The 144,179-nt window shown below is 41.6% G+C and overlaps 4 protein-coding genes across 6 annotated transcripts in view; 1 reads left to right on the top strand and 3 right to left on the bottom strand.

Moving 5' to 3' along the window:
- Window positions 1–65,978: 65,978 nt before the first annotated feature.
- On the bottom strand, window positions 65,979–83,821 carry mvb12ba (multivesicular body subunit 12Ba). Of its 3 annotated transcripts, XM_079659437.1 has the most exons (12): window positions 83,548–83,821; window positions 81,458–81,620; window positions 81,290–81,344; window positions 80,644–80,766; window positions 79,576–79,683; window positions 79,389–79,485; window positions 76,368–76,497; window positions 74,793–74,933; window positions 73,407–73,501; window positions 72,894–72,949; window positions 72,731–72,790; window positions 65,979–69,524 (listed from the first exon to the last, which is right to left on the bottom strand). In XM_079659437.1, the coding sequence occupies exons 4-12, from the start codon at window positions 80,752–80,754 to the stop codon at window positions 69,438–69,440; spliced, it is 885 nt and encodes a 294-aa protein (XP_079515563.1). In that variant the 5' UTR covers window positions 80,755–80,766; window positions 81,290–81,344; window positions 81,458–81,620; window positions 83,548–83,821; the 3' UTR covers window positions 65,979–69,437. The 3 variants fall into 3 exon arrangements, with proteins under 3 accessions (XP_079515563.1, XP_079515562.1, XP_079515561.1); XM_079659436.1 differs by lacking the exon at window positions 81,458–81,620; XM_079659435.1 differs by lacking the exons at window positions 81,290–81,344; window positions 81,458–81,620 and having other exon boundaries at window positions 83,548–83,819.
- A 1,116-nt stretch (window positions 83,822–84,937) lies between these two features.
- Window positions 84,938–110,817, bottom strand: mapkap1 (MAPK associated protein 1). The gene is made up of 12 exons (XM_079659211.1): window positions 110,654–110,817; window positions 105,201–105,684; window positions 100,722–100,814; window positions 98,723–98,871; window positions 97,138–97,310; window positions 96,068–96,244; window positions 93,743–93,852; window positions 93,456–93,563; window positions 90,145–90,285; window positions 89,170–89,307; window positions 88,749–88,846; window positions 84,938–85,555 (listed from the first exon to the last, which is right to left on the bottom strand). The coding sequence occupies exons 2-12, from the start codon at window positions 105,481–105,483 to the stop codon at window positions 85,433–85,435; spliced, it is 1,593 nt and encodes a 530-aa protein (XP_079515337.1). The 5' UTR covers window positions 105,484–105,684; window positions 110,654–110,817; the 3' UTR covers window positions 84,938–85,432.
- A 6,247-nt stretch (window positions 110,818–117,064) lies between these two features.
- On the bottom strand, window positions 117,065–135,287 carry ajm1 (apical junction component 1 homolog). The gene is made up of 2 exons (XM_079658395.1): window positions 135,091–135,287; window positions 117,065–123,084 (listed from the first exon to the last, which is right to left on the bottom strand). Exon 2 carries the CDS (start codon window positions 123,036–123,038, stop codon window positions 119,772–119,774), a length of 3,267 nt encoding a protein of 1,088 aa, XP_079514521.1. The 5' UTR covers window positions 123,039–123,084; window positions 135,091–135,287; the 3' UTR covers window positions 117,065–119,771.
- A 2,764-nt stretch (window positions 135,288–138,051) lies between these two features.
- The window catches only part of minar2 (membrane integral NOTCH2 associated receptor 2), a 9,785-nt gene continuing 3,657 nt past the window's right edge, over window positions 138,052–144,179 (top strand). The window contains exon 1 of the mRNA XM_079660895.1: window positions 138,052–138,293. Within this exon, the coding sequence (XP_079517021.1) occupies window positions 138,144–138,293 (150 nt within the window). The 5' untranslated portion in view covers window positions 138,052–138,143. The remainder of the gene's footprint in view (window positions 138,294–144,179) is intronic.

Genomic DNA, 144,179 nt, shown 5'->3' with positions numbered 1-144,179 from the left:
CACTGTTACTCTGTTTTTACTGACATGTAACATTTGATTTCACCTTGCTCTATTTTTTTTAACGCACGTTCAAAAACGGGAACATTTTCGGGAGTTTCAACCGGGTACCAGCCGCCGAAAACGGGGACTCTGCCCGGAAACGGGGACGTTTTGGTCACCCATCCGACTGTGTTTACAGCTAAGCACACACGCTAACATTAAGACTAGCTCACTTGGGGTTGAGGCTTTTTTACACATTGCTTGACTGCCTGCCCACATATCTGATCTAAACATAGCAACGTGTATTGTGATTTTTTTTTTTTTAAAGTTATTTAATAATTGTGACATTTATTGTACTTTTTGATGAATGAATGATGCTCAAAGTGAGGGGGCAAATAACACAACTGAGGGGGCAATGCCCCCTCGTGGCGCCGGGCCCGATCTGGTAACGTAACGCTTGCGGCACCGTGTGTACGCCCTAAACGATCATAGCCCCACCTCTCCTCTTATTTTTTACATTGCAGGTATGAGTGCATCTGTAAATAGAGCAGATGAAGGCACCAACTCAGACTGCTCTAGTTGAGCAGCTCTAATCATGGAGGCAACTTGTGCCTCTAAGTCTCCTCTGTTCTGCCGAAACCAGGGATCGAACCAGGGACCTTTAGATCTTCAGTCTAACGCTCTCCCAACTGAGCTATTTCGGCACAAAGGTCACCTAACAATGGTCATTAAACAACAGCTCAAACCATGTTCCCAAACCCCTACTTTTAAACCGGGGATCGAAACCAGTGAACTTTAGAAATGCAATCTAACGCTCTCCCAACTGAGCTGTTTACTCACAGAGAATGCACTACAAAGGCAGTCATTAAAACATTTAAACAACCCCTCGTGAAAAAGACAGGATCTTCAGAAACTGCACTTTAAACTAATACTAGATGACGGATTGGATTTTAATTAGATTTAATCTGAATTTTTAAATAACCGGTACAAGTGCTGTATGTAGAACAGAGAAAGGCACCGAATCAGACTGATATAATCCAGCTGTTTTTATTATGGAGGCAACCTGTGCCTAAAAGTCTCCTCTGTTCTGCCGAAACCAGGGATCGAACCAGGGACCTTTAGATCTTCAGTCTAACGCTCTCCCAACTGAGCTATTTCGGCACAAAGGTCACCTAACAATGCTCATTAAACAACAGCTCAAACCGTGTTCCCAAAACCCTACTTTTAAACCGGGGATCAAAACCAGTGACCTTTAGAAATGCAATCTAACGCTCTCCCAACTGAGCTGTTTACTCACAGAGAATGCACTACAAAGGCAGTCATTAAAACATTTAAACAACTCCTTGTGAAAAAAGACAGGACTTTCAGGCCCCGTCCACACGGAGACAAAACGGGTGTTATGCGCTATGGTTCTTTATCGTATGGACGGTTCGTCCACAAGAGGCCGTAACGGAACCGTGGAAAAGGAGCCCTTAAACGATAACACATCCCAAAGTGGGAAGGTCTGGTAACGTAACGCTTGCTGCACCGTGTGTACACCCTAAACAATCATAGCCCCGCCTCTCCTCTTATTTTTTTACATTGCAGGTATGAGTGCATCTGTAATTAGTGCAGATGAAGACACCAAATCAGACTGCTCTAGTTGAGCAGCTCTAATCATGGAAGCAACTTGTGCCTCAAATTCTCCTCTGTTCTGCCGAAACCAGGGATCGAACCAGGGACCTTTAGATCTTCAGTCTAACGCTCTCCCAACTGAGCTATTTCGGCACAAAGGTCACCTAACAATGGTCATTAAACAACAGCTCAAACCATTTGCCTAAAACCCTACTTTTAAACCAGGGATCGAAACCAGTGACCTTTAGAAATGCAATCTCACGCTCTCCCAACTGAGCTGTTTACTCACAGAGAATGCACTACAAAGGCAGTCATTCAAAAACTTAAACAACCCCTTGTGAAAAAGACAGGATCTTCAGAAACTGCACTTTAAACTAATACTAGATGACGGATTGGCTTTTAATTAGATTTAATCTGAATTTTTAAATAGCCGGTACAAGTGATGTATGTAGAACAGAGAAAGGCACCAAATCAGACTGATATAATCCAGCTGCTTTTATCATGGAGGCAACCTGTGCCTAAAAGTCTCCTCTGTTCTGCCGAAACCAGGGATCGAACCAGGGACCTTTAGATCTTCAGTCTAACGCTCTCCCAACTGAGCTATTTCGGCACAAAATGCTACAACACAATGGCAGCATCACAAACACTTAACACAACAACTGGTGAAAAAGACAGCATTTTCAGAGAGTATTTGAACTAATACTAGGTGGTAGATGAGCTGTCACTTAGTATCTGACTATCTTTCACTGCAGGTGTAAGAGAACCTACTTGTAGAACAGAGAAAGGCACCAAATCAGACTGCTATAATCCAGGAGCTTTTATCATGGAGGCAACTTGTGCCCAAAAGTCTCCTCCTCGCTGCCGAAACCAGGGATCGAACCAGAAACATCTCCAAACAATGACAGTCTGCCAAAAATTAAAAATAACACCTCGTGAAAAAAACAAGACAGCGTTCTCTGAAAGTTCGCTTTCAAATAATGCTAGATGGCAGATGAGCTGTCACTCAGCATCTGACTACGTTACAATGCAGGTATTAATTAACTTACTATATGTAGAACAGAGAAAGGCACCAAATCAGACTGATATAATCCAGCAGCTCTAATCATGGAGGCAACTTGTGCCTCAAAGTCTCCTCTGCCGAAACCAGGGATCGAACCAGGGACCTTTAGATCTTCAGTCTAACGCTCTCCCAACTGAGCTATTTCGGCACAAAGGTCACCTAACAATGGACATTAAACAACAGCTCAAACCATGTTGCCAAAACCCTACTTTTAAACCAGGGATCGAAACCAGTGACCTTTAGAAATGCAATCTAACGCTCTCCCAACTGAGCTGTTTACTCACAGAGAATGCACTACAAAGGCAGTCATTAAAAAACTTAAACAACCCCTCGTGAAAAAGACAGGATCTTCAGAAACGGCACTTTAAACTAATACTAGATGACAGATTGGCTTTTAATTAGATTTAATCTGAATTTTTAAATAGCCAGTACAAGTGCTCTATGTAGAACAGAGAAAGGCACCGAATCAGACTGATATAATCCAGCAGCTCTAATCATGGAGGCAAATTGTGCCTCAAAGTCTCCTCTGTTCTGCCGAAACCAGGGATCGAACCAGGGACCTTTAGATCTTCAGTCTAACGCTCTCCCAACTGAGCTATTTCGGCACAAAGGTCACCTAACAATGGTCATTAAACAACAGCTCAAACCATGTGCCTGAAACCCTACTTTTAAACCAGGGATCGAAATCAGTGACCTTTAGAAATGCAATCTCACGCTCTCCCAACTGAGCTGTTTACTCACAGAGAATGCACTACAAAGGCAGTCATTAAAACATTTAATCAACTCCTTGTGAAAAAAGACAGGACTTTCAGGCCCCGTCCACACGGAGACAAAACGGGTGTTATCCGCTATAGTTCTTTATCGTATGGACGGTTCGTCCACAAGAGGTCGTAACGGAACCGTGGAAAAGGAGCCCTCAAACGATAACGCATCCCAAAGTGGGAAGGTCTGGTAACGTAACGCTTGCTGCACCGTGTGTACGCCCTAAACGATCGTAGCCCCGCCTCTCCTCTTATTTTTTACATTGCAGGTATGAGTGCATCTGTAATTAGAGCAGATGAGTGCACCAACTCAGAGTGCTCTAGTTGAGAAACTCTAATCATGGAGGCAACTTGTGCCTCTAAGTCTCCTCTGTTCTGCCGAAACCAGGGATCGAACCAGGGACCTTTAGATCTTCAGTCTAACGCTCTCCCAACTGAGCTATTTCGGCACAAAGGTCACCTAACAATGGTCATTAAACAACATCTCAAACCATGTTCCCAAAACCCTACTTTTAAACCAGGGATCGAAACCAGTGACCTTTAGAAATGCAATCTAACGCTCTCCCAACTGAGCTGTTTACTCACAGAGAATGCACTACAAAGGCAGTCATTAAAACATGTAAACAACTCCTTGTGAAAAAAGACAGGACTTTCAGGCCCCGTCCACACGGAGACAAAACGGGTGTTATCCGCTATAGTTCTTTATCGTATGGACGGTTCGTCCACAAGAGGCCGTGACGGAACCGTGGAAAAGGAGCCCTCAAAAGGATAACGCATCCCAAAGTGGGAAGGTCTGGTAACGTAACGCTTGCTGCACCGTGTGTACGCGCTAAACGATCATAGCCCCGCCTCTCCTCTTATTTTTTACATTGCAGGTATGAGTGCATCTGTAAATAGAGCAGATGAATGCACCAACTCAGACTGCTCTAGTTGAGAAGCTCTAATCATGGAGGCAACTTGTGCCTCAAAGTCTCCTCTGTTCTGCCGAAACCAGGGATCGAACCAGGGACCTTTAGATCTTCAGTCTAACGCTCTCCCAACTGAGCTATTTCGGCACAAAGGTCACCTAACAATGGTCATTAAAGAACAGCTCAAACCATGTTCCCAAAACCCTACTTTTAAACCGGGGATCAAAACCAGTGACCTTTAGAAATGCAATCTAACGCTCTCCCAACTGAGCTGTTTACTCACAGAGAATGCACTACAAAGGCAGTCATTAAAACATTTAAACAACTCCTTGTGAAAAAAGACAGGACTTTCAGGCCCCGTCCACACGGAGACAAAACGGGTGTTATCCGCTATAGTTCTTTATCGTATGGACGGTTCGTCCACAAGAGGCCGTAACGGAACCGTGGAAAAGGAGCCCTTAAACGATAACACATCCCAAAGTGGGAAGGTCTGGTGACGTAACGCTTGCTGCACCGTGTGTACGCGCTAAACAATCATAGCCCCGCCTCTCCTCTTATTTTTTTACATTGCAGGTATGAGTGCATCTGTAATTAGTGCAGATGAAGACACCAAATCAGACTGCTCTAGTTGAGCAGCTCTAATCATGGAAGCAACTTATGCCTCAAATTCTCCTCTGTTCTGCCGAAACCAGGGATCGAACTAGGGACCTTTAGATCTTCAGTCTAACGCTCTCCCAACTGAGCTATTTCGGCACAAAGGTCACCTAACAATGGTCATTAAACAACAGCTCAAACCATTTGCCTAAAACCCTACTTTTAAACAAGGGATCGAAACCAGTGACCTTTAGAAATGCAATCTCACGCTCTCCCAACTGAGCTGTTTACTCACTGAGAATGCACTACAAAGGCAGTCATTCAAAAACTTAAACAACCCCTTGTGAAAAAGACAGGATCTTCAGAAACTGCACTTTAAACTAATACTAGATGACGGATTGGCTTTTAATTAGATTTAATCTGAATTTTTAAATAGCCGGTACAAGTGCTGTATGTAGAACAGAGAAAGGCACCAAATCAGACTGATATAATCCAGCAGCTCTAATCATGGAGGCAACTTGTGCCTCAAAGTCTCCTCTGCCGAAACCAGGGATCGAACCAGGGACCTTTAGATCTTCAGTCTAACGCTCTCCCAATTGAGCTATTTCGGCACAAAGGTCACCTAACAATGGACATTAAACAACAGCTCAAACCATGTTGCCAAAACCCTACTTTTAAACCAGGGATCGAAACCAGTGACCTTTAGAAATGCAATCTAACGCTCTTCCAACTGAGCTGTTTACTCACAGAGAATGCACTACAAAGGCAGTCATTAAAAAACTTAAACAACCCCTCGTGAAAAAGACAGGATCTTCAGAAACGGCACTTTAAACTAATACTAGATGACAGATTGGCTTTTAATTAGATTTAATCTTAATTTTTAAATAGCCGGTACAAGTGCTCTATGTAGAACAGAGAAAGGCACGGAATCAGACTGATATAATCCAGCAGCTCTAATCATGGAGGCAAATTGTGCCTCAAAGTCTCCTCTGTTCTGCCGAAACCAGGGATCGAACCAGGGACCTTTAGATCTTCAGTCTAACGCTCTCCCAACTGAGCTATTTCGGCACAAAGGTCACCTAACAATGGTCATTAAACAACAGCTCAAACCATGTGCCTGAAACCCTACTTTTAAACCAGGGATCGAAATCAGTGACCTTTAGAAATGCAATCTCACGCTCTCCCAACTGAGCTGTTTAATCACAGAGAATGCACTACAAAGGCAGTCATTAAAACATTTAATCAACTCCTTGTGAAAAAAGACAGGACTTTCAGGCCCCGTCCACACGGAGACAAAACGGGTGTTATCCGCTATAGTTCTTTATCGTATGGACGGTTCGTCCACAAGAGGTCGTAACGGAACCGTGGAAAAGGAGCCCTCAAACGATAACGCATCCCAAAGTGGGAAGGTCTGGTAACGTAACGCTTGCTGCACCGTGTGTACGCCCTAAACGATCGTAGCCCCGCCTCTCCTCTTATTTTTTACATTGCAGGTATGAGTGCATCTGTAATTAGAGCAGATGAATGCACCAACTCAGAGTGCTCTAGTTGAGAAACTCTAATCATGGAGGCAACTTGTGCCTCTAAGTCTCCTCTGTTCTGCCGAAACCAGGGATCGAACCAGGGACCTTTAGATCTTCAGTCTAACGCTCTCCCAACTGAGCTATTTCGGCACAAAGGTCACCTAACAATGGTCATTAAACAACATCTCAAACCATGTTCCCAAAACCCTACTTTTAAACCAGGGATCGAAACCAGTGACCTTTAGAAATGCAATCTAACGCTCTCCCAACTGAGCTGTTTACTCACAGAGAATGCACTACAAAGGCAGTCATTAAAACATGTAAACAACTCCTTGTGAAAAAAGACAGGATCTTCAGAAACGGCACTTTAAACTAATACTAGATGAAAGATTGGCTTTGAATTAGATTTAATCTGAATTTTTAAATAGCCGGTACAAGTGCTGTATGTAGAACAGAGAAAGGCACCAAATCAGACTGATATAATCCAGTAGCTTTTATCGTGGAGGCAACTTCTGCCCAAAAGTCGCCTCCTCGCTGAAAAATAAAAATAAAGTCCCCTGGTTTGTCTCTAGAGTCTAACTGCCATGAGAAAAATCAAATCAATGTTCCAAAATCCGTCACGAGATGTCGCTCATTGTACCAATATGGTTGATATAATACATAACATATTATTATTCTAGTAAAAGGGCTCGCTTTGGCAAACACCTGATCCATACAGCGCTAAATAATAACAAGTAACCATCACGTGTGGTGCTATCTGTAGTTGTTTGTCCTATTTTTTGTTGATGTCAAACAACATGGATTTCAAGTCAATATACGAAAGTAAATCAAGAAATTAAGCAAACAAGCTGATCTTCAAGTTCCTCAAAAACACTGGTCTGAGGACAAGGATTTAATATGAACATTTAATACATCAACAGTAGGTGGCGATATATGCTCCAAGGGGCAGCGATTCGCCAATAAAGACAAAAGAAGAAGAAGAAGAAGAAGAAGAAGAAGAAGAAGTAGTAGTAGTAGTAGAAGAAGAAATACGCTAACGCTACAAACAGGCAAAACACTGTTACTCTGTTTTTACTGACATGTAACATTTGATTTCACCTTGCTCTATTTTTTTTAACGCACGTTCAAAAACGGGAACATTTTCGGGAGTTTCAACCGGGTACCAGCCACCGAAAACGGGGACTCTGCCCGGAAACGGGGACGTTTTGGTCACCCATCCGACTGTGTTTACAGCTAAGCACACACGCTAACATTAAGACTAGCTCACTTGGGGTTGAGGCTTTTTTACACATTGCTTGACTGCCTGCCCACATATCTGATCTAAACATAGCAACGTGTATTGTGATTTTTTTTTTTTTAAAGTTATTTAATAATTGTGACATTTATTGTACTTTTTGATGAATGAATGATGCTCAAAGTGAGGGGGCAAATAACACAACTGAGGGGGCAATGCCCCCTCGTGGCGCCGGGCCCGATCTGGTAACGTAACGCTTGCGGCACCGTGTGTACGCCCTAAACAATCATAGCCCCACCTCTCCTCTTATTTTTTACATTGCAGGTATGAGTGCATCTGTAAATAGAGCAGATGAAGGCACCAACTCAGACTGCTCTAGTTGAGCAGCTCTAATCATGGAGGCAACTTGTGCCTCTAAGTCTCCTCTGTTCTGCCGAAACCAGGGATCGAACCAGGGACCTTTAGATCTTCAGTCTAACGCTCTCCCAACTGAGCTATTTCGGCACAAAGGTCACCTAACAATGGTCATTAAACAACAGCTCAAACCATGTTCCCAAAACCCTACTTTTAAACCGGGGATCGAAACCAGTGAACTTTAGAAATGCAATCTAACGCTCTCCCAACTGAGCTGTTTACTCACAGAGAATGCACTACAAAGGCAGTCATTAAAACATTTAAACAACCCCTCGTGAAAAAGACAGGATCTTCAGAAACTGCACTTTAAACTAATACTAGATGACGGATTGGATTTTAATTAGATTTAATCTGAATTTTTAAATAACCGGTACAAGTGCTGTATGTAGAACAGAGAAAGGCACCGAATCAGACTGATATAATCCAGCTGTTTTTATTATGGAGGCAACCTGTGCCTAAAAGTCTCCTCTGTTCTGCCGAAACCAGGGATCGAACCAGGGACCTTTAGATCTTCAGTCTAACGCTCTCCCAACTGAGCTATTTCGGCACAAAGGTCACCTAACAATGCTCATTAAACAACAGCTCAAACCGTGTTCCCAAAACCCTACTTTTAAACCGGGGATCAAAACCAGTGACCTTTAGAAATGCAATCTAACGCTCTCCCAACTGAGCTGTTTACTCACAGAGAATGCACTACAAAGGCAGTCATTAAAACATTTAAACAACTCCTTGTGAAAAAGACAGGATCTTCAGAAACGGCACTTTAAACTAATACTAGATGACAGATTGGCTTTTAATTAGATTTAATCTTAATTTTTAAATAGCCGGTACAAGTGCTCTATGTAGAACAGAGAAAGGCACCGAATCAGACTGATATAATCCAGCAGCTCTAATCATGGAGGCAAATTGTGCCTCAAAGTCTCCTCTGTTCTGCCGAAACCAGGGATCGAACCAGGGACCTTTAGATCTTCAGTCTAACGCTCTCCCAACTGAGCTATTTCGGCAAAAAGGTCACCTAACAATGGTCATTAAACAACAGCTCAAACCATGTTCCTGAAACCCTACTTTTAAACCAGGGATCGAAATCAGTGACCTTTAGAAATGCAATCTCACGCTCTCCCAACTGAGCTGTTTACTCACAGAGAATGCACTACAAAGGCAGTCATTAAAACATTTAAACAACTCCTTGTGAAAAAGACAGGATCTTCAGAAACGGCACTTTAAACTAATACTAGATGACGGATTGGCTTTTAATTAGATTTAATCTGAATTTTTAAATAGCCGGTACAAGTGCTGTATGTAGAACAGAGAAAGGCACCAAATCAGGCTGATATAATCCAGCTGCTTTTATCATGGAGGCAACCTGTGCCTAAAAGTCTCCTCTGTTCTGCCGAAACCAGGGATCGAACCAGGGACCTTTAGATCTTCAGTCTAACGCTCTCCCAACTGAGCTATTTCGGCACAAAATGCTACAACACAATGGCAGCATCACAAACACTTAACACAACAACTGGTGAAAAAGACAGCATTTTCAGAGAGTATTTGAACTAATACTAGGTGGTAGATGAGCTGTCACTTAGTATCTGACTATCTTTCACTGCAGGTGTAAGAGAACCTACTTGTAGAACAGAGAAAGGCACCAAATCAGACTGCTATAATCCAGGAGCTTTTATCATGGAGGCAACTTGTGCCCAAAAGTCTCCTCCTCGCTGCCGAAACCAGGGATCGAACCAGAAACATCTCCAAACAATGACAGTCTGCCAAAAATTAAAAATAACACCTCGTGAAAAAAACAAGACAGCGTTCTCTGAAAGTTCGCTTTCAAATAATGCTAGATGGCAGATGAGCTGTCACTCAGCATCTGACTACGTTACAATGCAGGTATTAATTAACTTACTATATGTAGAACAGAGAAAGGCACCAAATCAGACTGATATAATCCAGCAGCTCTAATCATGGAGGCAACTTGTGCCTCAAAGTCTCCTCTGCCGAAACCAGGGATCGAACCAGGGACCTTTAGATCTTCAGTCTAACGCTCTCCCAACTGAGCTATTTCGGCACAAAGGTCACCTAACAATGGACATTAAACAACAGCTCAAACCATGTTGCCAAAACCCTACTTTTAAACCAGGGATCGAAACCAGTGACCTTTAGAAATGCAATCTAACGCTCTCCCAACTGAGCTGTTTACTCACAGAGAATGCACTACAAAGGCAGTCATTCAAAAACTTAAACAACCCCTCGTGAAAAAGACAGGATCTTCAGAAACGGCACTTTAAACTAATACTAGATGACAGATTGGCTTTTAATTAGATTTAATCTTAATTTTTAAATAGCCGGTACAAGTGCTCTATGTAGAACAGAGAAAGGCACCGAATCAGACTGATATAATCCAGCAGCTCTAATCATGGAGGCAAATTGTGCCTCAAAGTCTCCTCTGTTCTGCCGAAACCAGGGATCGAACCAGGGACCTTTAGATCTTCAGTCTAACGCTCTCCCAACTGAGCTATTTCGGCACAAAGGTCACCTAACAATGGTCATTAAACAACAGCTCAAACCATGTGCCTGAAACCCTACTTTTAAACCAGGGATCGAAATCAGTGACCTTTAGAAATGCAATCTCACGCTCTCCCAACTGAGCTGTTTACTCACAGAGAACGCACTACAAAGGCAGTCATTAAAACATTTAATCAACTCCTTGTGAAAAAAGACAGGACTTTCAGGCCCCGTCCACACGGAGACAAAACGGGTGTTATCCGCTATAGTTCTTTATCGTATGGACGGTTCGTCCACAAGAGGTCGAAACGGAACCGTGGTAAAGGAGCCCTCAAACGATAACGCATCCCAAAGTGGGAAGGTCTGGTAACGTAACGCTTGCTGCACCGTGTGTACGCGCTAAACGATCATAGCCCCGCCTCTCCTCTTATTTTTTACATTGCAGGTATGAGTGCATCTGTAAATAGAGCAGATGAATGCACCAACTCAGACTGCTCTAGTTGAGAAGCTCTAATCATGGAGGCAATTTGTGCCTCAAAGTCTCCTCTGTTCTGCCGAAACCAGGGATCGAACCAGGGACCTTTAGATCTTCAGTCTAACGCTCTCCCAACTGAGCTATTTCGGCACAAAGGTCACCTAACAATGCTCATTAAACAACAGCTCAAACCGTGTTCCCAAAACCCTACTTTTAAACCGGGGATCAAAACCAGTGACCTTTAGAAATGCAATCTAACGCTCTCCCAACTGAGCTGTTTACTCACAGAGAATGCACTACAAAGGCAGTCATTAAAACATTTAAACAACTCCTTGTGAAAAAAGACAGGACTTTCAGGCCCCGTCCACACGGAGACAAAACGGGTGTTATGCGCTATGGTTCTTTATCGTATGGACGGTTCGTCCACAAGAGGCCGTAACGGAACCGTGGAAAAGGAGCCCTTAAACGATAACACATCCCAAAGTGGGAAGGTCTGGTAACGTAACGCTTGCTGCACCGTGTGTACACCCTAAACAATCATAGCCCCGCCTCTCCTCTTATTTTTTTACATTGCAGGTATGAGTGCATCTGTAATTAGTGCAGATGAAGACACCAAATCAGACTGCTCTAGTTGAGCAGCTCTAATCATGGAAGCAACTTGTGCCTCAAATTCTCCTCTGTTCTGCCGAAACCAGGGATCGAACCAGGGACCTTTAGATCTTCAGTCTAACGCTCTCCCAACTGAGCTATTTCGGCACAAAGGTCACCTAACAATGGTCATTAAACAACAGCTCAAACCATTTGCCTAAAACCCTACTTTTAAACCAGGGATCGAAACCAGTGACCTTTAGAAATGCAATCTCACGCTCTCCCAACTGAGCTGTTTACTCACAGAGAATGCACTACAAAGGCAGTCATTCAAAAACTTAAACAACCCCTTGTGAAAAAGACAGGATCTTCAGAAACTGCACTTTAAACTAATACTAGATGACGGATTGGCTTTTAATTAGATTTAATCTGAATTTTTAAATAGCCGGTACAAGTGATGTATGTAGAACAGAGAAAGGCACCAAATCAGACTGATATAATCCAGCTGCTTTTATCATGGAGGCAACCTGTGCCTAAAAGTCTCCTCTGTTCTGCCGAAACCAGGGATCGAACCAGGGACCTTTAGATCTTCAGTCTAACGCTCTCCCAACTGAGCTATTTCGGCACAAAATGCTACAACACAATGGCAGCATCACAAACACTTAACACAACAACTGGTGAAAAAGACAGCATTTTCAGAGAGTATTTGAACTAATACTAGGTGGTAGATGAGCTGTCACTTAGTATCTGACTATCTTTCACTGCAGGTGTAAGAGAACCTACTTGTAGAACAGAGAAAGGCACCAAATCAGACTGCTATAATCCAGGAGCTTTTATCATGGAGGCAACTTGTGCCCAAAAGTCTCCTCCTCGCTGCCGAAACCAGGGATCGAACCAGAAACATCTCCAAACAATGACAGTCTGCCAAAAATTAAAAATAACACCTCGTGAAAAAAACAAGACAGCGTTCTCTGAAAGTTCGCTTTCAAATAATGCTAGATGGCAGATGAGCTGTCACTCAGCATCTGACTACGTTACAATGCAGGTATTAATTAACTTACTATATGTAGAACAGAGAAAGGCACCAAATCAGACTGATATAATCCAGCAGCTCTAATCATGGAGGCAACTTGTGCCTCAAAGTCTCCTCTGCCGAAACCAGGGATCGAACCAGGGACCTTTAGATCTTCAGTCTAACGCTCTCCCAACTGAGCTATTTCGGCACAAAGGTCACCTAACAATGGACATTAAACAACAGCTCAAACCATGTTGCCAAAACCCTACTTTTAAACCAGGGATCGAAACCAGTGACCTTTAGAAATGCAATCTAACGCTCTCCCAACTGAGCTGTTTACTCACAGAGAATGCACTACAAAGGCAGTCATTAAAAAACTTAAACAACCCCTCGTGAAAAAGACAGGATCTTCAGAAACGGCACTTTAAACTAATACTAGATGACAGATTGGCTTTTAATTAGATTTAATCTGAATTTTTAAATAGCCAGTACAAGTGCTCTATGTAGAACAGAGAAAGGCACCGAATCAGACTGATATAATCCAGCAGCTCTAATCATGGAGGCAAATTGTGCCTCAAAGTCTCCTCTGTTCTGCCGAAACCAGGGATCGAACCAGGGACCTTTAGATCTTCAGTCTAACGCTCTCCCAACTGAGCTATTTCGGCACAAAGGTCACCTAACAATGGTCATTAAACAACAGCTCAAACCATGTGCCTGAAACCCTACTTTTAAACCAGGGATCGAAATCAGTGACCTTTAGAAATGCAATCTCACGCTCTCCCAACTGAGCTGTTTACTCACAGAGAATGCACTACAAAGGCAGTCATTAAAACATTTAATCAACTCCTTGTGAAAAAAGACAGGACTTTCAGGCCCCGTCCACACGGAGACAAAACGGGTGTTATCCGCTATAGTTCTTTATCGTATGGACGGTTCGTCCACAAGAGGTCGTAACGGAACCGTGGAAAAGGAGCCCTCAAACGATAACGCATCCCAAAGTGGGAAGGTCTGGTAACGTAACGCTTGCTGCACCGTGTGTACGCCCTAAACGATCGTAGCCCCGCCTCTCCTCTTATTTTTTACATTGCAGGTATGAGTGCATCTGTAATTAGAGCAGATGAGTGCACCAACTCAGAGTGCTCTAGTTGAGAAACTCTAATCATGGAGGCAACTTGTGCCTCTAAGTCTCCTCTGTTCTGCCGAAACCAGGGATCGAACCAGGGACCTTTAGATCTTCAGTCTAACGCTCTCCCAACTGAGCTATTTCGGCACAAAGGTCACCTAACAATGGTCATTAAACAACATCTCAAACCATGTTCCCAAAACCCTACTTTTAAACCAGGGATCGAAACCAGTGACCTTTAGAAATGCAATCTAACGCTCTCCCAACTGAGCTGTTTACTCACAGAGAATGCACTACAAAGGCAGTCATTAAAACATGTAAACAACTCCTTGTGAAAAAAGACAGGACTTTCAGGCCCCGTCCACACGGAGACAAAACGGGTGTTATCCGCTATAGTTCTTTATCGTATGGACGGTTCGTCCACAAGAGGCCGTGACGGAACCGTGGAAAAGGAGCCCTCAAAAGGATAACGCATCCCAAAGTGGGAAGGTCTGGTAACGTAACGCTTGCTGCACCGTGTGTACGCGCTAAACGATCATAGCCCCGCCTCTCCTCTTATTTTTTACATTGCAGGTATGAGTGCATCTGTAAATAGAGCAGATGAATGCACCAACTCAGACTGCTCTAGTTGAGAAGCTCTAATCATGGAGGCAACTTGTGCCTCAAAGTCTCCTCTGTTCTGCCGAAACCAGGGATCGAACCAGGGACCTTTAGATCTTCAGTCTAACGCTCTCCCAACTGAGCTATTTCGGCACAAAGGTCACCTAACAATGGTCATTAAAGAACAGCTCAAACCATGTTCCCAAAACCCTACTTTTAAACCGGGGATCAAAACCAGTGACCTTTAGAAATGCAATCTAACGCTCTCCCAACTGAGCTGTTTACTCACAGAGAATGCACTACAAAGGCAGTCATTAAAACATTTAAACAACTCCTTGTGAAAAAAGACAGGACTTTCAGGCCCCGTCCACACGGAGACAAAACGGGTGTTATCCGCTATAGTTCTTTATCGTATGGACGGTTCGTCCACAAGAGGCCGTAACGGAACCGTGGAAAAGGAGCCCTTAAACGATAACACATCCCAAAGTGGGAAGGTCTGGTGACGTAACGCTTGCTGCACCGTGTGTACGCGCTAAACAATCATAGCCCCGCCTCTCCTCTTATTTTTTTACATTGCAGGTATGAGTGCATCTGTAATTAGTGCAGATGAAGACACCAAATCAGACTGCTCTAGTTGAGCAGCTCTAATCATGGAAGCAACTTATGCCTCAAATTCTCCTCTGTTCTGCCGAAACCAGGGATCGAACTAGGGACCTTTAGATCTTCAGTCTAACGCTCTCCCAACTGAGCTATTTCGGCACAAAGGTCACCTAACAATGGTCATTAAACAACAGCTCAAACCATTTGCCTAAAACCCTACTTTTAAACAAGGGATCGAAACCAGTGACCTTTAGAAATGCAATCTCACGCTCTCCCAACTGAGCTGTTTACTCACTGAGAATGCACTACAAAGGCAGTCATTCAAAAACTTAAACAACCCCTTGTGAAAAAGACAGGATCTTCAGAAACTGCACTTTAAACTAATACTAGATGACGGATTGGCTTTTAATTAGATTTAATCTGAATTTTTAAATAGCCGGTACAAGTGCTGTATGTAGAACAGAGAAAGGCACCAAATCAGACTGATATAATCCAGCAGCTCTAATCATGGAGGCAACTTGTGCCTCAAAGTCTCCTCTGCCGAAACCAGGGATCGAACCAGGGACCTTTAGATCTTCAGTCTAACGCTCTCCCAATTGAGCTATTTCGGCACAAAGGTCACCTAACAATGGACATTAAACAACAGCTCAAACCATGTTGCCAAAACCCTACTTTTAAACCAGGGATCGAAACCAGTGACCTTTAGAAATGCAATCTAACGCTCTTCCAACTGAGCTGTTTACTCACAGAGAATGCACTACAAAGGCAGTCATTAAAAAACTTAAACAACCCCTCGTGAAAAAGACAGGATCTTCAGAAACGGCACTTTAAACTAATACTAGATGACAGATTGGCTTTTAATTAGATTTAATCTTAATTTTTAAATAGCCGGTACAAGTGCTCTATGTAGAACAGAGAAAGGCACGGAATCAGACTGATATAATCCAGCAGCTCTAATCATGGAGGCAAATTGTGCCTCAAAGTCTCCTCTGTTCTGCCGAAACCAGGGATCGAACCAGGGACCTTTAGATCTTCAGTCTAACGCTCTCCCAACTGAGCTATTTCGGCACAAAGGTCACCTAACAATGGTCATTAAACAACAGCTCAAACCATGTGCCTGAAACCCTACTTTTAAACCAGGGATCGAAATCAGTGACCTTTAGAAATGCAATCTCACGCTCTCCCAACTGAGCTGTTTAATCACAGAGAATGCACTACAAAGGCAGTCATTAAAACATTTAATCAACTCCTTGTGAAAAAAGACAGGACTTTCAGGCCCCGTCCACACGGAGACAAAACGGGTGTTATCCGCTATAGTTCTTTATCGTATGGACGGTTCGTCCACAAGAGGTCGTAACGGAACCGTGGAAAAGGAGCCCTCAAACGATAACGCATCCCAAAGTGGGAAGGTCTGGTAACGTAACGCTTGCTGCACCGTGTGTACGCCCTAAACGATCGTAGCCCCGCCTCTCCTCTTATTTTTTACATTGCAGGTATGAGTGCATCTGTAATTAGAGCAGATGAATGCACCAACTCAGAGTGCTCTAGTTGAGAAACTCTAATCATGGAGGCAACTTGTGCCTCTAAGTCTCCTCTGTTCTGCCGAAACCAGGGATCGAACCAGGGACCTTTAGATCTTCAGTCTAACGCTCTCCCAACTGAGCTATTTCGGCACAAAGGTCACCTAACAATGGTCATTAAACAACATCTCAAACCATGTTCCCAAAACCCTACTTTTAAACCAGGGATCGAAACCAGTGACCTTTAGAAATGCAATCTAACGCTCTCCCAACTGAGCTGTTTACTCACAGAGAATGCACTACAAAGGCAGTCATTAAAACATGTAAACAACTCCTTGTGAAAAAAGACAGGATCTTCAGAAACGGCACTTTAAACTAATACTAGATGAAAGATTGGCTTTGAATTAGATTTAATCTGAATTTTTAAATAGCCGGTACAAGTGCTGTATGTAGAACAGAGAAAGGCACCAAATCAGACTGATATAATCCAGTAGCTTTTATCGTGGAGGCAACTTCTGCCCAAAAGTCGCCTCCTCGCTGAAAAATAAAAATAAAGTCCCCTGGTTTGTCTCTAGAGTCTAACTGCCATGAGAAAAATCAAATCAATGTTCCAAAATCCGTCACGAGATGTCGCTCATTGTACCAATATGGTTGATATAATACATAACATATTATTATTCTAGTAAAAGGGCTCGCTTTGGCAAACACCTGATCCATACAGCGCTAAATAATAACAAGTAACCATCACGTGTGGTGCTATCTGTAGTTGTTTGTCCTATTTTTTGTTGATGTCAAACAACATGGATTTCAAGTCAATATACGAAAGTAAATCAAGAAATTAAGCAAACAAGCTGATCTTCAAGTTCCTCAAAAACACTGGTCTGAGGACAAGGATTTAATATGAACATTTAATACATCAACAGTAGGTGGCGATATATGCTCCAAGGGGCAGCGATTCGCCAATAAAGACAAAAGAAGAAGAAGAAGAAGAAGAAGAAGAAGAAGAAGTAGTAGTAGTAGTAGAAGAAGAAATACGCTAACGCTACAAACAGGCAAAACACTGTTACTCTGTTTTTACTGACATGTAACATTTGATTTCACCTTGCTCTATTTTTTTTAACGCACGTTCAAAAACGGGAACATTTTCGGGAGTTTCAACCGGGTACCAGCCACCGAAAACGGGGACTCTGCCCGGAAACGGGGACGTTTTGGTCACCCATCCGACTGTGTTTACAGCTAAGCACACACGCTAACATTAAGACTAGCTCACTTGGGGTTGAGGCTTTTTTACACATTGCTTGACTGCCTGCCCACATATCTGATCTAAACATAGCAACGTGTATTGTGATTTTTTTTTTTTTAAAGTTATTTAATAATTGTGACATTTATTGTACTTTTTGATGAATGAATGATGCTCAAAGTGAGGGGGCAAATAACACAACTGAGGGGGCAATGCCCCCTCGTGGCGCCGGGCCCGATCTGGTAACGTAACGCTTGCGGCACCGTGTGTACGCCCTAAACAATCATAGCCCCACCTCTCCTCTTATTTTTTACATTGCAGGTATGAGTGCATCTGTAAATAGAGCAGATGAAGGCACCAACTCAGACTGCTCTAGTTGAGCAGCTCTAATCATGGAGGCAACTTGTGCCTCTAAGTCTCCTCTGTTCTGCCGAAACCAGGGATCGAACCAGGGACCTTTAGATCTTCAGTCTAACGCTCTCCCAACTGAGCTATTTCGGCACAAAGGTCACCTAACAATGGTCATTAAACAACAGCTCAAACCATGTTCCCAAAACCCTACTTTTAAACCGGGGATCGAAACCAGTGAACTTTAGAAATGCAATCTAACGCTCTCCCAACTGAGCTGTTTACTCACAGAGAATGCACTACAAAGGCAGTCATTAAAACATTTAAACAACCCCTCGTGAAAAAGACAGGATCTTCAGAAACTGCACTTTAAACTAATACTAGATGACGGATTGGATTTTAATTAGATTTAATCTGAATTTTTAAATAACCGGTACAAGTGCTGTATGTAGAACAGAGAAAGGCACCGAATCAGACTGATATAATCCAGCTGTTTTTATTATGGAGGCAACCTGTGCCTAAAAGTCTCCTCTGTTCTGCCGAAACCAGGGATCGAACCAGGGACCTTTAGATCTTCAGTCTAACGCTCTCCCAACTGAGCTATTTCGGCACAAAGGTCACCTAACAATGCTCATTAAACAACAGCTCAAACCGTGTTCCCAAAACCCTACTTTTAAACCGGGGATCAAAACCAGTGACCTTTAGAAATGCAATCTAACGCTCTCCCAACTGAGCTGTTTACTCACAGAGAATGCACTACAAAGGCAGTCATTAAAACATTTAAACAACTCCTTGTGAAAAAGACAGGATCTTCAGAAACGGCACTTTAAACTAATACTAGATGACAGATTGGCTTTTAATTAGATTTAATCTTAATTTTTAAATAGCCGGTACAAGTGCTCTATGTAGAACAGAGAAAGGCACCGAATCAGACTGATATAATCCAGCAGCTCTAATCATGGAGGCAAATTGTGCCTCAAAGTCTCCTCTGTTCTGCCGAAACCAGGGATCGAACCAGGGACCTTTAGATCTTCAGTCTAACGCTCTCCCAACTGAGCTATTTCGGCAAAAAGGTCACCTAACAATGGTCATTAAACAACAGCTCAAACCATGTTCCTGAAACCCTACTTTTAAACCAGGGATCGAAATCAGTGACCTTTAGAAATGCAATCTCACGCTCTCCCAACTGAGCTGTTTACTCACAGAGAATGCACTACAAAGGCAGTCATTAAAACATTTAAACAACTCCTTGTGAAAAAGACAGGATCTTCAGAAACGGCACTTTAAACTAATACTAGATGACGGATTGGCTTTTAATTAGATTTAATCTGAATTTTTAAATAGCCGGTACAAGTGCTGTATGTAGAACAGAGAAAGGCACCAAATCAGGCTGATATAATCCAGCTGCTTTTATCATGGAGGCAACCTGTGCCTAAAAGTCTCCTCTGTTCTGCCGAAACCAGGGATCGAACCAGGGACCTTTAGATCTTCAGTCTAACGCTCTCCCAACTGAGCTATTTCGGCACAAAATGCTACAACACAATGGCAGCATCACAAACACTTAACACAACAACTGGTGAAAAAGACAGCATTTTCAGAGAGTATTTGAACTAATACTAGGTGGTAGATGAGCTGTCACTTAGTATCTGACTATCTTTCACTGCAGGTGTAAGAGAACCTACTTGTAGAACAGAGAAAGGCACCAAATCAGACTGCTATAATCCAGGAGCTTTTATCATGGAGGCAACTTGTGCCCAAAAGTCTCCTCCTCGCTGCCGAAACCAGGGATCGAACCAGAAACATCTCCAAACAATGACAGTCTGCCAAAAATTAAAAATAACACCTCGTGAAAAAAACAAGACAGCGTTCTCTGAAAGTTCGCTTTCAAATAATGCTAGATGGCAGATGAGCTGTCACTCAGCATCTGACTACGTTACAATGCAGGTATTAATTAACTTACTATATGTAGAACAGAGAAAGGCACCAAATCAGACTGATATAATCCAGCAGCTCTAATCATGGAGGCAACTTGTGCCTCAAAGTCTCCTCTGCCGAAACCAGGGATCGAACCAGGGACCTTTAGATCTTCAGTCTAACGCTCTCCCAACTGAGCTATTTCGGCACAAAGGTCACCTAACAATGGACATTAAACAACAGCTCAAACCATGTTGCCAAAACCCTACTTTTAAACCAGGGATCGAAACCAGTGACCTTTAGAAATGCAATCTAACGCTCTCCCAACTGAGCTGTTTACTCACAGAGAATGCACTACAAAGGCAGTCATTCAAAAACTTAAACAACCCCTCGTGAAAAAGACAGGATCTTCAGAAACGGCACTTTAAACTAATACTAGATGACAGATTGGCTTTTAATTAGATTTAATCTTAATTTTTAAATAGCCGGTACAAGTGCTCTATGTAGAACAGAGAAAGGCACCGAATCAGACTGATATAATCCAGCAGCTCTAATCATGGAGGCAAATTGTGCCTCAAAGTCTCCTCTGTTCTGCCGAAACCAGGGATCGAACCAGGGACCTTTAGATCTTCAGTCTAACGCTCTCCCAACTGAGCTATTTCGGCACAAAGGTCACCTAACAATGGTCATTAAACAACAGCTCAAACCATGTGCCTGAAACCCTACTTTTAAACCAGGGATCGAAATCAGTGACCTTTAGAAATGCAATCTCACGCTCTCCCAACTGAGCTGTTTACTCACAGAGAACGCACTACAAAGGCAGTCATTAAAACATTTAATCAACTCCTTGTGAAAAAAGACAGGACTTTCAGGCCCCGTCCACACGGAGACAAAACGGGTGTTATCCGCTATAGTTCTTTATCGTATGGACGGTTCGTCCACAAGAGGTCGAAACGGAACCGTGGTAAAGGAGCCCTCAAACGATAACGCATCCCAAAGTGGGAAGGTCTGGTAACGTAACGCTTGCTGCACCGTGTGTACGCGCTAAACGATCATAGCCCCGCCTCTCCTCTTATTTTTTACATTGCAGGTATGAGTGCATCTGTAAATAGAGCAGATGAATGCACCAACTCAGACTGCTCTAGTTGAGAAGCTCTAATCATGGAGGCAATTTGTGCCTCAAAGTCTCCTCTGTTCTGCCGAAACCAGGGATCGAACCAGGGACCTTTAGATCTTCAGTCTAACGCTCTCCCAACTGAGCTATTTCGGCACAAAATGCTACAACACAATGGCAGCATCACAAACACTTAACACAACAACTGGTGAAAAAGACAGCATTTTCAGAGAGTATTTGAACTAATACTAGGTGGTAGATGAGCTGTCACTTAGTATCTGACTATCTTTCACTGCAGGTGTAAGAGAACCTACTTGTAGAACAGAGAAAGGCACCAAATCAGACTGCTATAATCCAGGAGCTTTTATCATGGAGGCAACTTGTGCCCAAAAGTCTCCTCCTCGCTGCCGAAACCAGGGATCGAACCAGAAACATCTCCAAACAATGACAGTCTGCCAAAAATTAAAAATAACACCTCGTGAAAAAAACAAGACAGCGTTCTCTGAAAGTTCGCTTTCAAATAATGCTAGATGGCAGATGAGCTGTCACTCAGCATCTGACTACGTTACAATGCAGGTATTAATTAACTTACTATATGTAGAACAGAGAAAGGCACCGAATCAGACTGATATAATCCAGCTGTTTTTATTATGGAGGCAACCTGTGCCTAAGAGTCTCCTCTGTTCTGCTGAAACCAGGGATCGAACCAGGGACCTTTAGATCTTCAGTCTAACGCTCTCCCAACTGAGCTATTTCGGCACAAAGGTCACCTAACAATGCTCATTAAACAACATCTCAAACCGTGTTCCCAAAACCCTACTTTTAAACCGGGGATCAAAACCAGTGACCTTTAGAAATGCAATCTAACGCTCTCCCAACTGAGCTGTTTACTCACAGAGAATGCACTACAAAGGCAGTCATTCAAAAACTTAAACAACCCCTCGTGAAAAAGACAGGATCTTCAGAAACGGCACTTTAAACTAATACTAGATGACGGATTGGCTTTTAATTAGATTTAATCTGAATTTTTAAATAGCCGGTACAAGTGCTCTATGTAGAACAGAGAAAGGCACCGAATCAGACTGATATAATCCAGCAGCTCTAATCATGGAGGCAACTTGTGCCTCAAAGTCTCCTCTGTTCTGCCGAAACCAGGGATCGAACCAGGGACCTTCAGATCTTCAGTCTAACGCTCTCCCAACTGAGCTATTTCGGCACAAAGGTCACCTAACAATGCTCATTAAACAACATCTCAAACCGTGTTCCCAAAACCCTACTTTTAAACCGGGGATCAAAACCAGTGACCTTTAGAAATGCAATCTCACGCTCTCCCAACTGAGCTGTTTACTCACAGAGAATGCACTACAAAGGCAGTCATTAAAACATTTAAACAACTCCTTGTGAAAAAAGACAGGACTTTCAGGCCCCTTCCACACGGAGACAAAACGGGTGTTATCCGCTATAGTTCTTTATCGTATGGACGGTTCGTCCACAAGAGGCCGTAACGGAACCGTGGAAAAGGAGCCCTTAAACGATAACACATCCCAAAGTGGGAAGGTCTGGTAACGTAACGCTTGCTGCACCGTGTGTACACCCTACACAATCATAGCCCCGCCTCTCCTCTTATTTTTTTACATTGCAGGTATGAGTGCATCTGTAATTAGTGCAGATGAAGACACCAAATCAGACTGCTCTAGTTGAGCAGCTCTAATCATGGAAGCAACTTGTGCCTCAAATTCTCCTCTGTTCTGCCGAAACCAGGGATCGAACCAGGGACCTTTAGATCTTCAGTCTAACGCTCTCCCAACTGAGCTATTTCGGCACAAAGGTCACCTAACAATGGTCATTAAACAACAGCTCAAACCATTTGCCTAAAACCCTACTTTTAAACAAGGGATCGAAACCAGTGACCTTTAGAAATGCAATCTCACGCTCTCCCAACTGAGCTGTTTACTCACTGAGAATGCACTACAAAGGCAGTCATTCAAAAACTTAAACAACCCCTTGTGAAAAAGACAGGATCTTCAGAAACTGCACTTTAAACTAATACTAGATGACGGATTGGCTTTTAATTAGATTTAATCTGAATTTTTAAATAGCCGGTACAAGTGCTGTATGTAGAACAGAGAAAGGCACCAAATCAGACTGATATAATCCAGCTGCTTTTATCATGGAGGCAACCTGTGCCTAAAAGTCTCCTCTGTTCTGCCGAAACCAGGGATCGAACCAGGGACCTTTAGATCTTCAGTCTAACGCTCTCCCAACTGAGCTATTTCGGCACAAAATGCTACAACACAATGGCAGCATCACAAACACTTAACACAACAACTGGTGAAAAAGACAGCATTTTCAGAGAGTATTTGAACTAATACTAGGTGGTAGATGAGCTGTCACTCAGCATCTGACTACGTTACAATGCAGGTATTAATTAACTTACTATATGTAGAACAGAGAAAGGCACCAAATCAGACTGCTATAATCCAGGAGCTTTTATCATGGAGGCAACTTGTGCCCAAAAGTCTCCTCCTCGCTGCCGAAACCAGGGATCGAACCAGAAACATCTCCAAACAATGACAGTCTGCCAAAAATCAAAAATAACACCTCGTGAAAAAAACAAGACAGCGTTCTCTGAAAGTTCGCTTTCAAATAATGCTAGATGGCAGATGAGCTGTCACTCAGCATCTGACTACGTTACAATGCAGGTATTAATTAACTTACTATATGTAGAACAGAGAAAGGCACCAAATCAGACTGATATAATCCAGCAGCTCTAATCATGGAGGCAACTTGTGCCTCAAAGTCTCCTCTGTTCTGCCGAAACCAGGGATCGAACCAGGGACCTTTAGATCTTCAGTCTAACGCTCTCCCAACTGAGCTATTTCGGCACAAAGGTCACCTAACAATGGTCATTAAACAACAGCTCAAACCATGTGCCTGAAACCCTACTTTTAAACCAGGGATCGAAATCAGTGACCTTTAGAAATGCAATCTCACGCTCTCCCAACTGAGCTGTTTACTCACAGAGAACGCACTACAAAGGCAGTCATTAAAACATTTAATCAACTCCTTGTGAAAAAAGACAGGACTTTCAGGCCCCGTCCACACGGAGACAAAACGGGTGTTATCCGCTATAGTTCTTTATCGTATGGACGGTTCGTCCACAAGAGGTCGTAACGGAACCGTGGAAAAGGAGCCCTCAAACGATAACGCATCCCAAAGTGGGAAGGTCTGGTAACGTAACGCTTGCTGCACCGTGTGTACGCCCTAAACGATCATAGCCCCGCCTCTCCTCTTATTTTTTACTTTGCAGGTATGAGTGCATCCGTAATTAGAGCAGATGAATGCACCAACTCAGAGTGCTCTAGTTGAGAAACTCTAATCATGGAGGCAACTTGTGCCTCTAAGTCTCCTCTGTTCTGCCGAAACCAGGGATCGAACCAGGGACCTTTAGATCTTCAGTCTAACGCTCTCCCAACTGAGCTATTTCGGCACAAAGGTCACCTAACAATGCTCATTAAACAACAGCTCAAACCATGTGCCTGAAACCCTACTTTTAAACCAGGGATCGAAACCAGTGACCTTTAGAAATGCAATCTCACGCTCTCCCAACTGAGCTGTTTACTCACTGAGAATGCACTACAAAGGCAGTCATTCAAAAACTTAAACAACCCCTCGTAAAAAAGACAGGATCTTCAGAAACTGCACTTTAAACTAATACTAGATGACGGATTGGATTTTAATTAGATTTAATCTGAATTTTTAAATAACCGGTACAAGTGCTGTATGTAGAACAGAGAAAGGCACCGAATCAGACTGATATAATCCAGCTGTTTTTATTATGGAGGCAACCTGTGCCTAAAAGTCTCCTCTGTTCTGCCGAAACCAGGGATCGAACCAGGGACCTTTAGATCTTCAGTCTAACGCTCTCCCAACTGAGCTATTTTGGCACAAAGGTCACCTAACAATGCTCATTAAACAACATCTCAAACCGTGTTCCCAAAACCCTACTTTTAAACCGGGGATCAAAACCAGTGACCTTTAGAAATGCAATCTAACGCTCTCCCAACTGAGCTGTTTACTCACAGAGAATGCACTACAAAGGCAGTCATTAAAACATTTAAACAACTCCTTGTGAAAAAAGACAGGACTTTCAGGCCCCGTCCACACGGAGACAAAACGGGTGTTATCCGCTATAGTTCTTTATCGTATGGACGGTTCGTCCACAAGAGGCCGTAACGGAACCGTGGAAAAGGAGCCCTTAAACGATAACACATCCCAAAGTGGGAAGGTCTGGTAACATAACGCTTGCTGCACCGTGTGTACACCCTAAACAATCATAGCCCCGCCTCTCCTCTTATTTTTTTACATTGCAGGTATGAGTGCATCTGTAATTAGTGCAGATGAAGACACCAAATCAGACTGCTGTAGTTGAGCAGCTCTAATCATGGAAGCAACTTGTGCCTCAAAGTCTCCTCTGTTCTGCCGAAACCAGGGATCGAACCAGGGACCTTTAGATCTTCAGTCTAACGCTCTCCCAAATGAGCTATTTCGGCACAAAGGTCACCTAACAATGGTCATTAAACAACAGCTCAAACCATTTGCCTAAAACCCTACTTTTAAACAAGGGATCGAAACCAGTGACCTTTAGAAATGCAATCTCACGCTCTCCCAACTGAGCTGTTTACTCACTGAGAATGCACTACAAAGGCAGTCATTCAAAAACTTAAACAACCCCTTGTGAAAAAGACAGGATCTTCAGAAACGGCACTTTAAACTAATAATAGATGACGGATTGGCTTTTAATTAGATTTAATCTGAATTTTTAAATAGCCGGTACAAGTGCTGTATGTAGAACAGAGAAAGGCACCAAATCAGACTGATATAATCCAGCTGCTTTTATCATGGAGGCAACCTGTGCGTAAAAGTCTCCTCTGTTCTGCCGAAACCAGGGATCGAACCAGGGACCTTTAGATCTTCAGTCTAACGCTCTCCCAACTGAGCTATTTCGGCACAAAATGCTACAACACAATGGCAGCATCACAAACACTTAACACAACAACTGGTGAAAAAGACAGCATTTTCAGAGAGTATTTGAACTAATACTAGGTGGTAGATGAGCTGTCACTTAGTATCTGACTATCTTTCACTGCAGGTGTAAGAGAACCTACTTGTAGAACAGAGAAAGGCACCATATCAGACTGCTATAATCCAGGAGCTTTTATCATGGAGGCAACTTGTGCCCAAAAGTCTCCTCCTCGCTGCCGAAACCAGGGATCGAACCAGAAACATCTCCAAACAATGACAGTCTGCCAAAAATTAAAAATAACACCTCGTGAAAAAAACAAGACAGCGTTCTCTGAAAGTTCGCTTTCAAATAATGCTAGACGGCAGATGAGCTGTCACTCAGCATCTGACTACGTTACAATGCAGGTATTAATTAACTTACTATATGTAGAACAGAGAAAGGCACCAAATCAGACTGATATAATCCAGCAGCTCTAATCATGGAGGCAACTTGTGCCTCAAAGTCTCCTCTGCCGAAACCAGGGATCGAACCAGGGACCTTTAGATCTTCAGTCTAACGCTCTCCCAACTGAGCTATTTCGGCACAAAGGTCACCTAACAATGGACATTAAACAACAGCTCAAACCATGTTGCCAAAACCCTACTTTTAAACCAGGGATCGAAACCAGTGACCTTTAGAAATGCAATCTCACGCTCTCCCAACTGAGCTGTTTACTCACTGAGAATGCACTACAAAGGCAGTCATTCAAAAACTTAAACAACCCCTTGTGAAAAAGACAGGATCTTCAGAAACTGCACTTTAAACTAATACTAGATGACGGATTGGCTTTTAATTAGATTTAATCTGAATTTTTAAATAGCCGGTACAAGTGCTGTATGTAGAACAGAGAAAGGCACCAAATCAGACTGATATAATCCAGCTGCTTTTATCATGGAGGCAACCTGTGCCTAAAAGTCTCCTCTGTTCTGCCGAAACCAGGGATCGAACCAGGGACCTTTAGATCTTCAGTCTAACGCTATCCCAACTAAGATATTTCGGCACAAAGGTCACCTAACAATGCTCATTAAACAACAGCTCAAACCATGTGCCTGAAACCCTACTTTTAAACCAGGGATCGAAATCAGTGACCTTTAGAAATGCAATCTCACGCTCTCCGAACTGAGCTGTTTAATCACAGAGAATGCACTACAAAGGCAGTCATTAAAACATTTAATCAACTCCTTGTGAAAAAAGACAGGACTTTCAGGCCCCGTCCACACGGAGACAAAACGGGTGTTATCCGCTATAGTTCTTTATCGTATGGACGGTTCGTCCACAAGAGGTCGTAACGGAACCGTGGAAAAGGAGCCCTCAAACGATAACGCATCCCAAAGTGGGAAGGTCTGGTAACATAACGCTTGCTGCACCGTGTGTACGCCCTAAACGATCATAGCCCCGCCTCTCCTCTTATTTTTTACTTTGCAGGTATGAGTGCATCGGTAATTAGAGCAGATGAATGCACCAACTCAGACTGCTCTAGTTGAGAAACTCTAATCATGGAGGCAACTTGTGCCTCTAAGTCTCCTCTGTTCTGCCGAAACCAGGGATCGAACCAGGGACCTTTAGATCTTCAGTCTAACGCTCTCCCAACTGAGCTATTTCGGCACAAAGGTCACCTAACAATGCTCATTAAACAACAGCTCAAACCATGTTCCCAAAACCCTACTTTTAAACCGGGGATCGAAACCAGTGAACTTTAGAAATGCAATCTAACGCTCTCCCAACTGAGCTGTTTACTCACTGAGAATGCACTACAAAGGCAGTCATTAAAACATGTAAACAACCCCTCGTGAAAAAGACAGGATCTTCAGAAACTGCACTTTAAACTAATACTAGATGACGGATTGGCTTTTAATTAGTATTCATCTGAATTTTTACATTGCTGGTACAAGTGCTGTATGTAGAACAGAGAAAGGCACCAAATCAGACTGATATAATCCAGCTGCTCTAATCATGGAGGCAACTTGTGCCTAAAAGTCTCCTCTGTTCTGCCGAAACCAGGGATCGAACCAGGGACCTTTAGATCTTCAGTCTAACGCTCTCCCAACTGAGCTATTTCGGCACAAAGGTCACCTAACAATGGACATTAAACAACAGCTCAAACCATGTTGCCAAAACCCTACTTTTAAACCAGGGATCGAAACCAGTGACCTTTAGAAATGCAATCTCACGCTCTCCCAACTGAGCTGTTTACTCACTGAGAATGCACTACAAAGGCAGTCATTCAAAAACTTAAACAACCCCTTGTGAAAAAGACAGGATCTTCAGAAACTGCACTTTAAACTAATACTAGATGACGGATTGGCTTTTAATTAGATTTAATCTGAATTTTTAAATAGCCGGTACAAGTGCTGTATGTAGAACAGAGAAAGGCACCAAATCAGACTGATATAATCCAGCTGCTTTTATCATGGAGGCAACCTGTGCCTAAAAGTCTCCTCTGTTCTGCCGAAACCAGGGATCGAACCAGGGACCTTTAGATCTTCAGTCTAACGCTCTCCCAACTGAGCTATTTCGGCACAAAATGCTACAACACAATGGCAGCATCACAAACACTTAACACAACAACTGGTGAAAAAGACAGCATTTTCAGAGAGTATTTGAACTAATACTAGGTGGTAGATGAGCTGTCACTTAGTATCTGACTATCTTTCACTGCAGGTGTAAGAGAACCTACTTGTAGAACAGAGAAGGGCACCAAATCAGACTGCTATAATCCAGGAGCTTTTATCATGGAGGCAACTTGTGCCCAAAAGTCTCCTCCTCGCTGCCGAAACCAGGGATCGAACCAGAAACATCTCCAAACAGGACTTTCAGGCCCCGTCCACACGGAGACAAAACGGGTGTTATCCGCTATAGTTCTTTATCGTATGGACGGTTCGTCCACAAGAGGCCGTAACGGAACCGTGGAAAAGGAGCCCTTAAACGATAACACATCCCAAAGTGGGAAGGTCTGGTAACATAACGCTTGCTGCACCGTGTGTACACCCTAAACAATCATAGCCCCGCCTCTCCTCTTATTTTTTTACATTGCAGGTATGAGTGCATCTGTAATTAGTGCAGATGAAGACACCAAATCAGACTGCTCTAGTTGAGCAGCTCTAATCATGGAAGCAACTTGTGCCTCAAATTCTCCTCTGTTCTGCCGAAACCAGGGATCGAACCAGGGACCTTTAGATCTTCAGTCTAACGCTCTCCCAACTGAGCTATTTCGGCACAAAGGTCACCTAACAATGGTCATTAAACAACAGCTCAAACCATTTGCCTAAAACCCTACTTTTAAACAAGGGATCGAAACCAGTGACCTTTAGAAATGCAATCTCACGCTCTCCCAACTGAGCTGTTTACTCACTGAGAATGCACTACAAAGGCAGTCATTCAAAAACTTAAACAACCCCTTGTGAAAAAGACAGGATCTTCAGAAACTGCACTTTAAACTAATAATAGATGACGGATTGGCTTTTAATTAGATTTAATCTGAATTTTTAAATAGCCGGTACAAGTGCTGTATGTAGAACAGAGAAAGGCACCAAATCAGACTGATATAATCCAGCTGCTTTTATCATGGAGGCAACCTGTGCCTAAAAGTCTCCTCTGTTCTGCCGAAACCAGGGATCGAACCAGGGACCTTTAGATCTTCAGTCTAACGCTCTCCCAACTGAGCTATTTCGGCACAAAATGCTACAACACAATGGCAGCATCACAAACACTTAACACAACAACTGGTGAAAAAGACAGCATTTTCAGAGAGTATTTGAACTAATACTAGGTGGTAGATGAGCTGTCACTTAGTATCTGACTATCTTTCACTGCAGGTGTAAGAGAACCTACTTGTAGAACAGAGAAAGGCACCAAATCAGACTGCTATAATCCAGGAGCTTTTATCATGGAGGCAACTTGTGCCCAAAAGTCTCCTCCTCGCTGCCGAAACCAGGGATCGAACCAGAAACATCTCCAAACAATGACAGTCTGCCAAAAATTAAAAATAACACCTCGTGAAAAAAACAAGACAGCGTTCTCTGAAAGTTCGCTTTCAAATAATGCTAGTTGGCAGATGAGCTGTCACTCAGCATCTGACTACGTTACAATGCAGGTATTAATTAACTTACTATATGTAGAACAGAGAAAGGCACCAAATCAGACTGATATAATCCAGCAGCTCTAATCATGGAGGCAACTTGTGCCTCAAAGTCTCCTCTGCCGAAACCAGGGATCGAACCAGGGACCTTTAGATCTTCAGTCTAACGCTCTCCCAACTGAGCTATTTCGGCACAAAGGTCACCTAACAATGGACATTAAACAACAGCTCAAACCATGTTGCCAAAACCCTACTTTTAAACCAGGGATCGAAACCAGTGACCTTTAGAAATGCAATCTCACGCTCTCCCAACTGAGCTGTTTACTCACTGAGAATGCACTACAAAGGCAGTCATTCAAAAACTTAAACAACCCCTTGTGAAAAAGACAGGATCTTCAGAAACTGCACTTTAAACTAATACTAGATGACGGATTGGCTTTTAATTAGATTTAATCTGAATTTTTAAATAGCCGGTACAAGTGCTGTATGTAGAACAGAGAAAGGCACCAAATCAGACTGATATAATCCAGCTGCTTTTATCATGGAGGCAACCTGTGCCTAAAAGTCTCCTCTGTTCTGCCGAAACCAGGGATCGAACCAGGGACCTTTAGATCTTCAGTCTAACGCTCTCCCAACTGAGCTATTTCGGCACAAAGGTCACCTAACAATGCTCATTAAACAACAGCTCAAACCATGTGCCTGAAACCCTACTTTTAAACCAGGGATCGAAATCAGTGACCTTTAGAAATGCAATCTCACGCTCTCCCAACTGAGCTGTTTACTCACAGAGAATGCACTACAAAGGCAGTCATTAAAACATTTAATCAACTCCTTGTGAAAAAAGACAGGACTTTCAGGCCCCGTCCACACGGAGACAAAACGGGTGTTATCCGCTATAGTTCTTTATCGTATGGACGGTTCGTCCACAAGAGGTCGTAACGGAACCGTGGAAAAGGAGCCCTCAAACAATAACGCATCCCAAAGTGGGAAGGTCTGGTAACGTAACACTTGCTGCACCGTGTGTACGCCCTAAACGATCATAGCCCCGCCTCTCCTCTTATTTTTTACTTTGCAGGTATGAGTGCATCGGTAATTAGAGCAGATGAATGCACCAACTCAGACTGCTCTAGTTGAGAAACTCTAATCATGGAGGCAACTTGTGCCTCTAAGTCTCCTCTGTTCTGCCGAAACCAGGGATCGAACCAGGGACCTTTAGATCTTCAGTCTAACGCTCTCCCAACTGAGCTATTTCGGCACAAAGGTCACCTAACAATGCTCATTAAACAACAGCTCAAACCATGTTCGCAAAACCCTACTTTTAAACCGGGGATCGAAACCAGTGAACTTTAGAAATGCAATCTAACGCTCTCCCAACTGAGCTGTTTACTCACAGAGAATGCACTACAAAGGCAGTCATTAAAAAACTTAAACAACCCCTTGTGAAAAAAACAGGATCTTCAGAAACTGCACTTTAAACTAATACTAGATGACGGATTGGCTTTTAATTAGTATTCATCTGAATTTTTACATTGTCGGTACAAGTGCTGTATGTAAACAGAGAAAGGCACCAACTCAGACTGCTATAATCCAGCTGCTCTAATCATGGAGGCAACTTGTGCCTCTAAGTCTCCTCTGTTCTGCCGAAACCAGGGATCGAACCAGGGACCTTTAGATCTTCAGTCTAACGCTCTCCCAACTGAGCTATTTCGGCACAAAATGTCACGAAACCGTGGCAGTGTTCCAAAAACTAAAACAATATCTCTTGAAAAAAGAAAGCATTTTCAGAAAATATGTTTAAGCTGTAGTGCCGAGAGATAGGAGTCGGAGGCGGTGCATCGAAGGTGCAAAAGGTTCCATTATTGAAGAGCAGATTAGCACATGTTGTCCGGTTGCAGTCCGGGAAGAGAAGGGCGAGAAGCAAGGAGGGCACACAATATACACAGGTAGAACACATATGTCCGTGCGGAAACAATACCCCCAACCTGTAGTTCCATTATTGAATTATGTTATACAGTGGTCACTACAAACCAACACTAGGTGACATATTGGCTGTCAATTAGCATTTGACTTTTTTACATTGCAGCCTATGAGTAAACCTATAGGTAGAACACAGGATTGAAACCAGGAGGGACCTCTAGAAATTCAGTCTAAGGCTCTCGCAACGGAGCTTTTTCATCTCAAAGAATGCACTACAATGTCAATCATTAAAACATGTAAACAACCTCTTGTGAAAAAAGACAGGACTTTCAGGCCCCGTCCACACGGAGACAAAACGGGTGTTATCCGCTATAGTTCTTTATCGTATGGACGGTTCGTCCACAAGAGGCCGTAACGGAACCGTGGAAAAGGAGCCCTCAAACGATAACGCATCCCAAAGTGGGAAGGTCTGGTAACGTAATGCTTGCTGCACCGTGTGTACGCCCTAAACGATCATAGCCCCGCCTCTCCTCTTATTTTTTACATTGCAGGTATGAGTGCATCTGTAATTAGAGCAGATGAAGGTACCAAATCAGACTGCTCTAGTTGAGCAGCTCTAATCATGGAGGCAACTTGTGCCTCAAAGTCTCCTCTGTTCTGCCGAAACCAGGGATCGAACAAGGGACCTTTAGATCTTCAGTCTAACGCTCTCCCAACTGAGCTATTTCGGCACAAAGGTCACCTAACAATGCTCATTAAACAACAGCTCAAACCATGTTCCCAAAACCTTACTTTTAAACCGGGGATCGAAACCAGTGACCTTTAGAAATGCAATATAACGCTCTCCCAACTGAGCTGTTTACTCACAGAGAATGCACTACAAAGGCAGTCATTAAAACATTTAAACAACTCCTTGTGAAAAAAGACAGGACTTTCAGGCCCCGTCCACACGGAGACGAAACGGGTGTTATCCGCTATAGTTCTTTATCGTATGGACGGTTCGTCCACAAGAGGTCGTGACGGAACCGTGGAAAAGGAGCCCTCAAACGATAACGCATCCCAAAGTGGGAAGGTCTGGTAACGTAATGCTTGCTGCACCGTGTGTACGCCCTAAACGATCATAGCCCCGCCTCTCCTCTTATTTTTTACATTGCAGGTATGAGTGCATCTGTAATTAGAGCAGATAAAGGCACCAACTCAGACTGCTCTAGTTGAGCAGCTCTTATCATGGAGGCAACTTGTGCCTCAAAGTCTCCTCTGTTCTGCCGAAACCAGGGATTGAATCAGGGACCTTTAGATCTTCAGTCTAACGCTCTCCCAACTGAGCTATTTCGGCACAAAGGTCACCTAACAATGCTCATTAAACAACAGCTCAAACCATGTTCCCAAAACCCTACTTTTAAACCGGGGATCGAAACCAGTGACCTTTAGAAATGCAATCTCACGCTCTCCCAACTGAGCTGTTTACTCACTGAGAATGCACTACAAAGGCAGTCATTAAAAAACTTAAACAACCCCTCGTGAAAAAGACAGGATCTTCAGAAACGGCACTTTAAACTAATACTAGATGACAGATTGGCTTTTAATTAGATTTAATCTGAATTTTTAAATAGCCGGTACAAGTGCTGTATGTAGAACAGAGAAAGGCACCAAATCAGACTGATATAATCCAGCAGCTCTAATCATGGAGGCAACTTGTGCCTAAAAGTCTCCTCTGTTCTGCCGAAACCAGGGATCGAACCAGGGACCTTTAGATCTTCAGTCTAACGCTCTCCCAACTGAGCTATTTCGGCACAAAATGATACAACACAATGGCAGCATCACAAACACTTAAAACAACAACTGGTGAAAAAGACAGCATTTTCAGAGAGTATTTGAACTAATACTAGGTGGTAGATGAGCTGTCACTTAGCATCTGACTATCTTTCACTGCAGGTGTAAGAGAACCTACTTGTAGAACAGAGAAAGGCACCAAATCAGACTGCTATAATCCAGTAGCTTTTATCATGGAGGCAACTTGTGCCCAAAAGTCTCCTCCTCGCTGCCGAAACCAGGGATCGAACCAGAAACATCTCCAAACAATGACAGTCTGCCCAAAATTAAAAATAACACCTTGTGAAAAAAAAAGACAGCGTTCTCTGAAAGTTCGCTTTCAACTAATGCTAGATGGCAGATGAGCTGTCACTCAGCATCTGACTACGTTACAATGCAGGTATTAATTAACTGACTATATGTAGAACAGAGAAAGGCACCAAATCAGACTGCTATAATGCAGTAGCTTTTATCATGGAGGCAACTTGTGCCCAAAAGTCTCCTCTTCGCTGAAAAATAAAAATAAAGTCCCCTGGTTTGTCTCTAGAGTCTAACTGCCATGAGAAAAATCAAATCAATGTTCCAAAATCCGTCACGAGATGTCGCTCATTGTACCAATATGGTTGATATAATACATAACATATTATTATTCTAGTAAAAGGGCTCGCTTTGGCAAACACCTGATCCATACAGCCCTAAATAATAACAAGTAACCATCACGTGTGGTGCTATCTGTAGTTGTTTGTCTTATTTTTTGTTGATGTCAAACAACATGGATTTCAAGTCAATATACGAAAGTAAATCAAGAAATTAAGCAAACAAGCTGATCTTCAAGTTCCTCAAAAACAATGGTCTGAGGACAAGGATTTAATATGAACATTTAATACATCAACAGTAGGTGGCGATATATGCTCCAAGGGGAAGCGATTCGCCAATAAAGACAAATGAAGAAGAAGAAGAAGAAGAAGTAGTAGTAGTAGTAGTAGAAGAAGAAATACGCTAGCGCTACAAACAGGTAAAACACTGTTACTCTGTTTTTACTGACATGTAACATTTGATTTCACCTTGCTCTATTTTTTTTAACGCACGTTCAAAAACGGGAACATTTTCGGGAGTTTCAACCGGGTACCAGCCACCGAAAACGGGGACTCTGCCCGGAAACGGGGACGTTTTGGTCACCCATCCGACTGTTTACAGCTAAGCACACACGCTAACATTAAGACTAGCTCACTTGGGGTTGAGGCTTTTTTACACGTTGCTTGAATGCCTGCCCACATATCTGATCTAAACATAGTAACGTGTCTTGTGGAATTTTTTTTTTTTAAAGTTATTTAATAATTGTGACATTTATTGTACTTTTTGATGAATGAATGATGCTCAAAGTGAGGGGGCAAATAATACAACTGAGGGGGCAATGCCCCCTTTTGCCCCCTGGCCCGGTCTGGTAACGTAATGCTTGCTGCACCGTGTGTACGCCCTAAACGATCATAGCCCCGCCTCTCCTCTTATTTTTTACATTGCAGGTATGAGTGCATCTGTAATTAGAGCAGAGAAAGGCACCAACTCAGACTGCTCTAGTTGAGCACCTCTCATCATGGAGGCAACTTGTGCCTCAAAGTCTCCTCTGTTCTGCCGAAACCAGGGATCGAACCAGGGACCTTTAGATCTTCAGTCTAACGCTCTCCCAACTGAGCTATTTCGGCACAAAATGCTACAAAACAATGGCAGCATCACAAACACTTAAAACAACAACTGGTTAAAAAGACAGCATTTTCAGAGAGTATTTGAACTAATACTAGGTGGTAGATGAGCTGTCACTTAGCATCTGACTATCTTTCACTGCAGGTGAGAGAACCTACTTGTAGAACAGAGAAAGGCACCAAATCAGACTGCTATAATCCAGTAGCTTTTATCATGGAGGCAACTTCTGCCCAAAAGTCTCCTCCTCGCTGCCGAAACCAAGGATCGAACCAGAAACATCTCCAAACAATGACAGTCTGCCAAAAATTAAAAATAACACCTCGTGAAAAAAAAGACAGCTTTCTCTGAAAGTTCGCTTTCAACTAATGCTAGATGGCCGATGAGCTGTCACTCAGCATCTGACTATGTTACAATGCAGGTATTAATTAACTTACTATATGTCGAACAGAGAAAGGCACCAAATCAGACTGATATAATCCAGCTGCTTTTATCATGGAGGCAACCTGTGCCTCAAAGTCTCCTCTGTTCTGCCGAAACCAGGGATCGAACCAGGGACTTTTAGATCTTCAGTCTAACGCTCTCCCAACTGAGCTATTTCGGCACAAAGGTCACCAAACAATGCTCATTAAACAACAGCTCAAACCGTGTTCCCAAAACCCTACTTTTAAACCAGGGATCGAAACCAGTGACCTTTAGAAATGCAATCTCACGCTCTCCCAACTGAGCTGTTTACTCACTGAGAATGCACTACAAAGGCAGTCATTAAAAAACTTAAACAACCCCTCGTGAAAAAGACAGGATCTTCAGAAACGGCACTTTAAACTAATACTAGATGACAGATTGGCTTTTAATTAGATTTAATCTGAATTTTTAAATAGCCGGTACAAGTGCTGTATGTAGAACAGAGAAAGGCACCAAATCAGACTGATATAATCCAGCAGCTCTAATCATGGAGGCAACTTGTGCCTAAAAGTCTCCTCCTCGCTGCCGAAACCAGGGATCGAAAAAGAAACATCTCCAAACAATGACAGTCTGCCAAAAATTTAAAATAACACCTCGTGAAAAATAAGAAATCATTCTCTGAAGGTTCGCTTTCAACTAATGCTAGATGGCAGATGAGCTGTCACTCAGCATCTGACTATGTTACAATGCATTTATTAATTAACTTACTATATGTAGAACAGAGAAAGGCACCAAATCAGACTGATATAATCCAGCACCTCTAATCATGGAGGCAACTTGTGCCTCAAAGTCTCCTCTGTTCTGCCGAAACCAGGGATCGAACCAGGGACCTTTAGATCTTCAGTCTAACGCTCTCCCAACTGAGCTATTTCGGCACAAAGGTCACCTGACAATGGTCATTAAACAACAGCTCAAACCATGTGCCTAAAACCCTACTTTTAAACCAGGGATCGAAACCAGTGACCTTTAAAAATGCAATATAACGCTCTCCCAACTGAGCTGTTCACTCACAGAGAATGCACTACAAAGGCAGTCATTAAAACATTTAAACAACTCCTTGTGAAAAAAGACAGGACTTTCAGGCCCCCTCCACACGGAGACAAAACGGGTGTTATCCGCTATAGTTCTTTATCGTATGGACGGTTCGTCCACAAGAGGTCGTAACGGAACCGTGGAAAAGGAGCCCTCAAACGATAACGCATCCCAAAGTGGGAAGGTCTGGTAACATAACGCTTGCTGCACCGTGTGTACGCCCTAAACGATCATAGCCCCGCCTCTCCTCTTATTTTTTACTTTGCAGGTATGAGTGCATCTGTAATTAGAGCAGATGAATGCACCAACTCAGACTGCTCTAGTTGAGAAACTCTAATCATGGAGGCAACTTGTGCCTCAAAGTCTCCTCTGTTCTGCCGAAACCAGGGATCGAACCAGGGACCTTTAGATCTTCAGTCTAACGCTCTCCCAACTGAGCTATTTCGGCACAAAGGTCACCTAACAATGCTCATTAAACAACAGCTCAAACCATGTTCCCAAAACCCTACTTTTAAACCGGGGATCGAAACCAGTGAACTTTAGAAATGCAATCTAACGCTCTCCCAACTGAGCTGTTTACTCACAGAGAATGCACTACAAAGGCAGTCATTAAAACATTTAAACAACCCCTCGTGAAAAAGACAGGATCTTCAGAAACTGCACTTTAAACTAATACTAGATGACGGATTGGATTTTAATTAGATTTAATCTGAATTTTTAAATAACCGGTACAAGTGCTGTATGTAGAACAGAGAAAGGCACCGAATCAGACTGATATAATCCAGCTGTTTTTATTATGGAGGCAACCTGTGCCTAAAAGTCTCCTCTGTTCTGCCGAAACCAGGGATCGAACCAGGGACCTTTAGATCTTCAGTCTAACGCTCTCCCAACTGAGCTATTTCGGCACAAAGGTCACCTAACAATGCTCATTAAACAACATCTCAAACCGTGTTCCCAAAACCCTACTTTTAAACCGGGGATCAAAACCAGTGACCTTTAGAAATGCAATCTAACGCTCTCCCAACTGAGCTGTTTACTCACAGAGAATGCACTACAAAGGCAGTCATTAAAACATTTAAACAACTCCTTGTGAAAAAAGACAGGACTTTCAGGCCCCGTCCACACGGAGACAAAACGGGTGTTATCCGCTATAGTTCTTTATCGTATGGACGGTTCGTCCACAAGAGGCCGTAACGGAACCGTGGAAAAGGAGCCCTTAAACGATAACACATCCCAAAGTGGGAAGGTCTGGTAACATAACGCTTGCTGCACCGTGTGTACACCCTAAACAATCATAGCCCCGCCTCTCCTCTTATTTTTTTACATTGCAGGTATGAGTGCATCTGTAATTAGTGCAGATGAAGACACCAAATCAGACTGCTGTAGTTGAGCAGCTCTAATCATGGAAGCAACTTGTGCCTCAAATTCTCCTCTGTTCTGCCGAAACCAGGGATCGAACCAGGGACCTTTAGATCTTCAGTCTAACGCTCTCCCAACTGAGCTATTTCGGCACAAAGGTCACCTAACAATGCTCATTAAACAACAGCTCAAACCATTTGCCTAAAACCCTACTTTTAAACAAGGGATCGAAACCAGTGAACTTTAGAAATGCAATCTCACGCTCTCCCAACTGAGCTGTTTACTCACTGAGAATGCACTACAAAGGCAGTCATTCAAAAACTTAAACAACCCCTTGTGAAAAAGACAGGATCTTCAGAAACGGCACTTTAAACTAATAATAGATGACGGATTGGCTTTTAATTAGATTTAATCTGAATTTTTAAATAGCCGGTACAAGTGCTGTATGTAGAACAGAGAAAGGCACCAAATCAGACTGATATAATCCAGCTGCTTTTATCATGGAGGCAACCTGTGCCTAAAAGTCTCCTCTGTTCTGCCGAAACCAGGGATCGAACCAGGGACCTTTAGATCTTCAGTCTAACGCTCTCCCAACTGAGCTATTTCGGCACAAAATGCTACAACACAATGGCAGCATCACAAACACTTAACACAACAACTGGTGAAAAAGACAGCATTTTCAGAGAGTATTTGAACTAATACTAGGTGGTAGATGAGCTGTCACTTAGTATCTGACTATCTTTCACTGCAGGTGTAAGAGAACCTACTTGTAGAACAGAGAAGGGCACCAAATCAGACTGCTATAATCCAGGAGCTTTTATCATGGAGGCAACTTGTGCCCAAAAGTCTCCTCCTCGCTGCCGAAACCAGGGATCGAACCAGAAACATCTCCAAACAGGACTTTCAGGCCCCGTCCACACGGAGACAAAACGGGTGTTATCCGCTATAGTTCTTTATCGTATGGACGGTTCGTCCACAAGAGTCCGTAACGGAACCGTGGAAAAGGAGCCCTTAAACGATAACACATCCCAAAGTGGGAAGGTCTGGTAACATAACGCTTGCTGCACCGTGTGTACACCCTAAACAATCATAGCCCCGCCTCTCCTCTTATTTTTTTACATTGCAGGTATGAGTGCATCTGTAATTAGTGCAGATGAAGACACCAAATCAGACTGCTCTAGTTGAGCAGCTCTAATCATGGAAGCAACTTGTGCCTCAAATTCTCCTCTGTTCTGCCGAAACCAGGGATCGAACCAGGGACCTTTAGATCTTCAGTCTAACGCTCTCCCAACTGAGCTATTTCGGCACAAAGGTCACCTAACAATGGTCATTAAACAACAGCTCAAACCATTTGCCTAAAACCCTACTTTTAAACAAGGGATCGAAACCAGTGACCTTTAGAAATGCAATCTCACGCTCTCCCAACTGAGCTGTTTACTCACTGAGAATGCACTACAAAGGCAGTCATTCAAAAACTTAAACAACCCCTTGTGAAAAAGACAGGATCTTCAGAAACTGCACTTTAAACTAATAATAGATGACGGATTGGCTTTTAATTAGATTTAATCTGAATTTTTAAATAGCCGGTACAAGTGCTGTATGTAGAACAGAGAAAGGCACCAAATCAGACTGATATAATCCAGCTGCTTTTATCATGGAGGCAACCTGTGCCTAAAAGTCTCCTCTGTTCTGCCGAAACCAGGGATCGAACCAGGGACCTTTAGATCTTCAGTCTAACGCTCTCCCAACTGAGCTATTTCGGCACAAAATGCTACAACACAATGGCAGCATCACAAACACTTAACACAACAACTGGTGAAAAAGACAGCATTTTCAGAGAGTATTTGAACTAATACTAGGTGGTAGATGAGCTGTCACTTAGTATCTGACTATCTTTCACTGCAGGTGTAAGAGAACCTACTTGTAGAACAGAGAAAGGCACCAAATCAGACTGCTATAATCCAGGAGCTTTTATCATGGAGGCAACTTGTGCCCAAAAGTCTCCTCCTCGCTGCCGAAACCAGGGATCGAACCAGAAACATCTCCAAACAATGACAGTCTGCCAAAAATTAAAAATAACACCTCGTGAAAAAAACAAGACAGCGTTCTCTGAAAGTTCGCTTTCAAATAATGCTAGTTGGCAGATGAGCTGTCACTCAGCATCTGACTACGTTACAATGCAGGTATTAATTAACTTACTATATGTAGAACAGAGAAAGGCACCAAATCAGACTGATATAATCCAGCAGCTCTAATCATGGAGGCAACTTGTGCCTCAAAGTCTCCTCTGCCGAAACCAGGGATCGAACCAGGGACCTTTAGATCTTCAGTCTAACGCTCTCCCAACTGAGCTATTTCGGCACAAAGGTCACCTAACAATGGACATTAAACAACAGCTCAAACCATGTTGCCAAAACCCTACTTTTAAACCAGGGATCGAAACCAGTGACCTTTAGAAATGCAATCTCACGCTCTCCCAACTGAGCTGTTTACTCACTGAGAATGCACTACAAAGGCAGTCATTCAAAAACTTAAACAACCCCTTGTGAAAAAGACAGGATCTTCAGAAACTGCACTTTAAACTAATACTAGATGACGGATTGGCTTTTAATTAGATTTAATCTGAATTTTTAAATAGCCGGTACAAGTGCTGTATGTAGAACAGAGAAAGGCACCAAATCAGACTGATATAATCCAGCTGCTTTTATCATGGAGGCAACCTGTGCCTAAAAGTCTCCTCTGTTCTGCCGAAACCAGGGATCGAACCAGGGACCTTTAGATCTTCAGTCTAACGCTCTCCCAACTGAGCTATTTCGGCACAAAGGTCACCTAACAATGCTCATTAAACAACAGCTCAAACCATGTGCCTGAAACCCTACTTTTAAACCAGGGATCGAAATCAGTGACCTTTAGAAATGCAATCTCACGCTCTCCCAACTGAGCTGTTTACTCACAGAGAATGCACTACAAAGGCAGTCATTAAAACATTTAATCAACTCCTTGTGAAAAAAGACAGGACTTTCAGGCCCCGTCCACACGGAGACAAAACGGGTGTTATCCGCTATAGTTCTTTATCGTATGGACGGTTCGTCCACAAGAGGTCGTAACGGAACCGTGGAAAAGGAGCCCTCAAACAATAACGCATCCCAAAGTGGGAAGGTCTGGTAACGTAACGCTTGCTGCACCGTGTGTACGCCCTAAACGATCATAGCCCCGCCTCTCCTCTTATTTTTTACTTTGCAGGTATGAGTGCATCGGTAATTAGAGCAGATGAATGCACCAACTCAGACTGCTCTAGTTGAGAAACTCTAATCATGGAGGCAACTTGTGCCTCTAAGTCTCCTCTGTTCTGCCGAAACCAGGGATCGAACCAGGGACCTTTAGATCTTCAGTCTAACGCTCTCCCAACTGAGCTATTTCGGCACAAAGGTCACCTAACAATGCTCATTAAACAACAGCTCAAACCATGTTCGCAAAACCCTACTTTTAAACCGGGGATCGAAACCAGTGAACTTTAGAAATGCAATCTAACGCTCTCCCAACTGAGCTGTTTACTCACAGAGAATGCACTACAAAGGCAGTCATTAAAAAACTTAAACAACCCCTTGTGAAAAAAACAGGATCTTCAGAAACTGCACTTTAAACTAATACTAGATGACGGATTGGCTTTTAATTAGTATTCATCTGAATTTTTACATTGTCGGTACAAGTGCTGTATGTAAACAGAGAAAGGCACCAACTCAGACTGCTATAATCCAGCTGCTCTAATCATGGAGGCAACTTGTGCCTCTAAGTCTCCTCTGTTCTGCCGAAACCAGGGATCGAACCAGGGACCTTTAGATCTTCAGTCTAACGCTCTCCCAACTGAGCTATTTCGGCACAAAATGTCACGAAACCGTGGCAGTGTTCCAAAAACTAAAACAATATCTCTTGAAAAAAGACAGCATTTTCAGAAAATATGTTTAAGCTGTAGTGCCGAGAGATAGGAGTCGGAGGCGGTGCATCGAAGGTGCAAAAGGTTCCATTATTGAAGAGCAGATTAGCACATGTTGTCCGGTTGCAGTCCGGGAAGAGAAGGGCGAGAAGCAAGGAGGGCACACAATATACACAGGTAGAACACATATGTCCGTGCGGAAACAATACCCCCAACCTGTAGTTCCATTATTGAATTATGTTATACAGTGGTCACTACAAACCAACACTAGGTGACATATTGGCTGTCAATTAGCATTTGACTTTTTTACATTGCAGCCTATGAGTAAACCTATAGGTAGAACACAGGATTGAAACCAGGGACCTCTAGAAATTCAGTCTCTCCCAACTGAGCTTTTTCATCTCAAAGAATGCACTACAATGTCAGTCATTAAAACATGTAAACAACCCCTTGTGAAAAAAGACAGGACTTTCAGGCCCCGTCCACACGGAGACAGAACGGGTGTTATCCACTACAGGTCTTTATCGTATGGACGGTTCGTCCACACGAGGCCGTAACTGAACCGCGGAAACAGAGCCGTCATATGATAACACATCCCAAAGTGGGAAGGTCTGGTCCAGGCCCGGCTCCAGGATGAAATGACTGAGGGGGCTGTTAAAAAATCAGAGGGGGCGATTTTCTTTTCACAACAACGAAAAATACTGGCAATGTAATTAATTGACACACCAAGCTTTTTTCCTTCTCACTGCTCTACAATCTCTTTATTCTGGATTTACCTCTGTCGTTCTGTTCTTTTCCTCTGATCTTTAATATTAGATAGTACATTATTAGATGGCCGAACTCTCTGTAATTATACCATAACCTTTTCTCCTCTATCCCTTAACTCGTCTTCCTATACAGATTTATTTACCTCTAGTCAAGTCAGGATTAAATAAACATTAATCTGGTTGATTTTTTATTTTCAGGATTGAATGTTCAAATCAAGGCCTAAAACCTGGCATTTCATAAGAAAGTGACTAATATATAAACCAAATGTAATATTGGATCAAATACTACACCAAATGGACAGACACAGATTAAAAATAAAAATAAAGTCCCCTGGTTTGTCTCTAGAGTCTAATTGCCATGAGTAAAATCAAATCAATGTTCCAAAATCCGTCACGAGATGTCGCTCATTGTACCAATATGGTTGATATAATACATAACATATTATTATTCTAGTAAAAGGGCTCGCTTTGGCAAACACCTGATCCATACAGCCCTAAATAATAACAAGTAACCATCACGTGTGGTGCTATCTGTAGTTGTTTGTCTTATTTTTTGTTGATGTCAAACAACATGGATTTCAAGTCAATATACGAAAGTAAATCAAGAAATTAAGCAAACAAGCTGATCTTCAAGTTCCTCAAAAACACTGGTCTGAGGACAAGGATTTAATATGAACATTTAATACATCAACAGTAGGTGGCGATATATGCTCCAAGGGGAAGCGATTCAACAATAAAGACAAAAGAAGAAGAAGAAGAAGTAGTAGTAGTAGTAGTAGAAGAAGAAATACGCTAACGCTACAAACAGGCAAAACACTGTTACTCTGTTTTTACTGACATGTAACATTTGATTTCACCTTGCTCTATTTTTTTTACCGCACGTTCAAAAACGGGAACATTTTCGGGAGTTTCAACCGGGTAACAGCCACCGAAAACGGGGACTGTGCCCGGAAACGGGGACGTTTTGGTCACCCATCCGACTGTGTTTACAGCTAAGCACACACGCTAACATTAAGACTAGCTCACTTGGGGTTGAGGCTTTTTTACACGTTGCTTGACTGCCTGCCCACATATCTGATCTAAACATAGTAACGTGTATTGTGACAAAAAATTATTTAAAGTTATTTAATAATTGTGACATTTATTGTACTTTTTGATGAATGAATGATGCTCAAAGTGAGGGGGCAAATAATACAACTGAGGGGGCAATGCCCCCTTTTGCCCCCTTGTGGCGCCTGGCCCAGTCTGGTAACGTAACGCTTGCGGTACCGTGTGTACGCCCTAAATGATCATAGCCCCGCCTCTCTTCTTATTTTTTACAATGCAGGTATGAGTGCATCTGTAATTAGAGCAGATGAAGGCACCAAATCAGACTGATATAATCCAGCAGCTCTAATCATGGAGGCAACTTGTGCCTCAAAGTCTCCTCTGTTCTGCCGAAACCAGGAATCGAACCAGGGACCTTTAGATCTTCAGTCTAACGCTCTCCCAACTGAGCTATTTCGGCACAAAGGTCACCTAACAATGCTCATTAAACAACAGCTCAAACCATGTTCCCAAAACCCTACTTTTAAACCAGGGATCGAAACCAGTGACCTTTAGAAATGCAATCTAACGCTCTCCCAACTGAGCTGTTTACTCACTGAGAATGCACTACAAAGGCAGTCATTAAAACATTTAAACAACTCCTCGTGAAAAAAGACAGGACTTTCAGGCCCCGTCCACACGGAGACAAAACGGGTGTTATCCGCTATAGTTCTTTATCGTATGGACGGTTCGTCCACAAGAGGCCGTAACGGAACCGTGGAAAAGGAGCCCTCAAACGATAAAGCATCCCAAAGTGGGAAGGTCTGGTAACGTAACGCTTGCGGCACCGTGTGTACGCCCTAAATGATCATAGCCCCGCCTCTCCTCTTATTTTTTACAATGCAGGTATGAGTGCATCTGTAATTAGAGCAGATCAAGGCACCAAATCAGACTGCTCTAGTTGAGCAGCTCTAATCATGGAGGCAACTTATGCCCAAAAGTCTCCTCTGTTCTGCCGAAACCAGGGATCGAACCAGGGACCTTTAGATCTTCAGTCTAACGCTCTCCCAACTGAGCTATTTCGGCACAAAGGTCACCTAACAATGGACATTAAACAACAGCTCAAACCGTGTTCCCAAAACCCTACTTTTAAACCAGGGATCGAAACCAGTGACCTTTAGAAATGCAATCTAACGCTCTCCCAACTGAGCTGTTTACTCACTGAGAATGCACTACAAAGGCAGTCATTAAAACATTTAAACAACCCCTCATGAAAAAGACAGGATCTTCAGAAACTGCACTTTAAACTAATACTAGATGACAGATTGGCTTTTAAATAGTATTCATCTGAATTTTTACATTGCTGGTACAAGTGCTGTATGTAGAACAGAGAAAGGCACCAAATCAGACTGATATAATCCAGCAGCTCTAATCATGGAGGCAACTTGTGCCTAAAAGTCTCCTCTGTTCTGCCGAAACCAGGGATCGAACCAGGGACCTTTAGATCTTCAGTCTAACGCTCTCCCAACTGAGCTATTTCGGCACAAAATGCTACAAAACAATGGCAGCATCACAAACACTTAAAACAACAACTGGTGAAAAAGACAGCATTTTCAGAGAGTATTTGAACTAATACTAGGTGGTAGATGAGCTGTCACTTAGCATCTGACTATCTTTCACTGCAGGTGTAAGAGAACCTACTTGTAGAACAGAGAAAGTCACCAAATCAGACTGCTTTAATCCAGTAGCTTTTATCATGGAGGCAACTTGTGGCCAAAAGTCTCCTCCTCGCTGCCGAAACCAGGGATCGAACCAGGGACCTTTAGATCTTCAGTCTAACGCTCTCCCAACTGAGCAATTTCGGCACAAAGGTCACCTAACAATGCTCATTAAACAACAGCTCAAACCGTGTTCCCAAAACCCTACTTTTAAACCAGGGATCGAAACCAGTGACCTTTCGAAATGCAATCTAACGCTCTCCCAACTGAGCTGTTTACTCACAGAGAATGCACTACAAAGGCAGTCATTAAAAAACTTAAACAACCCCTTGTGAAAAAGACAGGATCTTCAGAAACGGCACTTTAAACTAATACTAGATGACGGATTGGCTTTTAATTAGATTTAATCTGAATTTTTGAATAGCCGGTACAAGTGCTGTATGTAGAACAGAGAAAGGCACCAAATCAGACTGCTATAATCCAGCTGCTTTTATCATGGAGGCAACTTGTGCCTAAAAGTCTCCTCTGTTCTGCCGAAACCAGGGATCGAACCAGGGACCTTTAGATCTTCAGTCTAACGCTCTCCCAACTGAGCTATTTCGGCACAAAATGGTACTAAACCATGGCAGTGTTCCAAAAACTAAAACAACATCTCTTGAAAAAAGACAGCATTTCCAGAAAATATGTTTAAGCTGTAGTGCCGAGAGATAGGAGTCGGAGGCGGTGCATCGAAGGGGCAAAAGGTTCCTTTATTGAAGAGCAGATTAGCGCATGTTGTCCGGTTGCAGTCCGGGAAGAGAAGGGGGAGAAGCAAGGAGGGCACACAATATACACAGGTAGAACACATATGTCCGTGCGGAAACAATACCCCCAACCTGTAGTTCCATGATTGATTATGTTATACAGTGGTCACTACAAACCAACACTAGGTGACATATTGGCTGTCAATAAGCATTTGACTTTTTTACATTACAGCCTATGAGTAGACCTACAGGTATAGGTAGAACACAGGATTGAAACCAGGGACCTCTAGAAATTCAGTCTAAGGCTCTCCCAACGGAGATTTTTCATCTCAAAGAATGCACTACAATGTCAGTCATTAAAACATGTAAACAACTCCTTGTGAAAAAAGACAGGACTTTCAGGCCCCGTCCACACGGAGACAGAACGGGTGTTATCCGCTATAGTTCTTTATCGTATGGACGGTTCGTCCACAAGAGGCCGTGACGGAACAGTGGAAAAGGAGCCCTCGAACGATAACGCATCCCAAAGTGGGAAGGTCTGGTAACGTAACGCTTGCTGCACCGTGTGTACGCCCTAAACGATCATAGCCCCGCCTCTCCTCTTATTTTTTACATTGCAGGTATGAGTGCATCTGTAATTAGAGCAGATGAAGGCACCAAATCAGACTGCTCTAGTTGAGCAGCTCTAATCATGGAGGCAACTTGTGCCTCAAAGTCTCCTCTGTTCTGCCGAAACCAGGGATCGAACCAGGGACCTTTAGATCTTCAGTCTAACGCTCTCCCAACTGAGCTATTTCGGCACAAAATGCTACAAAACAATGCCAGCATCACAAACACTTAAAACAACAACTGGTGAAAAAGACAGCATTTTCAGAGAGTATTTGAACTAATACTAGGTGGTAGATGAGCTGTCACTTAGCATCTGACTATCTTTCACTGCAGGTGTAAGAGAACATACTTGTAGAACAGAGAAAGGCACCAAATCAGACTGCTATAATCCAGTAGCTTTTATCATGGAGGCAACTTGTGCCCAAAAGTCTCCTCCTCGCTGCCGAAACCAGGGATCGAACCAGAAACATCTCCAAACAATGACAATCTGCCAAAAATTAAAAATAACACCTCGTGAAAAAAAAAGACAGCGTTCTCTGAAAGTTCGCTTTCAACTAATGCTAGATGGCAGATGAGCTGTCACTCAGCATCTGACTACGTTACAATGCAGGTATTAATTAACTTACTATATGTAGAACAGAGAAAGGCACCAAATCAGACTGCTCTAGTTGAGCAGCTCTAATCATGGAGGCAACTTGTGCCCAAAAGTCTCCTCTGTTCTGCCGAAACCAGGGATCGAACCAGGGACCTTTAGATCTTCAGTCTAACGCTCTCCCAACTGAGCTATTTCGGCACAAAGATCACCTAACAATGGACATTAAACAACAGCTCAAACCGTGTTCCCAAAACCCTACTTTTAAACCAGGGATTGAAACCAGTGACCTTTCGAAATGCAATCTAACGCTCTCCCAACTGAGCTGTTTACTCACAGAGAATGCACTACAAAGGCAGTCATTAAAAAACTTAAAAAACCCCTCGTGAAAAAGACAGGATCTTCAGAAACGGCACTTTAAACTAATACTAGATGACAGATTGGCTTTTAATTTGATTTAATCTCAATTTTTAAATAGCCGGTACAAGTGCTGTATGGAGAACAGAGAAAGGCACCAACTCAGACTGCTATAATCCAGCTGCTTTTATCATGGAGGCAACTTGTGTCTAAAAGTCTCCTCTGTTTGCCGAAACCAGGGATCGAACCAGGGACCTTTAGATCTTCAGTCTAACGCTCTCCCAACTGAGCTATTTCGGCACAAAATGTCAACAAACCATGGCAGTGTTCCAAAAACTAAAACAATATCTCTTGAAAAAAGACAGCATTTTCAGAAAATATGTTTAAGCTGTAGTGCCGAGAGATAGGAGTCGGAGGCGGTGCATCGAAGGTGCAAAAGGTTCCTTTATTGAAGAGCAGATTAGCACATGTTGTCCGGTTGCAGTCCGGGAAGAGAAGGGCGAGAAGCAAGGAGGGCACACAATATACACAGGTAGAACACATATGTCCGTGCGGAAACAATACCCCCAACCTGTAGTTCCATGATTGAATTATGTTATACAGTGGTCACTACAAACCAACTAGGTGACATATTGGCTGTCAATTAGCATTTGACTTTTTTACATTGCAGCCTATGAGTAGACCTATAGGTAGAACACAGGATTGAAACCAGGGACCTCTAGAAATTCAGTCTAAGGCTCTCCCAACTGAGCTTTTTCATCTCAAAGAATGCACTACAATGTCAATCATTAAAACATGTAAACAACCTCTTGTGAAAAAAGACAGGACTTTCAGGCCCCGTCCACACGGAGACAAAACGGGTGTTATCCGCTATAGTTCTTTATCGTATGGACGGTTCGTCTACACGAGGCCGTAACGGAACCATGGAAAAGGAGCCCTCAAACGATAACGCATCCCAAAGTGGGAAGGTCTGGTAACGTAACGCTTACTGCACCGTGTGTACGCCCTAAACGATCATAGCCCCGCCCCTCCTCTTATTTTTTACATTGCAGGTATGAGTGCATCTGTAATTAGAGCAGATGAAGGCACCAACTCAGACTGCTGTAGTTGAGCAGCTCTAATCATGGAGGCAACTTGTGCCTCTAAGTCTCCTCTGTTCTGCCGAAACCAGGGATCGAACCAGGGACATTTAGATCTTCAGTCTAACGCTCTCCCAACTGAGCTATTTCGGCACAAAGGTCACCTAACAATAATCATTAAACAACAGCTCAAACCATGTTCCCAAAACCCTACTTTTAAACCAGGGATCGAAACCAGTGACCTTTAGAAATGCAATCTAACGCTCTCCCAACTGAGCTGTTTACTCACTGAGAATGCACTACAAAGGCAGTCATTAAAACATTTAAACAACCCCTCGTGAAAAAGACAGGATCTTCAGAAACTGCACTTTAAACTAATACTAGATGACAGATTGGCTTTTAATTAGTATTCATCTGAATTTTTACATTGCCGGTACGAGTGCTGTTTGTAGAACAGAGAAAGGCACCAAATCAGACTGATATAATCCAGCAGCTCTAATCATGGAGACAACTTGTGCCTCAAAGTCTCCTCTGTTCTGCCGAAACCAGGGATCCAACCAGGGACCTTTAGATCTTCAGTCTAACGTTCTCCCAACTGAGCTATTTCACAAAGATCACCTAACAATGGACATTAAACAACAGCTCAAACCGTGTTCCCAAAACCCTACTTTTAAACCAGGGATCGAAACCAGTGACCTTTCGAAATGCAATCTAACGCTCTCCCAACTGAGCTGTTTACTCACAGAGAATGCACTACAAAGGCAGTCATTAAAAAACTTTAAAAACCCCTCGTGAAAAAGACAGGATCTTCAGAAACGGCACTTTAAACTAATACTAGATGACAGATTGGCTTTTAATTTGATTTAATCTGAATTTTTAAATAGCCGGTACAAGTGCTGTATGTAGAACAGAGAAAGGCACCAAATCAGACTGCTATAATCCAGCAGCTCTTATCATGGAGGCAACTTGTGTCTAAAAGTCTCCTCTGTTTGCCGAAACCAGGGATCGAACCAGGGACCTTTAGATCTTCAGTCTAACGCTCTCCCAACTGAGCTATTTCGGCACAAAATGTCAACAAACCATGGCAGTGTTCCAAAAACTAAAAAAATATCTCTTGAAAAAAGACAGCATTTTCAGAAAATATGTTTAAGCTGTAGTGCCGAGAGATAGGAGTCGGAGGCGGTGCATCGAAGGGGCAAAAGGTTCCTTTATTGAAGAGCAGATTAGCACATGTTGTCCGGTTGCAGTCCGGGAAGAGAAGGGCGAGAAGCAAGGAGGGCACACAATATACACAGGTAGCAACACATATGTCCGTGCGGAAACAATACCCCCAACCTGTAGTTCCATGATTGAATTATGTTATACAGTGGTCACTACAAACCAACACTAGGTGACATATTGGCTGTCAATTAGCATTTGACTTTTTTACATTGCAGCCTATGAGTAGACCTATAGGTAGAAGACAGGATTGAAACCAGGGACCTCTAGAAATTCAGTCTAAGGCTCTCCCAACGGAGCTTTTTCATCTCAAAGAATGCACTACAATGTCAGTCATTAAAACATGTAAACAACCTCTTGTGAAAAAAGACAGGACTTTCAGGCCCCGTCCACACGGAGACAAAACGGGTGTTATCCGCTATAGTTCTTTATCGTATGGACGGTTCGTCCACAAGAGGCCGTAACGGAACCGTGGAAAAGGAGCCCTCAAACGATAACGCATCCCAAAGTGGGAAGGTCTGGTAACGTAACGCTTGCTGCACCGTGTGTACGCCCTAAACAATCATAGCCCCGCCTCTCCTCTTATTTGTTACATTGCAGGTATGAGTGCATCTGTAATTAGAGCAGATGAAGGCACCAACTCAGACTGCTCTAGTTGAGCAGCTCTAATCATGGAGGCAACTTGTGCCTCAAAGTCTCCTCTGTTCTGCCGAAACCAGGGATCGAACCAGGGACCTTTAGATCTTCAGTCTAACTCTCTCCCAACTGAGCTATTTCGGCACAAAGGTCACCTAACAATGGTCATTAAACAACAGCTCAAACCATGTTCCCAAAACCCTACTTTTAAACCAGGGATCGAAACCAGTGACCTTTAGAAATGCAATCTAACGCTCTCCCAACTGAGCTGTTTACTCACAGAGAATGCACTACAAAGGCAGTCATTAAAAAACTTTAAAAACCCCTCGTGAAAAAGACAGGATCTTCAGAAACGGCACTTTAAACTAATACTAGATGACGGATTGGCTTTTAATTAGATTTAATCTGAATTTTTAAATAGCCGGTACAAGTGCTGTACGTAGAACAGAGAAAGGCACCAACTCAGACTGCTATGATCCAGCTGCTTTTATCATGGAGGCAACTTGTGTCTAAAAGTCTCCTCTGTTTGCCGAAACCAGGGATCGAACCAGGGACCTTTAGATCTTCAGTCTAACGCTCTCCCAACTGAGCTATTTCGGCACAAAGGTCACCGAACAATGCTCATTAAACAACAGCTCAAACCGTGTTCCCAAAACCCTACTTTTAAACCAGTGACCTTTAGAAATGCAATCTAACGCTCTCCCAACTGAGCTGTTTACTCACAGAGAATGCACTACAAAGGCAGTCATTAAAACATTTAAACAACCCCTCGTGAAAAAGACAGGACTTTCAGGCCCCGTCCACACGGAGACAAAACGGGTGTTATCCGCTATAGTTCTTTATCGTATGGACGGTTCGTCCACAAGAGGCCGTAACGGAACCGTGGAAAAGGAGCCCTCAAACGATAACACATCCCAAAGTGGGAAGGTCTGGTAACGTAACGCTTGCTGCACCGTGTGTACGCCCTAAACAATCATAGCCACACCTCTCCTCTTATTTTTTACAATGCAGGTATTAATTAACTGACTATATGTAGAACAGAGAAAGGCACCAAATCAGACTGATATAATCCAGCAGCTCTAATCATGGAGGCAACTTGTGCCTAAAAGTCTCCTCTGTTCTGCCGAAACCAGGGATCGAACCAGGGACCGAACCAGGGACCTTTAGATCTTCAGTCTAACGCTCTCCCAACTGAACTATTTCGGCACAAAGGTCTCCTAACAATGGTCATTAAACAACAGCTCAAACCGTGTTCCCAAAACCCTACTTTTAAACCAGGGATCGAAACCAGTGACCTTTAGAAATGCAATCTCACGCTCTCCCAACTGAGCTGTTTACTCACTGAGAATGCACTACAAAGGCAGTCATTAACAAACTTAAACAACCCCTCGTGAAAAAGACAGGATCTTCAGAAACGGCACTTTAAACTAATACTAGATGACAGATTGGCTTTTAATTAGATTTAATCTGAATTTTTGAATAGCCGGTACAAGTGCTGTATGTAGAACAGAGAAAGGCACCAAATCAGACTGATATAATCCAGCTGCTTTAATCATGGAGGCAACTTGTGCCTAAAAGTCTCCTCTGTTCTGCCGAAACCAGGGATCGAACCAGGGACCTTTAGATCTTCAGTCTAACGCTCTCCCAACTGAGCTATTTCGGCACAAAATGCTACAAAACAATGGCAGCATCACAAAAAACTTAAAACCACAACTGGTGAAAAAGACAGCATTTTCAGAGAGTATTTGAACTAATACTAGGTGGTAGATGAGCTGTCACTTAGCATCTGACTATCTTTCACTGCAGGTGTAAGAGAACCTACTTGTAGAACAGAGAAAGGCACCAAATCAGACTGCTATAATCCAGTAGCTTTTATCATGGAGGCAACTTGTGCCCAAAAGTCTCCTCCTCGCTGCCGAAACCAGGGATCGAACCAGAAACATCTCCAAACAATGACAGTCTGCCAAAAATTTAAAATAACACCTCGTGAAAAAAAAAGACAGCGTTCTCTGAAAGTTTGCTTTCAACTAATGCTCGATGGCAGATGAGCTGTCACTCAGCATCTGACTATGTTACAATGCAGGTATTAATTAACTTACTATATGTAGAAAAGAGAAATACACCAACTCAGACTGCTATAATCAAGCAGCTTTAATCATGGAGGCAACTTGTGCCTCATAGTCTCCTCTGTTTGCCGAAACCAGGGATCGAACCAGGGACCTTTAGATCTTCAGTCTAACGCTCTCCCAACTGAGCTATTTCGGCACAAAATGTCACGAAACCGTGGCAGTGTTCCAAAAACTAAAACAATATCTCTTGAAAAAAGACAGCATTTCCAGAAAATATGTTTAAGCTGTAGTGCCGAGAGATAGGAGTCGGAGGCGGTGCATCGAAGGTGCAAAAGGTTCCTTTATTGAAGAGCAGATTAGCACATGTTGTCCGGTTGCAGTCCGGGAAGAGAAGGGCGAGAAGCAAGGAGGGCACACAATATACACAGGTAGAACACATATGTCCGTGCGGAAACAATACCCCCAACCTGTAGTTCCATTATTGAATTATGTTATACAGTGGTCACTACAAACCAACACTAGGTGACATATTGGCTGTCAATTAGCATTTGACTTTTTTACATTGCAGCCTATGAGTTAACCTATAGGTAGAACACAGGATTGAAACCAGGGACCTCTAGAAATTCAGTCTAAGGCTCTCGCAACGGAGCTTTTTCATCTCAAAGAATGCACTACAATGTCAATCATTAAAACATGTAAACAACCTCTTGTGAAAAAAGACAGGACTTTCAGGCCCCGTCCACACGGAGACAAAACGGGTGTTATCCACTATAGTTCTTTATCGTATTGACGGTTCGTCCACAAGAGGCCGTAACGGAACCGTGGAAAAGGAGCCCTCAAACGATAATGCATCCCAAATTGGGAAGGTCTGGTAACGTAACGCTTGTTGCACCGTGTGTACACCCTAAACAATCACACGGCCGCCTCTCCTCTTATTTTTTACATTGAAGGTATGAGTGCATCTGTAATTAGAGCAGATGAATGCACCAACTCAGACTGCTCTAGTTGAGCAGCTCTAATCATGGAGGCAACTTGTGCCTCAAAGTCTCCTCTGTTCTGCCGAAACCAGGGATCGAACCAGGGACCTTTAGATCTTCAATCTAACGCTCTCCCAACTAAGCTGTTTACTCACAGAGAATGCACTACAAAGGCAGTCATTAAAACATTTATACAACCCCTCGTGAAAAAGACAGGTTCTTCAGAAACGGCACTTTAAACTAATACTAGATGACAGATTGGCTTTTAATTAGATTTAATCTGAATTTTTTAATTGCCGGTACAAGTGCTGTATGTAGAACAGAGAAAGGCACCAAATCAGACTGATATAATCCAGCTGCTTTTTTCATGGAGGCAACTTGTGCCTCAAAGTCTCCTCTGTTCTGCCGAAACCAGGGATCGAACCAGGGACCTTTAGATCTTCAGTCTAAGGCTCTCCCAACTGAGCTATTTCGGCACAAAATGCTTCAAAACAATGGCAGCATCACAAACACTTAAAACAACAACTGGTGAAAAAGACAGCATTTTCAGAGAGTATTTGAACTAATACTAGGTGGTAGATGAGCTGTCACTTAGCATCTGACTATCTTACACTGCAGGTGTAAGAGAACCTACTTGTAGAAGAGAGAAAGGCACCAAATCAGACTGCTATAATCCAGTAGCTTTTATCATGGAGGCAACTTCTGCCCAAAAGTCTCCTCCTCGCTGCCGAAACCAGGGATCGAACCAGAAACATCTCCAAACAATGACAGTCTGCCAAAAATTTAAAATAACACCTCGTGAAAAAAAAAGACAGCATTCTCTTTCAACTAATGCTAGATGGCAGATGAGCTGTCACTCAGCATCTGACTATGTTACAATGCAGGTATTAATTAACTGACTATATGTAGAACAGAGAAAGGCACCAAATCAGACTGATATAATCCAGCAGCTCTAATCATGGAGGCAACTTGTGCCTAAAAGTCTCCTCTGTTCTGCCAAAACCAGGGATCGAACCAGGGACCTTTAGATCTTCAGTCTAACGCTCTCCCAACTGAGCTATTTCGGCACAAAGGTCACCTGACAATGGTCATTAAACAACAGCTCAAACCATGTGCCTAAAACCCTACTTTTAAACCGGGGATCGAAGTCAGTGACCTTTCGAAATGCAATCTAACGCTCTCCCAACTGAGCTGTTTACTCACAGAGAATGCATTACAAAGGCAGTCATTAAAACATTTAAACAACTCCTTGTGAAAAAAGACAGGACTTTCAGGCCCCTTCCACACGGAGACAAAACGGGTGTTATCCGCTATAGTTCTTTATCGTATGGACGGTTCGTCCACAAGAGGCCGTGACGGAACCGTGGAAAAGGAGCCCTCAAACGATAACACATCCCAAAGTGGGAAGGTCTGGTAACGTAACGCTTGCTGCACCGTGTGTACGCCCTAAACGATCATAGCCCGGACTCTCCTCTTATTTTTTACATTGCAGGTATGAGTGCATCTGTAATTAGAGCAGATGAAGGCACCAACTCAGACTGCTGTAGTTGAGCAGCTCTAATCATTGAGGCAACTTGTGCCTCATAGTCTCCTCTGTTTGCCGAAACCAGGGATCGAACCAGGGACCTTTAGATCTTCAGTCTAACGCTCTCCCAACTGAGCTATTTCGGCACAAAGTGTGACCAAACCATGGCAGTGTTCCAAAAACTAAAACAATATCTCTTGAAAAAAGACAGCATTTTCAGAAAATATGTTTAAGCTGTAGTGCCGAGAGATAGGAGTCGGAGGCGGTGCATCGAAGGTGCAAAAGGTTCCTTTATTGAAGAGCAGATTAGCACATGTTGTCCGGTTGCAGTCCGGGAAGAGAAGGGCGAGAAGCAAGGAGGGCACACAATATACACAGGTAGAACAAATATGTCCGTGCGGAAACAATACCCCCAACCTGTAGTTCCATGATTGAATTATGTTATACAGTGGTCACTACAAACCAACTAGGTGACATATTGGCTGTCAATTAGCATTTGACTTTTTTACATTGCAGCCTATGAGTAGACCTATATGTAGAACACAGGATTGAAACCAGGGACCTCTAGAAATTCAGTCTCTCCCAACTGAGCTTTTTCATCTCAAAGAATGCACTACAATGTCAGTCATTAAAACATGTAAACAACCCCTTGTGAAAAAAGACAGGACTTTCAGGCCCCGTCCACACGGAGACAGAACGGGTGTTATCCACTACAGGTCTTTATCGTATGGACGGTTCGTCCACACGAGGCCGTAACTGAACCGCGGAAACAGAGCCGTCATACGATAACACATCCCAAAGTGGGAAGGTCTGGTCCAGGCCCGGCTCCAGGATGAAATGACTGAGGGGGCTGTTAAAAAATCAAAGGGGGCGATTTTTTTTTCACAACAACGAAAAATACTGGCAATGTAATTAATTGACACACCAAGCTTTTTTCCTTCTCACTGCTCTACAATCTCTTTGCTTCTTTATTTGTTATTCTGGATTTACCTCTGTCGTTCTGTTCTTTTCCTCTGATCTTTAATATTAGATAGTACATTATTAGATGGCCGAACTCTCTGTAATTATACCATAACCTTTTCTCCTCTATCCCTTAACTCGTCTTCCTATACAGATTTATTTACCTCTAGTCAAGTCAGGATTAAATAAACATTAATCTGGTTGATTTTTTATTTTCAGGAATGAATGTTCAAATCAAGGCCTAAAACCTGGCATTTCATAAGAAAGTGACTAATATATAAACCAAATGTAATATTGGATCAAATACTACACCAAATGGACAGACACAGATTACAAATAAAAATAAAGTCCCCTGGTTTGTCTCTAGAGTCTAATTGCCATGAGTAAAATCAAATCAATGTTCCAAAATCCGTCACGAGATGTCGCTCATTGTACCAATATGGTTGATATAATACATAACATATTATTATTCTAGTAAAAGGGCTCGCTTTGGCAAACACCTGATCCATACAGCCCTAAATAATAACAAGTAACCATCACGTGTGGTGCTATCTGTAGTTGTTTGTCTTATTTTTTGTTGATGTCAAACAACATGGATTTCAAGTCAATATACGAAAGTAAATCAAGAAATTAAGCAAACAAGCTGATCTTCAAGTTCCTCAAAAACACTGGTCTGAGGACAAGGATTTAATATGAACATTTAATACATCAACAGTAGGTGGCGATATATGCTCCAAGGGGAAGCGATTCAACAATAAAGACAAAAGAAGAAGAAGAAGAAGTAGTAGTAGTAGAAGAAGAAGAAATACGCTAACGCTACAAACAGGCAAAACACTGTTACTCTGTTTTTACTGACATGTAACATTTGATTTCACCTTGCTCTATTTTTTTAACGCACGTTCAAAAACGGGAACATTTTCGGGAGTTTCAACCGGGTAACAGCCACCGAAAACGGGGACTGTGCCCGGAAACGGGGACGTTTTGGTCACCCATCCGACTGTGTTTACAGCTAAGCACACACGCTAACATTAAGACTAGCTCACTTGGGGTTGAGGCTTTTTTACACGTTGCTTGACTGCCTGCCCACATATCTGATCTAAACATAGTAACGTGTATTGTGGCAAAAAATTATTTAAAGTTATTTAATAATTGTGACATTTATTGTACTTTTTGATGAATGAATGATGCTCAAAGTGAGGGGGCAAATAATACAACTGAGGGGGCAATGCCCCCTTTTGCCCCCTTGTGGCGCCTGGCCCGGTCTGGTAACGTAACGCTTGCGGCACCGTGTGTACGCCCTAAATGATCATAGCCCCGCCACTCCTCTTATTTTTTACAATGCAGGTATGAGTGCATCTGTAATTAGAGCAGAGGAAGGCACCAAATCAGACTGCTCTAGTTGAGCAACTCTAATCATGGAGGCAACTTATGCCTCAAAGTCTCCTCTGTTCTGCCGAAACCAGGGATCGAACCAGGGACCTTTAGATCTTCAGTCTAACGCTCTCCCAACTGAGCTATTTCGGCACAAAGTTCACCTAACAATGCTCATTAAACTTCAGCTCAAACCGTGTTCCCAAAACTCTACTTTTAAACCAGGGATCGAAACCAGTGACCTTTAGAAATGCAATCTAACGCTCTCCCAACTGAGCTGTTTACTCACAGAGAATGCACTACAAAGGCAGTCATTAAAAAACTTAAACAACCCCTCGTGAAAAAGCCAGGATCTTCAGAAACTGCACTTTAAACTAATACTAGATGACGGATTGGCATTTAATTAGCATTCATCTGAATTTTTACATTGGCGGTACAAGTGCTGTATGTAGGACAGAGAAAGGCACCAACTTAGACTGCTATAATCCAGCAGCTCTTATCATGGAGGCAACTTGTGTCTAAAAGTCTCCTCTGTTTGCCGAAACCAGGGATCGAACCAGGGACCTTTAGATCTTCAGTCTAACGCTCTCCCAACTGAGCTATTTCGGCACAAAGGTCACCTAACAATGCTCATTAAACAACAGCTCAAACCATGTTCCCAAAACCCTACTTTTAAACCAGGGATCGAAACCAGTGACCTTTCGAAATGCAATCTAGTTTAGGTCCTATCTATCTGAACGCTCTCAGTTTGTACGTGTCAACGATGAATCTTCCATGCAAACCAAACTTAGCCATGGAGTGCCACAGGGCTCAGTGCTTGGACCTATTTTGTTCACACTATATATGCTTCCGTTAGGCAATATTATAAGGAATCATTCTGTAAACTTTCATTGTTATGCGGATGATACTCACCTATATTTATCAATCAAGCCTGATGAAATTAATCATCTAAATAAAATTCAAGACTGCCTCAAGGACTTAAAAACGTGGATGACCTTACATTTTTTTATGTTAAACACGACCAAAACTGAAGTTATTGTACTTGGCCCGAAGAATCTACGAAACAAATTATTTAAAGATATACTAACTATGGATGGCATTAATTTGGCCTCCAGTGAGACTGTAAGGAATCTTGGTGTTATATTTGATCAGGATTTATCCTTTAACACTCACATAAAATCAATTTCAAGGACCGCCTACTTCCATCTACGTAACATTGCAAAAATCAGGCATATCTTGCCTCAAAACGATGCAGAGAAACTAGTCCATGCATTTGTTACTTCAAGGCTGGATTATTGTAACTCCTTATTATCAAGGTGTACCAAGAAGTCAGTCAAGTCGCTTCAGCTTATTCAAAATGCTGCAGCTCGTGTACTAACCAGTGTTAGGAAAAGGGACCACATTACTCCTGTTCTGGCTGCCTTACACTGGCTCCCTATAGAACACAGGATAGAATCTAAAATTCTTCTTCTGGCCTACAAAGCCCTTAATGGGCAGGCGCCATCTTACCTTAAAGAACTCATTATACCCTACTGTCCTACTAGGGCATTGCGTTCCAAGAATGCAGGGTTGTTGGTTGTTCCTAGAGTCTCTAAAAGTACAATGGGAGCCAGAGCCTTTTCTTATCAAGCTCCACTTTTGTGGAATCAGCTTCCAGTTTGTGTTCGGGCGGCAGACACCCTATCCATTTTTAAGAGTGCGCTTAAGACCTTCCTTTTTGATAAAGCTTATAGTTAGGGCTGATTAGGTTCAGCCCCTAGTTTTGCTGATATAGGCTTAGTTTGTCGCGGGACATCTTACTTCTTCCTTCTCTCTGTCTATACCTGTGTACTCTCATGTTCCGATTAACCCAGCTTCCCCAAATGTCTTTCTTTTTGGTGTCTATATACGCCGGGATCCGGAGTCATGGATGATCCTGCGGTCCTGTGTCATGGATCGCGAGTCCTGGATCTTGAGTCGTGGCTGTGGTCCTGGATCATAAGTCCTGGATGGATATCCTCGTGGATTCATCTTCCTATTATACACACATTATAGACACATGCATTTCCAAACATTTGGACTACCTATGTTGCAAATGTATTATCTTTTCAATTTACACACGGCATCTATTGCACGTCTGTCCGTCCTGGGAGAGCGATCCCTCATTTGTTGCTCTCCCTGAGGTTTCTCCCATTTTTCCCTTTAAACTGTGGGTTTTCTCAGGAAGTGTTTCCTTGTATGATGTGAGGGTCTAAGGACAGAGGGTCTAAGGAGAGAGGGTGTCGTATTGTCATACTGATATTCTGTACAAACTGTGAAGTCCACTGAGACAAATGTAACATTTGTGATATTGGGCTATATAAATAAACATTGACTGATTGATGATTGTTGTACAAAGGTCACCTAACAATGGTCATTAAACACCAGCTCAAACCGTGTTCCCAAAACCCTACTTTTAAACCAGGGATCGAAACCAGTGACCTTTTGAAATGCAATCTAACGCTCTCCCAACTTAGCTGTTTACTCACTGAGAATGCACTACAAAGGCAGTCATTAAAAAACTTAAACAACCCCTCGTGAAAAAGACAGGATCTTCAGAAACAGCACTTTAAACTAATACTAGATGAAAGATTGGCTTTTAATTAGATTTAATCTGAATTTTTAAATAGCCGGTACAAGTGCTCTATGTAGAACAGAGAAAGGCACCAAATCAGACTGCTATAATCCAGCTGCTTTAATCATGGAGGCAACTTGTGCCTCAAAGTCTCCTCTGTTCTGCCGAAACCAGGGATCGAACCAGGGACCTTTAGATCTTCAGTCTAACGCTCTCCCAACTGAGCTATTTCGGCACAAAATGCTATAAAACAATGTCAGCATCACAAACACTTAAAACAACAACTGGTGAAAAAGACAGCATTTTCAGAGAGTATTTGAACTAATACTAGGTGGCAGGTGAGCTGTCACTTAGCATCTGACTATCTTTCACTGCAGGTGTAAGAGAACCTACTTGTAGAACAGAGAAAGGCACCAAATCAGACTGCTATAATCCAGTAGCTTTTATCATGGAGGCAACTTGTGCCCAAAAGTCTCCTCCTCGCTGCCGAAACCAGGGATCGAACCAGAAACATCTCCAAACAATGACAGTCTGCCAGAAATTAAAAATAACAATAAAATACGCCCTCAACGATCATAGCCCCGCCTCTCCTCTTATTTTTTACATTATGTATGTACATTTTTTACATATGTACATACATAAGTGTCCTACACTAATAATAAAAAGTTATTATGGCTGTGTGTACCTTGTGTGCACCGCCTAGTGGTTAAAGCATGTTATTGAATTATTGTTTTTATGTGTTATATTTGATTAAAAAAATATTAAGAGTACATACTTTCATAGGGGGAAAGTAGAAGGTCTGTGATAGAAATATAGAATATAAAAAATCAAGAAGATACTGTAAGTGATCTCTACAATAAAACAGTTTAGTGCTGGATGTACAAAGATATTAATATGAGGATGTGCAAAACAGAAAAACGAATTAACCTTTATTCAAACATTAAATAATACTTTAGATTAAGGCCTTCTTTTAAATAAGAAAAAAGCTTGGGGGTATCTACAGATAAATATTAAGCCTGACAAAGTACTTAACGTCTAATATATTGCTTTCCTGCAATGTTTACTATGTTGAAGCACTTATTTTAACTGATATCATACATATTAATTATACTCTTATGTATGTAGATAGTATAAGAAATGTGCAGAATATGACAGTTTAATGGTGGTGGTACCATGGTGGTACACACATATTGAGAGATGTCTTGTAATGCGCTGTTGAGGAACCTGTGACCCAAGTTTTTCATTCATTGCATACACAGTTGTGTATTATGATATGTCAATAAACCTTTGAAATCTTGAAATCTTGAAAGGGATCTGCAAAATAGCCATTATACAGTCTTTAATTAACTATTAGTAGAGAATAACGAGTAATGAATATACTTTATTACTCGTTTCCATTCATGTCAATTGCAGATAAATGTTTAGTCTTCTCAAGCACCAACTATCAAATATCTCTCCTGATTGTTGGCACTTGACAATCACCTTCCCTGAATTTTACTCTGGTGTAACTAAAGTCTGCTTTAAGGGTTGTTTATATTTCACATCATTAATCAGAATCTGCAAAGTAACTCAAATAAATGTATTGGAGTAAAAATACCAGGTTAACCTCTGAATTGTAGTGGAGTAGAATTACAAAGTAACAATGAGCTGTCATGTGGGTATATATTAATGCTGCGCATTATGGACACAAGCGATTTTCACCCATTTATTAATTATATGTTTTACATTTGATAACACCAATGTGTTTAATACTGGCAACTTCTAATCGTGGGAAAAACGAAAACGTTCAGTAGAGACGTCCCATACATAGCATGTGTAGTCCTGGGGGGGCGTTCGATTCCAGTTTTGGATAGTCTGGCGTGGTTTCGTTCCATTTCAAACAGCTGTTTGACGCTCGGCGTAACCTTGGCGCACTGCCATTCCAACATCCAATCCCAGAGCTTGAAGATTAATCACGGGGACTGTAGTCCTAAACGATAGCTGGGTATTATGGGTAGTGTAGTGTCTTCGGCCATCCTGAACTCAAAATGTGTACATCTGTTTCCGGTTATTTTAATTTTGAAATTCAGTTCCTGACGGACGCCAAAAAAAACAGAGATTATGGAATTAAACAAATAAATAAAAACAAGGATAATTGTGTGTTATTGGTGAGTAAATAACAGTGTGTTATTTTGAAAAGAATAAGAAATTAGAAGGAAAAAAAGATTTACATATATATACAGATTTCAGTATCCTGAGGCTCTCAGCCCCATTTATTTTCCTCACAGACGGAAACAAAAGTCCGAAATTATACGATTTAAAATAAAAGCAATAATTGTGGCTTGATATTGAGTAAGAACATGCTTTTATGAACCACACAGCTTCCGGTCTTCCTATAACACGTAATGTCGTGAGACTACCAATAGAAATACATTGCTTTTAAAATCGTGCTGTGCAACACGAAAAAAAGGGGGAAATCGTGTTGGTGAATACGAAATGCCATGAGACTGGGTTGGTGCATCTGTAATTAGAGCAGATGAAGGGCTCCTTTTCCACGGTTCCGTTACGGCCTCGTGTGGGGGAACCGTCCATACGATAAAGAACTATAGTGGATAACACCCGTTTTGTCTCCGTGTGGACGGGGCCTGAAAGTCCTGTCTTTTTTCACAAGGGGTTGTTTACATGTTTTAATGACTGACATTGTAGTGCATTCTTTGAGATGAAAAAGCTCCGTTGGGAGAGCCTTAGACTGAATTTCTAGAGGTCCCTGGTTTCAATCCTGTGTTCTACCTATAGGTTTACTCATAGGCTGCAATGTAAAAAAGTCAAATGCTAATTGACAGCCAATATGTCACCTAGTGTTGGTTTGTAGTGACCACTGTATAACATAATTCAATCATGGAACTACAGGTTGGGGGTATTGTTTCCGCACGGACATATGTGTTCTACCTGTGTATATTGTGTGCCCTCCTTGCTTCTCCCCCTTCTCTTCCCGGACTGCAACCGGACAACATGTGCTAATCTGCTCTTCAATAAAGGAACCTTTTGCACCTTCGATGCACCGCCTCCGACTCCTATCTCTCGGCACTACAGCTTAAACATATTTTCTGGAAATGCTGTCTTTTTTCAAGAGATGTTGTTTTAGTTTTTCGAACACTGCCATGGTTTAGTACCATTTTGTGCCGAAATAGCTCAGTTGGGAGAGCGTTAGACTGAAGATCTAAAGGTCCCTGGTTCGATCCCTGGTTTCGGCAGAGGAGAGTTTTGGAGCCACTAAATCACTACAGTTAATGTGGTGCCTTTGTGCTTCACAAATAGATTCACTTACACCTGCAAAGAGATATAGATAGATATGTAACTGTAAATACTTATCTAAAATAAAACTTACATTTGTGACAGAGCTATTTGATAGAAACTTCATCAACCCTTAATCTGCAGTCACTCGGTGCCAGAGCTCCTCTGTGGTGCTACTGAAGATGGAGAATAATGAACACACTGTAACAGCTCCTCTGCACACAGCTGCTGATAAAACATGAAGAGAAAACAGAGGTTAGATCGTATCAAACATCACACGCCTGTAGACGCAACACATGTACTCACTGTTTGATGTGCCCCACACATAGATTTCCATCTTTCCATCGTCTTAACGAGCAGCTTGTGTCAGAGATAGCTTTAAAACCTTTTCACAGGAAACCAGCGGCAGCTCTCGACCTTGTAAACACATTTTATAACCTGTGTGTTAACGGAGACGTGTGTGAAGTGTGTGTGAGCTGCTGCAGAGGTTGTGGAAAAAAAGTAGTGTGGTGTGACCAGTACAAAGCACTTTGTGTGTGTGTGTGTGTGTGTGTGTGTGTGTGTGTGTGTGTGTGTGTGTGTGTGTGTGTGTGTGTGTGTGTGTCTGTGTGTGTGTGTGTGTGTGTGTGTGTGTGTGTGTGTGTGTGTTACCTTCTATGAGCGTAGTACTGATAGCTCTAAAACGGAATATATACAACCAAATAATGAGCATTTCATTTGAACTCTGACTACATATTTCTTACTTTCTCTGATTATTATGGTTTGCACACGTACTAAAACTACTGACAGGAACTGGAACATCTGTATCTGTGATTGAGAGCAACAGATAAAGTCAGGTCAAACTAACATGACGTGTTTCCACTTCTGTTCTCTGTGTTGTTATTGGTTACTTCACTATTTCTAAAGCTCCACGGTGGCAGCAGCTGTCTGTAGAGAAGCCACATGTTTGCTGGAGAGCTAATTGACGTGTTTGATACAAAAAAACACACAGAGAGATGAAGCTGAAACAGTGTGTGCTAACTCAAAGAGGCTGAGGTTTCTGAGGCTCACTGTGATCTGTCTTTGAAGCTTTTATGGAACCCAGTATAAAAACTAACTTGAAATCTTTGAAAGGCCTTTTTGTTATTCTAAAACCCTTTCAAGAGGTGTCAGAGGAAGCCAGGGTTTACGTTTGAAGGCCAATGGAAAGTGTGTGATATTGGGCTTTTGATAAAAGAGATATAATAATAATAATAATAATAGATTTAATTTGTTAGCGCTTTTACAGGTGCTCAAAGACAATAATAGTGAAAAGAAAATAAAAGAGAAGAAAGGAACAACAAATAAATATATAGTGAAAGTTAAAGTCAAATAATACAAAAACAATCACACATGAAAAGCCAGATTGAAGAGGTGAGTTTTTGTGAGTGTTTTTTGAAGGTGGTGAGGTCGGTGCAGTCTCTGATGGGTTGTGGGAGTGGGTTCCAGAGGGAGGGGGCAGCGACGGAGAAGGCTCTGTCCCCCCAGGTCCGGTGATTGGTGCGGGTGGGGATGGATAGGAGGTTGGCTTCTGATGAGCGGAGGCAGCGGGAAGGGGTGTCGTGATGCAGCAGGTCTGTGAGGTAGGGGGGGGGGGGGGGGCCTGGTTGTTGAGGGCTTTGTAAGTAATGAGGAGGACTTTGAAGTGGATTCTTTGACGGACGGGGAGCCAGTGGAGGTTCTGGAGGATGGGAGTGATGTGGTCTCGGGAGCGGGTGTGGGTGAGGAGGCGGGCAGCAGAGTTCTGGATATGTTGGAGTTTATTGAGGAGGTTGGATGGTATGCCATAGAGGATGCTATTGCAGGAGTCGAGTCGTGAAGTGATGAAGGCATGAATCAACACCTTACAACAGCGTTATTGAACAGTTAAAAAATTATGAAGACAGAAATGTTCCTAGGGACAAATGTGTTTATCCAGCTCAGAAATCAGGTGACATACATACTCAAATCAAACCAAAGTCAGAGGCTTCCTTTCATCATAGTTTAATACGACTTCCTTATAATACAAATTAACTGATGCTGTTTTGTTCATTGTTTAGTGAAGATAATCTACAAGACAACAATTCTGTGACGTTTTCTCAATAACCTACAAAAATAACGTTCCTATTGAAACCTCTGGCTCCGAGCGTGCACACTAACACACACACACACACACACACACACACATACACACACACACACACATTACACAGGAGTGTTACTGTTGTTAATGCAGACACAACGCTAGAGAGCTGCGGAGAAATGAGCGTTATCACAGAGCATGTGAGAGCAGTGCAATCGACCATTTTAACATTTCTGAAAACACCACAAAGCCTTCAGGACAATATGCTCACAATGCGGCAATGACTAATAAATTAGAAGAACACAAATATAAAATAAGAAGGAGTTAATCCGAGCATTTGTGGTAACGTTGCAGAAACAAATTGAGTGAAATCAAACGGGGTGCTTCTCAACACAATCAATACTGCATTAACATAAAAGGACATGTCTTAATGTTTTGAAGTTATCTCGCTCACATGAAGTCCTACCCGGAAACGATTATGTAACTTGTGATTCGTGCAGTAAGTGTAGCTTCATTTTCAGTACAGGAAAGCAGCAGCCCATGTTTTTTGTACGCTGCTGAAATTAACAACACACTGCATTAAAAGGCATATTAAAAACATCTAAAAAACATATATATGATGACATATATTTGTTAAACAAGAGAACCCAGGCTCCGGACAATATTTGAGGGTTTCATCGTGGCATGTTTGCCTGTAAGTAAGACAGAAAGGTCAGATACATGTGAGGTCCATCAAGTGTCGCCATTTCACAGTTTGTCCACCAGAGGGCACTGACGAGTTGAACCACACACTGTAAAATCCTCCAGTATGTTAATGCTTCAAAAACTAATATCAGCTGTTGATATTAGGGTAAAAAAGCCAGTATTTTCCGGCTATAAGGATTACAATGTAACGTATGTATGTATGGAATAATTGGGATTATCACTAGGTCATAATGATCCTGATAGAATCCCTTCAAGGTAAACTTTTTGAGTTGGAACTGACACGGGAAATCGGTTCAAACTGAAATGATTAAGACTCCTAAAACCACCTCAGGCCACAATAAAAGTCAAAGTGTAGCTCAATTAGCGAGAGAGATGCACCGTGCTTTTCCCCGTGTAATCAATGTGTCTAATACAGTTATTATCTTCGCCGTTGATCGTGCATGATGGAAAACCAGCTGCAATTTGTAACATCTTTTTGCTTGTGTACCTAGAAAGGTAATATATAGTAGACCCTCCAGAAAAACGCGATTCTGCGATCGCAGAATTTACCGCATAATCAGCAAAATGGCGCAGATTTTTAAAAGGCCGCATATTTGTGGAACGCTCTCCCCGACCACATGAGAGCATCACAGACCGTGGAGGTTTTTAAAAAAGGCCTCAAAACCCACCTCTTCAATAGAGCCTTTCCCTAGACCTTTTATTTATTTATTATCACCCTTTTATCTTATTTTATTCTTTTTACTTATTTATTTTTATTTATTGCTTTTTATTCTTTTTACGATGTTAGCACTTCGGGATTTGAATGCAAATATGAAGTGCTTTATAAATTAAAGCCATTATATTTATCAAAAGGCCGCATAATCCCCGCATTTTTCCACACAAAGTTGAGGGGGAAAAAAGTTGACTCGTCTTGACGTGACGTCATCAGCTCGCGCATCACAGAAGGTAAACAACACCGTAGAGTGAACGTGTGGAGCTCACACGATGGAGAAAACACCAAGATGAAAAAATCTAATCCATCTCATTTACCGACGAACATTTCTACTAAAGACCGGGCAAAAAGTGGGGGGAAACTATTCTGCACCCCGTGCAACTGTGTGTTGGAGCATAAGAGAAAATCGACGGGGACGACCCACTTTGATTCATTCAAACATTCGAAAAGGCTTTCTGCTGCTGCGGACAAGAAAGCCAAACAACTCACGTTTAGCGAGGCATCAACCTCCAAAACCCTTTCGAGGGCTACAAGAAACGAAGTGAGTAGCCTACAAGATTGAAGCTGGTCAGATAACGAACGAGTAAATGAAAACAGAATGAGGCGGAGAAGTGTGTGTGTGTGTGTGTGTGTGTGTGTGTGTGTGTGTGTGTGTGTGTGTGTGTGTGTGTGTGTGTGTGTGTGTGTGTGTGTGTGTGTGTGTGTGTGTGTGTGTGTGTGTGTGTGTGTGTGTGTGTGTGTGTGTGTGTGTGTGTGTGTGTGTGTGTGTGTGTGTGTGATTAAAATAGCCCAATTGCTTTTACAATAAATAAACATTGAATGTGTTTCATTGAATAGTAAAGGGGTTTAACGTTAGTGGCAGGTTGTGTGTGAGAGAGAATAAATAAGACATCCCTATATTATAAAATTGTTATTCTTTTTCCCCGCATATTTCGCAACTTTCCGCAATTTCACCGCATAAAATCACATAAAAACCCGCATGTTCAGTCGCATTATCAAGGATTTTTGCCCGCGTTTTTCTGGAGGGTCTAATATAGAAGCTAAGAGTGACGTTAGGAAACTAAACCTGGGGATCAAACCTCAGTGCCTGTAGTGGTAATAAAAACAAACTAATACTTTAACATCTAAGTTTTTCCACAAAGGCATTTACCATAAACTCAAGATTTGCAGATTTAGTGCGAGCTGCAGTTTTCTCGATGTAACAAGTGAACGTTTCTGCTTCTAATGCCGAGGTCTGCAGTTAATACTAAAACTTAGCAGTACAGTAAAATGTAACAGGTGCTATCAATGAACTCTGGTTAAATGTAACTTGTTCAAACACTTAGTTCATGCCTGGCTCTACTCTTTATCAAGGAGGGGACACTGGGAGTGTTCCTCTTAGTATACAGTCTGTAAATGTGTTTATGTTCATAGTATTTTAAAGTAAAAGTACTGAAAAAAGTGTTCTTCACTTATACGTTAATCTATATATAAAACAAAAACCATGAGCAGAGTGGTACGGTGTGAAAGGCTATCCCACCGTCACACCAGTATATCACAGTAATATGTAGTGAGCAATGACAGGCGTCCCCCATCACTCACGGGGCATTTCCTTTAGTCTTTGCAACACATATAATGGGAGGGGTTACCATGATTTCGGCCAATCACAGCGCATTGGGGTTGATGAACACAAAAGGCCGACATAATGCCGCTCTCACTGGATTTCAGAGAGCCGTCCATCAGAAGAAAATGCCCTCCTATGTAATCCTTTGTAGTTTGGAACAAGTCCTCCACGATTCTCTCGAGGAAATAAATGGATTTAAAGTCATCATACGAGTGGGATTGCATCTGTGCTGTCCGACAATGAGCGATTCCATCCCATCATAACGGTGTTGGTAGTGGGTTTCAGACGCAGATCCTCAGAGTTTAACTTCCTGTACACACTAAGAACAAAGACGGTGTGGACCCTCAGGCCTCCGAGCTCAGGGGGGTCCTGGTGGGGCTGGGGGGGAGCCGGGCCGCTGCACTGTGCTCTGTGCGGAAACTGTAGTCATACTGGCAGAGGAAGGGGTACATTATTACTATTTAAGGCTTTTGCACAATTTAAAATACACAAACATAACAGATAACATGATAAACAGTGCAGGAAGAGGCAACATGTAAAACCTCTAGATTAAATAATTTTAAAAATCACAATTTTATATAAAACACAACATCAATATACAAACAATTGCTTGAATTCAATAAAAATGGACAAGATATTCTAATTTAAATATACTAACTCTGATGTGACTGTGAACCAGGGTTGCGTTCCGATAATCCAAAAATCAGCTCCTAAGTTCTAACCCTATCTCCTATTCCTTGACCTCTGAGTGAAACGTCACGGGGTTAAGGGATAGTGGATAGGAGAATTCAAAAGGACTTAGGAGAAGAGACTGCGGTACTTTAGAGAATCCGACTGCACTTTCACTATCTGACGTGTTTGTGATGCGCCAGCGGACGTCCTGAATGTGCGTCTGCTGCTGTGGGGAAACTATGGAAACTACAGTTTTCTATACAGCGGACTACAACATGGATGTTTAATAAGAACGAGGGAATCATCTAGAGACTCTGCACCGTGCTCTGATGCTGTTGCTTTATGCTTTATGAACAACAGAGAAACATATTCTTCATGACCAAAGTTGTTATTGAAATAAAAAAGGAAAGTGAAACTTATGCTCGTCACCCTCTCCCTCCGGTCCACATTAATACAAATGATCCCAATACGTATGATTGTATGAACATATCTTAAAATCAATACAAATGTATTTATTATAAATGTTAGTCTTTAACATCTATCACTGTGTATATCACCATTCAAGCATCTTTTAAAAGTTGAACAAACTCCACACAGCTCAGTGAAATGTCTTTATTTGATCATTTCAGTAAAAACTAACGTTCATATTTCTCTTTTTGATTATAATACTGATGAACGTTCAAAACAAAGCACTTGGGCAACTTACCACATACGTTTTAAAATGCTTAATAAGCACCGTAACTTTCATGATATCATTTCTCTATCATAATCGTTTGTTTCCGTGAACGGCCGACTGTTGTGTGACGCAAATGTTGCGGCTGCAAAGCATTGTGGGGCAGCATTTTCTCCTCTCCTTTCGGTAAGGGAGGTCCAGTGGTTCCTAAGCTAAAGGAGGTTATAAAGGAAGTTTGAAACCTCCTTTCCTTTCATTTGGAGAATTGGATCGGCACTTATCATGGCTGCCACTGAGGGACTTCCGGGTCATTTCACTCGGTTAGGAAGGTTCCTACGCTAAATGGACTATTGGAACGCAACCCAGGTCTCATTCAGGGGTCATGTGATTATTTTAAAGCCATGCCGCCAGTTTTCTGCTCTGATTGGAAGGCCGTTACAGAGCTTTGTTCCCTTGATTAGTGGCGTTTTGCATAAGAACGACTCTGTGAATTTAGTAGGTATTAAAGTGCCTTTACCTGAAATGATTTTATAAAATAAAACAACTATTTGATGTCATAATCTGTACAAAGCGTGTCTGAAGGGACACACTTTCATGGAGAGTAGTTGGGAAAGCCCATACTATGTTACAATGAGGAAGGTATGGATGAATTAGACTAGGTAATATCACACACGGGAGACAGCAGATGACCTCTGGTAGACACAGTGTGTTGTAAATATATCATTGAGGTGTCATTTAGTTATATTTTGTCTCTACTGTTTCTGTTTCTCTCCACAGCTGTAATACACATGTCTGATGTCCCTCTGTCTGCTACTATTGACACACAGTAGGGTGACCATTGTTATGCAGTTAGCAGACAGATGTTACTGCTGTAATCAACATGTCTCTGTGCTCTGTTCCCATTGGTTAGACAGACATGTGTATTCTAAATAACTGGTGTTTGTGTATACTCAGGGTTTGATATCTGCAACTGGAGACTAGTAATGGCGCATTTCCACTGCAGGGCCTCGCAGGGCTTAGTACGGTATAGTTAGGCCTCGTTAGGCCAGGCTCACTTTATGCTGCGTTCCCATTACAGTTTAGGAACTGGGGCAGTAACTATAGTAACGCAGTGTAGGTGGAGCCGTGACGTCATCTTCAATGAGAACCACAAAACCAACATCAGCGGTTAGCGGTTAGCCCTCAGAGCTCACAGCTCCTCATATCTGTTCAGAAACTAGACAAAAGTTAAACAAGTACAAACCACAGACTGTCTGTGTCATGGAGAATACAGTCGCTGGTTTATTTATGTCTGTAGGCCGTTGTTGTGAGTGTGGACGGTCGGAGCAGATACTGCGTTAGCTTAGCCAAGCTCCATTCAGAAAACACGCATTTTAAAAGGTTTTTCGCCTGCCGTCTGTCTGCAGACTTGTCAAAGCATTAATTCATGGTTTTTACTAACCAGTATCAGTATGTTGTTACTTCGGCATCATTTTGAAACGTGTATTACAATTAAATCACGGTCAAATATGTTCATTTTGTTGTAGTTGTAGCCCCCTAGCCAGCGATTCTCTCTCTAGTTTAGCATACTCAGCCCGGTTGTTGGCCCGGAGAGAACCTGGATTTCGGAACTACCCCTAGTGGAAACGCAACAAAAAGGGGGCCGGGTTTGGCACGGCACGCTTAAACTGTGCTACGTGCTGCAGTGGAAATGCGCCATAAGTCATCATAAAAGATAGATTTTAAATGACTTTGTTTCTCTGAAATAAACTTAAAGTGGACCTATCATGCTATATTTGAATAATATAGTGTAGGACCATACCTATATAAGGCATATTTATACTTTTTATTTTTCAAAATACCAAACAGATCATGCATTTTAGCCATTCCTCATTTCGCTCAATTGAACACTGTCTTTGCATGGGCTGATTCTGTGAGAACAGCACCATCTACAGGCCTGGCATATGTACTACAGCGTCTCCAGCGCTTTGAACGGCAATGTCCGTGGCTGTCTCCTCCTGATTGGTGGAGTTGGCCCAATAGGCGTAGCGCAACTTCTGTGACGTCATAAAAGTGTTCAAATCTGGATCAGTCTGTATCAGATCCGTTGCAGCCCCTTTTTAAGAGATTTGGGTATGGAGGAAAATAGAGAGGGTTGTGTTTTCTGACACTTGGTGAGTTCCCTGGAACACCGGGGACACATATTCATGGATAAAAGTGCATTTTGCATGATAGGTCACCTTTAATTTCCCAACAATTTATACTATTAAAATGAGATGAACTGTAGTAACTCAATAACATTGTTCTACTAACCTCTTTCTCGATCTCAGCCAGTGACTTGATGGTAATGCCCATCAGGTCCACCTGCTGCAGCTGCACATGGAGAGCAGACAGTGGTTTAGTCAACAAATATAGAAACCTGTGAGTCTCCATCAGGCCGGGCCGCCAGCCAAGAGGAAACTGTGAGGCTACTTACGTCAGACGAGGCACAGGCGAACTTATCCGAGATGATGAAAGGCACTCCATCCATCGCTGAGAGAGACAAACAAGTTCCATTTTAGAGCCACAGCAGAGCGGAAATATAAAATACATGTATTCAGGAATAGTAAAGGCAAAGCAAAGCGGTGGACCATGGAAGTTCATACATTTTAAAGTTAAAGGGGCCCCTTCATGATCATTTTCAAGTGTATTCATTGGAGAAACTCCCTCTGAAGGGAACACAGGGATGTTATCCTTTGCAGACCTTTTACATGCACCACGTCTATAGAACACACTACAGGACGGAGAAATCCCCCCAAAACCTATGAGGGTCCCTTTAAAAGCATCAATCTGTTGCACTGGGAGAGAAGTTGGATCTATGGGGAGAACTAAACAAAAACACGAGTCTGTACAGCAGTGCTTTGAGCGTAATGTCTGTCTGTCTGTCTGTCTGTCTGTCTGTCTGTCTGTCTGTGCGTGCGTGCGTGCGTGCGTGCGTGTAGATGCTGACCTGAGATGGCGTACAGGTTGGAGTTCTGGTGCTCGTAGTCCGGTCTGGTCGTGTTCTTCCCTCTGAAGCTGGCTGGGAGCGTCATGGAGATGTGTCTTTGGAAACAAAAAGAATAAAAACACAAAGCATTATCACCTGGGACTGTTTCCCACAACAAATAGTCTTTACTTCTGTGTCTGACAAACACTTGGGAACCTGCAGCAGGTGCAGAGGAATGGACTGGAAACAGCTGGAGGCTCTCAGGGGTCTTTTCTCTCCTCCCTTTATTTGGACCACAAGTCAACTCCTTTAAGGGATCAGTAAATAACTTCCTCTCATGCACTTTCCTACGGTGTTGTGGGGAGGTGTGTTTAATTGTACTTGAGTGTATCCACCTTGAAACGATCAGAAAATAACGGCTCTTCATTCATTTGTAGTTCAGTGCTGCTCCTTCTCCCGACAATGTAACATTTAGCGAAAAGCAGCTTTCTCTTTGGAGGCATGAGGTGGGACTATTTGCTTATGTGTGTAAATACATGTGGCTCGACAGCATCAGAGTGGGTGTTTTCATCCTATATTTCTCATGACACGGTTTGATGCATGTTTTAAAGGGCACCTATCATGCTGTTTTTAGGCAATAACATAGGTCTCAGATATACAAAAAACATGTCTATGAAGTATTTTTGTTGGCCAAGACGCAGGAGACGTGAGGCGACGTTCTTTGGTGTCAGTTTGGGGTGAAAGGACCTTTAAGCATCACATTTCCCAACTTCCCCTTTCCTCTAAGGCAGGGGTGTCAAACTCAAGGTACGGGGGCCAAATCCGGCCCGCGACTTAATTTTCTGTGGCCCCACAAGAGCTTGCAAAGAATATAATATGTTTATTATACGGTTACATGGCGATTTACAGAAGCACGTTGCCCATAAACTACATATCCCACAATGCATCTCAAATTTAACTTTTTTCTCAGAATTTGACTTATTTTTTTTAAATTCTACTTTTTTTTCCAAAATGTCACTTCTTCTTTTTTTTTTTTTTGGCGTTTCTTTTTAAATCATTTTGTGAGATTCTCACTGAAGAGACTTGCAATTATTTGCCGTAGACTTCTGCTTTCAGGCGTAGTTAATTATGAAGTTATTACCCTATCCGATAATAATCCAATGCAGAGGCAATAAGGTAATATAATACATTATTTTATATATATTAAATATTTATGTATGTATTTTTTATAGTCTTAAAGTTACAACCGGCCCTTTGAGTGCAACCATAATGCTGATGTGGCCCGTGATGACATTGAGTTTGACAACCCTGCTCTAAGGAGAGCACACATCCTGTTTTTTAGAATCAGACATGTGTGTAGATGCAGACCTGTCTGAGATGGACGACCGTGAATTATAGTGCACATACTTGGGCATAGCAGTGGCTGGCACCGGAGCGGGTCCACTGGAGTTCACATTCTGGATGTTGTTAGCGGAGGGAGTGTGAGAGCAGTCCTGGGCTCGGGGTACGTTCCCCATGCGGTACCAGATGCCCATGTTGTTGAGCTCTCTGTAAGACAAGGGAATAAACACTGTTAAGCAGAAGCACTCCATTTTACATTCCACATTAATCGAATATAGGGAGGAGGTCGTTCTGAGATGTATGCTTCTTTAATTCTCTTTAAGCACACACTTGAAGTTTTTAGTTTCAAACCTCCACATCTAAGTGAATCACATATGTTATTTTCTATTTCTAGGATTAAAACCATATTCAATGTATTTTTGAATATATATTTTAATGTAATTATAGTTTTCTTGTTTTATTTGATGTAAGCACCACGACACCAAATGTGGGAACCTGCCTGGTAATAAAACTGATTCTGAAACTTCAATGCTTTTGCTTTCACAAGTCAAGTCTTGAATCTGTCTTTGTTGTCTTTCCCTTGGATTATATACACGAAGAGACACGCCTGGCCGCTGTGTAAGGTTGCAAAGGGGCGGAACATTTCCATGGGAAGTTAAGGTGGGGAATTTTGGAAATGCTCCATATTGGAAACTTTCCATGGGAACTAACTGGGAATCGAGGGTAATGTAATCGAATTGTATCATTTTATTTTTAAATGAGCAGTTGCGACTTCCGACTGATTTCGATAGAGCGGGTAACATATGAGCACAGCCCCCCCAAGAGAAAGGTATCTGAGGAAAAAATCGTGTTTTCCAAGAAAAGTGTGAGAAAGAATATCTTTTCACTGAATTCAGGGGTGAACCACAACGTTGATTATGTTTACAGATCGTTGCTGTAATGAAAGTAAGCAACTTGAGCCGCCACTACTACTAATTTGTGTGTGTGTGTGTTCCAAGTGAATCTGCGGCCCCCTGGTGGTCAGTACATACATTATGTGGCCACCACCACCATCCAAATTGCCCATCCCTGCAATTGATCTTTTATTCGACATTAGCCTTTAACTTTCTGTGTTAAAGGTGGGGTAGGTAAATTTTGAGAAACCAGCTCGAGTGCGCTAGAATTTGAAAATACACAGCCGGAAAAAAATCTGCCCCTTCCTTACAGAGCCCCTCCTCCAACACACACGAACGCGCACATGACCAATGAGGGCACGAGATAAGTTTGTGCACAGATGGAAGGCTGACAGGCAGGTAGGCCATCCAGTTACTTTAGCCGGGCCGGCTCAGATGATTGGTCGTGCTTTTTACAGCGCCACGGCTTCCACAGAGGATATTTTTTTATGGATTTTTGATCAAAGCATTTCATGTATTCATTGCTATCAGGATGTTAAGAGCATTCCATGGAATATAACAAAAAGGGTTTCTGAAGTGAATTACCTTAGAGTACAGCAGTATAGACGGAGACAAAAAGAATAACACTATTAGATCAAAAGGAATGCAGACAGTTAAGCAGTATCTATTAAATAATTGAACATGTGGAATACTGTGTGGTAGCGGGATGATTGCAGTGGTAAATATAACATTTAAAAAAGCTGCTCACCCTATGAAGGTGTACTGAGGGGGGGCTTGTTTGGAGCGCCCCAGGATGCGGATGTCGCAGATGGCCGCCTCTGTGGAGTCCCGAGGAATAAACTTGATGCAGAGTCGCCTCTTCCTGAAGGCCTGCTCCTCTGTGGGAAAACCAGCACACCGAGCTCAATCACTCTACACCACTAGAGACCTTAGGGGTAGTTACTGAAAGATCACCTATTGTGCAGAATCCTCTTCTCCATGTCTCTTCTACATCAACACGTGTCCCCTCTTCTTCATGTCTCTTCTACATCAACATGTGTCCCCTCTTCTCCATGTCTCTTCTACATCAACATGTGTCCCCTCTTCTTCATCTCTCTTCTACATCAACATGTGTCCCCTCTTCTTCATGTCTCTTCTACATCAACATGTGTCCCCTCTTCTCCATGTCTCTTCTACATCAACATGTGTCCCTTCTTCTTCATGTCTCTTCTACATCAACCTGTGTCCCCTCTTCTCCATGTCTCTTCTACATCAACATGTGTCCCCTCTTCTTCATGTCTCTTCTACATTAACCTGTGTCCCCTCTTCTCCATGTCTCTTCTACATCAACCTGTGTCCCCTCTTCTTCATGTCTCTTCTACATCAACCTGTGTCCCCTCTTCTCCATGTCTCTTCTACATCAACATGTGTCCCCTCTTCTCCATGTCTCTTCTACATCAACATGTGTCCCCTCTTCTTCATCTCTCTTCTACATCAACATGTGTCCCCTCTTCTTCATCAACCTGTGTCCCCTCTTCTTCATGTCTCTTCTACATCAACATGTGTCCCCTCTTCTTCATGTCTCTTCTACATCAACCTGTGTCCCCTCTTCTCCATGTCTCTTCTACATCAACATGTGTCCCCTCTTCTTCATGTCTCTTCTACATCAACATGTGTCCCCTCTTCTTCATGTCTCTTCTACATCAACATGTGTCCCCTCTTCTTCATGTCTCTTCTACATCAACATGTGTCCCCTCTTCTCCATGTCTCTTCTACATCAACATGTGTTCTCTCTATTTCATGTCTCTTCTACATCAACATGTGTCCCCTCTTCTCCATGTCTCTTCTACATCAACATGTGTTCTCTCTATTTCATGTCTCCTCTACATCAACATGTGTCCCCTCTTCTTCATGTCTCTTCTACATCAACATGTGTCCCCTCTTCTTCATGTCTCTTCTACATCAACATGTGTCCCCTCTTCTTCATGTCTCTTCTACATCAACATGTGTCCCCTCTTCTCCATGTCTCTTCTACATCAACATGTGTCCCCTCTTCTTCATGTCTCTTCTACATCAACATGTGTCCCCTCTTCTTCATGTCTCTTCTACATCAACATGTGTCCCCTCTTCTTCATATCTCTTCTACATCAACATGTGTCCCCTCTTCTCCATGTCTCTTCTACATCAACATGTGTCCCCTCTTCTTCATGTCTCTTCTACATCAACATGTGTCCCCTCTTCTCCATGTCTCTTCTACATCAACATGTGTCCCCTCTTCTTCATGTCTCTTCTACATCAACATGTGTTCTCTCTATTTCATGTCTCTTCTACATCAACATGTGTCCCCTCTTCTCCATGTCTCTTCTACATCAACATGTGTCCCCTCTTCTTCATGTCTCTTCTACATCAACATGTGTCCCCTCTTCTGCATGTCTCTTCTACATCAACATGTGTCCCCTCTTCTTCATGTCTCTTCTACATCAACATGTGTCCCCTCTTCTTCATGTCTCCTCTACATCAACATGTGTCCCCTCTTCTTCATGTCTCTTCTACATCAACATGTGTCCCCTCTTCTTCATGTCTCCTCTACATCAACATGTGTCCCTTCTGTGGAAAGAGACTCTGAAAGTTTCAGGAACAAAGATTCTCTCTCTTTTTGTCCTGATCCATTTCTATAAAAACCTGTCTGAAAATGAGCTGATCAGATTTTGGCCACTTTATGATGTTTTGTCTTGTGTAACCATTAGCCAATCACCAACCAAGGTAAGCCCCCCCCCCCCCCCCCCTTATCACCTGCATCTCCCCCTAGAGCACCATTGTGTTCTTTTTAAACTAATCATCTCTCAGAGGGGCGTGGCCAGCAGCAGCTCATTAGCATTTAAAGCTACAGACACAGAATCAGCACTTTTGAAACAGAGGGGATCATGGGATGCTGCAATGATCTGTTTGGTATTTCGTAGGGATGTAACGATATACCGAATATCGCGATAAATAAACGTCTCAATACTGTCGTGAGACTGACAAAATCTACAACAATTTATAAAAAATAAAAAAAGGGTTAGGGTTATTTGGTTAACGCGACCACTGCTGTCCCAGCAACATCAGTACCAAGCGAGAGAGTTTTTTCCACAGCAGGGGATATTGTAAACGCCCAAACATCCCAGCTTCTACCTGGAAATGTGGACATGCTCATATTCCGTCTGATGATGCTGAGTGAGTGAGTGAGAGAGTTACTTGAAAAACTAAAGTGAAACTTGATTTATTTTATTGCAGGGTCTGATTATTAAATGTCCTTGTTTATTTGTGAGGTGCAGTGGCACAAAGAAAATGCCTGCTTTGTTTGGTAGTACTAGTAGGTATAAAAACACTGGTTGTTCTTGTTCCAGTCTGCTACTCTCACTTTGTTTTTGACACTTTAAAATACTACTATCCTACTAAAACGCTGTACAAATCAGATTTATTATTTAAAAAAGAAAAACATTTCAAGTACATTTTTTTAAAATTTCCAAATAGATTTTTCCCCCCCAAATTTAAAAAAAAAAAAATTCAATATCGCGATAAATACCGTACCGTGAGTTTTTGGTATCGTTACATCCCGAGTATTTCGACATGTTTTGTATATATCTGAGACTTGTAATATATTGATGAAAAACAGTATAATAGGGGACCTTTAACAAAGCTGCTCTTCCATCTTTGGGGATTTAATGACTTCATTTGGATTATTTTCAGGCAAATTGTTTTTGCACACAGCGATGCTATCAGTGTATTTCTACTGGACTTGAGAACTTACGAGTGTCAACAGTCTCCTGGATGGGGATGAATCCAACAGGCAGAGTGTCCTTTATATCAATCAGCTTCATGTCCACCAGAACATTGCCTAAATGGCTCTGAAGAAGAAGATCAAATCATTCAAATGCTACATGTATGACGTAAGATTGTAACATGCAACGGCAGGTCGGTGAGAGGAGAGGACTTACATTTTCTTTCGAGAAGACCCTGGTGAAGCACAGGTAGCGCGTCACCTTGGATTTGAAGAGGCCGTCTTTCCACAGGTCAGCGTCCAGGCCGTCTGTGGTGGTGGACACCTGGAGGCAGAGAGGTCAAACTGAAGCTGAAACAACGGTCACCATATCTGGAGCTCAGAGCCTTCTTTAAACACGTCGTCCACCTTTCCCTCCACCTGGAATAATCACATCTGATTTCTTAGACTGGCTTTTATTTAAGCTTTTATGCTTATATCTTTTAGCTTTAAGGTTATTTGTATAGTTACATTAACATTTGGTGAAAATACTTGTCTGGAGTATACTTTTTTTACGCTAAACTGTATCTTAAAAATACTTAATTTGTATTATCCTTATATATATTTTTTTTTTTTACCTACTTTGCAACTTATTTTATTAGTTTGTTTATGTTCACACCACCAGATACCAAAGCAAATTCCTTGTATGTGTAAACGTACCTGGCAATAACTTGATTCTGATTCTGATATATAAGCTAATATCTTTTAACTGCTGAATTGAACGCCTTATCTTTGGAGCATTTTTGCTCATCTCAGCTCCGTCTCACCAACAGCTGTTTCCTGTCGGAGCGTCCACCTTTCCTCCCTGTCCCCTTAACAATCGCATGCTCTATTCAGTTAAACATTTGAATTGGGCAGAGCTAAATTACAACGTTATGATGATGTGTTCAAATGGAGTCACATGTAAAAACAGTAGGGGTCACGATTCGGTTCACAATCGATTCGCGATTCAAAATAGCTCAGGAGTCCGCCCTGTGAGTCATGACGAGCGGACAGAGCGAGGAGGATTTCCTAGTTTGTTTCCCCGGATGCTGCATAAAGTCTAAGTGCCATGTGAGCGGGACATTACGGAGCTCACGCCGTAGAAAAAAAAATGGAAAACAGCGTTGCGGCAAGACTGAAAAATGTGAATCGATTCTTGGAATAAAACTGAATCCATTATGGCTAGAAGCGGTATTAACTAGCAGATTCAGAATTGTTAAATACTAATTGATACCCAGCCCTTGGTGTGAGTTCAGTAACTCACCACATCATATCCGCTGGGGGCCCGGTTCCTGGAGGCCACTACTCCAACTCCAGTGATTGGGTCCATTGGCATCTCTGGCAAAGCCTCAGAAAGTTCCCGAACTTCAGGCATCTTCGTAGCGTTCTGCAACAAAAGCACCGTGACAGGTTAAACATTTTAACGAGAGATGCTTGGATGGGTGATTTGACCTGGAATGAAGGTGAGCTAAATGTGCTCTTCCATTTCCTTTAACGGCTGGACTTTTTAATCTACACGTACAGATATTGGGCTGTCAGGTCTGATGTTATGATCTAAGCTTTGTCAATTATCTAAAATGTGTTTATATCAAAACTGTGACCTAGGGAATTGGCATTGATGCTGAATGTTTAAAATACTTGTCTTCCTGCTTTCTTATCTGCTCTTTAATCTGTCTGACAGAAAACAGCTGAGGATACATGCACACAAAGCAGACAGAAGTGTAGGGTAGGCTATCATTTACAAATAGGCTTGATAGTGAATATGATTCTATTTTTAGAATTAGATTCTAGCTTATGACTGTTTTTCGACACATGTGATCCAAACCTTTCCAAAAGCCCGAGAGCTATGAAATCATTTACAAATTCACAAAAAAATGGTATGATGTTCAATCCATACTTGTTGGCATTACCTTTCAAAAACAACATCTTCACTGCGCTCAAAAAAACGGTTTGCTCTCCTGCTTGCTGCACACAAAGGGAGGCATGCACTGAAGAATTAGATTAGAACATCAAAACAAAGAATTGAATATACCACAACACGGGGATGCACAATAAACACAATTGTAATGACTCCATACCTGACCTGCTCTGCTCAGGCTGTGTGTCAAATGAAGCCCTTCCTAAAGAGCCAGACACCAGCCAGTGATCCAGATGTCATGCCCTAACTTTTGGAGGGCTATCATCCCACTGCAGACACACCCAGCAGCTGCATCCTGTGAATGTCTTCCTTTAATGTTGCAACTACAGTCCAGAGGGGAAAGGTGATATCTGTTTATCTGTTGGATCATAGCCTAAAACAGCAGGTCCATCTGCTTTTTGCTGTGGTATCTCCATTCACAATGTGTTTACAAATGTGATGGTCTAAATGAGCTTAACATGTTCTATCCTGGTAATATAACATTATAATTGAGCTGTCAAGTGCATGAGAGTGGTTCATTCTACACATATTCCTGTATTTTATTTAAATCTCAATACATATTGCAATACATTCCTGATCTGGTAGGTAGGGTGTGACCCGCATTTTGTACAATTGCAGGCATGTAGATGTGAAAGCAGGGCTCGGTTTATTTAAGTGCAATAAAAATACGCTGCACAATAATTCTGATATCAACTGGATATCCTGGTTATAATTTTGAACCTAATTGTGCAGGCCTTACAGCAATTTAGCAGAATGATAATAAACATTCAGGGCAGGATTTAGACAGAGAAAGGAACCTTATTTAAGCTGCCTGGATACCAGAGGCCTCCTGCATAGCATGGCCTTAACTACCACAGTCATCTGTTCTGAGCTGTGACTCAGAGAGAGTCAACAAAAGGCTGGCTGGCTCAATATTAGTGTATCTCAGGTTGAAGAACAAACATCTTCAAATAACTGTTTATTTAGCCAACAGTCTAAAAACCCAGATGTTTTCCTATCCAGTCCTGAGCCTCTCACATAGCTCTATGTTAAGATTAGTATCACAGATGGGGAAAATACACTGCATTTTTCAAGGCTGAGCAATAAGGTCTGACAATCCAATGAAAGGACATGCATGCATACACACAGTCTGAGAGGAAGTGCTGCATGACTTAGCCAGGGAAGAATGGTATTGTGGGATTACAGATAACCTAGTGATTCTTTTTAAGTGAATCAATCAGTCTTAAAAAAGTAAAAATGACAAATTAACATTAAACATATAAGTGGCAGCTAGGTATTTAATGTCTGTTTGGTGTGTCAGTGCATTTAAGATACAGTCATGCATTGCAGAGCTCACAAAACTCCATTTAAAAATCACATTGTTTACTCAAAACAAACGCCTTTATATATACAGTGTTATGACAACCACAAGTGACATATTAATGTGTTTATTTCGAAACGTCTGTGTTTATAACCGGTTTAACCTACTAGTACACTGCGTAAAAAATGAGTTATGAGTACAAACCGGCGAAACCAATTTACAAAATGTATTGAAAAGTATAGTAACCAACGTAAGCTAATAGCTGTATACACACATTAGCATCAATTACCATTATAGCCTATAGAGACAATAGTTAAAACATTTATTGTGCAATTTGGAGTGGTTATGGGGGTTAATGAGGATGCTGAGTCCATTTCTGGCATATACAGCATTACAAATGGCAGTTTAAAACAGAAAATGTCCATATGTGTACTCTCTTTGAACTGATTTTGATACATTTTGGGTCGATTTGGAAGATATAGGAGACCTGGGATCGAACAGAACAGCTTATTTATTTGGAAAACAAAAAGGTCCACAATAGAGGCAATCCCTTTACTTTCGTGCTCTCTATATCCAATGGTCGCAACACTACTCATATAAGTCAACATTAGCCTACAGAGAGTACAAATATGGCCAACTTTCAGGTTAAACCTGACATTTTTTTTTACACGGACCGTTGATTGAAGATAGGTTAGCTATACGACACAGCTAACAAGCTAGCAAGCTAACGTTCGCTTGTAACCAAACACCAACTGACACCAACGGGCAAAGCTGTGAGCGTTAGCTTTTTTATTTTCAACACTTATTTTACAATGCTCAGTTTATATCTGAATGTATATTTAAGTCACTGTAATAACGTTATCCCACCGTTTGTGATAAGAAAGGTCTATAAAGTGTCGCCTAAACACACACTGCTAATGCTAAGCTAACTAACCGAGTAATCAACTTACCAGGCGAGGTTAGCAGTTGGATTCCACCGAGCTGTATTTTCTTCTGTGTCCGTTCTTTCACAGCTTTAGGGAGACTTGCATGTTTACGAAATTGCTCAAATCAACGAAACAATGCAACACATGAGCTGCTGCTGCTGCTGCTATGTTTATGTTTGCATTGTGGTTCTCCAGCTAGTGTGCCATCATGGGTGGAGCTGTCGGAGGTGATTGTGATCCGGGGAGCGATCAGTGGAGAAGGGGCCCCCCCCCCCGCCTGGAGCCTCCGCATTGAACCTCCATGTAAACACCTATGGTAAACACTCACACTTGCAAATGATGGGCAGAGGTGGAAGTACTCAGATTGGGTACTTAATAAAAGTAGATCTACAAGAGAGCAGGTTTTAAAAAAGGACAAAAGTGTTGGTAAAAAAAGTAATTCCAGTATGGCCCATATCAGTTTTAAAAATACAACATGTTCGTATTATTATTATGAATGCATTCATGTCAATGATGCACTTGGTAAATGATGGGATTATTTACATTACTTATTACTGCTGGGTAGCCTGACATATACTAGCTATCACATACTGATTTTTTTTGTTGATTTATATTCTGTATTATAAATCCGTACCTGCAAAGTAGTTAGTAAACAGAATTGTAAAATAAATGTAGTGGAATAAAAGGTTTTTAAAAATGCCTTGAAAATTTAGTAAAGTAACATCATGGGAAAAATACTCAGGTGAAGTAAAAGTACCTCAGTATTGTGCTTAAGTACAGTAGAGTAAATGTACTAAGTTACCTTGAATCACTGGTCTTGGGGGTTTCTTTATAAAACTGTTGGTGTAGAGGACTCCCTTTATCTCTTCAGAATCCTCGTAAAAATACATGAATGTAGGGCTATTTTTTTTTATGAACAATCAGGAAAAGATGTCCCCCTCGCCAGGAGCCCAAAGACTGCAGTCACTGTACAGCAATACGTTAATGGTAATTAAATGATTTGCAAACTTAACAAGAGCACCCCTTAATGGGTATAACATGAGACGAGTGGTTTGCATCTTTATGTGAGCTCGAGGGCAAATCTTCTGGAGAGGCTCCGAGTCAAAAATCTGGTTTTAAGGTCTTCAGTGTTTCAGTATTGAACTTACATGTTGGATTATATTAAATACAAGTGTGCTCTTTATTCATGTAAGCTATGAACCTGTATGTTGTCCTTAATATAACCCATTATAGGACTATAACTGTAAACAAACACAGCGTCCCCCGAAAAAAACCGTGATACCATTCCAATGAAACACACAATGTGCTGGGTCCGACCTTAGCCTTTAGCTGGGGGAACTGTGGACCTATTGTTAAGGATTCAAGGAAGAAGGGATTGACCTTATTCAAAAAATAAACAAACAAGACGTCTTCATTTCAATTTCAATTTTTTTTTTCATTTGTTGCATGTAAAATGTCTATGTACAGTACATAACACATGTGAAGGTTTCCTTTCACGTTGTCATGTAAAATGGTCTGTTACAGATGCAGGACAGACTCAAAGGTTTAGCATGTAGCTTGGTTTTGTTTGTTGGGTGTACAAATCCATCCCTGGGGAGGCAGCCTATGTTCAAAAGGCAGTTAAAGAACAAGAGCTGACGGCGACAAGGCAGCCAAAACTCTGTCCAACAATTCTCTGGTTCTTTCCATCATTTCTTTTTGCTCGTTGACCGTCTTCACCCATGGAGTTTCAGAGACCTCCAACCAGTTCATCTGAAGCAGAGACACGTACTCTGACTCCACTTATCAGTCATCACTTTGCTGCGTATAGCCTAATGCTGTCTGTGTAGAGACAGGCCTCATTTTTGCATTTACTATTTCATTTTATTTTTATAGCATCAGTCTATGTTGCTAAGCATTTCTCGTCCTTCTACTGGCCGGACTTCTTCTCCTTCTGGAAGCTGAAGCTGGTCCGGCGGCTGAGTTTCCTTTGTTTCTGGGCGAAGTAATCAGCCCGAGACGTGCTGGCCCGGGACTCCAGGATATAGTTCACCTAAAAAGAAACAGTTGGTAAAAAAAAGACAACAAATTCAATGAAACAACAGAGACATTACATCATCAAAATGAACTCAATCAGCCACACACACACGACCCTGTGATCGGACTGGCCCACACTGATTACAGCTGCTGATGAACGGCCCCAATTCAAACACCATTACTAAGCAGGTGGTGAGTTAAAGAAATACTGTCAAGTTTTGATTTTAGAATATAATTAAATTGGGAGGGATGAAACCCTCTTTAATGGTCACAACACAGCACACACAGTGACATGTGTTCTCTGCTTTTAACCCATCCTAGTACCAGGAGTCTAGTACTAGGAGCAGTGGACAGCTATTGTACAGCGCCCGGGGAGCAATGGGAGTGAGGGGGGAAGGGGGGTGTCCGGTGCCTTGCTCAAGGGCACCACGGCAGGTAAGGAGGTGGACTAGGACCTCTCCAAGTAGCAGTCCACACTCCATATTTAGGTCTGGTCGGGGACTTGAACCGGCGACCCTACAGCTCCCAGTCCAAGCCCCGACTGACTGAGCCACTGCCGCTATTGCAGCTTCTCTGCTAACCTCTTTAGGAGTTGCCATTATTGTTTATAACGAACATTTACCTGAGCATATCAGCGCATATCTAGATATATTTGAAAGATTTAGTTTTTTGGAATAATGACTGAAAACAAAACGAAGATTCTGGAACTTTGGATCTGATGTCTTACAAAAAGGTATAGATTGAAAGGATTGGCCAAAGAGTAACAGACGATGAACAATTCAATTAGAGTGTGCAGTCACATTGTAAGTCCATCTCTTCTCATTACAGCCACTCTAAATCAGGTAAAAAGTTAGCTTGAGTCATTTCAGTCAGTCAAAACAAACTTAGCAAGACTCTGTAACATCAATGTCTTCGACTTCCTATCTACTTGACATCACATACCAGAGAGCGGTGTACCAGCCTTCACTCTTATCAGTGCTGGGCAGACAGCTCTGCATGTCTATGTTATGAGACTAGAGAGAATGACCTTACCCAATGAGAGATATGTGACCTAAGAACAACTCAAGTTATACCTGTCAAAAATATGTATAATGTCTACAGTTTAAACATATATTAAGGTATGCAAATACAAATAAATAGGATTTAACTCTATAATGACTTATGGGTGATTTGTGATATCTCAAGAATACAGTTGCCAAGCAAGGCAAAGTGGGTTAATCTGAGGTTTTTTACTGAAAACAGCTGTTTGCTATTTGAAATGTCACTGCTGAGTAAGTTAGACTGAACCAAAACACAAATGTGAAATCAAAACAAGAAGCTGATGCCCTAGCCACACGGAGACGATACGGGTCGTATCCGCTACAGTTCTCTATCATATAGACCAGGGGTCGGCAACCCCTGGCACGCGTGCCAGCATTGGCACGCGGCACCGTAACCAGTGGCACACTAGGAATAAGTGGAATAAGTGTGCAAAAATATTTAAATTGTATTTTCGGATCCTGAACGAGACCGCCGCCAGAGCGCGTCTGCCCGTTACCTGCAGAAGGAAGCCATGCACGTAACGCAGCCCCGCTCTCTTTAACTCCAGGTGACTTTCTGCCGCTTTCCTCTGTGCTGCAGTGCTGATCGTTTCACCACGGAGGAAAGCACTTCACTAATTGCAGTACCCATAAGGAGCTGTACAAATGCCGCAGTTTTTGCGTGGCTGTGTATTTAGTTGAAAGCCCAGTGGCGATCTGCTCATTTCTCATCGAAATAATATGCTACAAAGGGGCGGTCTGGCCATCTGTGTGTTGAACTTTCCTGTCGGCTCCCAGACCGTAGTCGAGGAGGGCAGAAGCAACAAGCTTCAGGTTCAATAACCCACTTTAGCTTAAATGACTGGAGAGAGGCGAGCTCTTCTTGGGAGGCCGTTGCATTTATTTAGCTGTTCTTCTGTTTCACAAAATACATCACAGACCTCTGTTTTTCTGCTGTTTCGTTTCACTTCCAGAAACATACACGTTCCCTCACTGTCTCTCTACCATCCACAATCACACATGCACAAGCCACCCCCCTCTCTCTCTTAAAGGGACAGCGACCTCATCTCACTCTGCATGAATCTAATATCAGAACATGTGTGCTCTGGACAATCACAGAACGGACGATCGTCCTTATTATTATGCCGTTTAAACCAATTGTTTAAATGTGTTTGTTAAATTCGGCATCATGTAAGTTGCGCTGACATGTCCACACACTGCTTCCCCGCAGCGAGGCTGATAGTTGACGAGCGTCAAGCTCCTCAACCCCTCCCTGTTGATAATTCTCGATCGTTGGCACGCTGATAAACATTTTTTTTTTTAAATGGCACTTCATATGAAAAAGGTTGCCGACCCCTGATATAGACGGTTCGTCCACAGGAGGCCGACAGGGAAACGCAGATAACGATAACGGGTCCCAAGGTGGTTAGATTTGCGGACGCAACGCTCTGGGGGGCCAAATGGCTCCGTGATTACGCCATATACGATCATTTCCTGATAACGAAAATACTGACTGGCTGTCAGGAGAGGGGGAGGAAAAGAGGGACTCTGTGTTTTATTCTTATATTATTATAAAGAGTCATTATTCATTTGTTTTAAAGCTCAATAAATAACAAAGAAGACCTTTGACCGGCACTTTTTATAATTTTGTCCGGAAGATTGAAACTTTAAGGGACATGTTGTCGACCTGCGAAAACTCTGCTGCACGGTTCCCTCGTCCCTTGGAAGAGGCGGAGAGGCGGGTGTTTGTCATCTGCTGGTGGACTACCGGAGAGATTTACAGCAGGAGCAAACGCTTGCCTCGGGGAGGAAGAAAAAGAGCCAGAGCGGAGAATAAACAGAAGGGCAACCATGCATGCTCGGGAAGTCTTCTTCACTGCTTTTGGTGTATTTTGTGGCAGGAGTACAGCGCCACTTACAGGCCCGGCATATGTACTACAGCGTCTCCAGCAGGTCGAGCGGTCTCGTGTGGAAAGACACGTTTCTGGTGCCTATTGCGTTTGGACGGAGGAATTTTTTTATATCGAATTCGGTTCGTTTTCGTTACCGTTCTCGTGTGGCTCCAGACGGAGACTTGCTCTAAAGCTCTGTAGAGTAGGTGATAATTGTTTAATTGATAGTTGTGCTTTTCAAAAGGTAATCTGGAACAGCTCATTAGACACAGAAATAAGAGTTATCTTGAGAACTCACCCGTAGAACTATCTCATTGACAGTAGCAGCATCAGACTCGAAGTAGAGCGGCTTGTAGTCGTGGTTGCTCAGATAAGTGAATTTAAATATTGCATGACCTGTAAGACAGAGAAGAAACGTTGACTTTGAGACAAAAGAACAAGAAGTGGTGAAATGCTAACTCATTGCATGGTTTTGGGACTCATTCCTGTACCACGTTCTTAGAAAATAATGGAAATGGAAAGCAGGGGATCAGAAGGCCAATTGCTGGTTAAACTCTTGTTGATTATAGTTTGTAGAATGTGTCCTCACAACCTGTCAGAGTAAAACCAGTCCCTGCTGGATGTGTTGAGAACATGTGTGGAGAAGTGAAAGGGACGGTGAGATTATTTCTGCTGTGATCAATAACGATATCATAAACAGCTCTTTCAGCTGCACTCACTGGGGCTTCTCTCCTCCACGAGGTCACAGGCACAGAGGTGGTCCGAGTCGATAGAGATGGGTTTCTGACGGATCCAGAACTTAGTGCTGGCCTTCTGATTGGTGACAGGATCGATCTCCACTTTCTCTCCTGAAATGCCTGAAGAAACACAGAATATATCAAACACATGATAACAAGAGTGCCTCAAAATCCTAACCTCGTCACATTACGTCTATTTTCTACCATTTAACAAAAATAAAATGTATTTCCTGTAAAAGTCCCGCATTCATGGGCGGCGCCAGCAGTAGCTTAGCAGTTGCTATATGACAGCACGGCCTTGCTAGTTCATTTTCTAAATAAACAAACAATACCAGTGGGCCAAGCACAAGCCTGTTCATATTGTAGCGCTCACCGCTATTCAAGATCAGGAGCCTTCAATGTCGAAAACATTCTCTTTATTTTCTGGTATTGACGGCCACAGCCACGCCTTACAGAACCAATCAATAGTATAACACTCATTATGACTTTTCCCCACACTCGAACACAACTCCTACCGTCTCGTACTCCCTCCACACACACACACACACACACACACACACACACACACACACACACACACACACACACACACACACACACACACACACACACACACACACACACACACACACACACACACACACACACACACACACACACACACACACACACACACACACACACACACACACACACACACCTGGAAGGGGCAGTCTCTCTCTAACTCAAATACAAATGTAAGCAAAATACTGTGGCTGCTCAGCCCCTTAGATTTATCATTTTAAACAGAGAGAGAGAGAGTCTTTAACTTTCATGCCAATAAAGCCCCTTTGAATTTGAGAGAGAGAGAGAGAGAGAGAGAGAGAGAAAGAGAAAGAGAGAGAGAGAGAGAGAGAGAGAGAGAGAGAGAGAGAGAGAGAGAGAGAGAGAGAGAGAGAGAGAGAGAGAAGTACGCACCTAGCTGGACATCCGTGGTGAAGCGCAGCTTGTGGATCATGCTGATCTTGAAGGACTTATAGTGGTGACTGCTCAGCATGTCCTGCACATTGGAGTTTTCGTTAGGAGGGTCTTCCTCTGAGCTCTCCTCCCCTCTGGAGCCTGGAGACAGAAGGGAAATCATTCAAACCACTTATTTTAACCCATGATGGAGAAGTACAGCTGCACAATGAATACCAAAGGATTCTTCTGTGTTGTCATGGAGATGTGGAGAGATTAGATGAATACATGTACTGCTTATGTGCTGCATCAACAAATAACAAGAGGATGATACAATAACAGGCAAACACAGCAAGGTTATTTATGTAAATAAATCCATTTCAGAATCAAATGTGGTGAAAGAAATGATGAATAAAATGCTATATTTATCATCTGCAACTGGTATATACCCTAGGACGTGTTTACATTGTCCGGCCGACCAAATAAACTCATATATTGAAGTGTTTATCTTGCATTACAAACACACTGACTGTAACAACTGCGAGGTCCTTAAAAACGACCTCAATGTTTGCTATAAACAAACCTTTTACACAAATATACATCTGATAAGGGCCTGCAGGAGAGAGACACTGAAGACATAACACATAACAAACACATCATTCTAGGACAGGGGTGGGGAACCTCCGGCCCCCGGGCAGTATACGGCCCGCGAGACCATTTGCTACGGCCCTCGAGGTAATTTATAAACAAACGCAAAAAAGAACATTTAAAAAAAAAATCTATACCGCAAAAAAATTAAACAAGCGAGTGCCTGTTTTTCCTGGCCAAGGTCAGGGTCCTTGAACACAACACGAGCCTAACGTGTCATCACGTGGTATATGTCTCGTCTGACAGGGGTGCAGTTCTTCTGACGGAGAGCACCAGAGCGTCGTACCCATAAGGAGCCGGACACATGCCGCAGTATTTGCGTAGCTGTGTCTTTAGTTGAAAGCCCAGTGGCGATCTGTTCATCTGTCATACTGATCAGACAGTCAATCACTTTGTTGTTATTAGCATCTGGTTAGCTAGCTATGCTAACGAATATAAGAAGCTTTTTGAACAACCAGTGAGGTAAAGGCACATCTTTATATGATCATTATAAAAAAACAAGATAATAAAGTAAACAGGTATAAAATACTATATGACAGTAAATATTTTTTTTTTATTAATAAACAAGAATACAGTTTAAAAGGGAAGTGATTTGTAAAATATCCATAAAGAAAAATAAATCTGCTTACAGTTCTGTTTCATATTGATGTTGAGAGATCTATCCATAGATCTCCTAATGTTGCTCTCAAAGTGCACCAGATTGATGATTTTAACTTCAACATTTAAAAAGAAATCTCGGGGGAGCATGCCCCCCGGACCCCACTGGGGGAGGTGAGGCCCCCCCCCCACTTAAATCAGTCCACACGGATAGGAAACTAAATACTTTTGCACACATCTTGTGTCCAATATGCTTTCTGTTTTGGTGGTCATGCCACAACCGTGCACGTGATTGCATGCACGAGTCATGGTCAAATATCTGGATTAAGAGGTTGCTGTTTCTTTGCACAGCATGAAAGAAAGGCCAAATGAATGGGCTGTGATTTTAGTATTTTTAAGCAGAGGTCAATCATTTGTACGGCCCTCGGAGGATGTTGAAAAAATTGAGATGGCCCTTGAGAGGAAAAAGGCTCCCAACCCCTGCTCTAGGAGGTAACACAAATAGCTGCTTCATGTCATTTATATAATCAGGGTTTATACACTTTTTCACCAATGCTTCTCCAGGACCTTGACCTAATTTTCCATGACCAAAAAAATTACTCTCTCAGCGGTACAACCGAAAATGGTTTATTTTAACATGGAACAGGAAAATAAGGTCTGCATATGAAATATGTCGTGCCTTTCTAAAACAAATCAAATAGGCTTACTAGCTTCTACACGCTAAAGCAACTCAGATCTCTCACCAGCAAAACACCTCGTCAGCTAAATGCCATTTTACGTTTCATTACTAAGATACAGTATTTATAATCATTATAGTATTACTATTTCGGGGATTAGATAAAATATAAATTATATTTGATGCAACTTTAGTTACATTTCCATGACTTTTCCAAAACTTTCCCAGGGCATGGAATTAGCATTTTGAATTCCCATGACTTTTCCAGGTTTTTAATGACCGTCAGAACCCTGTATAATTTATAAATGTACCTTACCCATATAGCCCTAACTAAAGCACTTATTTAGAATATGACTAAGAAGTCTACACGGTTGAGTTTTAATAAAAAAATCCTGGATCAAACATTGTAAAAGCACTCAGTGTTTTTTGGCACACATCTGAATTAGAGATGGCAAATCCGGATCCTTTTATGGACTTGGAGTCTTATGAGTCAGTCATAGAAGAGATCCGGATCATACGAGTCATTTGAGTCATATGAGTCAGCATCACCAAGACAGTAGAAATCCTACCGGTGAAACCGAAAAGTTGTTGCATTTCACGAGCATATTAAACTGAAGTTATATTAACCTCCGCTACACAGTGCCTTTTGCTTTAATAAAAAATGTTGATCACAAAAAAAAGGGATTATTTTGTGATTTGGCGATTCCGAGTCGGCTGTTGACTCGTGCATGACGACGAGTCTGCTGGATCTCTGGATCTGCTGCTATACGGTTACGGCTCTGAGTCCCCACGAGTCTGCAGGAAGTTTCACTGATCCGCATCCCCTCCCCTGAGCCAAACGATAACTTCTGGAAGCTATCCTACTTGCTAAAGGCTAGGCAGATGGACTGGGGTACGTTGTAATGTTATTTTACATGTCATAAAGAGAGTAGCGAGTGACGCAATTGATAGTTTTAATTTGTACGTCACACCAGGTGTAGGACTCAAAGGACTCGGGTTAATGGAGGGGAGACTCGTCAAGACCAGCTCATTTCTAGGATCCGGGTTAATGATCCGGATGAATCAGGACTCGCCCATCTCTAATCTGAATACAGGTTTACTGGGTATTAGTTCTCATTATCTTCAAAGAGTGGACAAGAGTTGTGTTCTTTACCCGTAGCTAATAGTCATTTTATTTGTGCTGTCTGCATGAGATGACAACATGGATTATTAAATATATTTTTTGTAAAAAAATGAGAAAAGTATGATCTCCCTTTTGAGTAAAAAACTAAAAGTATTCTTCTAGTCTACTCCAAACTATCCCAAGATGTGAAATCCTGCCTGAACACCGTCAGGTTAGAGGTGCAGAGAAGCTGCTGTGGGGTTGTTTATTGAAAGTCAGTTTAGGTGTTGATGTCCTGGTGGTACTCACTGTTCTCTCTGACCAGGCAGAACTCCAGGGTGCTCTGGCTCTCCAGCGTAGCGTCCAGATCTACGGACACATTCGGCTCCGTCTGCTTCTCCAGGCGATACATGGGACCTGTTGGACGATGATGGAGTCAGATCATAGCTTAGCGTTTTCTAAATTTAAATCAAAATTAATTTCCTGTCGTGCCGGATGTGAGACAACCAAACTTACAAATGACATTGGGATCAATAAAGTATCTATCCATCCATCTCAAGAGTGGGGGAGGTAAATGACGCAAGAAGTGTTTTTACCTGAGCCTATCTGTGAGCCTTTCCTCTTCTTAAGTGCTTTCTGGAGAATGTCCTTCATGGTGACCTTCAGACTGTCCACAGGGATTAAGGAGAAACCATGAGCAGCATTTCTGTAATAGAAAAAAATCAAGAAAAAGCTTAAGAAGGCCTCTCCAGCTTTATTTAAATCATCCAGACATACAGTGAACACCTGAGAGAACAACCAAAGACATCTGGCTCCTTCCGCTCGCCTGAATACTCGTTCTTCTCTTTGACTACTGGGAAATCTGACATCATATCTGTCGAGCCTCTGGACCGCACACAATTCATATGGAAATAAAAACAATGTCTAAACGTGTAAGAGGAGAGGATCATGAAGCAGCAGAGTCAATGCTTTCAGAACTCAAACCAAATGACAGTGTGTAGAAAACACATGAACATATTAGTAAGAGACGTTTATCTCTCCAAATGTTTTTCCATCCAAGCAGCACGAATACAAATATTAAAAGACAGAAGGAAACCCTTGTGTTAGGGTCAGCAATGAGAAGGTTTGACATGGTGATCATGGAAGCTATATCCCTTAATAATAATAATAATAATAATAATAACTATGGCCTTTGACTTTCAACTCCCACTGCTATTTATTTACCGTAATTTTGGGACTATAAGGCGCACCTGAATATAAGCCGCAGCAGCTAAATTGAATGATGTGTACATATATAAGCCGCACTGGACTATAAGCCGCAGGTGTTTTAATGTTTCATTACCATATGTAAGGGTTCGTGCACAGAGGGGATTGTCGGGAAAGAGATGGCTGTTTGAGGAAGCTCCCATTTATTAACATTTCAACAAACAAGTTGCATATTTGCATAACGTATTCAAGTGTTAGCATTTAGTGCAATAGTAGCTCCAGAACATGTGCTGTGTAAACTGTACTGTATCACATAGCGTTTCAGACACACAAACTTTTCAACTTTCAAACTTAAACGGTGCGCTCCCAGCGCACGTACCGGCAGTGATCTACAGCAGTGGTTTTCAACCAGTGGTACGGGGACAAACTGTCTCGCTCTCATAATGTCTGTCTGTCTTGCTCTCGTTCTGTCTCTCGTACCACTCTCGGTTCCACTTTTACTTTTGCGCGCTACCTGTCTCACTTTTTTCCGGCCTCCAGCTTTTCCTGCTGGAGCCCGCCGCTTAAAGGTGGGGGGCGCGGAGCGGCCATAGAGCCCATAGAGTTAAAGGTGGTGGACTGTAACCTGTAAAATCCATAGATTTAGGAGGTCCCCTAGCGGCCGTTAGCTGTACAAATCCATAGAATAGCCGCACCGTTATATAAGCCGCAGGGTCGAAAAATGGGAAAAAAGGCGCGGCTTATAGTCCGAAAATTACGGTAATTGTTTTTACTTTATTATTTGCCAAACTTGTTTGTTTGTTCAAGGTTCTTCATTTTGTCATACGTACATAGCTACAGTGTAGTTATGAAGATCTTAGGTCACAGGCTTCTCCAACAGAGCAACACAATAACAGATAAACAGACCAAAGCCTCCTTATTTTAAATATTACTGCCGAATTTTATTCCATTCTATTTCTATATAAATACTGCAATATGTTACCATATATTTTATTATTTCAAAATGTTGTAAGGTTATTTTTTTATGTATGCACCATGACATCAAGTCAAGTTCCTTGTATGTGTGAACGTACCTGGTAATAAACCTGATTCTGATTGGGTCCCAGCCGGGTTATGGCTAGAAAGGATCCGTCTTGTGTAAAACTCTCGCGAGAGTTTGCAAGTCACGTAGCTGAATGTTTAGGTTTGGCAGGCAGCCTTTCAGTTACGATCGTTAACATCAGTGGGCCACAGCAAATGATGGTGAGAAGCTAAACTATCTATTAATGATGTCAATGACAGGGAGTGTGATTGTTGAAATAGGGTGTTAGCGGTCTTGCTGTTCAAAGAAGAATGACAACACTGTAGATCACCAACACTGGTTTATTTTTTATTCACAGGCAAGTCAACGTTGTCGCAGTAAAAGTCGTAAAATAGCTCCGGGTGCAATCAAATGTTCCCTTTCAGTGTTTCACTATTATGTCTGATGTTTCTCTATTAATATTGCTGCTGCATTGATGTGTATGTTGCATATTACTTCTGTAGATGTGTTTCCTAGACGCTCCAACGAGTTACAACGAGACGTCATATTTACACAAGACGGATCCTTTCTAGCCTTAACCTCCCTGGAAAGGCTCTATAATAAAGGTAATCTATTATTAAGCTATATTCCTTGATATACATTGAGGACATTTACATATTCACACTTACTGATGGTGGTGGTCTTTCTTACTTACATTCTGACAAACAGTGACTCTCTGGAAGCGAGGCCAGGCGACGAGTATTTCTCCACCAAGGCCAGCGTGCTGAATCCAAACTTGTGGATTGGTTCGTTGGAGTCCAGCGGAGGGAAGTCGGTGTCCACCTCGCCATCATCCTCAGCGATGTGCAGGCAGTAAGCAGTCACATTATCACTGAGCACAGAGAGTAAGAGAAACTGAGGCTCGATGAAACGTTCCGTGTTAAAATGTGCTAGCACCAGATGTGGGAAGTAGTGAAGTACAAATACTTTGTTACTGTACTCAAGTACATGTTTCTGGTATCAGTACTTTACTCCACTACTTATTTTTCTGACTACTTCTTACATTTTGAACACAAATACCTGTACTTTCTACTTCTTACATTTTGAACACAAATACCTGTACTTTCTACTTCTTACATGTTGAACCCAAATACCTGTACTTTCTACTTCTTACATGTTGAACACAAATACCTGTACTTTCTACTTCTTACATGTTGAACTCAAATACCTGTACTTTCTACTTCTTACATGTTGAACTCAAGTACCTGTACTTTCTACTTCTTACATGTTGAACTCAAATACCTGTACTTTCTACTTCTTACATGTTGAACACAAATACCTGTACTTTCTACTTCTCTCATTTTCCAAACAGGCTGGTTCCTTTAGTCTGAATGTGTGTTTGGTGCGTGATCATTATTATTTAGAGTCATTGCGTGCCTATTGATTTGAACATGATCCGTGTATCCATCATTTCCTGGTCTTCTCTAAAGAAGAGGGACCAATGGAAACGTTGTCATGTTGCCGTTGGTCACCATGGAAACATTCATTAGCTAACAATGACATTATTGTTCTATTAATATAAAGGGAGGTCAGGTACTCTTTAAAACAGCTGCTAGTTATGGGTACTTTTTACTGAAGTACATTTCAAAGCCTCTTTACTTTGACTTGAGTAAAGAAGTTTAGTCAGTACTTCTACTTTTACCAGAGTATTTTTAAACACGAGTATCTGTACTTCTACTTGAGTAAAGGATGTGTGTACTTTTGCCCTCTCTGGTTAGCACTCACTTGAGTTTGGGTTCTCGTCCCTCGCTCGTGTACTGCCAGCAGATGAGGCCGATGAGGTCGTGCACGCGGGCGTTAGCGATGGTCACCACTGTCATGGGATGCAGCTTCTCCTGGGCCAGCTGCATTGAGAGGTAGACGTCTATCTTCTTGGTAGCCGTTGTGCCAATGTGGCCCTGAAGAGGTGAGAAGACAAGCAGAGGGAAATCCATGATGAGAGAAACATACTCAGCATATGCTAAGCTACACTTTATCATGCACTATAGATAAGATCAAATATCTTCTTGGTCAAATGCACTTATTGTAAGTTGCTTTGGATAAAAGCGTCAGCTAATCCAATGTAATGTATTAAAATGGAACTTCATTTATCTCCGTGGGGCAATTCAGGCGTTTATAGCAGCAACCGGGTCAGAGTGAAAAACAGGATTCACACAAGGTAAAAAAATAGGTATAGAGGGGAGCTTTCTTCAAGGGCCAGTCTGCCGCACTGCTGCGTTTTGGTAAAAATACTACTTAAGATAAAAAGAACAGTAGGAGCAGGAACCAACATCATTAGTTGGCCTGTGTTCATTGTTTTAATTGTTTTCATTTGTGTTTAGACAGCACACATTTGTTTTGGACCCTTTCTGGTAAAGGGAGTGGTTTAAGGTATTTACTGCACCTGTTGTATGTCGGAGTTGGTGGACAAAGATGAGCGAGCCGTGTCGGATATTTTCTGTCGACCGTTTGGTCTTGTTTGAGTATTTGTTTACTTTATTTAACATCCTGAAACAAAACCATTAGCACAGGCTTACTCCTAAAAGCCCACAGAGAGTACAAATATGGCAATTTTCCTGGTTAAAACTGCCATCTTTGATCCTGAAAATGTCAGACATGGACTCAGCATCCTCAATTATCCCCAAAACCAGTCCAAAATTGTCCGAATCGGCCAAGCCATTTTTAACTATTGTCCACAGGCTATAATGGTAATGCTAATTAACACAACTTATGCTAATTGTGCAAATTGCCCAACAAGTTAGCATCGGGCAGTTTCTATGAGCTGGGGACCCAGACTCTACATTTCTAACATAAAACTATGGTGTGCTGCAAATTTCCGGGTTCACAACAGGACTCTCGGAGCTGGCAACTGACGATTACAGTATAAAAACGTTTTAATTATTTATTTTTTGTTTATTCCACAAGGCAGTTTTTTTTGTAGCGCATGCTGGAAAGGAGCAGGGAGAAGAAAATCTTATTTGACCTGCCCATTCTTACAAAAAAAAAAAAAAAAAATGTAAATAAGCATACAAAAGTAAAATAAAAGCAATATTCTTTCAGTCACAGTTGCTTACAAATACTGAAACATAAAACCAGAACACAATCAAAAGTCAACTTCATACTTTCTATATGCATTTTCTTGAACATAAAATTGTTCTTAAAGCTCTTTAAATCATACGGTAAAGAATTCCACTTCTTTACGCCAAGAGACACACATCTGATTTAAAGTAGTAACTGATGCTTAACATTTCATTTCCTCCTATGATGCTCAACCTCTGAAATCGATACTAGCTAACGCAAATAAACAGGAACAAAATGTGGAAAGCCTCACCTTGCCATCGAATTTGGAGTATTCATTGAAGGGGTTGTTGAGCTGCTGGGGACACTGCTCCAGACGCAGAGACAGAGTGGATTTGGTGCCCGTCAACCGCGGCCGGTCTTTAAAATCTCGCTTCTCAAACAGCGACCCCAGATCCTCCACTGGACACAAACATGAGACAACATGCAGCACACACTTGGGTTATTTTCAAATACATTGATTATAGTGGCGACTGTCTTCTAACTGCAGAGACACGTCCAGATTTCATTCATCTTGTTATCAAAACTACAAAAGTGCTGGAGGAAAGTGCAGCATCATTTATTTAACAGGACTCTACATTAAAGGGGACCTATTATGCAAAATGCACTTTTGTACGTCTTTGATACATGAATATGTGTCCCCGGTGTTCCAGGGAACTCACCAAGTGTCACAAAGAAAAAACTCTATTTTCCTCCATACCCAAATCTCTAAAAAAGGGGCTGCAACGGATCTGATACAGACTGATCCAGATTTGAACACTTCTATGACGTCACAGAAGTGGCGCTATGGCTATTGGGCCAACTCCACCAATCAGGATGAGACAGCCACGGACATTGCCGTTGGAAAGCGCTGGAGACGCTGTAGTACATATGCCAGGCCTGTAGATGGTGCTGTTCTCACAGAATCAGCCCATGATGCAAAGACAGTGTTAAATTGAGCGAAATGAGGAATGGCTAAAATGCATGATCTGTTTGGTATTTTGAAAAATAAAAAGTATAAATATGCCTTATATAGGTATGGTCCTACACTTTATTATTCAAATATAGCCTGATAGGTCCATGCATTTGAGCCATTCCTCATTTCGCTCAATTTAACACTGTCTTTGCATCATGGGCTGATTCTGTGAGAACAGCACCATCTACAGGCCTGGCATATGTACTACAGCGTCTCCAGTGCTTTCGAACGGCAATGTCCGTGGCTGTCTCCTCCTGATTGGTGGAGTTCGCCCAATAGCCGTAGCGCCACTTCTGTGACGTCATAGAAGTGTTCAAATCTGGATCAGTCTGTATCAGATCTGTTGCAGCCCCTTTTTAAGAGATTTGGGTATGGAGGAAGATAGAGAGGGTTGTGTTTTCTGACACTTGGTGAGTTCCCTGGAACACCGGGGAAACATATTCATGTAGAAAAGACGTACAAAAGTGCATTTTGCATGATAGGTCCCCTTTAACCATCAACATCATTTCATTTGATTTAATTTAGGTGAAATTATCTAATCATTCACGCAGAGATGCAATAACTGACAGGAGTTGTCACTACAGTAGCTAGTAGGTGGGTTCGAAACCCGAACCCGCCAAAGTTTTCAGGCAATGTCTTCCCCTTTATCTCTCAATGTAACACCCTCTCTGGAATAAAAGGCACTCTGGCCCAAAACAATTCTAATAAAAAATCTTTAAAAAAATGAAAACATGTGATTACTTTTGAACATTATACTCAAAGGGCCAGTAAATATCACCACGGGGCCGCCAATGGAATAGCCCTGGTCTAGAGTTACGAAAAACATTCCTGTGTATTATGGACACATAGTAAATGCAAAGAGTTTCATGTTCACAAATAATCAAGGTTAATAGAAATAGTGTTTTTGAGTGAGGGGATATTCACAATCATTTTGAGATATATTTTAACCTTTTAGATATCCAGTATACGTTTCTGAGTCTTAACAACAATCTGGAGTCTGTCTCTCCATCTCATGAATTTCTCTAATGATTTCAATCCAATGGCCGACTGTAGGAGCCACTTACGAGTGATTGCTTTTTTATTTATTGTATTTTTTTAAGCTAATATTTTCCAGGAACTCAATAGAAATATTGTGAGGAGTCTAAAAAAAAAACTAAATTGAATTTGCAGACGCTGAAATTATGTTTTCCACTATTTTATTTTCGGCTTTGAGTCTGAAAATCACATTAATTGTCTCCCAACACACCAAATTAGGTACAGCTTTGTTATTTTAAATACATTATATGTGTAGCTTTACCTGATTGGGAGGCGTGGGACCTCTCCTTCCACTGAACGTTTTTACATTTGATTTGGTTCTGCCGCTCCTTCCTTAACCTTTCGAGTCTTTGGGCTGCAAAGGAAAAAATACAATTAAAAGTCACACAGGCAGAGATCTTTAGAACTCTTCACACACACACACACCATTAGAATACCAGTACACTGTACTTCGCTTCAAATGCATATCTTTAATAGTGCATATACAACAGCGATAGGAAAGAAGGCCATCTGTCATGTGATCTTTTCCATCACACACACATACAGTACACACACAGAGAAGAGCTAACATCCAATACAACTTGTTATTAGTTCACCCCTCGTATCTTACCAGCAGCTCCGGGTTTCTCGCGGTTATCTTGCTGGTGTCCTGATGAGATCCACCACAGGTCAGTATCTCAGGTCTCAGAGGATTTCAACCCACAACCCAGAACCAGCACTCCACCAAACTACACAGCTCAAGAGAGCCAAAAAGAGACGTGCCGTCTGCCTTTGGACTCCCTCTAGCCCCAAAACCAGATTTACCCTCTCATAAAAGCTGGATGTAGCTTCACACACACACACTTTTGATTTGATTCAAACTCACTTTACTTACTATTTTTTTAACACCTGCACACCCCAACTTAAAAAGCAAAATCATTTAAGGGTAGATTAACCAAATGATTAAACCAGGGATGTCATAAGGCCCCTAGAACTAAAATGAGTTTGACACCCCTGGACTAAAATGTAAAGGGTCCCGTGTCATGGCCATTTCTACTGATCATAATTCCACTGTTGAGGTCTACTAGAGTAGATTTACATTGTTCAACGTTCCAAACTCACATTGGTTTCTCATCCAGCATCTCTGTATAGTATGTGTATTCACTCTCTGTCCTACACGCCTTGTTGGAGCTCCTGCCCCCTTCACCTGAATTTGCTCCTGTGGGTATTGTCCACAGTACATGACCATTACATGTATGTCTGATATGTATGTGTAATGCGTATTTGTAAGGAGCGCTTTGAGAGTAATTGAAAAAGCGCTATAATAAATATAATAAATAGGATTATTATTTTTATTATTAACATGTGTTTTTTGTTGGATTATGCAAATTACAGGAGATGTTTAGGACGAATTCAGGAATTTGTGTCGCCCAATCCCAAATGCAGTCCCCTACCTCAGTGGTTCTCAAAATGGGGGAACGCGGACCCCTAGGGGTACGTTGGAGTACTGCAGGGGGTACGTGAGATTTATTTTATGTTAATGAAAAAAAAAACATGTATTTAAACAAACTACTAACAGTAGATTAACTACTTTATTCAAAGGTTTACAGTCATTCTGGATAATAAACGAGGTGCTCTCTTTTCCTCTCCCTCTCCCGACAGCCCGTCAGTCTTGTGCAGCTCGCTTAACCTGTAATAAATGACCCGACAGTAAAGAATACATATATTTATAACTAGTTTAGCTTGTTCCAGAGTAGATAAACTAGCTAAGTGTGTTAGGTCTAATTCTTAGTGTATTTTGCTCCGCTCAACGGTCCGTCACAGCGGGGGAGCTGTGATCATGCAGAGCTGCGTGTTCTCCGACAGCAGCAGCTGATCAGATCTCTCTCTCGCGTCCGGTTATACTTCACTTGCGTCTATGTCCAAATCTATCAGATCTAGCTAGTTCTAGTTAATGATATGACTGCCTGCTTATCAAAGGACCTAGACAATAAGCGTTGCTTGGCAACGGCGTGTGGCCGCAAAGTATATCGCAGCATTATGCATGTTTATATGAGGGGTCAAAATCCCATGCTCATAAAATGCTCATATCTTTTTTCTCTTCATTCCCCACGCCCCAAAATAAATAAATATACCAATTTTAGGAAAAGTAACGAAGTTTGAGCAGTGTGGGTATTATATGAACAGCGTTACATATTTCAAAACTCGAAGTGTAATAACTCAGCCTCCCTGTCAGAATGACAAAGATCCTCAGTGAAGCTCAGCCCATGTTTCTCACTGTAAGTACAACTTATTAAAAAGATCAGATAAATGCAACTAATGTCGTCTCAGTGTTATTGCATGATGTTAAAATTGGTTTGCCATGAATTTAGTGATGGATTGTAAACATTTGAAATGTAGCATTTAAGTGTTTCTCAGTTACAATGTTGTTGTTTTAATAGATCAGACACTGATGGTGCAGCACTGTACTGTACCTCAATTGTTTTTGCGCTGATCAGGGGGTACTTGGCTGAATTTTTCTTTCAAAGGGGGTACATTATTGAAAAAAGTTTGAGAACCACTGCCCTACCTGTATCGAACCGCCAACAGACCCAAAACTGAAGACGTCACACTGCAGAAGCTCTGGCACCCTGATCAGATACCAATCATATTGAAATGGATTCTGATTTGGATGGAAAGCCAGTTTTAAAAAGAAATCTGATGTTTCATTAAACCCTTTGGTTAAAATATTGCCCCAAAACTGAACCTTGGGGAACGATTTATATGAGACAGAGATCTGGTTGAAGAGCCTAAGTTATTACCAGAAACTGAGAAAGTCCTCTTGGAGAATTGAGAAGATAACCAATGCAGATAAACCCGCCCAAAGCTCGAGTCTTGCAACCAAGAAACTGTGATAAAAGCAGCAATTAGCTCTCATACAAGCAACACAGAATATTCCCCTGTGATGATACCTCTGACTGAGAGAGGTAAGCTGCTTAGCAAACGTCTTTTTCTAAAACAGGTAAAGATAAAGCTTAGAACTTGGCCTTCAAGGTCAAAGGACAGAAGGTGTCGTACTTGTATGATGTCCAAATTGATCATTTCTGATATTAGGTTTATAAAAAGTGATTGTTTAATAGTTTTGGACAAGCACAAAAGGAACCTAGAAGCAATGTAAGCATTGTTGGAGAAAACTGTTCAGGATTCTTTACTCGTAAGTCATCGCACACCTCTACTAGGGATGCCAGAAACTGACCATGATGATTCGCTCGCCCCCCCCCCCGCGGGAGAGAAACACAATTTTTTTTTTTTTTGCACTTGTCCACGAGGAACTCTTCTTTGAACGTACCGCTTTCTTCATCTTTAGTTGTGTTGTTCTCACTGTTCTGTATATCGGCAATAAATCAATCGCACGTGTGACGGAGAGGGGGGGGGGCGGGGTCGGAGTGCCTGCGCTGCTGGCTTCCTCCAAGTTTACATTAAAACAAACTGGTGGTGTGAAAAAAAAAAAAAATCACAAAATGAAAACCCACCTGTCAAGGTATCTCTTAAAGGTGGGGTAGGTAATTCACTTCAGAATCACTGGTTATATTCCATGGAATGCTCTTAACATCCCGATAGCAATGAATATCTGAAGTGCTTTGACAATAAATACATAAAAGATGTCCTCTGTGGAAGCCGTGGTACTGTAAAAAGCACGACCAATCATCTGAGCCGGCCCGGCTAAAGTAACTGGATGGCCTACCTGCCTGTCAGCCTTCCATCTGTGCACAAACTTATCTCGTGCCCTCATTGGTCATGTGCGCGTTCATGTGTGTTGGAGGAGGGGCTCTGTAAGGACGTGGCAGATTTTTTCCAGTTGTGTATTTTCAAATTCGCACTCGAGCTGGTTTCTCCAAAATGACCTACCCCACCTTTAAGACTTTAACTAATAACGTATGACTCAAACTTACAATTGTTTTGCTTGTTTGAAGTGAATACATCTGCACTTCTCTTGTTGTCCTTAGTTTGAATCATTATGGTTTATTGCGCTTTGTTGTACGTTGCATTGAATAAAAACATCAGGTAAATGCAATGTCATTGATCATGTGATCTGTGCGACTCACCTCAAAGCAATTAATGTAATCCAAATCGAACCCCATGCGTTCCACTTGTGCTTCCACAACCTCCATTAGCACACAATTTGACATGAGCGGCCTCACTAAACCACTGGCCCAGATTAGACACACAAACACCCTTAAACACACAAGAGCAGAGCAGGCTTTCTGTCCCTGTGGTGATTACAGGGGGGGGGGGGGGGGGGGGGTGCGAGACAGAGAACCTGCCATGCTTACCAACACAACTCCTGGAAAGACAAGGTAAACTTAACTAATGTGCATTTTAAAAAAGAGGAATAGTTTCGGCGATACTAAAAGGTACCATGGGGTCAGATTAGAATTTTCCAAAGGGGGGTTCGTTTAGCATGAAACACTTGAAATAACTAAAAGACAGGTTAAGAAGAAAGTAGAAAGAAAGTGAGGTCATAGCAAACTATTTCTGCTAAAAGGTTACCAATGATTGAGAGCCAGAGCTAAACATTTCAGATGTGTGTATCTCACACTGCTCCGTCACTTTAATTCATATTTTATTATCTTTGCTTTGAAATGAGTGTTTTTAAATGCCATTTTATAATATGTTTCTTGATTTCTTTCATGTTTGTAAAGCACTTTGAATGGCCTTGTGTTGAAAGGTGCTATATAAATAACCTTGCCTTGCCTTACCAGCCACAGTCAGATGATCTTACCTGTGTTAGAGCGCCGGCGGATGCCAAAGTCCCAGCTGGAGGTGATGTCCATGGACTGAGAGAGGTCACAGCCGTGGTTTTCTGTCACGCTGCTCCCCCCCTCGCTCAGTGATTCGGACCCTGTTGACCCACAGCTGGTTCCCGGCACCAGAGCCAGTTGGCACTTCTCCAGATCCACATCCTGGTCTATCAGCACCATCTCACACATGCCCGTGTCATCACTGGTCACATGAGACTGTCTGATGTGCGCCAGGATGATGGCCGGGTTGTCCAGGAACGCCATCTCCTCTGAGCTTCAAGTGGTTGGTCGCTGTGGATGCTTCTCTGTGTCTCACCCTGTCTTCCAGAGGATAGCTTTCTGTTCCTTTCAGTCCCTCTCGGAGAGTCTTGAAGTGGTAGCCGATGACAAGTGGAGAGCAGTCATCTTTTCCATCTCCTCTCCTCGATTATTCGCTCGGCGTCAAGGCAGGAAAAGTGCCAGTACCTGATTAGAGTGAAATAACACGGTTACATTTTGCAGGTGGCAAATTAGAGAGTTAGAGCCATCATTTGTATTTATTTTTTTATAGTATAATGATATTAAATCAGGCTATAGGTTGTTTATTGATGGAGCACAACAGTGTTCCAATCATGTAGGACTATTTCATTCAACAATCACTTTGATTTTGGAGTCATTTCTGTACAAATCTGAGTCTTCCTGTACAGATGTGAGAAAGGAGTCGGGGTTTCCTTCTCTCTTTCTTGACAACTATTTCATTTAAAATATGCACTGTTGAACTCATTTTCATAACCCTATACAACAATATCATGCCTCCTCCTTTCTATAAAGGAAAGCTTTTCATTCTGCCCGGGGTCATTTGAATCCGAAAACTGTTTGGACTTTGGACAATGTGTTGTACACACTTCATCATAAATTGACTCGAAATGACACTATGGGTTCAGTTCCAAAATCCCTGGATCATATAATGAGGTCTGAAAATGTTCACACATTGAAGAGGATTTTCTGTTAAAAGGTGCACCTCTGATTTTACTTAAATGGTACGGATAATTCTGTGGCTCTTGAGTAGCTTCATTAAATCTGAACAACAACGAAATCTGATGATGTTGTAGCGAAGTCACCAGGGTTACATCAGGAGGCTAATAACAGATGCATTGGTTAAAGGCTTACAAAGGGCAGACGTGAAGAGCAGGTTATACATTTACTGAAGGGCTTACAGGTAAATCCTCTGATTCACCTGTCAACATGTTAAAGTAGGAAAAACACGTAACCTTAAACTGCAGCCACTCGGCCATCATCAGAAAGTTTACAACAAATCTATTAAAAAAATGCAGTTCATTAACAAATTATGTTGCTTTGATTGTAATCCTTCTTTTTGGTCACTCGCAACTCCCGTCACTACAACACAGTGAAACGCTAAATGATTGTCTTCTTGGATATCAAATTGTATAATACATAGCCAAATAAAAACCTCACATTTTAAAACACATTGACAGCACTTTTAAAAAGCATATAGTAGTTTTGTGTTTCTTACCAGAAGTAAAACACAGAATGAGACTTGTTATTGTCAATGAGTCCCTCCACTGTCTGGGTGCGAGACAAATGACTATCCTGAGTATTTACACTGTGAACAAGAAGCTGTTGGTGATTTCAACACAGAAACAAAAGCTGTGAGCAAGGGCAAAACAATCCTGTCCCTTAGTCATATATTAGCCTGCTTCAAATACTTTAGTTAGCATGTTAATGCTAGACCTTTATCTAACGTAAGCATACAAGAAACACCTACTGATAAGCAGAGGTGGGAGAAGTACTCAGATCGTGTACTTGAGTAAAAGTACTCAGATCTTGTACTTGAGTAAAAGTAGAAGTACTCAGATCGTGTACTTGAGTAAAAGTAGAAGTACTCAGATCGTGTACTTGAGTAAAAGTAGAAGTACTCAGATCGTGTACTTGAGTAAAAGTAGAAGTACTCAGATTGTGTACTTGAGTAAAAGTAGAAGTACTCAGATCGTGTACTTGAGTAAAAGTAGAAGTACTCAGATCTTGTACTTGAGTAAATGGAAGTACTCAGATCTTGTGCTTTAGTAAAAGTAGAAGTACTCAGATCGTGTACTTGAGTAAAAGTAGAAGTACCAGAGTGTAGGAATACTCTGTTACAGTAAAAGTCCTGCATTCAAAATGTTCCTCAAGTAAAAGTAGAAAAGTATTCTCATCAAAATATAGTGAAAGTAGCGACAGTAAAAGTAGTCATTGTGCAGATTGGTCCATTTCAGAATAATAGATATGATATGTTTTATAATGATTGATCATGAAAGTGTTCTCAAAGCTGGTAAAGGTGCAGCTAGTTTGAATGACTTTGTATACTGCAGGGTAGCTGGTGGATTTACTCCAGGTGGAACTAAAGTCTGATTTAACACTTGATTATATTTCACATCATTCATCCACATCTGTAAATTAACTAAAGATATTAAATACATGTGTAGCGTAGGTCTTATCCCTGAACGAATAAATTAAACTTGGGCGCCAGACAGAGGAATATTTAATATAGCCAGCGGTAAAGCAACTGATATCCTTAGACACGCAGAAACAGAGGGATAGCCCGGTGACCTAGCTACTGAAGTTTACAAAGGGAAATAATAATCAAGCAATTCACTTTCAACATAAAATGTCTGTATTTTTTAACTCCAAATAATAATCAGTACATTAAACAAACAACTCATGTCACAGACCATTTACCAGAACAACTTAAATTCAATACATACACAAACAAATAAGTCAAATTAACTCACAAAACATCAATCACTTATGTGGCTCCGAGAGCCTACGATTGGTTAAATCGTGGGGATTGACTGTGAGTGAGTGTGGGGGGGGGGGGGAAGAAGTATTTTTTGTCCTTTGTCACTCAGGTTAAGAGTGTAGTTCAGGGGATAAGGATGTGTGGAAGTAAAGTGGTAAAGTTTGTTTTTTTCAGTCCAGAGTGTGTGTGTGTGTGTGTGTGTGTGTGTGTGTGTGTGTGTGTGTGTGTGTGTGTGGAGTGCAAGAGAAATGATACTGGTGTAGTGAGAATAGCTTATCTGAGGCCAGAATAGATCACTAGATTCCAGGTTTGCCCTGGGAAGGGGAAAGTTAAACGTTTCCCCAAAAGCTCCTGGGCTCAGTGGTAAAGATAGTCTGATTCCTCTGATGAAGTCCTCAAGAATCCACTTTCCTCCTTGTTAGATTCAGACTTCCTCTTACTTCTTTCTCCCCTCTTCGAATGACATGCTGTCCTCCTTTTAACAGCACTCAGGTGCCAATCATTCTCTTGATTGTTTCCTCCAGCTTCTCTCAGGGGTGCTTGATTAGCCACTCCCCTTTTTCTCAGGGAATCTGTCGGTGTGTTTACTTTCTCCCTGTCCTGCTACACTCCTCCCCCCTTGACAAGAACACGCTCAGAGGTCGCTGCGAGATTCGGATCTTCCCACTGACTCTTAATCTAGGAAGCCTAAGAAAGAAGTCCTCCTCCTCAGAGCTTTCCTGTAGAATATCCATTACTTTTTTCCGGTCTATGAGTTCCAAGTCCTCAGCACTTGGGTAGAAGGGTTTAAGGTTGCAGACATGCATTGTTCTCACATCTTGGCCTGTATCCTCCAAAACGACCTGCTAATTCAGGGGTCCAAGTTGCTTGACTACTCGGTCGGGACCTTTCCACTTTTTGGCGAGCTTTGCTGTGAATTTGTCTTTTGCACTTGACTGAGGGAAATGTCTTATCCAGACCCTTTGCTTGGGTTTAAAGCCAACAGTACGACGATGTTTGTTGTAGTTCCTTAGTTGCCTGTGTTTAGCTTTTTTTTATATTTTCCTCCACATCTGCTTTGAGTTGTTGCAACTGCTGGACAAGCTCATAAGCTTTCAGGGGAAAAGATCTTCCCTTTCAGAATTTTGTCCAGTGGACTAGTCAGCTTTCTGCCAATTTGAAGTTCTGCAGGGGGTAACACCTGTGGTCTCTTGAACAGCTGAGTTTATGGCAAACCTGAATTCTGGAAGGTATTGATCCCATTTCCCGTGATTGTCATCCACATAAGAGGCTATCATACTTTTAAAGTGCGATTTACCCTCTCAGTCATATTTGTCTGTGGATGATAGGCAGTGGTGAGCTTGTGTTTGAGCTTGTGTTTCACTGCTACACATGTAGTGGAGTAAAGGTACACCATTGACCTCTGAACTGTAGTGGATTAGAAGTACAAAGTAGCATAACATGGAAATACTCAAGTAAACTACAAGTATCTCAAAAGTGTACTAAGTAAAGTACTTGAGTAAATGTACTTAGTTACTTCCCACCTCTGGTGACAAGCAACATACTGTCACATTCATATCTATTAGTTCCAATTTTGTAAGAGGCCAGTGAACGTAAGTACAAAAAGCTTCTTGGACTGGTGCTAACTGTAGCTAATGCTAAGCTAATCGCAGTCGGATGTCAAATGTGTCAAGTTTGCTTTGTCACTTGAGAAAAGCCTTTTTCCAAAATGATGGCAATTTTACGGTTTTTAAGAAGGTGTGTTTTTTTAAAGTTTATAATCATGCCTAGTAATACACTTAAACAGCTTTAACACAACATCCGGATTTAAATAGTGCTGCTTAACTTGTATGACGTTAGCTGATGTGGCTTTTGTGTTTACCAGCTAGCCTGAACCATGCTAACTGGGTAACTTAAAACTCCTACTCATTAGCTAGTTGTGGTGGAAATATGAATTCCCTTAAGAGAAATTGATAAATGATTCATAACCAAGTTTTTTATATTTAATAAAGTAATAAAGATGGTCCAAATGTAACTAAAACAGAGCCACAAGAGGATAAAGAGGTTCTGCACACAGCTAACAGTCCCATCACATCGAAGAAATAAAGCAGTAATACTACCCATTCATTATCTTAGACATTACCTAAACATATGCAAATCCACCTTTTACCCTTCTGACATGTCCATTGTCTATGTTTCATACAAATACAAATACAATTGAACAGAGTGAAAGGCACTCAAAGAAGCAAATGAGGATTTTAAATGATTATATGATTATTTGACACGACTCTCGTTAGGTCAATTTATATACGTGGCAGTCATACTGAATTGTTTTGGGTACTTTATAGGTTTTGATATCACACCTTTTACCTGCTGTGTAAAGTGTTACACTGTTATATCATGTTGTTTTGCTGCATATGATAATAGGTGTTAACGTCTGGCATGATGTCAAACTCTTGTTGTGATTTCAATTGTGCCTTGTAAAAGCACTTTGAGCTGCACCTGGTGTATGTTCTACACACATAAAGCTTATTATTATTATCTTTAATGACGAATTTCAGGGCACTTGACATCGGTTGTATCTAGCTAGCTTGTTTATGCTAACACTATGCTAGCTCTGTCTGGTTAGCTGCTATCATAGCCTCCCACAGGAGCTGTCAGTTAGTTAGTTTATCCCACCTTTAGAAGTCACATCCGACAAGGGGAAGCAAAGTCCACACTGCCCCGTTTATCCATGCGTACTTCATATGTAAAAAGGCCTCCATCCATTAGTAATAACGCATTAAGAGAAATCATAACACAACTGCTATGCTCAGCCCAGCCGAGCAGTTGCAACCACTTCCGGTTCCATTTCTTATCTGTAGTGATTAAAGGCGTTTGAAAAACAGCTTAGAGGTGCATCAGCGCCACCTACCGGACGGGAGTGTGAATCACAGTTGAAAAATTGAAGTTAGAAAAAAAAATCACACTTTTAGATAAAAACAGGCATGATGCACATAGTATTTAAAATGACATAAAAAGTACAGAATCCATTTTATTTACCAAGTAGGTTCACACATACGAGGAATTTGCTTTGGTATAAGTGGTGCTGCATACAGAGACACTGAAATACATAATAACGTACATATCCTCGTTGGAATGGATAACCCGATAAGTAGCAGCCAGTAATAATAATAATAATAATAATAATAATAATAATAATAATAATAATAATAATAATAATAATAATAATAATAGAATATACGTTTTGTTGGACAACAGTGCAATAGTGCATAGTCTTTGTTTGTTTTGTTTTTATATTATTAAAAATATATATAGTATATCTCGCTTGCTGTTTTCGAAAGGGACGTTACCGTAAGAACTCGTGGGGTTTTCCTTCCTTATTTACTAAAGAGGGTGATTTCTCTCTATATTATATTTTATTCAATGGTGAAGCCTGTGCACATTCAACTGTTGGACGGCTGCATTGTCTTGTTTATTTATTTAATCGTTTATTTGGCAGGGACAATGAAACGCTTAAAACATTAAAATGTTATTTTTAGTGCCAGATGTAGCTTTGAGCTCATTTCCATCTGCAGTCCCTCACATAAAACATAAAGAAGATTACATTTTACAAACATGGCAAAAACCAAATACATTATATGCAAAAGGTGCTAAAGAGCAAGAGCAGCATACACAGGTATTTATGACATGGCAATACAATATAGCAGCAACGACATATAAAGTGCAAGAGGAGATACAAGAGATACATAAAGTGCAAGAGGAGATACCCCTGTATTAAAGTGCATTTAGCGGTGATTGCACGTCTGTTTGTTTCTCATCCATTCTTTGAGTTGACCTTTGAAACTATAGAGAGTGGGACAATCCCGTATCTCAGTTGGGAGGCTATTCCACAACGAGCTGCCTTTAATGGAGACTCGAGAGGACATTTTGTCCAAAAGTGGTCCGTCTGCGGTGGACTTCAGTCTCCTCTGGTTTCTGACGTAGTGCAGCGTCCAGTGTCTTTTTTGTGAATGAATTCCCCTAAGAGAGGTGGGGGGGAGGGGGGGGGGGCAGTCCATGTAAACGTTTTATGAAAAAAACACATAGGCCTACTTTTAAAAGACTCAAGAAATTGTGTTTCTCAAGGACGGTACAGAGATGGTCTGAATGTGGCTTTCTGTCAAACACCTTGATAGCTCTCTCTAGGTTTCAGGGCTGTGGCACAAGCAAACGACCAGTTTGTCAAACAGTATTCAATGTGGGATAAAATCATACAGTGGAGGAATGACTTTGCAGCATTGACAGTTAAGAAAGGTCTAATTTGTTTAAAATGTTGCAAGTTCAATTTGAGCGTTGTAGTAATGTATAGTAATACTGATTGTGCATATGACCTAATAGTTTCAGTTTTGCTTAATGACACGTGTCTCCATGCTAAAAATATCCAAGCCCCAAAATAAATGGTGTTTTATAACGTCCTTATTGTGCAGTATGGAATCTGATCATAGCAATTATACGCGATGAGCTGCCAGATCTTAAGCTTGCCATAGCCGTACAACTGTCAGACACAATTACATTATTTATTTATTCCTCCTCTGTCCAATAGGTCAGCACAAGGCTTCTTCTAGTCTGTGGTGTTAATGGTTATTTGTCTCCAGTGTGTTATTTGGTTTGAATTCAGGAACAATTGCTTCACATCAAGTTAATCACAATAGTGTATATGTATAAATATAATAGTTTGTCTGAATAATTGAAATAAATAGTCTTGTTTCTATTACCAACTGCGGTAATTTGATAGTAACGGACTAGCCATCATAGAGGTCACCTCACATGTGTGACCTCAGGTGGTCCACAGCTCTGATGCTCCTCTCAGGTTATATAAGGTCTGCGGTAAAGAGGATTATGTGTGATGTGTGTGAGTGATGATAATATTCTTTCAGAGGACACATTACTGATGCTTCACCAGTGTGTGTTTGCAGATGGCAGAAAAGACTGACATTCATATTGACAGAGGTTTTAGAAGCAGGTTCAGTTTTGTACGGCTTGAATCATAATGTTGTCCATCATACTGTAGAGAAGTGTACATAACAATGGGGTATTGATTGACACCAGAGTATGCTGGGATAAGTCCCTATAGGAATGATGCATAACTAGCAGATAAAAGCAGGAAGTGGTGCAGTAAAGCTGTGGATGCAGAGTCCTGTCACACAATTAGCACGTGAGACTGAAACCATTCCATGGGTATTGTTTTGTAGGACATATTTTAATCACAAGGGGATTGAACATTTTACCGGGTTTTATCATCTAGTTTCATTGTGCAGAGTGTTTGCAGGTTGGCCATAGTATCCATTACAAAGGATGCTGAGCCCAGCAGTCTTTCACTGGCATGGCCTACATTTGGCACGCACACACACACACGCATGCATGCACACACACACACACACACACACACACACACACACACACACACACACACACACACACACACACACACACACACACACACACACACAAACACACACAAACGCACACACACACACACACACACACACACACACACACACACACACACACACACACACACACACACACACACACACACACACACACACACACACAGTGAAAGCCTGAGGAAGTTCAAAGATGTATTGATTGTGAAATCGAAGGTGGTGCACGCAAGGATGTAGGACTGATGGAGGTCAGAGAATACAACAGTGACAGAATTTGAGGCTACACACACACACACACACACACACACACACACACACACACACACACACACACACACACACACACACACACACACACGCACACACACACACACAGAATCTGCTTCAGAGCCAGACTGCCCTGGCCTTTTTTTTATTTTGAACTCAGTTTTTTTGCTTATGTAAAATGCCATTTTTGTTTTTCCTGAGAGGATGTTAAGGGGCTGACAGAAAGATAGAGACCCCTGCGTTCCATATGAACTATATTTTTGAACAAAGTATTAGCCATACGTAACTTGGTTTAAAATGAACAGCATCAGGAAGTTTCATCATGGCGGTGGATGCATTGAAGGAAAAACGCTGGAAGGGCGCTGAATGCAATCAAAAGAAAAGATCTTGTAATTTACAAATTCCAATTAATGCTTGGTATCGCTATCCAGCCCTTTAAGCTGTATGGTAAGTATTGGCTCCACTCAGTCTTCATAGCTTTACCTGCTGGAAGAAACATCAGGCAGAATCTCTACATACAGAATTCTGCAGACACATTTTACACTTTTACAGAAAAACACAAAGAAAAATGCATGTAGAGAAGAATTAGGCAGATAGCCAGTTATAATTCATGTTCAAAGGAGAGCCCTCATTTTTAACCCCCTTTAATCCAGCCCCAAGGCACCCCCAAATCCAAAATCCTCCGAAGCCAAGAGCTTAGCCCAGAAAAGATCCCCAATGTCAGCTGCCTCCTCTCACTGTGACACTGTGACAACTTTAACACAATGTGAAGAAAGCCCATTTGAAGAGAATACACTCAAAGCTAGAAGAATAGATTAAAAACGAGATTATAAAAAGGCATTTAATCTCTCGGTCACAGATAGAAATAAGAGACGGATCATAAATCAAGAACAGGCTCAGTGACAGCAAACTGGAAGACAAAGGAAATCCTGGAAATAAGAAAACAGAATGTATGTGCTCACTGTTTGACAGAGCTGCACTTACTTCTAAAATGTTAAACACTCAATTAAATAAAGAACATTAACTCTGTAGTCCCAGGTCCCGTAGAACGTAACACGCTCTTAAAATGTTAAATACTTCTCGGAAATATACAGCTACTCAGGCTGTGTATTGAGGTTTTGTGGTAGATCTGAGGGAAGTTGCTCACCACTGAACCCCTCTAAAAGTGTTTCCATCTCCTCTTTCTCACTGGAGGAGGAATACAGATGCTCACTTGTTTCCGGCCATGTGTCTGAGATGAGAGAGTTTATTGACCTTCTTTCAATCAGGAGACAGAATTATTTTGATGTAAGAATACATATTTACTGCAGAGATACACAAATGAATGTAATGGTGTTTTTGGCGATTAGGCCCCGTTGTGCAGGAAGTATCATTCGGGAGGGTAGAACCGATCCGATGAAACCCCCCTGGGTCTAGACACTGGTGGTGGTGAATGGATAGTTGGGTCGGTCTGAAGGGGAGGGGCTTAGCTAGACCCTGGTGGTGGTGAAAGGATAGTTGGGTCGGTCTGAAGGGGAGGGGCTTAGCTAGACCCTGGTGGTGGTGAATGGATAGTTGGGTCGGTCTGAAGGGGAGGGGCTTAGCTTGACCCTGGATTCAGAGGGACAGGAGGTGAAAAGGGGGGGAAGAGGGTTGCAGAGTCACCTGAAAGGACAGCTGTCAGAGGGGGGAGAGCAGACTTAGAAGGTTTAGCGGAGCGCTATGATAGGCTCTTGGGAATAGAGCAAAGTGATTGGTGAAGCTGGAGAGAGTGACGCCCCCGATCACTTATTGAGAGGAGCAGTGGCGGTTCTAGACCAATTTGACTAGGGGGGCCAGTTATTTTCTGAGGGGGGCACAATAAATGCAGGACGAAAAAGACAAAGACAGTATGAAGTAATTACGCATAAGAAAACAATGCAATACAGTTATTGGTATTTGTTTCATTACACATACATGTATTTATTTCAGATATTTATAGTTACAGTTTTTACGCTCTAATTCAGGGGTCTCCAACCTTTTTTAGGACGAGGGCTACTTTAAAAAAATAAAACAAGTAGTGAGCTACTTTTACTCCTCTTTTTTTGTTTTTTGCAATGTATTTATTTTTCACATTTTAACATTATACTTTGTGTGCTGTTTGGGTCTGTGGGACCCGTTTTCAGTGTTTACTAAAAGAAAATTTATGCAATTTAATTATTTTAACCTGCATTATTTGGGGGTGGACCTCACCTCCCCTAGAATTTTTTTTTTTAAATGTTGAAGTTAAAAGCATCAATCTGGAGCACTTTGAGCACAACATGAATTTATGGATACAGCTCTCAAGACTCTCACACACACTGAAAGGGAGCTGTATACTTTTCAATAATCCAAACATCTTTAGAATATGATCACAACCAATACAAAATCATTTAAACTAGTTTATTCTTATCTTATGCTACCTATAGTTAGCATTCTTTCTTTTTATTTATGCATATTTTACTAATCACTCCCCTTTTAAACTGTTGCAAGAACGTGATTGGTCGATATTCATTGTGGGGGTGGGGGGGAGGGGGTGTTAGATAGATACAGTATAGAGTTGTAGTAAGTAGATAGAGTTCGATTGAGGTTTCGTTTATGCATAGGGTAGATTCTTTTAATTACATTCCCTTTTTTGTTTGTGTATTTTTACATTTTGGATTTGCTTGGCGAGCTACTTATTGAGGGCTTGCGAGCTATCGACGTGTTGGAGACCCCTGCTCTAATGGGTCCGACTAGAATGACAAATAGCGTTAGTTACGCCTATTCCGTCAGCCAAGAAATAGTTTAATCATAAACTTTTTTTCTTTTCTTTTCATTTTCAGGAGGGCCACAGGGGGGTCCAAAGTCAGTGTTAGGGGGGCACTGGCCCCCCCTAGAACCGCCCCTGGAGAGGAGAGCGAGTAGTTACATGGGAATAGTAAATTAATGAGTAAAGACGGTCTTCCTGGTTGAACTTACGCTGAGCTTCGTTTGTCCGTTCTTTTTCTCAAAACCTAAAGCCGTTTCTTTACTTTGAGGGTTTGAATATATCCTTTATGTCATGTGGACTCACTCCTTTTCTGCTATATCACTTTCCAGGTCGTTAAGTGATCTGGTGATGTTTCATGTCAACTCTGGACATTTAATTGTAAAACGGATATAACAACAATCAAGTATACCTTTCAAATATAAGAGTGTCTTTGTTTATCTTTAAACCATACTCAATTACGATTAGTTACCTTTCTCCGTGAGTTGATAAAACATTTAATCAGTGATATAATTTCGCTTGGCATCAACAAATAAAACATCTTCATTTCATATCATCCTGTGACATTGTCCTGTTCATAGCACGTACTGATCTGAAAATGAAAGACATGTCTCATATTGGACAGATTGAAAAACAGACAGCAGCGCCCAGAGTTCCCATTCAATTTATTAGATATGTTTTATAAATAGACACACTCAGACACATATGTAAAGTATAAAAAATACAAGAGTTGAGGGTTTCTAGACATTTTAGTGAGGTCTCTTCTCCGTTGCTTCAAACACCTAATTTTAAACTCGTATGACTGACAAAAAGGGAAAATTCATTTATTTTTTCTTACACAGCATAGTAGTTTCACTTTCACAAGTCCATTCATCAAGCAAGTTACTATCATCAATGGCATGTTAAATGAGATAGAAAACAGTCACATGCAGCCAGCACCTGTAGCACATCAGTCACATCTCAGTGAAACAGATTCTCAAATATATATGTACTTCAAGTTTTACTGCTCTTACAAATGATCAGGATATCACAAGGGAAGAAGTTGAAATGGAGAACAAAGGTTAATGACGGGGAGAAAACAGCTTATTTAAACTTTACTGAGGAGTTATTTACTAATGCTTCGTCATGTCTTCCAGATATATTGTCATTTGTAAATGGGCTCAAAGCATTTTTAAACATTTTGGATATTAGCATACATTTTTTTTCCAGCCTTAATGTTGAGTTTTTTTTTTAAAACATAGGGTTACTTAAAGGTAGGGTAGGTAACGCAGCATCCACACTGCGGCGTGCATTGAAGCTTGCCGGCGGGCGTGTCTGAAGCTCGACCAACAACCACTCACATGAATCTCCCGCCGCGGACACACAAGCACGCGGTTTGATTGGCTAGAGCTTGTACTGGCATATGATTTGATTGGCTAACGCTTCCGTCGAAGCTTCAAAAGTTGAACATTGCTCAACTTTTGAAGCGAGCAACGCGAAACGACGCTCCCACAGTGCAGTTCGGCAAAGCGTGACGTCACCCCATTCAAAGTGAATGGGCAGAAGCGTTGAAGCTTCAACACACGCCGCCGTGTGGACGGGCTGTAAGAATGGAGAAACCGGCTCGAGTGCGCTAGAATTTGAAAATACACAACCGGAAAAAATCTGCCTCTTCCTTCAGATTTCCTTACAGAGCCCCAACACACACACAAACACGCACATGACCAATGAGGGCACGAGATAAGTTTGTGCACAGATGGAAGGCTGACAGGCAGGTAGGCCATCCAGTTATTTTAGCTGGGCCGGCTCAGATGATTGGTCGTGCTTTTCACAGCGCCACGGCTTCCACTGATGAGATTTTTTTATGTATTTATTGTCAAAGCAGTTAAGATATTCATTGCTATCGGGATGTTGAGAGCATTCCATGGAATATAACAAAAAGTGTTTCTGAAGGGAATAACATACCCCACCTTTAACGTAACCACGGTTCTTTGACAACAGAGTAAAGTGTTTACTATGGGGGATCGGCAATAGTGAAACACTGATCAAAGAACTCTAAGATTCAAGCCCTCATCGGTGTGCTGGAAGGAAATAAGGGATTGAGGATGCTACCAAAACAAAATTAAGAAATGTATTGTGTCTTTAGATGAGGCAACACGGCTAAGTTTCATTTATAAATCTTTCTAAAACGTCTGCAACCAATGAGAAATGCACAGGTTCTCATTTGCTAAACCCAAAAAGGACAATATAAATCACACGTCATAAACCTAGTGCAGCACAAATACACAACTAATGTCTTTTTCAAGCATTTATGCACCATATAGCTACTGGGCCACATCTGGCTCACCTTGTTCTAAGGACAATAACTCCTTTTGCTAATTCATATATTTTTTATTTGTAAACATATCTAAAAAATACAACTCGCCATAACATCAGTGTTATAGGAAATTGCATGATCTTTTATTTTTGTAACTCTCACTATTCACAGTGTTTAAAACTGAACACAGCCCAACACCTACTGTGTGGCTGAACTGGCACCATTTCAGTTTCCTTTGTGGAGGTTTCTCTCAAGTCCAGCAGCGCTCCAGTGATTCAGAACCACAGAACCACCGAGTTTAGCGTGAACTCTCCAGAGTACGCCATTAAAGTAAAACGTTAACTTTTAGTAGCACTTCTACTTAAGCGACAATTAGATTTCGTGCCTTTTTTTTTTTTCAAGTTGCACAACTGTTTTTTTCAGTTTTCATTATTTTCTTTTGATTTATGTTGCCACCAACACTTGATCTCAATTTTAGCAAAACTTTCTTTACAGATGTGTATAATATTATGTCATATAACAGAAACAACTCATTCTACAGGAATCTGGTACTTAAGTCATGAAGCAACTTTGCATAGAAAGTATTTACGTGGCTAAGAAAATAACGTTTAATATTTTCTGCATGATATACCATTAAAGTTGCATATGAAAAATAGTCATGTTATACTCACACACAGAAACTGGCTCATATAAAGAGGGTAAGATTAAAAACATACAGTTGTTGCTAATAATTAGCTAAATGAAATACCATGTCAGCAGGTAACCCCTACTAATGGGAATGTGTTGTAACAGTAAATGACCGGGATACAGATCAATAACATGTGGTGGATAAAAAAGATGTACTTGGTAAAAAGATTAAAATAAATAATGTTCGGTACTCATTCTGCACCTGACAGGAAATATTCTGAAAAAGAATAATACTGACCAAGGAGACATGAATATATATCATTTTGATAACAAAATACTTATTTACAAACGTTTGTAATTGGATTGATATATAAATATGTGTAACAATATATATGTATTTCTATACATATATATTTACAACAAAAGGTGCACTTAAATGATGTCATCGAGGAGATGCGGGGTGCCCACCCAGTCCAATGTCCGGGGCTCAGAGGCAGCCATTATCATGCACATGAACTGTTTACCGGTCCTCTTATCAATCGGATAAATGGTCGTGGGTGTGAACCTTCTGTTATTTTCCACAAACTCACAGAGCTGTTGATACACCTGTGGGAATTCATGGCGTAGGAAAACCCCTCTGATCCTTAACTCCCGTTGTATATTAATAAAACAGATTTCCCTAGCTTTCCTGCCTTCCTCTCCCTCTTTGTCGATGTCCGCTGTTCCAGGGGGTGGAGTGAGGATCAGCGTTTCCATGTCCGTCTCTTTCTTGTGAACCTTTCTCTCAGGGCTAAAGGAAGCCAGGGCTACCTTTGCATATTTTCTGACGGTTGGAGCTTCGTTCCGTGGTGATGGCCCCTCGGGCATTTGGTCACCAACGGCAATGGATACATTCAAGATGAAACATTCGTTAGGGTCGTACTCTTTCCCAGCTTCCTGAAGCTCCTTACAGTACTCCCCTAGGTTGCCCTTGAAGCTTTCAAGCTCTCGGAGGGATAGGTATGTAGGAGACATTGGAAGAGTATCCAGGCCATACTGCAGGAAGTTACTTGATGATGCAGGATTTGGAAAACCAAGGAAAAGAACTCCTCTACCTCGTGAAAGGTAGCCAACTTTGGCAATACGGGAGAAGGCTTTGTGGACTTCAACAGTCTCCCGGCAGTGTTTGATGATGTGACGACATATGCTTCCCATTCTTCCATACAGGCAGTTTGCTTTATGAATGTCCCAGTCTTCCCTGCGACAATTACGAGAGCAGTAGTAGGTGTAGCAGCTATGGCAGGATTTGAAATACAGGCAAGCATTGAAGAGGGTCTCTGTCCTCCTGCATTTGTTATTAGAGCACATCATTGTATCATCCTCATCTGGGCTCTGATCTGGGGAGCACTCATCTGCACTCTTCATAGCATCACTGCCCCCGATGTCATGGAAAGAATCAGGATTAATTCTTATTGACGTTGGCTGTTTGTCAAGAGGAGGTGGTTCATTTGTAAATGCCCTCGAGCTCTTTCTGGACAGAGATACTGCTTCCTCCTCATCAATTAACTTCTTTAATTGATCAAGAATGTCCTCACTTGCCCTTCTACTGGGTGGCTTGTAATCAGTCACAAGATCTGCCAGAAGCTCATCAAGTTGTTCAAGGCTTTGTTGTAGTGAGGCATTGTCGTGTGTCTTCGCTTTGGTTGAGCTTTCAAAGTCACGCTGACACAGTCCTGGATCTTCTGTGGTTCTGGAGTCAAGAACGTCCCAACTGGCAGACCGTCCTTCAGCCTTATTAAGTTTCCCCGGTCGCATGTCATTATCAGTGATTGTTATCTCAGGAGTTACAAACCAGAGTTTACTAGTACTGCCCTTTGATGTCTCGGTTGGGCTTTTGTCAACGAGTGAGTTATCAGACATGGATAAGGCCGCATAACGTCTTGGAGAACTGGAAAGATTGACTACCACTGGTTGCGGTTTGTCCCCGGTGGCTGCTGCAGGCTTCCTGGAGTCAAGAAGATCATCATAGCTTTGACCCCGCTGTACAGGAATAGGTTGTTCTCGCTCTACACGAGAGTCGAGAATATTGTCCCATGACCTTGAGTAAGATTTTGATTCTGTGCCAATTCTTGGAGGTTCTACACATGGGTTGGCGTACCAGGGTGCCGGCGCAGGCTCTGGACGGACTCTGGTTGGAGTGACTTGAGATACATAAGAGGCAGGGTTGGTGGAATAACCAGAAGCATCTGAGCCATACCAGTCCTCTGTTTGTGCCTGAATCACTCGAGCATGTCTTCGGCCCTCGGTGTAATACGCCCTTGCTGGGACATGATGCTCTGGGGGCATTGCGTACATGTCGCTGGAATAATAAAACCTTGGTGGAGCTGTCTGGATTTGATAAGACCTTGGATCATCCCCATAAAATATTCTTGTTGGAGGTGTCTGTATGATGTATGGCCCTGGTTCATTGGGTGCGTAGGGTTTGGGATACCCGGACTGCACAGAGTATTGATAGGGTTCCATCTCAGGGTAATAGGGTCTTGTTGCTACAGCGTGCACCATTCGAGTCCTTGGATCTTGCACATATTGCACTTTTGTAGTATTTGTTTGTCCAGGTGTGTAACGTTCGTCATGAAAGCGAGAACTTGGCTGAGGTGGAGCAGAAGCGACATATCTCCCTGGGTCGTCTGCATAAAATAACTTGGTTGGCACATTAGGACTTGAATGAGCTCTGCGTTCCCTACCATAGTATTCGCCTGACGAAGTCGTTCTTTGCAAGGGACTCTCCATGGGTTGTAAGTAACTATTGGGCATGCTGCGGGAATATTGATAAGCTTGCCTACTCTCTCGACCTAACGAATCAGTCGGAGTTGTTGTTCTTGAGTAAGAGAAATGGCGTGGCACAGTCATACTCCTACTCCCCCCACTGTGGTGCCTCTGCCAGGGTATGTCCACATGAGGTGTAGCTTGTTTCCGTCCAGAATGTTGTAGCACTGCATCATCTGGTTTAATGTCCACCCGGCACCTGACATGAGGGCTAGTTGCTGGTTTATCAAGCCCTCCGCCCTCAGGATTATCCGCAGCATAGTGAGGTGAGTACCTACTACTGTCACCCATTTGTGGCTGCAATTTACTGTGATGGACGTCATGCATATGAGCCCTAGTTGCTGCATGGGACGACTCCCTGCGCGGCGATACTTCTGGCCTCAAGCGAGAATCTTTTGAAGCCCTTTGGGAATCCCTGCCCTTCCTCCCCGAAGAGGAGGACACTTCAAAAGACACAGGGGTGAGACTGGTCTGGACCCGAGGGGCACTTCTTGACCTGGTCCTTTTCTTTTGTTCAGGGACAATGACTTCACTGGGCATATCTGCAGCCAATGGTTGAGGAGGTAGCCTATGGCTGAAAATGTCCGGAGCAGAGAAGCGGTATCTCTGCTGACGGCCCAAGGCATTCCAGGCAACATCTGGGTTGGCCGCATGCCTATCAGTATTCTTGTAAGGGGACTCCATTGAGTTTGATTTTGGGTACTCCAATGACTTATAGTCAAAGGTACGGCAGTGCCTCTTATTGACTTTGCTCTTACTGTCCTCCAGTGTGTAGTTTATAGAATCACATTGTTTGGAGGGTTGCAAGGACTTGTAGTGTGTAGAAAAGGTGATCACTTTAATATCTCGATGCACAGTTGATACCAGTAAGTCAGGAGGGTCTGTGCGTGTCATCTTAAAGGGACTCCTCTAGTTTCCTCCATCAAGATGTTGATGTTTCCTGGCGAGATAAACAAATAATTCGTATTAGTGACATTCATTCAGGCAATACACATATACTCCACGAACTGTGCATTGAGGAGAAAGACGAGGCAGGATAGATTTCTTGTTATCAAGTTAGTCTCTAGACTCAACTTGGCAGAAATGTAAAAAAAACGTTATTGTTTAATAATGTATGATTACACATTCAAGCAAAAGAGATGTGTTGCCAACATAGTCGAAGGATTTCCTGCTTGCTGTTACATTTACGAGGAAATATGTAAAATAAACGTTCTGGTGAAGCTTAAAGTGGACCTATCATGCTATATTTGAATAATATAGTGTAGGATCATACCTATATAAGGCATATTTATACTTTTTATTTTTCAAAATACCAAACAGATCATGCATTTTAGCCATTCCTCATTTCGCTCAATTGAACACTGTCTTTGCATGGGCTGATTCTGTGAGAACAGCACCATCTACAGGCCTGGCATATGTACTACAGCGTCTCCAGTGCTTTCGAACGGCAATGTCCGTGGCTGTCTCCTCCTGATTGGTGGAGTTGGCCCAATAGCCGTAGCGCCACTTCTGTGACGTCATAGAAGTGTTCAAATCTGGATCAGTCTGTATCAGATCCGTTGCAGCCCCTTTTTCAGAGATTTGGGTATGGAGGAAAATAGAGAGGGTTGTGTTTTCTGACACTTGGTGAGTTCCCTGGAACACCGGGGACACATATTCATGTAGAAAAGACGTACAAAAGTGCATTTTGCATGATAGGTCCCCTTTAAGCAAGAACAGCCAGGGGTTCAATCCTTGTGTTTCATCTAAAGTCGTCGATATATTATAATAATTCTTCCCCAGGTGTACAGGACTAGAAGCATTCATGAATTTTAACAAAATCTTATGAAACAGTGATTTATCCGCAGCACAGCCCGTAATCTGCTCTCTGCTCTGAATTCTATAATTCAAGAAAAACAATTGGGGGTCTATTACTCATAAAAGTGTGATCTGATCTGATTCATAGGAATATTTGTAAAAGGGATAAAGCAAATGAAAGAGAGGGCTATTACAAAGATGACAGAGTTATTATATTTTATTTATTATACTATTTCATCTGTGTTATTGTGTTGCACTGTTGGAGGAGCCTGTGACCTCAGATTTTCATTGTCATAACTACACTGCAGCTATGTACACATGACAATAAAAGCCTTGAATGCTTGAGTTACATTAAAAGACTACATATTAGACACGAACCCAATCTGCTGCCACCTGTGAGAGCCCCCCAGACGAGAAGGAGCTGACCCAGAACGGGGGAGCAGACGCTCAGACCGGAGCAGATGGAGGATAATTATCATGTTAACATGGCTAATGTCTTCATACGTTCCTGCAGCCCAGAGCGGAGAGCAAATGTCCTCTTAACGGGGTGCAACTGTCAGAGTGCATTAACAGTTCAGGCAAGGTCATGTTCTCATAAAACTACACATCTTTCTCCACTCCACCAAACTGTAACACTACGGACACAGGGGCAATACATGGATATATATAAAATACTCAAACCTGCACACTAATTAGAACTTAACTATATATACATATATAACGTAACTGTTATAGCTTCTATCTATCTATCTACTGTATCTATCTATCTAGCCATCCATCTATCTATCTATCTATCTATCTAACTACCCACCCACCCACCCCCCTCTCTCTCTCTCTCTCTCTCCCTCTCTCTCTCCCTCTCTCTCTCTCTCTCTCTCTCTACCTATCTATCTATCTATCCATCCATCTATCTATCTATCTATCCATCTATCTATCTATCTATCTATCTCTCTCCCTCTCTCTCTCTCTCTCTCTCTCTCTCTCTCTCTCTCTCTCTCTCTATCTATCTATCTATCAAACAGTAACACCACATGACATATTGGGTATTCACCGTGTCTGTCAATTAAAAGATTGAAAATAACATTTAGAAATAACCCTATCTATCTATCTATCTATCTACCCACCCACCCACCCATCCATCCCCATCCATCCCTCTCTCTCTCTCTCTCTCTCTCTCTCTCTCTCTCTCTCTCTCTCTCTCTCTCTCTCTCTCTCTCTCTCTACCTATCTATCTATCAAACAGTAACAACACATGACATATTGGGTATTCACCGTGTCTGCCAATTAAAAGATTGAAAATTACATTTAGAAATAACCCCTGGGTTCCATTGGTTAAAAATAGCATCTCATTTCATTTGAACACGGCCTGTGATTGGCTGACTCCTCTCAGCAGCAGATGTCTGCACAGAGTGGCGCTCCTTGGCCTTCACACTCTGTCCGTCAGCTCGCCTGTAATATATTTAATTTCTATATAAGGTTATCTAAGGCGAGGCATTCTTCTAATCGGTAATAGGTCTTAAAGGGTTGTTGTACCTATATGTTTACTCTATTTGATAGGGTTTCATATTGTTGCATTGATTCACTTAGTCTTGTTTCTTCAAGACTTCATCAATATTTATTTCATTGTATTTTATTTGTATGATCAAACCTTTTGTGTCTTGATCGGTTAAAATGTTATATTTTGTTGCTTTGCTGCATGCTTCTGTAAAGGTCCTAACATCTGATCATCTGAGGGGAATTTCTTGTTGTGTTATTATGAACACAAGACAGTGTAGAGTAGTGGCTTTCACTTTTCCACTGGGATGTAGTGGTGTTACTTCTGGTCAGCGATCATAGTAAGCACTGCATTGTGGGTATTTTCTATGGAGCGGAAGTCCCGATGGATTGCAACACTGCACCATTGGCACTAAACACCCTAGAAAACGTCTCTCCGGGCAGAACTAATTCATCCTCTGCAGAGCTCCCCTCCCCCAACATCCCCATCCAACACTTTATCCTCTGACTCCCCAATTTAATTCCTCTCCATGAACACTTTGAGGGGGGGCGCTGCTCCACATCTGGAAGTGTGCCACATTTAATGGATTAGGGAACTGGGAGTATTTGGAAAAGTTGTGCTGATGTTTTTATTCTCATTGCTCAACATGAAAATAGCCTGTTGTGAGAGATCTGCATTCGAACATCTCAAGGTTTTATATCACAATGACAGGAGTGCAAAGGTACATCTAAGGTTTGGTAAATATTTTTGGGTCATGACATAAGCTGCTTTGTTTGTTGTGTCTTTGTAACTCTGGCACAACAATTTCCTTCGTGATGAATAAAGTCCTATCTTATCCTATCTCAATATATCAATACCAAATTCAATACTGCGGCAAAAACCTAAAAAATCAACAAAAAGTAATGAAAGAGCTTAAAATTAAAACAACCAGAGTGAATTATTGTACCATATTCATACATTTGAATATCCTCTCTACACATTTAAATCTTGCATGTCACTGCTGCTTATAACAGAATCAATCCTTTGAAGAGTTGATTCTCAGAGAAATGCTCCTCGTTTCCTCTCGTCAGCAGCGATGCAGAGTATATGTCAAGGATTTTATTGTGAAAGGTAAGAATGGAGAAAGAGTGAGCAGTAAAGAGTTTGCCATCCTGAAAGCTGCTGTGTTATTACTGTGTGACCTTCAGAGTATGGGCGCACCTCACTCAAGGCTGCTGCAGTACTTTAGTGTCATATTTCCCTCTTGGAGTCTGCCTATAGTCGACGACAGCTCTTGTATTCATAGCGAGAATATGAAAGAGAATCATGGCCATAAAGCCTGTGGCGACTGGCGAGTGTAAGCAGAGTGTCGCCAAACTGACCCTGAACTGTCGCCAAACTGACCCCGAACTGGTCCCAAACTGACCCCGAACTGACCCCGAACTGACGCCGAACCGAACTGATGCCAAACTGACCCGAACTGAAACCAAACTGACCCCAAACTGACCCCGAACTGACGCCAAACTGACCCCAAACTGACCCCGAACTGACGCCAAACTGACCCCGAACTGACGCCGAACTGAACTGATGCCAAACTGACACCAAACTGAAGCCAAACTGACGCCGAACTGACCCCGAACTGACCCCAAACTGACGCCAAACCGAACTGACGCCAAACTGACCCCAAACTGACGCCGAACCGAACTGATGCCAAACTGACCCCAAACTGACCCCGAACTGACGCCAAACTGACGCCGAACCGAACTGATGCCAAACTGACCCCGAACTGAAACCAAACTGACCCCAAACTGACCCCGAACTGACGCCAAACTGACCCCGAACTGACCCCGAACTGACGCCGAACCGAACTGATGCCAAACTGACCCCAAACTGACGCCAAACTGACGCCGAACCGAACTGATGCCAAACTGACCCCAAACTGACGCCAAACTGACGCCGAACCGAACTGATGCCAAACTGACCCCAAACTGACGCCAAACTGACGCCGAACCGAACTGATGCCAAACTAACACCAAACTGAAACCAAACTGAAGCCAAACTGACCCCAAACTGACCCCGAACTGACGCCGAACCGAACTGATGCCAAACTGACACCAAACTGACGCCGAACCGAACTGATGCCAAACTGACCCCAAACTGACCCCGAACTGACGCCAAACTGACGCCGAACCGAACTGATGCCAAACTGACCCCGAACTGAAACCAAACTGACCCCAAACTGACCCCGAACTGACCCCAAACTGACCCCGAACTGACGCCAAACTGACCCCGAACTGATGCCAAACTGACGCCGAACCGAACTGATGCCAAACTGACCCCAAACTGACGCCAAACTGACGCCGAACCGAACTGATGCCAAACTGACCCCAAACTGACGCCAAACTGACGCCGAACCGAACTGATGCCAAACTGACCCCAAACTGACGCCAAACTGACGCCGAACCGAACTGACGCCAAACTGACCCCGAACTGACGCCAAACTGACGCCGAACCGAACTGATGCCAAACTGACACCAAACTGACGCCAAACTGACGCCGAACCGAACTGATGCCAAACTGACACCAAACTGAAACCAAACTGAAGCCAAACTGACCCCAAACTGACCCCGAACTGACGCCGAACCGAACTGATGCCAAACTGACACCAAACTGACACACTGCCCTGCATGTAACACTAGGAAACAGGTGTATCAGACAATATGCTGTAACACCTGGAGGAAGGTCTCCCATGGAGGTGTTTTAGGATGATGTATGCCAAAGAACAAAGAACAGTGAGGTCAGGAGAGAGGAAGGAAACACCATTTCCAGAGGTGGGAAGTAGTGGAGTACAAATACTTTGTAACTGTACTTAAGTACATTGTTCTGGTATCAGTACTTTACTCCACTACTTATTTTTCTGACAACTTTTTACTTTGACTTCTTACATTTTGAACCCAAATACCTGTACTTTCTACTTCTTACATGTTGAACACTAATACCTGTACTTTCTACTTCTTACATGTTGAACCCAAATACCTGTACTTTCTACTTCTTACATGTTGAACTCAAATACCTGTACTTTCTACTTCTTACATGTTGAACTCAAATACCTGTACTTTCTACTTCTTACATGTTGAACTCAAATACCTGTACTTTCTACTTCTCATATTTTGAACACAAATACCTGTACTTTCTACTTCTCATATTTTGAACACAAATACCTGTACTTTCTACTTCTCATATTTTGAACACAAATACCTGTACTTTCTACTTCTTACATGTTGAACACAAATACCTGTACTTTCTACTTCTCACATGTTGAACACAAATACCTGTACTTTCTACTTCTCATATTTTGAACACAAATACCTGTACTTTCTACTTCTTACATGTTGAACACAAATACCTGTACTTTCTACTTCTCACATGTTGAACACAAATATCTGTACTTTCTACTTCTCTCATTTTCCAAACCGGCTGGTTCCTTTAGTCTGAATGTGTGTTTGGTGGCGTGATCATTATTCTTTAGAGTCATTGCGTGCCTATTGATTTGAACACGATCCGTGTATCCATCATTTCCTGGTCTTCTCTAAAGAAGAGGGACCAATGAAAACGTTGTCATGTTGCCTTTGTTCAGCATGGAAACATTCATTAGCTAACAATGACATTATTGTTCTATTAATATAAAGGGGGGTCAGGTACTCTTTAAAACAGCTGCTAGTTATGGGTACTTTTTACTGAAGTACATTTCAAAGCCTCTTTACTTTGACTTGAGTAAAGAAGTTTAGTCAGTACTTCTACTTTCACCAGAGTGTTTTTAAACACGAGTATCTGTACTTCTATTAGAGTAAAGGATGTGTGTACTTTGCCATCTCTGTCCATTTCTTCTACGATGATGCTCCTATCAGAAATGAGGTCATACAGTATGTCATTGGCTCGCATGGTGAGTAAGGCAGATAACTACGCCCTGTTTCCAAAAGAAAGGCTTTGATACTTAGCAACATGGTAATAATAGATCGCAAGCTCCACAATAATTCGGTCAGTGAACTATGCTTTGTTGGTGTGATGTCGCCCACAGCATTGCAGATAAAGAAACTGCTAGTTGAGGGTCAATTTATTGAGCTTTCAAGCATAGGAAGACATCGTTCTGTTTCCTTCAACATCAGGCCAGAAGAATGTACGCTTGCTTAATCTTGTCCTAAAATCTAAATGGAAGTAAATACAAATAAACTTCTATTTTATTTGTATTTACTTGCACATCTCACATCTCTCTCTTGCACTATGTTATCTCTATTGTTATTTATTTCACTAAATGTATTGGTTTAATTGGTTTTATGCTATATATCACAACATGTCATGCCAGTTAAAGGTGAGGCAGGTAATTTTGGAGAAACCAGCTCGATTGCGCTAGAATTTGAAAATACACGGCCGGAAAAAATCTTCCACTTCCTTACAGAGCCCCTCCTCCAACACACACGAACGTGCACATGACCAATGAGGGCACGAGATAAGTTTGTGCACAGATGGAAGGCTGACAGGCAGGTAGGCCATCCAGTTACTTTAGCCGGCTCAGATGATTGGTCGTGCTTTTTACAGTACTACGGCTTCCACTGATATTTTTTTAATGGATTTTTTGTCAAAGCACTTCAGATATTCATTGCTATCGGATGTTAAGAGCATTCCATGGAATATAACAAAAAGTGTATCTCGAGCCGGTTTCTCAAACTTACCTACCCCACCTTTAAACAGTACAAAAGTTAACCAACTGTAAAACACAAAGAAAAAACGTTATTTATTACAAAGTTATTTATCCAGACACTTTTTACGCGGATATGGACAATCGTGCACTAATTCCCAAAGATATTGAAGTGACTGTTATTTTGTAAATATTGATTGTTGTGTTTTTATCTTAATGTGTGCACATGTATAAATGTGTCTCTTGATTGTGTATATTTAGGATATAAATATTTTATACATATCTTTACATATTTGTATTTTTATATTCGGTGTGTGTGTGTGTGTGTGTGTGTGTGTGTGTGTGTGTGTGTGTGTGTGTGTGTGTGTGTGTGTGTGTGTGTGTGTGTGTGTGTGTGTGTGTGTGTGTGTGTGTGTGTGTGTGTGTGTGTGTGTGTGTGTGTGTGTGTGTGTGTGTGTGTGTGTGTGATTCATTTGCTTCTGGCTCATAATTGTTCTTAATTCACTGGAGTAGTCTCTGCCTCACGTGGCTCGGCCTCTTGAAGCCTTCCCGCTGGCCAGCTGACTCTTCAGCTCTATAACGTTTCCTGCTCCATTTCCTGCAGCCATTTGCAGTATTGCCATATAACTCTCTTCAATGCTTCTCATGTAGTTGCCACATTGGGGATAAATCTGCCAAAGTAAATCACTAGTCTAAACACGCGTTATGCTACAACAGCATAACCCTAGCCCTCGTTGACTGCTCCAATACAATATCACACATAATGTATATCTTAAACACAAGTGGCGCTTTCACACCGGAGTACTTTTCCCTTTTAGTTCTGATAGTTCGTGGGATTTTGTGTTCACACCAAAAAGAGAACTTAGTTCATGAGAACTTTTCCCCCCTTTTCAGTCCCTGCTAGAGAGGTGGGACTTTCCCGAGGAGAAAAAAGTTCCAATTTCTGATTGGCTGGGCGAATTGCAAACCACGCCCCGTAAAACTCTGAAAGGTTTTGTGAAGCCGCCATTTTATTTGCTGGCATTAGCATTATTAGCATTAGCATTAGCATTAGCCCCACGTGCCACCAACGGAGAGAGAATAACTTATGGCAACTCAAAAGAAAACATGTGAGCGGTGGAGATGAGGAGGTGTCGGCGTTCTGACGATTTACTCAACAGACACTTCTTGCAGTGTCAGCTTCCCTTCCTGCATGGATCTCCTTTAACAAAGATGGTAGAGACGTGAAATCATGATATGACCTGCACTATAAACTCTATCAATCCTCTATCTACAGATGAGTATTGCATTCACTACAACCGTTTAAATGACAGATTGTAACGTTGACTTCTGTATCTAATTCTTCCGTCTTAAGCTGCCTCCACATGGCCAACATTAACAGCTCTGCGCTGACGATGCTGTTTCTATTGGAAGAACATGAATAGGAAACGCCACCCTCAGCGTTGTGTACGTGGATGTGTAAAGACATCTGGATACAGCGTTTTAGGCGGGGCTAAAATCACACCTATGAGAGCTGCTCGGTGGACTGACGCTCGAGAGAAATTTGGACTTGGTTGTCTTTAAATCCCACCGCCAATTTGCACCATCACGGCTAGCCTAGGCTCAGTGAAATAAATGGAGAGGGGAAATAACTTTAGATGTGGCTTCGAGCACATTTTACCATTTTTAGGACCTATTTTAATGTTTGTACTGGGCCTCATGATGCAACAGATGGAGACACGCCAGTCTTAGTATCACTGTTAGGACATTTTCTTTAAGTACAACGCACGTCCTGAGGGCTTGGTTGCTTCCCGCTTGTAATTGACTGCAAATGTTATCAGACTGTATGAAGATGCGTAAGCTATAGCAGCGGAGGAGGTGAAGAAGTGAAGCAAACAGCATATTATGTGAAGGAAGCTCGAGCATCCTAGTAATGACATCTCATAATGAGAAGATCTTTATCGTGCTGTGTGTTTAAAGTGGAGAATGTGTTGAACTGTTTAATATCGAATGAAAGGGGAATAAAGTTGGAAGCACTTATTTTCCTGAATGCTGTCCACTACCCTTTTTCTCTACTTCTATAACGGACTACGGTCAATGTAATCTTACTATCAGGCTGAACGCTGATACTGAACGGCTCACATGTTTTAAACAATATCTGCATTAATTGTTACGGTACAGGAACGGTCAGGCTACTGAAACACTCGCTTAAAGTGAGGGGCGGATTGTGGTTATGGTTTATATAAGAAGTAATGGGTTGTGGCAAGAATGCACTCTGGGTTTCCACATGTAAAAAAGGGGGCTACATATTTCCTCCATTATTGGTAGCATCGGACATGAATCCTGTGCCACAGAATTATCCTATGACTTGTAAGGATACAGAGCTGTTAATGTGGCTTTATTGTCCCAAAATGTTTCAAGTATCAGGATATCTCCACATGCACGTTAAACTCTGACACACTGTGCATTTGCTAATGGCTTTATTCTAGAATCTGCCGCTTCGATGTGGCTGCCGAATTGTCATCAACTAATTGCTGCAATCATTTCTCCACTCCACAATAACTGCAGAAATATCCCGTTAAAGCTGCAGAACCACATCCCCACCGTGATTTTGAGAAGCCTCGATGTGCATTAACAGGAATATGGAGTCTGCCGTTTCAACTTTAAAAGATTCAATATGATGATAAAAGATATACTGAGATGTATATAGTCTGCCATAAATAGAGAATTTGCATCATGCTGTCATTATCCATTACTGTTGATGAGAGGGAGGAACCGAACCCTGCAGAGTGGGTTTCGATGCAGCAGTGTGAAGACAGCTCTGATCCCCTCAGAGGAGGAATGAGGGAGGATGGCAGGTGTTTTGGACCTCAAAGACACATCTGTGCAGAAGGCAGACCGATCTCACACCTCAAAGGCTTTAAATGAAGTCTGCAGAGATATAAATACCCAGGCTACTCAATGTTTCCTGTAAACGTCCCAAAAAATGTGATCACAAAGATAACAGCATACATTGATTTGGATTGATCTGTTTTCACATCAGTGAATTATGGGCGGCTGCTACTTTGGGAGCGTTTTAATATTCTGTCACCTAGCCACAGGACATTAGTTGCTGCCTTGTCGATGCTCCATTAGTTTAGATTGAAATGTCTACAACCATCGGATGGATTATTGTTCCCCTCAGGATGTAATAACTTATCCGATCCTCTGACTCTCATTGGAATTCATTTTGTTTTATGCATACACCAGCACAACTAGTTACATTAACATCAGCTTTAACCGTACTTTGCATCTGCTAAATATCAATACCATACATTAAACTGTGAGCATGTTAGCAGGCTGATATTAGCATTTAGCTCCTTGTGCCTACAGGCCCCACGAAGCGGGTTGAGCACAGGAAGTGAACCATTCATTTTGCTTCTCTAATGTTTCTGTTAAAGCTTACCAACTAGCGAGTAGCCTGCTCACCGTATGCCATGTTCAGAACAAAAAGAGCAAATCCAAAAACTAGAATAATGCGAGGAACCTGCTCATTAGCCAACATGAACGATATGCAGTGTTCGAAAACACCCAAAAACTACGATAACTGTTTTCTTCCCGACAGATTTGTCCTGGTTTTAACTTCCTGTTCCACCAATGCATTATACGTGTTGCTCAAAAATATATTCATAAAACATGAGCTTAGGGAAACAGAAGTGTCTCAATGAGTGATGTGTTCAGGGCCAGGCGTTGGTTTTAGTTGTGAGTCTGCTGCAGTTTCCTCCCTTTCCTTTCACTAATTCTCCCCTGCAGGCCCGACTGCTCTCACTGTATGTAATGAAAAATACAGAGATAATGCTCAAATAATTGCTTGTAATCTCATCTCATATCGATAAAAGTGCCAAGCTATATTACTTTGTAGTAATACTTATACCACACACGTGGTTCAGCATGGGATGGGTGCTTTTATTTCACTATACAATGAACAATTGGGCTGGTACCTGATGATCATTGGTCAGCATTGGAATACAAATAATTAGTCAATGAATGGGATTTTCATCAATGCATTAAAGCCTGTTTACATGTTCTGAACAAAGTACTTCTAAATTCAAATTCTAAATTCGAAAGCTTTTATTGTCATTGTACAGAATACAACGATATTTATAGTTACTGCTCCAGCGAGTTCTTTAAAAACAAACAAATTAAAACAAATGTTCTAAGAGTAGAAATACTGGTAGCTACTTGTGAGTTATCTCTCGCCACTTTTTACATTTTATTTTCCAATCCCAACCTTAACCATAACCCTAACAAAAGTGCGTATTTAGAGAGTCAGAAAAAAACAAAAAAGTGGCGTCAGATAACCCACAAGTACCAAAATACTTATAAATGAATGCAAGGTTTACTGTCATCTCTATTTGATCTATCTGCACTCATCATGGCCTCTGTGCACATCTGCAACACCTGGCCAGGCTCTCCTTCCGGTGTTAAACATCAGAAACACCGTGTGTCTCACTGAAACCCCGCAGAGCTGAGGGCCTGTCCTGTCCCTGGAACAGATGAACTTGAGTCCAGGAGGAGCAATGCATCAAGTCCGGACAAACGTCGCATTGACGCGCTGAGCTAGCAAACCGTGCGGAGAGAACCCTGCTCCACACACACACTCCTGCTCCACAGTCCACACACACTCCTGCTGAGGATGATGTCAGTGTTGGAGCACGAGAACACATCTGCCCAACATCAGCAGGGAAATGACTGCAGGGCAAACCCATTCTCGTGCATTGACAAAACACATCGACATGCTTAGAAAGCCCCTCATTAACAGCAATCTGCTGTGTGCTATCGATGCTAACATACATGCAGAATACACATCATCAATGTGCACGATCATTCCGAGGCGCACAGATGGAGAGCACTGATTGGAGGAAAATGCATGATCAGATCCGTGTTTCCCTGCAGGCTAGCAGCCGTACCCAGGAAGGTTACACGGTGATGCAGAAAGGGAGAGCCCCGCCATGTCTTACCGCATCTCATCCGTCCTCTGGAGCCGTGCGCACTGATAGTGGTTTCCCGATGACGACATGGAGCATGTGCAGAGGTAAAACCGCAATATCCGCCTGAGAGTCCGGGTTCATCCTCTCCTCTCCTGCCTCACATCGTTGGAGGATGTCAACCCCGGTGCAGCATCCTCTTCTACGTAACCACACCCCCTCTCTCTCTCTCTCTCTCTCTCTCTCTCTCTCTCTCTCTCTCTCTCTCTCTCTCTCTCTCTCTCCCTCTCTCTCTCCCTCTCTCCCCCTCTCTCCATACCAATTCAAAAAGCTTTATTGGCATGAATAATATGACATGCACTACTATTGCAGAAGCATTGTATGAATAACATCTTACAATAAACATCTACAGAGGTGGAGAAGTAGGAGGAAGATCTTGTACTTGAGTAAAAGTAGAAGTACTCAGATCTTGTTCTTGAGTAAAAGTAGAAGTACTCAGATCGTGTACTTGAGTAAAAGTAGAAGTACTCAGATCTTGTTCTTGAGTAAAAGTAGAAGTACTCAGATCTTGTACCTGAGTAAATGTAGAAGTACCAGAGTGTAGGAATACTCTGTTACAGTAAAAGTCCTGCATTCAAAATGTTCCTCAAGTAACAGTAGAAAAGTATTCTCATCAAAATATAGTGAAAGTAGAAACAGTAAAAGTAGTCATTGTGCAGATTGGTCCATTTCAGAATAATAGATATGATATGTTTTATAATGATTGATCATGAAAGTGTTCTCAAAGCTGGTAAAGGTGCAGCTAGTTTGAATGACTTTGTATACTGCAGGGTAGCTGGTGGATTTACTCCAGGTGGAACTAAAGTCTGATTTAACACTTGATTATATTTCACATCATTCATCCACATCTGTAAAGTAACTAAAGGTATTATATACATGTAGTGGAGTAAAAGTACACAATGTACCTCTGAACTGTAGTGGAGTAGAAGTACACAGTAGCATAACATGGAAATACTCAAGTAAAGTACAAGTACCTCAACATTTTTACTTGAGTACAGAACTCGCGTAAATCTACTTATAATATCTATATGAGTTTGTATGTCTGTTTATAATGTGTTTCCGCTGCACTATTTCTTAATGTTCTTAACCCTTTCACGCATAGAGGCTACTACAGTGGGCAGCTTTTCAAAAGGTGTTTCCTTGTATATGCATGGGTTTTGATGGCATAGTTGCACCATCAGCCACTACATGGGACCCTATTGCATCACCACTACACTGCCACTCAGTGGAGAGTCAGTGTAAGTGCATGATACATTTCTCTAAACCAAGATGGACGACAGAAAGCCAGATGGACCGAATCCATGGCCGTTTCTCAATCTCGAGGATTCTGGCTTCCATGCCAATATTTCAAGGATACTACTTCATCGAGTGCCGCCGAAGGACTCGAAATTACCCCCAAACCAAGGACGTGGCCTCGGTGGAATTCCAACTATGCTGGAGATTGGAACAGTCCTTCGGCCGCACTCAATGACGTAGTATCCTTGAAATATTGGCTTGGAAGCCAGTTTCCTCGCGATTGAGAAACAGCCCATATGTTGGTAAATATGGTACTTTGTTACATTTGTTATCACCAAAAATGTGTTCCGTGAAAGTAAAGCAAGTTCATAATTAGATAGACATCGTGAGGTATTTATTTTCGGCACAGTTTATGTTGAAATCGTTAGAGAGAGTGGCAAACTTGTTAGCCTGTTCCATTCTTCTTTGTTTTCCGAAGCCGTGGCTTGGAAGTATACTTGCTTCGTTTCTGAAGGAAGTGACTTGGAAGTACGCGACTACCAAGCCAGCATCCTCGCGATTGAGAAACACGAATCACTCGTCGATATCTTGCCAATCTTTGTATGGAAAGCGCCCCCTGCAGGTATAACAATGTTGGTGACATCAAGTAACAACTAAGGAATCATATCATTCATAAATTGTATTGATTTGATTTTTGCAGGAAATTATGATTAATCACCTGTCCAAGTGGATGTCATGCATCACTAGCTATATTTCATATACAATTACTGTTACTGCTACTGTTGTTCTTGAAAATAATTCATTTCCAATATCTTTTTGGGGCTTAAATCAATATACTTGTGTTATTATAAGGCAATGTTAAGTTTGCACATCTTTATTTATCATTTATTCCAAATGTACATGTCCTAACCCTTTAACGCATACTGTCCACCTATATACTGTATAGGTGGACATATACACATTTTTTTTCTAAATTTGAATAAATAAACTAAAGTTAAAGTCTTGTTTTTCATGCCCCAAGAGCAATAAGAACACTTGGTAAAAAAATCCTGACTGATGTTTTCATAATTCATGCATGAAAGGGTTGTTTCTTTACTTCTGTAAACTATTTGAATTGCCTTGTGTTCAAAGGTGCTCCATAAATACACTTGCCTTGCCTAAAAAGATTAAATTAACATGCAGTCCATTTACAATTAACGGTTTTTTCACTACTAAATACTGTTAATACCAACATGAATTATGTGACCGCCTATGTTTCCTGTAGTTATTGAATTGCCCTTTTTACTGCACTGTTAGTGTACAGTTTTATTATTATTGTGCTGCTGTGTTTTCATTGAATCTTTTTAACTCTGGCACAACAATTTCCTTCGGGAAGAATAAAGTTCTATCTTATCTTAGCCATATAAATATACTGACAGATTCCTTTGTGTTTACTCCTTTTATATATAGTCTATGCTTTTAACCCATCTCTCTCTCTCTCCCTCTCTCTCTCTCTCTCTCCCTCTCTCTCCCTCTCTCTCTCTCCCTCTCTCTCTCTCTCTCTCTCCCTCTCTCGCTCTCTCTCTCCCTCTCTCTCTCCCTCTTTCTCTCTCTCTCTCTCTCTCTCTCTCTCTCTCTGTGTCTCCATCTGTGTCACAGTTGACTCTTAATGGTCAGGTTGGGTTTCACACACCTGCAAGTGATACAGGCTCCTGACTCTGCTGCTGCTCATGAATTATTCCACAGCCTGCCAGTCGTAGTGAGTGTGTTCCTCCATCGAGGGAGCAGTCAGAGAGGACGGAGCGATCCAGATGGACTTCTCCGCTCTGCCCAACACCAACCACCCTCAGAGGTTCCTGCAGCTGGACGTGGGCATGCTGCCGGCCTCACACGGGATGTTCCAGGTCGGGGCGGTGCTGAGCAGCCAGAGGCACTGGAGCAACAGAGTCTACTCTCAGAAGGTACCATCATGTGTTCACACCTCTCTCCTCTCTATAGTCTCTGTTAGAACAATCTCCCTGGTCCCCGGCTTGAGCTTCAATCTCAGGATCCATGTATCTGTGATCCTCTCCAGAATGGAAGTAGTCATCACATACAGAGCATCAACTAGTTCCTGAACAGTGTCCTTCACATGCTGATATCCAAGAGAGGGAGTCACCCAGTCACAAGATGGAGGAATAGAAAGCAGTATTCAATGTTTACTTCAGATTAGCTCCACGTCAGAAATGATCATGCTTGTCATATGTCTCTCTCCATAGAGGCTGAATCATCATGTTAATCACATAGCTATCACATGCCTCAAACAGTCCTGATGCTCTTCTAGGTAATCACACATCCTGTCATGTTCACAGCTACAGTTGATACCTTTGATATCATGTGACTCTGATATTGGAAGAAGACATTCAGTATTTTCCTAACGATTGTGAGCTTTGCTACGGATGTATTTGTTTCGTTCATAGTGGAAACCCCTGTCTGTCTTCCTGCAGTGTGTTTCCTGAGTGTTAAAAGATGACGTGTGACTCTTGATGGTTCAAATATCCAGTGGCACGTCGAGTAAAAGAGGTGTGAGGTTCTCTTGGTGTTCACACACACACTTTTGCACTATCACCGCTTAGTCTTCCTCGCTGTGCAACAACCCATACATGTGCAACAATAACACACAAACATATCCATTATACTCTTCTAATCGATTTCCTGCATTTTGTTATTATTTGATGTATGTATGAATGCTGCGTGTCTTTGTTGTCTATTCTGAATGTTTTGATGGCACCTTAAAAGGAGTAGCTGTACTCTTCTCGTTGTACTCGTATACATGACAATAAATGCTTCTATTCCATTCTAACAACCGTGTCTTATACTCTCCAACCGTCTCAGGAAGCTGTATATCTTAAGTTCCTCACAAATGATTCCCAACCCAAGTAGATTATTTATGAAGTTCATTTAGTCAAAGGGAATGATGTCTTGGCAGAGATCATCCTCGTAAGTTTCTGGCTTGAAATAGGAGGACATGCTGTGTGTGTAACACGTTCCACCCTTTATCTATACAGTCTATTGTTATACCCAGAGATCAGGGCTACAGTCTGATGGTGTTTGATGCAGAATACAGTCAAGTCATCGGTTGATGTTAACGTCGTTGTGATGTTGGGCTTGTCGAAGGCGGAATTTCCTGTCATTTTGTTAGAGTCAAAGTTTAATCTATTGCTCTAAAAGTGGAAATCTTACAAAAGCAAAATGCATTTCACCCTAATGTGAGATAAAGCTCTCTTACATTATGAGCATGTTTCCTTGATGTTTTTTAAATACTGCGCACGTGTTGTCAAGCATGTTTGCATCTGCAGATAAGAATATAAAAGCATAAACACAACACAATTTAAACAGAGGTAGGAAGTAGTGGAGTGAAAATACTTCATGTAACTTCTAACATGTTGAACTCAAATACCTGTACTTTCTACTTCTTACATGTTGAATCCAAATACCTGTACTTTCTACTTCTCACATGTTGAACTCAAATACCTGTACTTTCTACTTCTTACATGTTGAACACAAATACCTGTACTTTCTACTTCTTACATGTTGAACCCAAATACCTGTACTTTCTACTTCTTACATGTTGAACACAAATACCTGTACTTTCTACTTCTTACATGTTGAACTCAAATACCTGTACTTTCTACTTCTCACATGTTGAACACAAATACCTGTACTTTCTACTTCTTACATGTTGAACCCAAATACCTGTACTTTCTACTTCTTACATGTTGAACACAAATACCTGTACTTTCTACTTCTTACATGTTGAACCCAAATACCTGTACTTTCTACTTCTTACATGTTGAACACAAATACCTGTACTTTCTACTTCTCACATGTTGAACACAAATACCTGTACTTTCTACTTCTTACATGTTGAACACAAATACCTGTACTTTCTACTTCCTACATGTTGAACTCAAATACCTGTACTTTCTACTTCTTACATGTTGAACACAAATACCTGTACTTTCTACTTCTTACATGTTGAACACAAATACCTGTACTTTCTACTTCTTACATGTTGAACACAAAGACCTGTACTTTCTACTTCTTACATGTTGAACACAAAGACCTGTACTTTCTACTTCTTACATGTTGAACACAAATACCTGTACTTTCTACTTCTTACATGTTGAACTCAAATACCTGTACTTTCTACTTCTCACATGTTGAACACAAATACTTGTACTTTCTACTTCTTACATGTTTAACACAAATACCTGTACTTTCTACTTCTTACATGTTGAACACAAATACCTGTACTTTCTACTTCTCACATGTTGAACACAAATACTTGTACTTTCTACTTCTTACATGTTGAACACAAATACCTGTACTTTCTACTTCTTACATGTTGAACACAAATACCTGTACTTTCTACTTCTTACATGTTGAACCCAAATACCTGTACTTTCTACTTCTTACATGTTGAACACAAATACCTGTACTTTCTACTTCTTACATGTTGAACACAAAGACCTGTACTTTCTACTTCTTACATGTTGAACTCAAATACCTGTACTTTCTACTTCTTACATGTTGAACACAAATACCTGTACTTTCTACTTCTCACATGTTGAACACAAATACCTGTACTTTCTACTTCTTACATGTTGAACTCAAATACCTGTACTTTCTACTTCTTACATGTTGAACACAAATACTTGTACTTTCTACTTCTTACATGTTGAACACAAATACCTGTACTTTCTACTTCTTACATGTTGAACACAAATACCTGTACTTTCTACTTCTTACATGTTGAACTCAAATACCTGTACTTTCTACTTCTCACATGTTGAACACAAATACTTGTACTTTCTACTTCTTACATGTTGAACACAAATACCTGTACTTTCTACTTCTTACATGTTGAACACAAATACCTGTACTTTCTACTTCTTACATGTTGAACTCAAATACCTGTACTTTCTACTTCTCACATGTTGAACACAAATACTTGTACTTTCTACTTCTTACATGTTGAACACAAATACCTGTACTTTCTACTTCTTACATGTTGAACACAAATACCTGTACTTTCTACTTCTTACATGTTGAACTCAAATACCTGTACTTTCTACTTCTCACATGTTGAACACAAATACTTGTACTTTCTACTTCTTACATGTTGAACACAAATACCTGTACTTTCTACTTCTTACATGTTGAACACAAAGACCTGTACTTTCTACTTCTCACATGTTGAACACAAATACCTGTACTTTCTACTTCTCACATGTTGAACACAAATACTTGTACTTTCTACTTCTTACATGTTGAACACAAATACCTGTACTTTCTACTTCTTACATGTTGAACACAAAGACCTGTACTTTCTACTTCTTACATGTTGAACACAAATACCTGTACTTTCTACTTCTTACATGTTGAACACAAAGACCTGTACTTTCTACTTCTTACATGTTGAACACAAATACCTGTACTTTCTACTTCTTACATGTTGAACTCAAATACCTGTACTTTCTACTTCTCACATGTTGAACACAAATACCTGTACTTTCTACTTCTTACATGTTGAACTCAAATACCTGTACTTTCTACTTCTCACATGTTGAACACAAATACTTGTACTTTCTACTTCTTACATGTTGAACACAAATACCTGTACTTTCTACTTCTTACATGTTGAACACAAATACCTGTACTTTCTACTTCTTACATGTTGAACTCAAATACCTGTACTTTCTACTTCTCACATGTTGAACACAAATACTTGTACTTTCTACTTCTTACATGTTGAACACAAATACCTGTACTTTCTACTTCTTACATGTTGAACACAAAGACCTGTACTTTCTACTTCTTACATGTTGAACTCAAATACCTGTACTTTCTACTTCTTACATGTTGAACACAAATACCTGTACTTTCTACTTCTCACATGTTGAACACAAATACCTGTACTTTCTACTTCTCACATGTTGAACACAAATACTTGTACTTTCTACTTCTTACATGTTGAACTCAAATACCTGTACTTTCTACTTCTCACATGTTGAACACAAATACCTGTACTTTCTACTTCTTACATGTTGAACTCAAATACCTGTACTTTCTACTTCTCACATGTTGAACACAAATACTTGTACTTTCTACTTCTTACATGTTGAACACAAATACCTGTACTTTCTACTTCTTACATGTTGAACACAATACCTGTACTTTGTACTTCTTACATGTTGAACACAATACCTGTACTTTCTACTTCTTACATGTTGAACTCAAATACCTGTACTTTCTACTTCTTACATGTTGAACACAAATACCTGTACTTTCTACTTCTTACATGTTGAACACAAATACCTATACTTTCTACTTCTTACATGTTGAACCCAAATACCTGTACTTTGTACTTCTTACATGTTGAACACAAATACCTATACTTTCTACTTCTTACATGTTGAACACAAATACCTGTACTTTCTACTTCTTACATGTTGAACCCAAATACCTGTACTTTGTACTTCTTACATGTTGAACACAAATACCTATACTTTCTACTTCTTACATGTTGAACACAAATACCTGTACTTTCTACTTCTTACATGTTGAACACAAATACCTGTACTTTCTACTTCTTACATGTTGAACACAAATACCTGTACTTTCTACTTCTTACATGTTGAACACAATACCTGTACTTTGTACTTCTTACATGTTGAACACAAATACCTGTACTTTCTACTTCTTACATGTTGAACACAATACCTGTACTTTGTACTTCTTACATGTTGAACACAAATACCTATACTTTCTACTTCTTACATGTTGAACACAAATACCTGTACTTTCTACTTCTTACATGTTGAACACAAATACCTGTACTTTCTACTTCTTACATGTTGAACTCAAATACCTGTACTTTCTACTTCTTACATGTTGAACCCAAATACCTGTACTTTCTACTTCTTACATGTTGAACTCAAATACCTGTACTTTCTACTTCTTACATGTTGAACCCAAATACCTGTACTTTCTACTTCTTACATGTTGAACTCAAATACCTGTACTTTCTACTTCTTACATGTTGAACTCAAATACCTGTACTTTCTACTTCTTACATGTTGAACTCAAATACCTGTACTTTCTACTTCTTACATGTTGAACTCAAATACCTGTACTTTCTACTTCTTACATGTTGAACTCAAATACCTGTACTTTCTACTTCTTACATGTTGAACTCAAATACCTGTACTTTCTACTTCTTACATGTTGAACTCAAATACCTGTACTTTCTACTTCTTACATGTTGAACACAAATACCTGTACTTTCTACTTCTTACATGTTGAACTCAAATACCTGAACTTTCTACTTCTTACATGTTGAACACAAAGACCTGTACTTTCTACTTCTTACATGTTGAACACAAATACCTGTACTTTCTACTTCTTACATGTTGAACCCAAATACCTGTACTTTCTACTTCTTACATGTTGAACACAAATACCTGTACTTTCTACTTCTTACATGTTGAACACAAATACCTGTACTTTCTACTTCTTACATGTTGAACTCAAATACCTGTACTTTCTACTTCTTACATGTTGAACTCAAATACCTGTACTTTCTACTTCTTACATGTTGAACCCAAATACCTGTACTTTCTACTTCTTACATGTTGAACACAAATACCTGTACTTTCTACTTCTTACATGTTGAACACAAATACCTGTACTTTCTACTTCTTACATGTTGAACTCAAATACCTGTACTTTCTACTTCTCACATTTTGAACACAAATACCTGTACTTTCTACTTCTCACATTTTGAACACAAATACCTGTACTTT

This window comes from Notothenia rossii, assembly GCF_949606895.1.
Source record: "Notothenia rossii genome assembly, chromosome: 11".
Classification (NCBI taxonomy): domain Eukaryota; kingdom Metazoa; phylum Chordata; class Actinopteri; order Perciformes; family Nototheniidae; genus Notothenia; species Notothenia rossii.
The sequence above is the reverse complement of the archived record's forward strand: the minus strand, read 5'-3'. Positions and strand labels throughout refer to the sequence as shown.

Bases quoted from the DNA above. Each gene is read 5' to 3' on its own strand.
- mvb12ba (XM_079659437.1), bottom strand. From the start codon at position 80,754: ATGCCTGAAGTTCGGGAACTTTCTGAGGCTTTGCCAGAGATGCCAATG. The intron at 76,498-79,388 runs GTAAGTTCTCAA...GTTTTCCCACAG, and splicing joins CCAGGAGACTGTTGACACTC to AGGAGCAGGCCTTCAGGAAG. The intron at 72,791-72,893 runs GTAAGTAGCCTC...CTCCATGTGCAG, and splicing joins TCGCCTGTGCCTCGTCTGAC to CTGCAGCAGGTGGACCTGAT.
- mapkap1 (XM_079659211.1), bottom strand. From the start codon at position 105,483: ATGGCGTTCCTGGACAACCCGGCCATCATCCTGGCGCACATCAGACAG. The intron at 96,245-97,137 runs GTGAGTGCTAAC...CTCTGTGCTCAG, and splicing joins GGACGAGAACCCAAACTCAA to TGATAATGTGACTGCTTACT. The intron at 93,853-96,067 runs GTAAGTAAGAAA...TTTCTATTACAG, and splicing joins GAGTCACTGTTTGTCAGAAT to AAATGCTGCTCATGGTTTCT.
- ajm1 (XM_079658395.1), bottom strand. From the start codon at position 123,038: ATGACACGCACAGACCCTCCTGACTTACTGGTATCAACTGTGCATCGA.